General features: G+C 38.9%; 1 protein-coding gene and 2 pseudogenes across 3 annotated transcripts; 2 read left to right on the top strand and 1 right to left on the bottom strand.

The window, feature by feature from the left end:
- Positions 1–26,568: 26,568 nt before the first annotated feature.
- LOC308495219 (elongation factor 1-alpha 1-like) lies at positions 26,569–137,277 on the top strand (annotated as a pseudogene). The gene is made up of 3 exons: positions 26,569–26,715; positions 135,445–136,409; positions 136,789–137,277. The product of its transcript is annotated as an elongation factor 1-alpha 1-like (transcript).
- LOC308494877 (26S proteasome regulatory subunit 4) lies at positions 44,507–45,971 on the top strand. Its single transcript, XM_081042850.1, has one exon. The coding sequence runs from the start codon at positions 44,513–44,515 to the stop codon at positions 45,833–45,835; it is 1,323 nt and encodes a 440-aa protein (XP_080898976.1). The 5' UTR covers positions 44,507–44,512; the 3' UTR covers positions 45,836–45,971.
- LOC308494855 (large ribosomal subunit protein eL28-like) lies at positions 98,783–99,232 on the bottom strand (annotated as a pseudogene). The gene has a single exon. The product of its transcript is annotated as a large ribosomal subunit protein eL28-like (transcript).
- Positions 137,278–144,179: the final 6,902 nt, after the last annotated feature.

The following is a 144,179-nucleotide window of genomic DNA, read 5'->3' as shown; positions in this document are numbered from 1 at the left end:
CACGAACTCATGAGGATTAGAAAGCATGTATCTACAATGTCTTGTCACATAATATAAAGTCAGTAAAACGGAAATTGTTTTTGTAATTATCTTTGCTGTATGTAACTAGAAGGTGGGTACTTTCCCATTTTTATTAGTAAATTTACAGTCTTGAACTGACATAAAGTTCTGAGGAACGGCATTACCAGCCATTCAGTTAATAAAAACTGACCACCATCAACTACTTCACTTGAAATCATTATCAGATGACAAGTTTTATAGAACTCTCAATAAATTACATTTAACAGTTAATAAATATGACTTTAGTAGGCTACTCCAATTGTTCTTTTCTTAAAATTATAAGAAGCCCTTTTACATGTTAGATGATCACTGTATAACTTTTACATAAAAATAATAAAGTTTTCATAGGCTGAGAACATTAAGGACACATGTCACCTATCAATAATGATCATTCACATTAGTCCAAATGTGCTCAAACACACAAGTATTCACTGTGGCAGTCCGAGCTGCCCACAAGATACCTCATCATTTTGGTGCATCTTATTCCTACACATTCATAACACAAGCAACCAAGGCCATGAAAGATCCACTCGATGTGGGAGAAATAGTGTGATAAAAATGGGAAAATAATGTGTCTAGGAGACAAATAGATCTACTTGCAAATCCTGGCTCTGCCACCTCCTAATTAGGTATCCACTTTAAGCCTCAGTGTCCTGTATTGTCCAAATGGAATAAGACCAATCTCACAGGATGGTTTTATGGAAATTCTTCACTGCAGAATAGTGGGGCCATCATTCTCCTGAGTGAAGCCACCTCTTAATTCAGATATCCCATTGCACCCCACCCAATTGGACCTACTGCATCACAAAGATGTGTCCTCGCTAAGTGTCTCAAACAAGGGGGCTAATTAATGAGCCATCTCATAATATGATTTAGAATCTCAAATTCAGATGGAAAGAACTCTGAGACCACCAGATACGCAAGTCATAACCTGCTGCCTCTACCTAAACTTACATTTAAAAAATCATTTTACAGATCATCAGCAGAATGCAGTTAATAGCTATTAATGATTTGTTAAGGATCTGGAACACTAATTCTCAACCCAGCTGCACATTACCATCTCATGGGTAATTCAACACACATACACACTCATGCACATACACACACGTGCATGTGCACCCATGACCCTCCTTGAATCGATTGAATCAGAAATTTGAGGTGGAGCACAGGTACCTTTATTTTGTAAAAACTTCTCCAGGTGATTCGAAGGTACAGCTGGGTTGAGACCACCACAGTAGATAAAGAAACTGTCAATACTTCTTTATCCAAAAATGGCTTTAAAAATTATGTGGCCCTTTTTCTATCCCACTAAAAATGAAAGAAAAAAAAGTCAAGTAAAGGGCACCCAAAAGATCCAGGCTGCATTTAAAGAATTTTATGATCAAGAGTCATTTGATACAATGGAATTAAAAGAAATAACTAACTTCACTACAGAATACTATATTTCATGTGAAAAGAATATGACTAATAAAAAAAAAAAAACAAATGGAATGACACTGCTTTATCTCAGGGCTTTGCACATTCTCGTGATTTTATCCAAACTAAACAATGCATTAGAAAATAACTCAAAATGTAGTATTTAAAATTTTTCCATATCGCAAAGTATTCTTAATAAAGAGTACCAGAAGCATGACTTTTGTTTTTCTGTAGTTTCCATTTTGTGCAAAATATATTTCTATCCAAGTTCCAGGGATGCTTGCTTTTATTTTCCAAATTTCTCCTATAGAAAACAAGTCATTACTATAGTAATATTTACCCACCCTGATGGTATTTCCCACTTGTTTCTTCTAGGGCTTTTGCACATAGCAACCACACAAATCTCTGTTGCAAGCTGCTCACAGCACTTGAATCCTTGGCAACATCCTGGAATAAATATATCTTAAACTATGGGAACATTTAGCTGAATACCATAGTTTCAAATGTCTCTAAAGTGCTATTTGTGCTGAATCTATCCCAGATATGTCAATTCTGATGAATAGCCCATCTCCCTTTAACTTCATCCAGGTAAACTAGTGAATGCTATTGTAGAATAAGTTGGCTCATAAGTTTGCTCATTATTACTATATTTTGGAGCTAAAGACATTAATTCCCAACATGTATAACTAACCGATTATTTAGTACATACGTATTTTTCTCTCCTGACAATAGTGCAAACAAATGGTATAATCTTTATCTGGATTTTGAAAATGTTCTAGTCTTTTGTTAAGAACTTAGCAGCTACTATGACAGCTCTTTGAATCAATGGAATATTGGTGGACTGCAGTGCTCTGTCAACATATTTTACCTAGAGATAAAGTAAGTGGAAAGTAAAACAATGGATGCGATTCTTTGCAAAAAGGTTCTCCTGTTTGTTGACTAATAAATGGGTGATGGATTAACACCTACCTGAGGAAAATTCATCAGTTAAGCTAGAATCCAGATACAGAAAGGTCCTGTAAAGGGTACAATCACAGCCTCTTCAACTCTTTCAGTAATGAGGTTTATCAGCAATGAGAATTAGTTATACACATGCATGCACACACACACAAAATATGTGGATATATACGTAAACATATATATGTGTATTATTTAAAATAGTGGGGGTACCAAAAAATGTATATAAGTGGACACTGGTCAACGTTGCTCAAGCAGTGGTGTCTGGACGCTCATGGTAACCACTTTGAGCACCTCTTGAATACAAGTCATGTTTGACTTATTCAATTACATCTTTTGTTATCGGTATACTATTACAATTTTAATAGTTTTCCTTTCTTAAAATGTATATATATTTTTGGCACCCTCTGCATATGTATACACAAATATATACAACAAAGTATGAATATTAAATTAACTAAAATGTAAAGTAAGATTAAATCCCCCCAAAAGCCCTAATAATTTCTTTATTCTTTTTTAATGTTTACTCTAAGCACATTTATAGTGGGAGGTGAAAGGGTTGAGAATAAGTTTTTTTTTTTCCCCAAAATGTATCTATCAGCAGGTTGTGCCAATCTGATGATTGATGACCTCGCAGGTATATGATGTAGTTTCTTGCTCTGAGCAGGGTGTGCGCTGAGTCACCCATGGCTGATTCACTTTCCTCGATGACTAAGCTATACAGGAGTTTGTCAATGAAGGGCCCACAGCCCACCACAAGGTGGCACCCCAGGGAAGGAAGAGCCTAAGGTTGGAGGGTTCCAAGGGATATTATTCTTTGGGCTGCGTGAGGGAAGCAGCATATATCCATGAAATACATAAAAATACAGTTAATTGATGAACTACTGCATTTGTGTAGTAAAGTCAGCATCTGATGAGAAAGCTATGTTTAGTACTTTGAAAGGATTGGTTCAAAGACTTAAAAAAAAATAGATCCAAAAAGTGGCCAAGTTAATTTAACCTGTGGTCAGGGCCCGAATACAAACATAATTTGAAAGAAAAGAATAAAAACCTAGCAAATGTTAGATTGACTCTTTAAAAAAAAAAAAAAAAATCAAGGTTCTTCAGACACCTTTCTCCAGAGTTTCAGATACAAAAGGCTATCCTTTCATTATTGATACAAGTGGTTGACAAATTTTATTCATAAAAGGTTAGATAATTAAATAGTTTAAGATTTGCATGCTACACAGTGGTCTCCTGTCACTCTGCCATCGTATCGTGAAATCAGCCATAGACTTCTGAAATTCAAATAAACCAAAAAACTGTCAGGAACCAACAGTTTATACTCAAGATTAAACCTGAGTAAAATACCTTTGTTTTTCTTAGAAGCTGGAAAAGAAAAAAAAATTCTAAATTACTATTGTTCTAACTACACCTATTTTAAATACTGTATGCACTAAAAAAAGATTTAAAAGTTCTACCTAAGTATCGCTGATGTCTTCATTATGGTCAAATTGAAACGCAAATAATTTAAAAACTTTTCTATCAATACAACATTTCTACGAACCATCAATCAGTGCTGTTCAGGTTTTAATGTACTTACCAATTCCCTGGAGATGTTGTTAATGCAGAATCTGATTCAATAGGTCTGAGGTAGAGCCTAAGATGCACATTTCTAGCAAGCTCCCAGGTGATGGGAATACAAAGCACATATAATCACCTGGGAAATGTTGATTCCCACCCTTAACCCTCCCCTTCGGACTTGGAGGCCAGGAATTTGAAATTGGTTCCCCGATGATTATATTATTTTTCTAAGGGATTTAAGGAGAATAATCTAGAAATTAAATCTTTGACTAGAAAATTCACAACGTTGTGTATATTTGAGTTAAAACCAAAACCAAAGAAAAGTCAAGTTCCATCCAAACAGGGACACTAAAATAGCACATTCAGTACCATGACAAAATTACATCTTTTTTTTTTTTTTAAGGAGGTCGCAGCTCACAGTAGCCCATGTGGGAATCGAACCAGCAACCTTGGTGTTATTAGTACCATACTCTAACCAACTGAGCTAACCAGCCACTTCAGCAAGAGTACATCTTTAAAGGGACCTAACATTTGTTTGCAGTCTTTTACATGTCAGGCAACATGCAGCATGCTTTTGACATTTCACCTTTCCATGTCACAGAGGAAGCACTTGAAGACAGCCTCTGTTGAAGGTCAGAATCTGAATTCAAAACCTACTACCTATCTGTCTATATATCTGCTAGTTTTATTTATTTCTTCTATTTTTTATGTTCCAACCCCATTCATCTTTTCTTCCCTCCAGGTGATAGATGAAATCATTATTTCCAACTATTTCTGTCTATAATAGGACTACTCATCCTGTCAACCATCAAGTGTATGTCTCCACTTAGTTGACTTTAACTTTGGCTCTATGACACACTTTGACTAATGGAAATGTGAGCAGATACGACGCTGACCACCTCAAGCAGAGGTTTTCGTTTTAACTACGTATATTACTTGGTTTGGGTTGTGCTCCTGCTCTCTGCCAAGAGAACAGCGTGTCCCAAATAAGAACTGTTCTTTCTGTATTACTTTTAATAAAAAAAAAGGAAACCTATTGTCTAAAAATGATTATAAAGACACATGATATGAAAAAATGTGTAATGTAAAATTTTTAAAATATGACTAGGATTATAGCTGTGGGAAGGCACAACACCTCTGCACAGGAAAAAAAACAGGACTGAAAGTAAATATGCCAAAATATAATCAAGTTTTGTTGGACTTACGGTTAATTTATGTCCTCTTTCCTACTTGTCTGTCAGTGTCATATTGCTCCAATAAAATACAAATTAATCTTCAACTTTCAAGTTACGAGGCAAGACTTTTTAAAAATATAGCTTTAGACAGTGTAAACCATGAGTATATGCCTTGAAAAAAATGAAAAATGTCACACCTCAGAATTTTTCTCTTTATGTGCAATAAAACCTCAGCACCAGTTACTACAATGTGACCTTGTGCAAATTAACCACTTTGTGCCTGTTTCCTCATCCATAAAATGATTTAATAATACCTACTTCTTGGGTTATTTAGCACATTAAATATGGTAATATATGTAAAGCACCTGACTCATATAAGCATTCAATAAAAGTATCTTTCCTTCACTACAGCTAGTATCACAAAAAATAGTATCACAAAAAACTGATAATTATATCTGTCATAGAAGGAATTTATCAATGAAGCATTAACCAAAAACACTCAAGACAATTTAAGACCCTCAGCAGTCCATAAACTTTAGTATAAAGATATCCTCCAGCACATATCACTTTTAAGGATCTTTATGAGTACAATGGGCCCACCCAGATAATCCAGGATAATCTATTTTAAAGTCAGCTGAGTAGTGACCTTAATTCCATTTGTAACTTTAATTTCCCTTTGCTGTTTAACATGTTGACAGCTTCCATGAATTAGGACATAGCCACCTTTGGAGGGTCATTATTCTACCTAGCACACTGTGGTAATTTGAGTAAAATAACTCAGTATTTAATAAACTATCTGTTATCATAGATTCATACAACAAAGTACAACGTGAACCTCCCTTTTCTGATTTTATAATCTGATGTTCCCTGTGGTGGATCAACATTCAGTCTCTTAATCAGAAAAGCAAGAACTTATATAAAGAAGTGTACTTTAATGTTCTCTTCCATTTATTCAGCACTGACTGAGGGGCCTAGTGTGAGGGCCAAGTCTGATAAAGAATCAACCACAGTCCCTGCCCTCAAAGTACTCATCAGTAGGGGGGAAGGAGCAAAGTGGAATCCCAATAACATTGAAATTAGGGTTCCTAGAGGGACTTCCAAACTGCAACTGAGGTTTCTGGTGAAGGCTTCACTAAGGAAGGCATTTGGGCTGAATGTTTAAGGAGGACAAGAGAAGCAAGGGACTGGAGGCATGGTATGTCAGGAGTATAAGGAAAACAACCCCTCCCCCACCCGCCCAGATTGTGAGCACTGATGATACAGGGTGACTACGGGTTGTTGCTGAATTCCATTACAGAAAAGCATCATTTAAAAAATTAGAACAGGAGGAGAAAGCCAGCCTAGATTTTGAGAAGGGATCAGAGACCAAAGAAGAAACAAAAAAAAAAATGCCCAGAAGTTGGGCAGCAAGAGCCCAGAAAACAAATTGCAACAAATGGGGAGGGGGTAGAGCAAGGGACAAGAGAGAGGCAGGGGAAGGAGAACAAGAGATAAATTTTCTGGGATACCATCAAGCACCAGCCAGCATGATTGTATAATTCTGCAAAAGGAATACATGGTAAAATTATAGAGATAAAGTAGAATGGTGGTTGCCAGGGGCTCGAAGGAGGGAGGGGATGAGGAGTTGTTTAATGAAAATGGAGTTTCAGGTTTGCAAGATGAAGAGTTCTGGAGATGGATGGTGGAGATGGTTGCACAACAATGTAAATGTATTTAATACTACTGAGCTGTATAAGTAAAAGTTGTTAAAATGACAAATTTCAGGTAATGTGTATTTTACCACAATAAAAAATTTGAAGAAAAAGGAATGCATGGGAGTTGAGAAAGCAGTGGCTCTGCTTACTACCATCTCTTTCCAGCAGCCAAATATTAAAAAGTGGCAGTATATAGGATGGAAAAAATATCCTAGACGATAAGCCTGGGCACCTTCAGAGGACAAAGAGAACCACCAGCAGGAAGGGAAAGAAAAATATAGAACACAGAAAGGACAACTGCTAAAATAAATCCCAGAGGAGACAAACAGGGGGAGAATCAAGAGCACACATGGGGGGAGGGGACACTTCTCTGGAGTGGAGAGAGGTTACCACAACCAGAATGTGAGTGGGGGCTGTGAAGTTAGAGAGAAGTGAAAGATGTCAGGGGGTTAGGCAGAAGGGAAATGGAGAATCCCAGTTTTAAAGAAAAAAGAAATCTATTTACTTTGGTCCTTAACCAAAATTGTAGAAGTAATTGAACAAATCAGGGTTTAAACAGAGAACAGTTACTGGTCTTTTAATAGTTGTGGTTTTTACCTTGAAGCAGCTGTTACTTTAGGTAAATCAGTAAAACTTCCTAAACTTCATCTTTAAAAGAGGTGGATTTGCTAAAATAATCCCACTGTCTCTTCCAGATCTACATTGCTGTGGCTTCAGGGAGAGAGCTTTTACCTTAAATATATACTGTCAGCTTACCTACCCACCAACCTAACTCCCAAAAAGTGAAGTGGGAAGGAAAGTCAAGGTGTATATCACTTAAATACCCTTGGGCCGGTTTCACATGGCACATTTGATAGTGGCAGCCACAACAAACAGATGGTTACTGCTGACAAAAGTTGTGTCATTACAGCCTTAATGATAATTGATGTTTTTAGAGCTCTTGACTGTTTATAAAGAGCCTTCACACATGAATCATTTTAGTTGATCCTTAGAACAGCCTGTGAAATAGGCATGGCTACTGTATTCTTCTATCCATTTTCTGGTTGAGAAAACTGAGGTTTATAGAGGTTGATGATGTGCCCAGGGCTCTAAAGCAGATGAATGAATAACAAACCTGGTACTTGAATCCAGGTACTCAGGACTCAAAAACCCTGTTTTTAAAAATTCTTTCTTAGACACTAACAATGTCTAAGATTTCCCATTTGGTGTCACAAACACAAAATTTATGACTCAAAAGAAACCTGCATAGTTTTATTCTTTAATTGATCCTGGCAAAATAGTTTATTGAAATATAAGTACAACCTTAATTTACAAGTGATGAGCTATTAAAATCCAAAGGACAGAGAGAAAGGATTAGGATTCAACTATTTCAATGTCCTCATTCTCAGGATTAGAAAACAGAAGCCACTTCTGGGACAAATGGCTTGTGGGAGGCAGAGCCAACACTAGAACTCAGGGCTCCCACCAGCCCTGGGGCTCTTGGCACTGGACAGGTCTTACACAGATTCTGAGAAAAGTTAACAGAAGTGCTCCTTAACAATGAAATGGTTCGAATTTAAATAACTTGAGGAGCTCATTCTCTCCTTTTTACATGTGCAAACATATGTATGCTGCCCATTAATGGTAGGTACTAGAATTCTCTGGAGCACATTTTCCCACAAATGGGAGGGTTTGTAATGACAGTCATGCCTCATTTTAGCAGAAAGCGAAGTAAATGTAGCCAATAAGGAACCCATCTGAGACAGTTTCAAACCAACTGAAACTGTCTCCATTACCATCTTCTACCTAGAAAGTGTTTTCTAGACAAATTAAAATTAAAACTCAAACAAAAAATGCAATGAAAATATTTTCAATAGGACCATATTGTTTAAGTATTCCCATTTTCCTCCTTTGGAAATACTATAATGAGTCAGCAGGTGCTTACTACCAAAATTACTTTTATCATGAAGCAGAAAAATGTTTAATGTTGAAACAAGAGTCCATGAGGACAATAGATGAAGACACGAAAATGATGTGTATTATGAAATTGCAGTTGCCATCTCATGAAAAGTATGAGGCTTCCATTAGACTATGAGATACTCTAGGACAAAAATGTCAAAGGAAGGGAGCCCATCCGAGGTGAGCAGATTATTACCGATTTTCTTCCCTAAGAATACTTGGGAATTTTGGGCTCATCACAATGAGACTTACCAAGAGAGGATTTCTACTGTAAAAAAGAAACCAACAATACTTTTTTAATGAGCATGCAGAGGTTAATGTGACAGATGGGAAATACTCCATTTGTTCAGTTCTGGAGCTGTGAGAGGGCTGAGATACTAGGCTGAAGGTTTCTACAAAGCAGAGTGAAGTCTCCAATTTCACAAAGTTTTTACCAAAATAGGAGTGCTGCCTCAAATACATAACCAGGTTTCTCCTCAAGACAGTTGCAAGAATTTGAAATTAGGGGACAGGAGGCTAAGCTCAAGACCTCCAAAGGGCAAAATTTAATCTCCCTAGTTTTTCAGGGTTAAGAAGACAAAGATCCTCTAGGTTTTCTTTAAATTTTTTTTTTATTGTTGGGGTTACCACTTTATTAGGTATGTAAAGGTCTAATCAATCTTATTTTGTATACCTGGAACTAACAAATTAATTTTTTAAATGTATTAAATTTATTGGGTTAATAGGTAACATTGATTAATACGTTTCCAATCAAAAGTCTAGAGTCATGCCTGAGGAGCACAAACAACCATAGCTGGATTGAGTCTTCCTAAAACTGCAACCTGGCCTTGACTTAGCTCAATTCCTGTTGGAGTGAAGGTATCAGCTCATTATATTTGCCTAACAGAGGAAAAGGAGGAAATCCTCTCTGAAGATGTACTCTAGAACTAGTAAGTTTCTTTCACACACAATGTCTGACATAAAATAAAACAAAAATTAAACACGAGAAAAGTTGCAAGAAAATATAACCAATATTCAAGAGAAATAGATTCTGACTCACAGATGCTCCAAATTACTGGATTCAATAAACAAGACCTTTAAAATAATGGATTAATTTGCTGAATACTTGGAAAAAAGGAAGAAATGGATGAAAATATGGAGAATTTCAAAGAGAACAAGAAACTATATTTAAACATCATAAGGACATCCTAGAAAAATATCTGAAATTAACTCATTGGATGGGTTCAATAGAGGGCTATACAGAGCAAGACAGGATTAGTAAACTGGAAGATTAAGGTTAATGGAAAACACCCATATTAAAACCCAAGTAGGGCCGGCTGGATGTCTTGGTTGAGATACTCTAGGACAGTATCTCTGGTTGGAGCTTGAGCTCTCAACAGCAGGGTTGCTTGGTTCATTTCCCACACAGGAAGGTGGGCTGCAACCCCTGCGACTAAGATTGAGAAAGGTGACTGGACTTGGAGCTGAGCTGTGCCCTCCACAACTAGATTGAGGGACAAAGACTTGAAGCTGAGCTGCGCCCTCCACAGCTAGACTGAAGGACAACTTAGAGCTGATGGACCTTGGTGGAGAAACACACTGTTCCCCAATATTCCCCAATTTAAAAAAAAATTGTAATTAAAAAAAACCCAAGTAGAAAAAGGGAAAGAAAAAAAAAACAGATTGTAAGAAACATGCAAGGGTCTTCTGACCACATTAATTCGATAGCCAGAAAGAATAAACAGAAGAAGGCAGAAGCAATATTTCAAGAGACAGTGGCTGAGAATATTCCAATACTGATGAAAGACATCATCAACCTTCAAATTCAAGAAGTTCAACAGACCAAAACAGGATGCATATAATAAGGAAAACCACACCTGGACTTGTGAATGTCAAATGCTTAGTACAAATGCTTAGTACAAAACATGGCAAGCACTGAGAAAATTATATAGCAGCCCCCAATATAAAGAAAACAGTGATCCTCTGAATAGATTATCACCAAGGCACAAGGTGTTCCAACAGTGCCCACTGACTTTTTACTCACCAGGCATTTTAAGGAAAAATGTTATTTCACCTGCAGAAATCTGAGGCACCATGATTAGCTAAAATAGCCATACTTTTCCTCTCTAGAAAATTCATTAAGACTCCATTATTTTCCTCCATTATATTTTCCTGTTCAAATACGTGCCATGTTTTATTTTTGTTTTCATTGTCCACAGTCCAAGATCTTCCTGTACACACAACTGGGCTAACCAGCCTCTGCAGCCCCAGATCCCAAATTGAGCCCAAGCCTCCCTTCAAAAAACCCAAAATACTAACAGTGGCACAACAATAAGAAAATGTTTGCTATCATCATTAATCAGGAACAAAAACACAGTATTTACAAAACAGACAAATCATTTTAAATATTTTCCAATCTGGAGATTAGTAGTCAAACTATAGGAGAGTGATTCCAGCTAGTCCTTCTTAAATGTGTATGTTTTTAAATCCTCATTGAAAAGCCCAGTGTGCCATTTAACACTATTCAGTGTGGCACCTTGAATTCATTAGTTCACTATCACAAGCTTCCTCAATGTAAGTACTTAACTAGTCATCCTCTTATGTAACTCAAGTCACTACTTCAATAAATCAGCTCTACACTTATATTTTAACCTCACAAAGCAGGATGTGTGTATTCTCTCTCCCTCCTTTCCTCCCTTCCCTCCCCGTCGCTCTCCTTCCTCCCTCCACATGGTATAAGTACTTAAAAACTACGTAAATTCAGTAAATTATAATTTAGGTAAAATTCACACTATGCAACATATTGGGAATATAGAATATTTTACACTATTGTCCATTATCAAACTAACTTTTATAAAAACAGCATGATTACCTGCAAATGCTCTCAGTTTTCTATTTCAAGCTCTTAAAATTCTTTGATTCGATAAATTACTAAAGTAAAAACTAGAGATTTTCTAACTCAAAATTGTCATGATCTTCTAAAAATATTAAACTATGGGCATTTGAATTTATGTTGTCATTTTAAATAAACAGCAAATGCAATAAATTCCATTAGAATCTGACCTACATAAATAGGGTACAGTAAGATATGAACTAAATCTTAAAAATAAAAGGAAAAATATACCATAAGAAAACGTAAGATTTGTTTTAACGTAAGTGAAAGTTCTAGTTCACTTTAGTAGCACATCTGCTATTCTGACAGAATTACGCAGGTTGTGGATTTTTCATGCCTCTAATTGTGTCGGTGGCCAATCTAGGAGTGGCGGGAGGAAAACGCAGATTATTAAGAGGTCATAAGGGGTCTTAAGGCCCTTTAAGTGCCTCCTCTTTTATGCTTTTTGTTCACTTCACAGCTTATCACTATCTCTAAGATTAGTGGAAATGAGCTCTAATGAGGTAAATTGTATGTTTTCTTTAACTACTTCTAACAGCTCTACTGAAACATAGATGTGTACTAAAACCAAGTTCTGGAAAAAACTCATCTATCCTTGGTTACTGTTCTACCTCTGGAAAATTGGGGTCATTTCATGTATGTTTTTCTAAGTGTATTTACTAATATACACTTCAACTTATATTTCAACTAAACTATATTGTGATTACTTCCTCCTAATGTACTCCACTACTTAAAAAGGATTCTTTAATAGGTAGTAAATCAGAAATATTTAAATTCATGTTTCCACTCTGAATAGTTTATTAACAGCTGGAAAAGCACAAACATTAAGACTGGGTAAACTACTACTGTTTCTCAGTAGGAGGGTATCTTCAATTTTCACACATGGTGAGGGAAAACAGATAAACAGCCCCAAATCGATCAGATCAGATATTTCATTTCTTGACATTTTCCTTTCCCCAAAATGCCTTCTAAATTGGATGCTAGAGACAAATAAAAGGCAAATACTCAAGGGTGCTCCATAATAAGGAGGTCCCTAATGCCCAAGGGTGACTAGAGAAACTTCCAGAATGAAGAGGAAAGGGATGTTTCTCCTTTCTCCAGTACTGAGGAGCAATTTCCCCATCCCAGCACCAATGGTACACTTCATCATGGCCAAAAGGAAACTCGGGCTCTCTTAAATATGCTTTGGATAAGAGGACAAAGAAGGATGCTAGGAACAATGGGGCCACCTTAATTAGGTTCATCTTAGATGTAGTTAGAATAAATTAGTCAGGGTCAAAACAGTTCTGCCCGCTTGTGACCTAAGTGGAATCAACCCTCTGGACCAAGCCTGGTTTAATCCCATATTCCTGCTCCTAGGTAAGTGTAGTAGATTACTTGTAAAAAACAGCTGCAATTACTCTCCTCTTTCTATCTGTGCTCCTTGTAACTTTACTAAACCTGCTCTCTTCAAGAGATGAAATCTATTTCTTTACCTCCTCAATCAGGGCTGGCTTTGTGACTCATTTTAGCTAAAATTCAGAGGAAGTAAGTAACCTTGTGCTAGTTGCAAGCCTAGGCCTCAAGAGGCCTTGCATGCCATGCCTCCCATGGTGTAAACAAGCCTGGTTAATTAGAAACCATATGGAGAGCTGAGGCCATCCTAGAATAGCCAGCCCCCCAACCCACCCAGCAGAATATCTGCCCAGCTCCAAAGAACTGTCCAGATGAGTCCTGCCTAAATTGCCAACCCATAGTTATAAAGAGCTAAGTAAATGCTGGTATTTACTTATATTGTGTGGTTTGTTAAGCAGCAAAAGCTAACTAACATAGTAAGGAATGGATTCATCATGAATTACTTGTTCAGTGAATATTTATTATGTGTCTTCACTATTTTAAGTAGTGTTCTCAGTAGTTACTGGGGTTACAGAGATTAATATGTAATAGTACCTGCAATTACAGTCATCTCTTCTAAGTACACTACAAGTATGAATAAAATAAGGTCTACTTAGAGGATAGGAAGGCTCAATGAAAGAAATCACATTTGAGCTGGTTTTTAAAGAAAAAATATTAAGTCACCAGTGGACAGGAATGGATATCAAAAGAAACAGCATGTGGGCCTGCCCAGTGGCTCAGGCAGTTGGATCTCCATGCTCCTAACTCCAAGGGCTGCCGGTTCGATTCCCACATGGGCCAGTAGGCTCTCAACCACAAGGTTGCCTGTTCAACTCCTGGACTTCTGCAAGGTATGGTGGGCTCCGCCCCCTGCAACTAAGATTGAACACAGCACCTTGAGCTTAGCTGCCTCCTGGATGGCTCAGTTGGTTGGAGCCCGTACTCTCAACCACAAGGTTGCCAGTTAGACTCCTGCAAGGGATGGTGGGCTGCGCCCCCTGCAACTAGCAACGGCAACTGGACCTGGAGCTGAGCTGCGCCCTCCACAACTAAGATTGAAAGGACAATAACTTGACTTTTGGAAAAAAGTCCTGGAAGTACACACTGTTCCCCTTCCCCAATAAAAATCTTAAAAAAAAAAGAAACAGCATGTGCAAAAGCAGGTGCAGGAAAGAACTCAAGGAATGTTCTAAGAATGGAAAATAGTTTGGGACAGATGGCGTGTGGGGAGGAAATGGCAGATAATGGAACAGGAAAAGCAGGTTGAAGGCAAATAATGAAGGGTGTCATACTGTAAATCACGCTAAGGTATTTGAATGCCTCTTGTAGGCCGTGGAGAGCTACAAATCATTTTAAAGTAGGAAATGACATAATTAAATCTGTTTTAGGAAAAGAAAACTGATGACAAGTGGAGGATTAGAGGCAAGAGTTTAAGAATCTAGGAGATCAGTTGGGAGGCTTTCACTACAACACTAAAGGGAACCTGAGCCATGAGATAGCGAATATGGGGCAGGGAAGATACTTTGAAAGATGTTTCAGTGACAGGAAAAAGACCCAGCAGCCTTTACAACCAAATATAGGCTGTGAGGGTCATATAGGATTTATGGGAGGGTCAGAGACATTACAAAAATTTCTACTTTGGGATCCTAGATTAATGGCAGGTATATTAATTAAGGCAGGAAAGCAGAATAGTAGACTGGAGGGGAACACGTATTTTTTATAAAGTTACCTTTGGGCTATCTAGTGGAAGATGTCCAGCAGGCAGATAAGGGTACAGATCTGGATGTTATGTTGAGGACAGGTGTTGGGAGCAAGACATAAAGACCTGAGGAGACTTTAGAACACAGGGCAGAGGAGAGAAGGACAGCTGAAGACATGAAAGTGAACATGAACACAGGGCATTTACAGAAAATATGTAGAGAAGAGACAGATAATAAATGGCAGAATCCTGAGGGACATTGATATTTCAGAGGCAAAAGAAAGAAGCGGCACCAAATAGCAGCAACCTTCCTTGGGGTTGAAAGACAGGAGGAAAAGGATGATTCAGCATTTATGTATTATGAATTAAGGAAACGTGGATACCCATCCATTTTGCCACATTCTTTCCTCTAGCGAAGTCATTACCAGTTTCTTCCCTAGGGCCCATTCTAGAGGGGCCCTGAGGACATAATCAGTGTTGGAGGTAGATAATGACAAGGGCCACTTGAGTGACAGCTTCTGTGTCCATGTATCTTATTGAAAAACTTTTTCAAACCCCTTCTCCAGCACCTGCTGCAGCAAAGAACATCCCCAATGTTTATACTTAGGGCACTTAATTTAAGTATATTTATAGTTTCTGACAAAGTGCTCATGCAGTGTCGGAAGCCATAGAAATCCCCAGGCCTTGCCTAGGCAGAACTTCCTGGTCACAAAACCCAAAGCCCGCGCGCGCCAAACCCAGAGCCCGCGCGCGCCAAACCCAGAGCCTGCCCATTTCCTTGTACCTCATATGGCATCGCCCTGTCCTAGCCTATCAGCCCGCGACAAATACCTCGCCACCCTATGACATAGCATATCCCACCCCCATCTGACATAGCTATATATATAACCCGCCATCTTAATAAAATTTTGAGGCTTGATCAGATCCCTGTCTTGCCTCCATTCTTCGCGTCTCCTGTCTCCCCTTTTTTTTCACCCTCAACAGGTTTCTTCCCCTCGTCCCACGTTGCATTGTCCTGCCGGTCGGGACATTTTGGCGCCCAACGTGGGGCCCGAGGTACGAAGATTCTATGAGGACACCTACTCTGGAAACCGCCGCGGCCCCCCCCCCCTCCCTGAGCCTCCACGGGCTGGCTTCTTTCGAGCCCACGCAGTTTTCACTCGTGGGACAAGACTCGAGGGCCTCCCCGGCGCGAGTGTGGCTTGTTTCGAGCCCGTAAGGGACAAGACTCGACAGCCCCCTCGGCAGTAAAAAGGCTCGTTTGGAGTTCACGAGGTATTCACCCGTAAGAAAAGACTCCAAGTTTGCCCGACGTTGGAGTAGCCGCCCAGCGAAGGACGAGAGATTGGTGAGTAGGTGATTGACATGGGACAGGAGTTGAGTTCACATGAACTCTTCCTTAAGGGTATTAAGGAATCTCTCAAGATGCGGAGAGTTAAGGCTAGAAAAAAAGATTTACGTGAGTTTTTCAGTTTTGTCTCTGATATCTGCCCCTGGTTCCCCCAAGAAGGAACGATTGATCAAAAATATTGGAAGAGAGTTGGAGACTGTTTTAATGATTACTATCGGGTTTTTGGACCCAACAAGGTCCCTGTATCGGCATTCTCATATTGGAATCTGATTAATGATATCCTAAAAATACATTCCTCAGACCCAGATGTTAGAGAGATCTTACAGACAGGGGAAACAGTCCTAAAAGAGAGTTCCCGCCCCCCTTCTGTCTGCCGATCTGTTTCAATAGACATGCCAGAGGAACCTAAAAAACAAGCTGATAATCAGGAAGCCTCTGCCTTAGAGAATCACCCATTAAAAGACCCCCCTAAAATCTACCCTTCCCTTTTGGCCTTTAATAATCAGGACCAGCTCTCCCCAAGAGACCAGATAGATTTAGAGGAACAAGCTGCCCGCTATAATAAAAAAGAAGATCCCTGGGGCCTTGCCGCGCCAACCTTGCGCGCCCCTTCACAAAAAATACATACCCCTCCCCCTTATGTCCCCCCTCAGGAACTCCCAACATTCTATGACCCAGTCTTAAACCCAAACCCACCCCTATTCCCTCAAGACACCCTAGTTCAAAACACCCCATCCTTAACCGATCCCATTAGGCAGGCAAAAATATCTTTAACCCAAGAAATTTCTTCTCTTAGAGAGACACTCCAACAAAAACGCGAACATATGCAACTCCTAAAGGAGCTGCATGCCCTTGAAAAAGAACTTAAAACCTTAATGCCTAACCAAAACCCTGAAAAACCTCAAAAAGGCCCAATACTTAATAAAAAGACCCTAATGACCTTTCCAGTTACCCGCAGCCAAAACCGTGGCCCACCCTCTCAAGAGGATACAATGGAAGAGACTGACAATGAACCCCCCGACTCTCATAATCCCCCCTCGGCCGATGAGGCCTCTGACACAGAAGACCCAGAAGATAACACTCCCAACTCCAATGATCCCACTGGCCAAAAATATCACCGGCTAGGCATCAAACATATTAAAGATTTAAAAGGTGCAGTAAGCTCTTATGGCCCGACAGCGCCCTACACCTTGGCAATTCTTGAAGGTCTCAGTGACCGTTGGCTCACACCCAATGATTGGTTTAAATTAGCTCGTGCCACCCTTTCTGGGGGGGACCACGTCCTCTGGCACACAGAGTTTAAAGAAAACTGCCGAGAGATAGCACAGCGCAATAGTGAAAATAGAACAACAAGATCATGGACTCGGGATAAATTACTAGGAGAAAAACCCTATCATACCAATGAAATCCAGGCAACTTTTCCCCCGGGGCTGTTAGCTCAAATTCAGAACGCTGGTCTCAAGGCGTGGCGCCGCCTACCTCCAAGAGGCTCCGCTACCACCTCCCTGGCAAAGATTCGTCAGGGCCCCGAGGAGCCATATTGTGAGTTTATCAGCAGACTCACCGACGCCGCCGAACGGTTGGTCGGAGAAGGCGAGAACGACAGCGCCTTTGTTAAACATTTAGCCTATGAAAATGCTAACCCCACTTGCCAGGCAACCATTCGCCCCCACCGTGGAGGCAACCTTGCTGACTACATTAAACTATGCTCAGGGGTTGGAGCCTCCCATACCTTGGGACTCGCTATCGGAGCCGCCCTCCGAGACTTTGCCTCAAACAAGCCTCCTAATCAACAATCTAGATTATGTTTCTCCTGTAAACAACCTGGACACTTTAGTCGAGATTGCCCAATAAAAAATAGAGGTCCACAACCCCAAAATTCATCACAGCCCCCACCGACACCCTCCAGACCAATGCCTTCCACCGTGTGCCCAAGATGTCGACGGGGCAAACATTGGGCCTCTGATTGTTATTCTAAAACAGATATTGAAGGTATCCCCCTTTCCAGGAAACCGGGAAACCCCAGTCGGGGCCAGCCCCTGGCCCCTCCATCGGGACACAACCTAGGGGCTGTCAGGTTTGTTCCCCAACAACCAAGTCCTCAGATCCTCCCAGCTCAAGTGTCGGTTCCCTCACAATGGACCTGTACCAATAAGCCCCGCATTATTCCCCCCATTGCAGGACTACCACCGCCCTGCCCCAGCGAATGCAGCTATTTTGATCAAATGCATTCTTCCTGCTACACAACCACCCAAATTTGTACTGGCTCAGACAACCAAACTTATCTCACAGCCATGTTATTGAGACGTAGGTCCGCCACATTCGGAGGCGATTGGGACTCCACCTCCCTCTCTGACAATAACAAATATAGTCAGGCGGGCTGCAGTGGTACAATTGGAAATAAAGTCTGTTGGCCAACTAAAATGCCTGTCCACATTTCAGATGGCGGAGGGCCAAATGACATAATAAAAGAGACTCTTGTCACTGAGCACATTCAAAAAATACTCCACCACCTATTCCCCCCTTTAACTTACCACCCCTTGGCTCTCCCAAAATCCCGGGATATGGATTTAGACACACAAACCAACAACATTCTCGAATCCACCTTCTGGGCCTTAAATCATTCCAACCCTTCTCTTGCCCAGGACTGCTGGCTTTGCATGACTATGGGAACTCCCATACCTACTGCAATCCCCTCCAATATCACAGTAAACACACAAATCTCTAACTGTTCCCGTCTCTCCCTTCCTCTTAGAGTTCAACCTGTAGGATTTAATACCTCCCCCTGCTATCAGGGACGATTTCAAAACAACACTTTTGATGTAGATCTAGGGTTTGTCACTTTTACTAACTGTTCTGACATCATTCAAGTTAACGGAACCTTGTGTTCTAGCCCTGGACAAGTTTTCATATGTGGGAACAGCCTCGCTTACACCACATTACCCACCAACTGGACCGGACTTTGTGTCTCAGCTAGTCTCCTCCCTGATATCTCTATTATCCCAGGAGACACACCTGTCCCTCTCCCCAGCCTAGAATTTGCCACCGGGCGCCACAAGCGTGCTATTACAGCCATTCCCTTACTCGTAGGGCTAGGAATTACTGCTGGAATAGCCTCGGGTACCGCGGGAGTAGGTGTTGCAGTCCAGTCCTACAATAAACTATCACGCCAGCTGATAGATGATGTCCAAACACTTTCTGGGACCATCAATGATCTCCAAGATCAGATTGACTCTTTAGCTGAAGTAGTCTTACAAAACCGTCGAGGCCTAGATCTTCTCACTGCAGAACAGGGAGGTATCTGCTTAGCTTTACAGGAACGCTGCTGCTTCTATGCTAACAAGTCTGGGATCGTCCGAGACAAGATCAAAAAACTACAAGAGGACCTAGTAAAAAGACGCAAAGAACTCTTCGAAAACCCACTCTGGACGGGTCTCAACGGACTTCTCCCCTACCTGCTCCCCACCCTTGGCCCCCTCCTATGCATCCTTCTCTTAATAGCCTTCGGGCCATGGGCTTTTAGGCGCATTACTGACCTCATTAAAAACCAAATCGATGCTGTTTTGGCCAAACCAATCCAAATCCATTATCAGCGGCTAGCAACAGGGGACTGCCTCGAAGAAGGCTATCTTGGCTTCCTCCCCACGGGGACGACATAATACTAAGGGTATGTCTACTCCCCCCACGAGTTGGGGAGGGGTATGGGCACCGAGGTGAGTGCAAAGCAAAGCATTTGCAAGGAAAGGGCTCGACTCACAACGGTCGGCTCCCTTTAACTTTCCTGAGAACATACCTGGTTTGCATAGAGGTTGGTATCAAAAAATCTCTACCTCTCCTCCACAAAAGATACCCAAAACCATCCAATAACGAGCTCTGCTCGTTGGAGGAACCAGGCCTCTGTTCCCTCACTCGGTCAAGGCCCACCTCCTTAAAACAAACAAAAAGGGAGGAGATGTCGGAAGCCATAGAAATCCCCAGGCCTTGCCTAGGCAGAACTTCCTGGTCACAAAACCCAAAGCCCGCGCGCGCCAAACCCAGAGCCCGCGCGCGCCAAACCCAGAGCCTGCCCATTTCCTTGTACCTCATATGGCATCGCCCTGTCCTAGCCTATCAGCCCGCGACAAATACCTCGCCACCCTATGACATAGCATATCCCACCCCCATCTGACATAGCTATATATATAACCCGCCATCTTAATAAAATTTTGAGGCTTGATCAGATCCCTGTCTTGCCTCCATTCTTCGCGTCTCCTGTCTCCCCTTTTTTTTCACCCTCAACAGGTTTCTTCCCCTCGTCCCACGTTGCATTGTCCTGCCGGTCGGGACAATGCAGAATATAAAAGAACTCTGAAAGAAATTTTTTAAAAATACAATTCAAAAATAGGCAAAGGATTTTAACAGGAATTTGACAAGATATCCAAATGCCAATAAGTTTATGAAATGGCATTTAACAATATTACTCACCGGGAAACAAATTTAAACCAGAAGGACTACTTCACACCTATCAGGATGGCTACTATAACAATTTAAAAAAAACACACCAGGAAATACCAAGTGTTAGCAAGGATAGAGAAAACTGGAATACTTGTACTTTATTGAAAATATAAAATGGTGCAGAAGCTATGGAAAACAGGACGGTGGTTCCTTAAAAAATTAAAATAGAATTACCATATGATCTAACAATTCCACTTCTGGGTATATACCCAAAAAACTGAAAGCAGAGTCTAAGAAGTATTTGTACCCGCATCTTCATAGCAGCAGTTATTCAAAATAGCAAAAAGGTGGCAGAAACCCACCAACAAATGTATAAACAAAATGTGCTATAGGCATACAATGAATTATTCAGCCTTAAAAAGGAAATTCTGACACACGTTACAACATGGATGAATCTTAAGGACATTATTGCTAAGTGAAATAAGCTGGTCACAAAGAATAAATATTCTATGGTTCTACTTGTATGAGTTACTTAAAACAGTCAAATTCAGAGACAGAAAGTAGAATGGTAATGTTGACTCCCAGGAGTTGGGGAAAGACAGAATGGGATTTACTGTTTAATGGGCACAGATTCAGTTTTCCGAGGTGAAAAGAGTTCTGGAGATGGATGGTGATGATGGTTACACAACAATGTGAATGTACTTAATGGCACCAACTGTACATCTAAAAATAGTTATGACAGTAAATTTTATATTTTGTATATTAAAATATAAATTAAAAAATTGTTAAAAAATTTAAAAGTCTACAAGGAAATATCACTATGCACCCACCCCCAAACAGCTAAAATTAAAAAGACTGACAAAACCAAGTGTTAGTGAAAATATAGAGCAACCGAAACTCTTACACTACTTGTAGAATTTAAATTGGTACAAGCACTTTGGAAAACTGATAATATCTACTAAAGCTATATTATATATATAAGCCTACTCTATGACCTTGCAATTTATTCCTAGCTATATGCTCAGAGAAATGAGTGGGTATGTGCACCAATAAACAAAAACATTCTTAGCTGCTTTACTCATATTAGCCACACTGGAAACAATCCAAAGACCCAACAGGAGAATGGATAAACAAATTGTGGTATATCCATACAATGGAATTACTACAATAGACTAATGAACTACAAATACACACTATAACATGAATGAATCTCGTAGGCATTATGTTGTGTTAAAGACATACACAAGAGTCCCTTCTATATGATACTCTTTATATGGAGCTTAATAGACAAAACTAGCTGATGAAGTTTTTAAAAACCACAATGTGAAAAAAAAATTATAATGTGGCTACCACCTTCAGGTTGGAAGTGGGATGAAACTGATCAGAAGGGGAAAGAGGAGCAAATTTTCTGGGGTGCTGGAAACGTTTGGTACCTTGACCTGGGTGGTCACATGGGCATATACACATGTAAAATTTCATTGACTAGTACACTTTTGATTAATGCATTTTACATTTTATATGTATGTTACACATCAAAAATAAAATTTCTAAAGCATCTAATTAGGGAATAAGAATGCTATAATTAAAAAATAATAATAAAATCTCAAGTCTGCTCTTTTCCTTTCTGGCTTAGAAGACTAGACCCCACTTGTCTTAGACACACTGAGGGATGATTAGTTAATTCCCTGTTTCCTGAGTCAGATAATGAATCTAGGTCCCATGCAGTGTAAACTTACATGTTCCTAACTACTCACAAGTTTTCCTGAAGCCACTTCACATCCATGATGAAGTCTTTACAATGAGAACCGTTCAGTCTTTTTTTGTCACTTTTTTATTTTCAATTACAGTTGACATTCAGTATTATATATTAGTTTCAGGTGTACAGCATAGTGGTCAGACATTTAAATAATTTACAAAGTGATCCCCTAATTAGTCTATTACCCACCTGGCACTCTACGTAGTTATTACATTATTTATATTCCCCCTATGCTGTACTTCATCATCCCCATGACAATTTTGAATTTGTACTTAATCCCTTCACCTTTTTCACCCAGCCCCGTAACCCCCCTCCCATCTATCACCCCAACAAATCTAGTACACATCTGACACCATTTACATTATTGAGTATATTCCTTATGGTAATACCCTACCATCCCCATGACCACTTTGCAGCTGCCAATCTATACTTCTTAATCCCTTCACCTTTTTCACCCAGCTCCCCAACACCCCTCCCATCTGGCAACTATCACTTTGTTCTCTGTATCTGTTTGTTTTATTTTGTTCTTTAGATTCCACATATAAGTGAGGTCATATGGTATGTCCTTCTCTGCCTTATTTCACTTAGCATAACAGTCCAGAGGTTCCTCAAAAAATTAAAAATTGAACTACCTTATGCCCTAGCAATTTCACTTCTATTTGTCAAAAAAAAATCCAAAACACTAATTGGAAAAGATATATGCACACCTGTTTTTATTGCAGCACTATTCACAATAGAACCTTTCAATCTTTAGTTGAGTCTATACTTTGAACCAGAGCTCCCAATTTGCTTTCTACTGGTTAAGTGTCCAATTTGATCATTTTAAGCTTCAAGAATGGCACCTGATTTTGTTTTACACCCTCATTGGCAAAGGCTAAACAAATCCCTCCTCAGCTGTAAAGGCAGAATGTCAAAAATCCCAAGATATCACATTCTACAACTGTAATGAATGCATACACCCCCTGAGGAAAGAGCTTCATTCTCCTTAACAGCCATTTTGATGCCTGCCCTTTTTACAGCCAACATAGTAACTTTATCTTCCCTGTGAGAGCACCATTAGCTATGCCCACTCCACCCATTCTAAGAAAGGAAAATAAAAATCCACAAAGGTGAACGTTTTTCCCCTCTGGCTTCTCCTGCCCTTCATAACAGTATGCTACCCAGTTGGTGAAAGGCGCCTTATTATTATAACTTTGTATGGTGACAAATGGTTACTAGATTTATTCTGGTAATCACATCATAAGGAATATAAATGTCAAATCATTATATTGTACACGTGAAACTAATATAATGCTGTATGTCAACTACACTTTAATAAAAAAAGGGACTTAATATTGAAAATTACATTTTAATGATAATCAGGCAAATTCTCTTCAATTGTGTCACAATGAAAACCTTTTTGACCTTGTCTTTGATCCCATGTTAAACCTGTCATTAGTTCAGTCAAGTGGGTGAATTATGAAGGTACCTTACAGGATGGGCTTAGAAAAAGCAGCAAGGTAGGAGAAAAATGATGAAATAGTTAAGAACAAAAGGGCTGGTTTAAAAGAAGCCACCTAATGTCTTGGTATTCTGAGGGCAATGTCAACAGTGAGACACACGCAGTTTTTGTAAAAAGCAGATATTGTTATGTTGGCTCAACAGGGTGACTTTGTTAAAAGTGTTCCAAATGAAATTATTCAGATTGGCAGTTTTATACAGCTTCATGTAAAGTTGTTTTTAAAAGCAAGTATCAAGCAACAACTGGTTAATGCAAAGCCACATGGTCACAGTAGAAAAACAATGTTTCCATGTTTCCAATTTAGAATAAAAAGTAATGTAATGATGACATGCAGTATTTTTATTTAAATACATTGTCTGAAATAGAATACGTTTGTTTTCTCCTTTGCGAATACCTCAAAATATGTTTCACTTCATAAGTCTACATAAATGTCCAAGATACAGGAATGCAATAATTATAAAGCCAGATAGGTGGCTTAATTGTTTTACATACCTGTGGTTTTTTAGATTCCTGTGCTTGTTTACTCATGTATATTCACTTTTATTTTTCAGAAACTACTTCTAGAATTGTCCGTTTTGGCTTCTACACTGCCACCTGTAGACATAAAAGGGAAATAAACCATGTATTATTCAATCATACGGAATCTTTTCTAGGCATCTAACAGGGACAATTGGGGGGAAAGTGGTAAAATATTTGCTCCAAAAAATGTATTTTTTCTCCTGTGTGGTTAATTTGTAAGGAACTCCTCCTCCCCCAATGGTTTGATAATTACTTAAAAATAAACATATACATAAGTCTCAGATCAACACTCTGATCACTTCTAGATGGAGTCACCGAACCCATCCGCATGCCAACCTTCAATCATTTCAAGACCTGTTTAATAAAATTAGAAGATAACTTGACACTGTGGATTGAGCAATCAAGAATTCTCTAAATTACCACAAAGAGAAAGGGAGAGATCCAGGCAAAAGTTACTTTGTCACATGGTTGTAAAATATCAATTTATAACATTAATTCTAACAAGAACTAGAGCTTTGTCCAATATAAACAACAGTTAGGTGGAGTATTTTCATCATACTGGCCTATTCCTAATTTGAATGTGAATGAGGAGTGCTCAAAGGTCTTTCTCATACTCCAGATTTCAATAAGAGATCTTTTTCTTAAAAGTCAGATTAATAAAAATCTATCAGAACAGAAATGAATAATGATCCGCAATCAATTACCAGTGAGTCAAAGAAGACATGAGATAAGAGGTTGTGTTTGTGTGTGTGTGTGTATGCACGCAAGAGCCACAGAGACAGAGAGAGACAAAGAGATCTGGAGGGAGAGAGAGAACAAGAGAGATATTGAGATTTGACAGAGACTGAGATCTGGAGTTAATTTAGAATAATAGCCCCAACCGGGTGTGTGTGTGTGTGTGTGTGTGTGTGTGTGTGTGTGTATGAGAGAGAGAGAGAGAGAGAGAGAGAGAGAGAGAGAGAGAGAGAGAGAGAGAGAGAGATTTGAAAAAGAGAGACTGAGATCTGAAAGACAAGTAGGCCACACCAGGGGTGTGTGTGGGTGTGTGGGTGTGTGTGGGTGTGTGGTGTGCGGAAGAGACAGAGAAAGACAGGTAGATCACACGAGGGTGTGTGAGAAGGAGAAGAGAGGACAGAAGCATTGAAAGACAGATTCTAGAGTTAATTTAGAATAACAGACTGCGCTGCACAGCTTTTTACCTCCCGAGTTCCAGTCTATCCAGGAAAAGTACCCCAGCTCCAGCACCTTAAACCAAACACACATTCACGACCCCAACTCCCACCGCACCCCCAACCCCTAGGTGAGATAGGTCCAGAAGCCACCCAGGGAGCAAATCCTCCAAGCCGATACCCCGCAAACCTGGGAGCCTTTATATCCCCACCACAGATCGGTCCTCACTTACCGGTAATTTAAGTCCCGAAAGACTGATTTTGGTTTAAAAGAATTGCAGGAAATCCAAGAAAATCACGTCTCCTTGAGCCACTCTCCTTCTACCTAGGACGGACAATCACACACACTCACACTCTACGTTCCTTCCCAACCAGGAACATGCGCTGGGTCATCTCACGAGGCTTTTTGGGAGGCTAACCAGCAACCAATCCTGCTCCCACATGTCTCCATTAAACCCTTGTCCAAATGTGCACAAGGAGCCAAGTGCATGTGTAGTCAGCCTTCGGAGATAAGTTCAGCAAACCTATTCCACTGCCCACCCCACCCCCACCCCCACCCACACACACTCCGGCCCTGAAAGCGCGAGGGAGCGCGCGGGATCAGGCACCGGCCGGGTCAAACAATACTCTAGAAACTCCTGCCTTCCTAGTATACGCTCCGGCTGGTCCCGCCACCACTATCTTTTCTCCCAAGGCTCCTACAGTCCCACCGGCCCAGAGGACGGGGCGTCCTGATGGTTGCTGGGTGTGGATTGTGTGAAGAGCCGGGCGAACTACACCCACCATCGAGATTGTGGGCAGGGGGAAGGGGTCGCAGTCCTCCAAAGCTGCTCCGGTGGTCAACTAGTCAGAAGGTCAGGGTGGGGACAGTGAGACCAGAGGGAGAAAATCCCGATAGGAAGCTTTTCCGCACCTCTTCCCCACCTAGCACAGCGCGCGCGCACAAGCGTGCACACCAAGGAGCTATGCACCTTCCTCCTGCTCCCAGACCTGCCCAGCCCTCGTCCCCGAGCTCAGTGGCATGGAAGAGAGGGCATCCGGCACGCAGCGGCCCGGGATGGGGCAGGACGCCAATCCCGGGAGTGCCCACCTGCGCTCAGGGTCGTGGTTGCGGCCGGTGCGCCCGCCGCCTCCCCCAACACCGCTGCAGAAGGAGATGAAAGCGGCCTGACCTCTGGATTCCAAGCGTCTCTTCAGTACCCCGCAGCCACGGTCTTCGCTCCCCTTCCTCCTCGCGGTGAGTCTCCCACCTCGCCGGCAGGTTCTGCCACCATATGAGCCTGAGCTGTCCTCCCCGCCCCTTTCCCGCCGCCCGGCGCTCCGCCCCCTGCCCGCCCATCCTTGCCGGGGCCCATCAGGGGCTGCGGGCCCCACGCCTCAGGCAGCAGATCCAACTCCCGCATAGAGGGGGGTGGTCCACCTCTACCCTGCGCTCGTTCACCGTCTCCTCTCGCCCCCAGCCAGCCGCGGCCGCCAGCACTCACCTCGAGGCCAAGGGTGTAGGCACCGCGTGCTCTGCCCTCGCTCTTCCGGCGTCTCTTCACTCCCAGCAAGGCACCTTCCAGAGCCCCGAGGGTTCCTCGTGTCTGGGGGCGGGGGGGGGTTGGTGAAGTGGGGTGGAGTGAGCCTGAGAGCGGAGGCGAAGAAATTAGCATGTCAACTGCCAGAGGATACAAGTTGCTGCCTGTGCCTTGTTTCTGTTATATTAAATACCTGGATGTGCTGCTTTTCTTGATACAACTGCAGCAATATTCAGAGTCATGAATATAGGATTTCCCAGTTGTAAGGGCTTTAAAAATTTTGATGCAGAAGACAACAGATTCACTCTTTAAAAGTTACTTTATATATGGCCACATTTCTAATTTTAAGAAATAGCAAAATATAACAAAACAGCTGTGTTTTACAGAAGTAAATACAGTGTGCATGTTATTTAAACCCTCTGTAATTATACTAATTGGGTTTGTTTTAAAGTGTCCTTCAGGTCTTTCTTAACAAAACGGTCTCAGGATTTAGGGCTAGAACCTATACGTTTTAATTTGGCTTTTGGCCGTACTAATAAAATGTCAGTTTCATGGAAATTATTAAATGTGGTTATATAGAAAAATGGATCCTGTTTCTTCCAGATTGGCAACATACTTATATTTGGCAAAGGACAGATTTTTTAAAATCCAAGAAATAATAAAATTCTCATTCATTTTCTAGTGATAGAATATCTGACGTACTAGCAGCTTTTTCTTTAGTGTTTTTCTCTTTGAGGCAAACTTCCTTTGTTTCCTCTTATATTTGTTTTCTTCAAAATTTTCTCCTTAAATATAAATAAAGCTATAGGTGCCATAATTTTCGAGACTTTGTTTTCTTAAAAGGATAGGAAAATTAATTATAATTGTTATCACAATCAACTCCAGGCTCATGATACTAAATTTCATAATGATTAACCCTGATTTTCAACTATGTTTTCAGTAATTTAACCTAACACTTGAGAACCAAGTGTTTGTTTTTTTTAGTTTAATCCTTATAAGAATGAAATGTACACTTTTTAATTAACTTCTGAACCAAAATTAAATTCATTAAAGTGGCTAATGAAAAGTATATTCGTAGTGTATTTGTTGCTGGGTAAATGGGACAATGTGGATGATAAACAACATTCTGAGAAAAAAGAGGCTATGAAGCAAAGAAAAGTCTTTAGAAAAACTGATGATCCCCTTTTCAAGGCAAGAATGACAAATACCAGTAATTATGCAAAGAATAACTGCTGCCTCTCTTCTCTCTGCTTTGGTTTTGTGTCTGTGCCTGCAGTTTATCTCTTTTGATCATTGTAATAAAAGTAAAATAATTCTGCATTCTAGAGACTTTGCTTAGTAAATTAGCAATTTGAAAATGTTTTTATTATCTAATTAATCCAAGTAAATGCTTCTGATAAATCCAATTTTATTCTTCCATATATTTTGTGCCTCTGGTGAAACACATCTATGAAATAAAAACAGCCAAGTCAAACTCAAGAATAATTGCCAGCCAGATTCTTTCAGCACATGTGTGTTGCAATAGAGTTGATATTAAGTGACCTTTGAGTCTTAAGTTATATATCAGATATTGGTTATGAATTGCTCATTGGCTGCTTCTTTAATAAGTTCCTGTATGTTTGCTTTGCTTTGATTATTTCCCATAATAGTATTTTATTTCTTTTGGTGTGCTTTGTTGAATCTATCTTTGCCTAAACTATTTTCATTGAACTTCCACCAAAGAATCAGACCCTAATCTACAGCTCACTTGACAATCATCTTTGTCCTTCAAGTTAAGTCTCCCTTGAGGTCTTTGGTAAGAATCCAGCATAATTAAACATTCAAAATTGGAAAGAGTACTTCATCAGGCATGGTTCTAACTAAGAGATAACGATCAAATTTCTCAAAACCAGGAGAGTGTGTTCCATTTGAATAAAAAGAAACAAAACCAGCAAATCCGTTTTGTTCAGGTCAAAACTAAGCCAACAAAATCACAATTGAGATCCTTTCTAAGCCTGAATTATGCTACCAGATATATAAAAAGCACAGTGCAAATAACTTTATCTGTATTTTCTTTCACCACTACAATCCCTTGCTCCATTGACCAAACACTGTTAGATTTCACATTTCCCTTTTAGTTTCTGTGCTATTGACAATTTTTCACTGATTTTTAAATAAGAAAGTGGAGACACTCCTGCTGTCTCCAAGGAATTTTGTCACCACCATTTGTTTTCAAGTTTGTTTTTTTTAATGTCTGACATTGATAACGACAGATGTGAACATCCGATGTAGACCGGTGAAAAGGGGAATGCTAATGATAAGTCCAAATTCAAAACAGTGAGGCTAAAACAAAACAAGAGTTTGTTGTAACTGCTTAATTATGTCCGGCATCTCCCATCCTGATCCTCACCCCAGCACAAAGAGTTTTATAATGCATTAGCTTAACCTTCTTGAGAAATTTTCTCCTGATAATTATTTTAAGAATTTTTTATTCATTTACTCTTTTGCTGTGTTATAACTCACAGTGAGCCTGAACAGAATGCATAGTCTTCTCTCCTTTCTTTCCTATGAAAACTGAAAATTGCAGGCCTGGAGATGATTTATGGGGGAAGGGGAGATGAGGGGACAGCACTTTTGCCAGAGTTTCCTCTTCTAGCTGTAAGAAAAGCATGAACTAAGTTTCTTTATTTTGGTTGATTGGGATTAGTGAGCTACATCATTTATTCAAATTTACAGGATGCCAATTGCTGTAATTGGTTTCCTTGTGCTAGGGAAATATGCCACCAGTTTATCTCACAAGACAATGGAAATAGACAATACTACCGATATAATGCTCAGATTGAAATGTTGATGCACTAAGCTAAATTACTTAAAAATATGCATGTGTATGTGGGTGTATATGTAACATGCTCAACTATAATTCAAAGCTAAATATAAACCTGAATACTTGTAATAGATTGTTCAGTAAGCTCTCTTTTAGGTTTTTGGGTGTGTGATAAACTGATGAATACCTCAATATTTACCTTACACACAGGAAAGTACCTTTTTTCTCATCCAGATCTTCCCATAAATTTCCCAGCCCCAAATATTTAACCATGTTATTCCATGATGAAAAAAAGAAAGGAAGGAAGGAAGGAAGGAAGGAAGGAAGGAAGGAAGGAAGGAACGAACGAACGAACGAACGAACGAACGAACGAACGAACGAAGGAAGAAAGGACTAAAGCCAATGTGATTGGGTGAATACATGTAGGACTGGTTAGCACAACTAATAAGCACATCAGGTTAGTCAGATCATGGTTTCCTCTCCTGTGGACCATTTTGTTTTGGTCTGTTCCATGGCTGCCAATCAAAGCCTTATTCCTAAACATAGACAAACATTGTTGGTTACCAGATATTGTGGGTGGAATTGTGTTCCCCAAAAAGATATGTTGAAGTCCTAACCCACGGTAACTGTGAATGTGACTTTATTTGGAATCAGAGTCCTTACCAATGTAATGAAGAGGAAGTCATATTGGAGTGAGACAGGCCCTTACAAGTGTAGAATGTTTAAGAATGATGGGCAGAGTCATCTCTGTACATAAAGGACAACAGCAGGGTAGAATCATCCTGGAATTGGAAGGAATCCTGAGAATGTACCTAATGTAATGGCTCCTCCAATGTGAAACTCAGCTACAACTGGGAATCACAGAGTCACAGAAGCTGAACATGTTCAAAGAATCTTGGAGATTTTGTATTTTTGTTTTTTGAGATTATGTGATACCTAGGTGGTGCAGGACTTTAAAAGGTGCAGGATGTACCCCCAACACCTAACATGCTCAACTGATTCAATTCTACCTCCAGTTGTTGGGTTATAATAGCTTCCTCCCTTTGTATTAAAGCTTTTGGTCTTCAGTAGTCACAAATTAAAATGTAAATGAGCCTGGAAGACTTCCCAGCCTGAACTCATGTCAATTCACATCTTGCACATTTATCAGCTCATCCTTATATATCCCTCCATTGCTAGTAGAATGCTGAGCTCACAGAGTATCCTCCATAAATATTTGCCAAGTTGAACTGAGAAACAGATTAGCAGGAACTAGATGAAGGACTGGGTAGAGGAGAGGCAGAGAAGAGGAAGAAAAGGAGAGCCCCAAACCAACTTAATCTCAGAGCTCTATTTAGAAGCAATCCTAGACCTGACTCTGATTGTGACCTGGGACTGTAACATAGGAGTGAAAGGTCAGCTGGGAGCTTTACTCTCTTTACTCCTACCAGTCCAGTAAGCATCTGTGACCCTAGAGGTGATGAGGAAAAGGGGTGGGGGCTTTTACCCTCTCCGATAACCTCCACCAGCTCTCACTCCTCTCCAGCCATCCCCCTGCAATAAATTGAATAAAAATAATATCTTTGATGTTCAAATGCAACTTCAAGCAAGACCCAGAATGGTTTCCTATGCCTGCATCACCTCCAAATTCCAATTAGATGCAGCCCCTCTCTCCTTCCTTAATAGAAATGCTAGAGCTGCCACTGCTAGTGAGGAACTCGTTTTGAAATGAATGCCTGGGACATACCTCAATATAAACCCACAATCAATATCAGTAATCCTCTCCCTTTGTATATTATCCATAAAAGAGAACCAAATACTTTTGAGTGAATTCTAAACCACTTGACGGGTAAATAGAGTGGTTCTTTAGTCAGAAGTGCCAGGAGAAATAAAAAGGAAAGTGCCAATTCTCTGAAGAAAGGAAAGCTGAAATAATTCTCATTGTGTCTACTGTTGGATCTCGAACCTAGGCTCTAAAAATTTTGAAAATGTTTGAAACACTCAGGAACTGCTTGAGGCCTCACTGGATTTATTCCCTCATGGAAATGTGCAGGAGTAATTCAACTATAACCCACAAATTGAAGAAAAATACCATGTTTCCCTGAAAATAAGACCAGGTCTTATATTAATTTTTGCTCCAAAGGACGCATTAGGGCTTATGTTCAGGAAATGTCATCCTGAAAACTAGGGCTAGGGCTTATTTTCCAGTTAGGTCTTATTTTCCAGGAAACATGGTGTTACAATAGAATGAAAATAAATTTTATTTTAGATTTTTTAAACAATGGACCCATGAATAAAAGTCAACAATCGAAAATATTAGTGGTCGACTCATGGTATTTTTGTTACAATATCCTCAGTAAAGTGTCACTTTTCTTTACAATGCATGTGAACTCCATCAACCACTAAGCCTACTTGATGGTATAAATAGGGTGACTGACTTCATCTCTGGAAATGCCACACAGCAGTTGGGTCCCAGGGCACCAAACCTTCTCTTCCCCCCTAGGGTCGTGGTAAGTAATCCCAGCCAGGAGTGAGGACAAAACTTCCCCAGTGCCCAAGGCCAAAGTGATTGTTTAGATATTCCTTGAACCCCCAATCTCCACTGACCTCCAACCTGCAGCAGCTCATTTTCTGCTTTGTATTTCTCTGTAGCATCTGTTCCCATCAAACATCCTTTATAGCTCACTCATTGATTTTTAACGTCCATTTCTCCCCACTAGAATATACATTCCCTGAGAGTAGGGATTTTGTCTGTTGTGTTTATTGCTCTGGCCCCAGCACCTAGAGCAGTGTCTGGTATTTCATAATGCTTGATAATTGTCGAAAGAGTGATTGATACAGACATTATAACTTCATATATTTCAATGAATAGAATTGAAAAATGTTCCCAGTATTCACCTATATGTTGATAGGAAAACCAGTTCATTTTTGACTAATTTTATTTTATTGAAGCAAAGACTTGATAGTAATGAAAGAGTGTACAATATAAACAAGAACATTCATGGTGAACACTTCATGTTCTCTTTCTCTTCTTCCACAACATAGATATACGTGATAATTTTTGAATCGTAGGACGTGTCCATCCAAGACCTTTCTTTTGCATAATTTGGTCTTCCCCTAGTTTCTTTGCAATAGTTCAAGTGTTCAAACAACAGAGATGGGGAAGGAAGTCTCTGACTCAAAGAACACAAGATTCAGCCAAAGCCCCCTTAGTGAAGGCAATAAAAAAAGACACTGAGGACTTTGGGTTTTCTGCCTACTTTTCTCTTTAGTTTCTGTCCTGCAAGTGTCACGTCACTCCTTTTGGTGTCTAGGGCTCAGCAACTTCTACTAGTTCATGACTCCCAATGTGTCTCACATGGTTTCGGTACCTTGCTCAAAGTAAAACCTAATGGTTGCTCTCTCTACTTCACCTACACAAAAAGCACAAAGTAAACCAAACTCTCCGCCTGTTTATTCGAAGAGCAGTGGACCAGGAAACAGGCAGTGCCCATCCCTGTTTGTCTAACTCTGCGTCCCAGGGCTAGACATAGGAGATGTGGTGGTTCCCTCAAGATTCACACTGCTTTGGACACTTGCAAGTCTCCACTGACACAGGTCAAATGGGTGGGGTCAGCATTCTCTGGAAAGGCCCAGCACAGCAGCCCTGTGGCAGGACAACTGCCAGTCTTTTTGAAAGGCTTTGGCTCCAGTTTCTTTCATCAACAAAGAGAGTCCACTATTTACTGGCAAGCTAATCCAAGTTTTCCCTAGTGGACTTTATTCAGTGCTTCTTACACTGAAATCACCTAGGAAGCTTTAAAAAAATACTGATGCTTGGAACCAGGGCCTGCTACGTAATTTGTGTGGCCTCTTGTTCAAAAGTACTAAGAATTTCAAGACTGCAGAGCCTTAAACCCTTGTAAGTGCAGGATCCCATAAAACTGCACAAGTTGTGGGCCCATGAAGCCCACCTGCCCAGACTCCATTCCCAGAAATTCAGATTTCCTTGGTCTTTAATGAGGTCCAGGCAAGGGCCTTATTTTAAAGCTCCCTAAATATTTTTCATCTGCAGTTAGGATTAGGAACCCTCATTCTAGCTCCAGGAATCATTAAATTCAAAAGATTCTTACAATTGACACCTGCATACAAACTTATCTCTAATTAAATAACTCAAAATCCTCACTCTGAAACATTTTCAACTTATCCAAGGTAAAATGATCATGACAACATTCCTCAGAAAAATTTTCAACCCATACATAAGTTAAAAGCTGTAGTCATGAATCACCTTTTGATTCCCTTTTTAAAAAACAAAAATGTCATGAAAATGGCATATTTTCTCATATAGAAAATTGATATAATTTGAAGTATTATTACTCATCATTCACATTAGACTTGAAACGAGGCAAAGCAAGAATATTGCTAAATGGAAATTTATTATCACATCAATAGAATTCAGAGTGACACTTAAAAAAAATTCAAACTCATATCATACATCTATTCCCTTCCTTCCTCCCTGGAGAATAAGGAGCACAAATGCCCTATTCTGGACATTTTTCCTTGGAGAAAATCTTCCAGGAAAGGTTCGGGAGAGTCCCAGATCCTAATCTAGTCCCACTAATGTGAGGTTATCTGGAGAATGTTGCACCCTCTCCTATCCCGGAGAACCAAGGTCTTAAGTGGAAGCCCTTCCCCATCCTCTTCTGCAGTCCCCATACCTGTGTTGAGATTCAATTTCTTTTTAAATTTCTAGACTCCTGCTCTCAGTACAGCTCTGGAAACCACCAAGTGCTACATCAGGGGAGGTTTGCAACCTTCCTCCATACAAACCTCGCTCTGCTTGAGTTGGATCTTCCATGAGGCAACCTGAGAGTTCTTCATTGAGTGGTATTTCACATACAGGTAGTTTGACCAACCATCCTAGGTTATACAGGATCGTCTTGATTTAGCACTGAAAATCTAGCATCCTGGAGTACTGTTGGTCACCCCAGATACAAGGCATTACTCATAATCTCTTCTAATGCCTCCAGAACCTAAAACCATGCATATGAAGAAAGTTGTGCTTGATTGTTTTTTCCCTAGGATTTTGCTTAACTGTGTGTTAGTCAGTTACAGATGTGCCTCTAGAAGAGCTCTGCAACAGATGCTGCTGGTGCCCTATGCTCTCCTTTATGGGTTCTATACATTCGTCCTATAGCTTCTGCATGCTTTGTTCCTAACTGCTTACACTTGCGACTGTCTTCAGAGACCTACCCTTGGGATACTGGATTCATTTTGCTGGACCTGCTAGGAGCCTGGGAGGCTTATGTTCCTCCCCACTACACCTCCTATACCCTGGGCAGTCCATAAGCAATAACTGTACAGAAATGTGAAAGCTTCCTCATCCCTTGTTACAAGGGAAACAAACTGTGAGATGCAATGTATACTTCTATGCTGCCCATGGGATTAGGTTGAGGCTGGGATATCATCTGAACTCATACCCTTGGCTTCTTCTCCTTCCTTGTCTTCCCTGCCCACTCCCTTACTGGTTTCTCATGGGAGCACTTCCTTCACAAATAGCTTCTACCTGAATCCTCATCTCAGTCTCTGCTGTGGGGAACATGACCCAAGGTGGGCTTGATTCAGAAAAGGCTAATATGATAAAGATATGAGTATAACAAAACTACTAAGCAAGGTAGGTCTTTGTTTAGATGTCTGCATAGGAGAAAAAGGAGATCTCTGTCTTTACAAAGTCAAGGGAAGATAATCAATCATCAATCTAGCAGATTTCTTCTTCGTGTTGCCAATAGAGAATTTTCCTGAAAACCCCAAGTGAACTTGGGTAATTCTTCCATTTTCCCATTACATTTACCAATTCCTTCCTATATATAGCAATTCCTATAGCAATTCCTATAGCAATTCCTTCCTGGTGTGCTCAGTCTACTCATCTTGGCAGACCATAATGGGCCACTATAAAGCAGGATCGACCAAAGCATTTTCTTCCTGAATCACAACTCACAAAAAGGGTGACATACAGCACAGAAGACATGCTTACATAACAGATAGCAACACCATTCAGAAATGTTTAGAAATTTTGCCAACTTTAGTACATATACATTTCACTGACTATCAGTTGGGGTTTTAGCAACAGGAAACAGAAGGCACACCCAAATGGAATTCTGAAGAAAATTTAATAAAGGGAATATTTCCAAAGGTGAAGGCAGGGAAATGAGAACTAGCAATGGATGGTGATGCACTTTGGAGCTAGTAAGGATGGGAAGCTACTGTTATCCTTAGGCCTGAGGGGATAAGTGGGAGAGATAAATTGTAGGAACCCAGTGGCACCTGTAGCTGTTAGAAAGAGCCACTAGGCAGGAGGAGCCAAGGACTCCAGTGGAACTTAGCCACTGCCAATCTGCAACTTGGCAGGGTGGGAGTCAGGAAAAATAAATACTTTGATATCTCTCTCCTCCTGCTCCCAGATCTATTTCTGATGTCTTCCATTGGCCACACTGGAAGCCAGAGAGTAAGGGAACTTGCATGATGCAATCTAAAGGGGTTCAAATCAGGGCAGACAAAGCTGGAGAATGGATATGGAAGGACAAATAGGGTGTAACCTGAATATTGAACAACTCCTCAGACTCCACTCCATGCACGGCACCTAACAGCATGTAAAAGAAAACTATGGACATGTAGCTCCTGTTCTAAGTCTTTGCTCCAGAACACTCTCCATTTACTATTTTCCACCCATTTCTATTTCTTCTTGTGTCTGTGTTTCTTACGTTCCTGACTTTACACTTATACCTCCTTCTAGCTCTGACAGTTGGGACACCCTTTGGATTTTTCCAGTTTCCAGCTAGACATTAGCTTTCTAGTAGGTTCTTGGCTCTCTGTTAAAGACTCCCATTTTTGCATCTCCTGAAGTTTCCAATGAGAAACTTCCCACAGTTGCTTCAGCCCTGTGGAACCCCACTGGGCATGGCCAGTTGCCTGACCATTTAGAAATCTAGTGTTCAAGGAAAAGTAGCTTTTAGAGCCACTCATACACAAACATAAGACAGTGACTTTGACATGGGGCATGTGCATAAGTTATGAGGATTCTTAGCTTTGAGACGGTCATTTACCAGAAAGAACTCAGCCTAAACGTTATTTTCGTTATTTCTGCTAAACATGAGGTTGATGTATGAAATCCTTCTATGCTGGCAGGGTATGGATATAATTTTTCCAAAGGGAAAATTAATGTGGAGCTATCCTCCAGAAGTTCCCATTTTTGCATATATCTCTCCATTCGCAAGTGGAAATAGCTATAGAACCATCAGTAATATAGACATTGTGATGTAAATCTTTAACTCTGAGCACTGGCAGATAGAAAACAAAAATTCCCCTGCAGTTCACCTATCAGTCCTAATATGAAAGAGTGAGTAGTGCAACATGGCTCAGCACGGGTGGAGACAGGAATTGGCCACTGCAATCAGTGGAAAGAAGATGAAGATACAGACAAAATCAGAATAGGGGCATTTACTTTAACCAGACTGGCCAAAGGGTTTAGGGAGGAGAAATTGAAGGTAAACATCAGAACTCTACTGTAACTAGCTGAGATATTTACATATTTTAATAAACACACTATTGGGGAAAGTCCTTTTATATGTGGTGAGTTTCATCACTTGTGATACAGGAGTGTAAAAAGTCTTAATTCAGAAGGTTAGATTGCTGCCAGTTGTCTAGAAATCTTTTATTTTAACACTTGCCAGTGTAACAAACACAGTTCAACAACTTCATTAACCAAATGATTGTACTCAGAAAGTAAACATTCTCTCAAGAAAACATTTTATGGATTATTATTATTTGCAACTTAAAGGCACCACCTGATAGAGAATATTTTCATCAATTCATTCAACACACATTATTTGAAAATTTACTCTGTGACAGGCACTGGGCTAAAGTCTAGAAAGGATAATTGTTAAAGAATTTTGCTGTGAAGAATTAAGACAACCAGATCAGGAATCTTTCACAAAAGCCTGACGATTAGCAGTTGTACCAAGCTACTCTAAAGGCCAGATTAAGCGGATGGCCATCCAACTATTAACAATTTCAGGAGCTAAATGAAAGAAATATTGCAGTTTGTTTCCTTAAGAGTTTTTCTTTAGCCAACAAATCATAAGATCGACATTATAAGGCAGTACATAGTAACTACAGGGTTGTAAAGGCAAGTGATTGAAGGCTTCCTGCAACCTGGCTGTGGTAGACAGAATAATGACCCCCTGAAGACATGCACATTCTAATCTCCAGAACCTGTGAATGCATTACTTTACATGGCAAAAGGGACTTTTTTAGGTGCAGATAAATTAAGGCTCTTGATATGGGGAGATTATCCTGGATTATCCAGGTATGAAGCATAGGGGGGGAGGAGGTGAGGGGGGAGAGAGAGAGAGAGAGAGAGAGAGAGAGAGAGAGAGAGAGAGAGAGAGAGAGAAGGAGAGAGAGCTTTGAACGTGAAACACTTTTGACTTTGAAGCTGGAGGAAGGGGTGACAAAACAAGGAATATAGCTGACCACTAGAAACACAAGGAAATATATTCTCCTCTGGAGATTCCAAAAGGAAAGCAGCTCTGCCTGTCAATGGATGCCTCTCAAAGACACATTTTGGGCTTCTGACCTCCTGAATTGTAAGATAATAAATTTGTATTGTTTTAAGTCACTATTTAGTTCAAAACTAACACAATGGCTGACTGAGGAATGTCTATGGGAAATGTCAATGAACTGGCTTTTGTAGAAATCCAAATGGGCGAAGACTGCAGATACAGCAGGCCCAAAGGAAGCACTGAGGCACAAGTGTTAATCATGCAGAGTGGTAATTGTAAAATAAAATGTCACTAATTCTTTGATAGACCTCCCTTTAAAAGGTAGGGCGTATGCCCTTTACCCTTGAATCTGGGTTCCCTTTGGGACTGCTTTGACCAATATAGTGTGGAAATGCTGACATATGACATTTGAGGCTAGGTCACACAAAACCATACAGTTTCCAGTGTTCTTTTTCACTCTGTGGAACTGTAATTTGATAAATGATTGCATTTTTAAAGAAAATACCGCCAAGAATAAACACATTTCATCAAAGAAAGAAATTAAGCTGCACCAAATTTAAGATTCCAATTCAAACAAATTATAGGTAATTTTCCTCTACTTTTTTTTTTTTTTTTTTAAAACAATGTAGCAGTCTTTGGGCTTATTTTCTCACTAGGTTTAGACAGGCATATTCCTTCTTTCACCCGGTTTTTGGGTTTCTTTCTTTTTTTTTTTTCCATTTATATGTAACAAAAAAATATTTTGAGTGCCAGTTCCTTCATTTGCTACACCAAAGGGGGAGAAACAGTTTTTACTCTTCAATCCAGAACCTAAGACTCAGGGCTGGCTCCAGCAATGATGATGATTTTATTATTATTATTTCCATATGTTCTCATCTTCCACTCTTTACCATGACCCTTCTTAGACCTCCCTCTTCTACCTTATCACCTTTCAGATATTTATAAAATTAAAGATTCATCCCTTAAAAACACATATAAACAAGAATGCTCTTCTTCATCCATTCTTCTCATTCTTTTCTATCTTAAGGAAGCAATCATTTTTCCTGGGGACATTTGGCCATATTGACAGGCAACTCCTGTCAATTTGCTTAATTAAAGAGATGAAGTTTGCTTGGTGCTACAGTGGGTATAATTTTTTTTGTGTGTGAAGACATAATAGGGGGTGGCTCCATATTAGAAAAATCATTTGAAAACTCATTTATAGAGTTCCAGTTCAGGTGAGAAACCACTAAAACGTGATTTTTACAGGTACCTTGTATCAGTGATTATAAAAGGTATATGATTTAAACACGTATTTTTTGGAAATTTTTTATTTGATGTAATTTCAAACTCACGGATCTCTCATATACCCTTTACCTAGATTCACTAATAGTTTACATTTTGCTCCATTTGCTTTATCATCATGTCTATGTGTGAGCGTGTGTGTGTGCATATGTGTGTTTTCTGCACCGTTTTAGAGTAAACTGATGATCCCATGTCGCTTTACTCTTAAAATCTTCAGAGTGTATTTCCAAAAAGAAGGACATTCTCTTACATAACTGTAATACTGCTGTCAGTGATTTAAACAGACTCTTAATATCCATTTCCTCTTAAAATTCTGAGTGTATTCCAAAAGAAATCTCGGTTAGAAGACATTGCTATAATCAGGTCAAACCTATAGGTGTTGCATGATTTTATACTGGTAGCTCTGGAGAGTGGAAAAGTCCTCCCTTCCCTATTATAGATGTACAGATTTTGTCCTAAATTCCTTTTGTCCTTGTAGGTTCTGGGTCGGGTGAGGAGAGGAGAGGGCTTCTGAATTCAAGACCAAAAGGAAGCCACAAATTTAACTCATGAAACTGTGCATGCTTCCCAACATACTGGTCTGATTAGGTTTACTAAGTCTAAATTTTTCTGAAAGTGTCATCTCAAATGGTCCTAAACTGGACTTGGATCTTTTTTGTATCTACACAAAGTTAGGAAGCTGTCATTTTTATTTAGTGATGCAGTTTTTACTTTAGGTAGATCTCTACAAGATTTAATTTTTTCTGGACTTTGGAAAAGTATACTTCATGCTATATCATGCTTGTCCAAGCTTTGGAGAAGTAGATCTTACTATCACCTTTCAGGAAAACAGTATCTTATTCCAGACAATAGTTTAGTGGTTCCCAGAGGGGAAGGGGGGAAGGAGGTGGTACATGAGGGTAAAGGGGATCAAATATATGGTGATGGAAAGAGAACTGTCTCTGGGTGGTGAACACACAATGTGATTTATAGATGATGTAATACAGAATTGTACACCTGAAAGCTATGTAACTTTACTAACAATTGCCACCCAATAAACTTTAATTTAAAAATAAATAAATAAATAAATAAATAAATAAATAAATAAATAAATAAATAATTTTCTACAGTGTCCCTACTTTTAGTCTCAACTTCCTAATATATTATTTCTTAATTCCATACATATCGGGACATATAAAATTCATTTTAATGTTATTTATCTATTCTTTAGTTTCACTTGAATAACTTAGCCATCAAAATTAGTAGAAGTAACTGTTTATAGTGCCCATGTTTTGGCTACTTGAGAATTTAATAAATTCTATTTCCCCAAATGGCACAATTTTAAAATAATTATTTTAAATGACAAAATGTAGTTTTAAATGTTTAATAAAATACATCATATATAACATATATAAAGTATAATATATATATTATTACTGAATAATTTCATTCCACTTTGTAAAAGAAAGATGCAAATTATGTAGTTAATTAAAGGCATTTGATAGCAAAAGTGCAATTGGAAGCATGGAGTAGATAGGAAATCACTGGGTTTGAGCAGCTATTTTATTAATGAAATTGGTGAAATGTAGAGCATACTAAATTGGGGGTACTATAAACATTCATAAGCTTAGATTTATTTCTAGGTGTATAATGGTATATGAGGCTATTGTAATGATATTGTTTAAGTTCATTTTCCAATTGACTGTTGCCAGTATGGAGAAGTACAATTTATTGTTGTATATTGACTGGTACCATACAATCTTGCTAAATTCACTTATTCTACTAGTTTTGATTTTTTAAAGATTCCTTTCTGTTTCCTATATAAACAATCATCTAATCTGTAAATAATGACACTTTTTATTTTTCCTTTCAAATTTTTATGCTTTTTTTTCCTTGCCTTTTTTTGCTGGCTAGGACTCTTAAACAATGTTGAATCAAAGTGATGAAAGCAGGTGCCTTTCCCTGTTTCTGATCTTAGGAGGAAAGTGTTTAGTATTTCACCATTAAGCATGATCTTAGCTGTAGATATGTCATAGATGTTTTTTATCAGGTTGCAGAAGTTTCCTTATATTCCTAGTTTGCTTAGAAAACCTTCCATTTACTCATAGCTAAACAATTAGCCAAAAATAAAAATCAAGACTACCTTGGAAAGATTTGGAGTACGTGAGGTTGCTATATCTTTACCTTTTACCTTTGAGTCTCACACAAACTCTTCCTATCCTCTGAATTTTGTCCTGGTATGCTCAGTCCTTTGGAACTGAAGATACATCCTAAGCAGAGGGTAATCCCCTGTCCTTAATGTGCTTCCATGCAAAAAGTTCCACACACTCTGTTAAAACCCCAGAAAAATGCCACCAAAGGCCAAAAGACCTTCCAGTTCTTAGAATCCATTCAATCTTCCTATCGAAGTCCTACCTTCATCTAGTGAAGGAAAGGAGAATGGGAAGAGCAAAAAGAGGGAGGTCTGTCAGCTCTTCTGATCCCAGGTGCCTCTGTGGGTAGGGCTCTTTTAAGTGTCACTACATAAGTCTAGGAACATGTGGTAAGAATGCAGGTGGTATGTTGAAAAGAGTAAGACTGGCAGTAAAGAGACCTGGGTTCTGTTCTGCACTCCATTTCTTTCTAGCCATTTTATCTTGGAGAAGGCTTCCTGGCACCCCTCTGGCTCCAGTGCCCTCATCTAGAAAATGCATGAATTGAACCGACACATGAACTCCAAGTGCCCTCTAATATTCCGGACCACTTGATTCTAGATTAGAACAACTAAACATACTGAAAGACTGATGGTTACAAAATGATGAATCTGCTAGATAACAAATGCAAATACTCTGCGCAACTGTTTACTAGATAACTGGAGCCACATTCACCGCAAGGTTATCAACCTAGGTTGTGACCTTAGATATCGATTATTCTGCTCCCCATTTATCTCCTCCATTGGATCATAACCTCCTAGCCAGTAAGAAATTAATAACGTAAGGCTTACGAATTTCTCACACAGGAAACAAAATGTTCCTCTTCAGCTTTGACAGGGAAGAAGTAGGTAGAAAATCTCAAGTTATAGTACTGCCCAGGAAGGGGTGAGAAAGCCGAGTAGGGGAAACTGACAGCTGAAAGGTTCCCTTACTCTCATGAGGGAAAAAGCAGAGGCTACTTACCTGCATTAATGGGAGGGCTTAATTTGGGGAATTCCCTGGAGATCCAAGATGTCTCATGAATATAGAATAAAATCAGTTGGACATCAAGGTATTACAATTAACAGGCCCAAATCAACTTTTCAAATGCCATCATTGCTCTATATCATGTTTCCCCGAAAATAAGACTGGGTCTTATATTAATTTTTGCTCCAAAAGACGCATTAGGGCGTTTTCAGGGGATGTCTTATTTTTTCATGTACAATAATCTACATTTATTCAAATACAGTCATATCATCTTCTGGAACATCGTCATAACGTACTAAACAAGTCCGTCTGGCTGATGATCATAACCGGGGCTTATTTTGGGGGTAGGTCTTATTTTGGGGGAAACACGGTAGAAGCCAACAAGGTCCTGGTTTTTTCGGACAGTGCAGATTTTATGTAATTCAATAAAGGTCATTAGTGAATCCAATAAAATATTTGTTGTTTTTCACTATTAAGTTTGGATAGTTTGTTACCCAGCAGTGGATAATCAGAATAATAACCAACAAATGTTATTTAATCATTATACCGTATACTTTTTATATTCAAAAATTTCAAAACTAAAACCTTTGCTCAGAGAATATCTCTAATTTTTCATTTGGGAAGTAGGATCTTATTTGTTATTTTTCATCACGTGCTCAAATGAAAACCTATTGGAGGATTCAATGAATATATTGATCTGTGAGTCACCTGATATTTACTCAGCACCCACTAAATACAGAACCCAGAGGAGGTTTAAAAACAATAACATGGAATACCAGACACATTATGTCCTTTAGGAATTTGCATCTGAAATGGATGGATGTTGGGTCAAAATACCTGAGGACAAGGGCCAATTTGCATCCAGAAGGGCACACTAGCCTAGCTCTAGGCAGTCATAGATTCCAACCACCTGGTATTTGAATTCTCAGATTCAAATTCTGATTCAGTCTCCTCCCTTCCAGCTGTGTGACCTCAAGCAAGCTACTTAACCCTTTTGTGCCTCAATTGTCTCATCTGTAAAAATTGGAGTATCAATTTTACCCTCTCATAGGGTGTTTATAAGGATTAAACGAGGTAATGCATATAAAGCATTAGAATGCTGCCTAGCACATAGTAAGTTATCAATAAATGTTTGGTGTCAACATTAGAAAATTATTGAGAGGATGCTTAACACATACCCCACAAAGGCAAATGCCTATTAAAACAAAGTTTCACTAAAAAGCCACTTATATAATCCAGGGACTAAAGGCTTAGGTGTGCACCATAAGCATAGGGCTGCATGCTAGAATCTGAGTGAAAATCCTGCTTCTGTTCTTTTTTTTCCCCAGTCACTGACTTCCTTTGACCCACCCTTCTCACCTGGCTGTGTGTGTAATGAAAAGGCTTGAAATTCAGAATCAGACAGAAGATGAGTAGTAACTCTGCCGCTTACTGTTGTGACCTTGGCCAAATTAGCTGGCATTCCTTAGTTTCTCCATCTGTAAATTGGAGAAAACAACACCTACATTTATGAAGTGTTATAGGGACAAAAGTCATAAAGAATCACTTTGTGGGGACAGAGCCAGGAGTGCAGTTTGCAGGCTCTCAGCCTCACATAGAAAGGTGCTGGCTCGGGTAGTAAATGGCCATCAACTGTGATTGGATGGCCATCAGCTGTGGCTAGTTGGCCGTCAGCTGTAACCCGTAAGCCATTGGCCACTAATATAACTGCTGTGGCTATGCTAGAAGAAAACATGGGGGCTAGCAAGAACGGGTTGCAAGCAGCATCAAGATGGGTCAAAGTCAGAGTGGTGGTCATGGTCCTGGAGGTGGCAAGAAGGATGACAAGGACAAGAAAAAGAAATATGAACCTCCCGTCCCAACCAGAGTGGGGAAAAAGAAGAAGAAAACAAAGGGACCAGATGCCGCCAGCAAACTGCCACTGGTGACACCTCACACTCAGTGCCGGTTAAAATTATTGAAGTTAGAGAGAATTAAAGACTTTCTTCTCATGGAGGAAGAATTCATTAGAAATCAGGAACAAATGAAGCCTTTAGAAGAAAAGCAAGAGGAGGAAAGATCAAAGGTGGATGATCTTAGGGGGACCCCAATGTCGGTAGGAACCTTGGAAGAGATCATTGATGACAATCACGCCATTGTGTCTACATCTGTGGGTTCAGAACATTATGTCAGCATCCTTTCATTTGTAGACAAAGATCTGCTGGAGCCAGGCTGCTCGGTCCTGCTCAACCACAAGGTGCATGCCGTGATAGGAGTGCTGATGGATGACACGGACCCCTTGGTCACAGTGATGAAGGTGGAAAAGGCCCCACAGGAGACCTATGCTGACATTGGGGGGTTGGACAACCAAATCCAGGAAATTAAGGAATCTGTGGAGCTTCCTCTCACTCATCCTGAATACTATGAAGAGATGGGTATAAAGCCCCCTAAGGGGGTCATTCTCTATGGCCCACCTGGCACAGGTAAAACCTTATTAGCCAAAGCAGTAGCAAACCAAACCTCGGCCACTTTCCTGAGAGTGGTTGGCTCTGAACTTATTCAGAAGTATCTAGGCGACGGGCCAAAACTCGTTCGGGAATTGTTTCGAGTTGCTGAAGAACACGCACCATCCATCGTGTTTATTGATGAGATTGATGCCATTGGGACAAAAAGATATGACTCAAATTCCGGTGGTGAGAGAGAAATTCAGCGAACAATGTTGGAACTGTTGAACCAATTGGATGGATTTGATTCAAGGGGAGATGTAAAAGTTATCATGGCTACAAACCGAATAGAAACTCTGGATCCAGCACTTATCAGACCAGGCCGCATCGACAGGAAGATTGAGTTCCCGCTGCCTGACGAAAAGACCAAGAAGCGCATCTTTCAGATCCACACAAGCAGAATGACGCTGGCTGATGACGTCACACTGGATGACTTGATCATGGCTAAAGATGACCTCTCTGGTGCTGACATCAAGGCAATCTGTACAGAAGCTGGTCTGATGGCCTTGAGAGAACGTAGAATGAAAGTAACAAATGAAGACTTCAAAAAATCTAAAGAAAATGTTCTCTATAAAAAACAGGAAGGCACCCCTGAGGGGCTGTATCTCTAGCAAACCGCAGTTGCCTTCAAGGAAATGGTTGGGGTGCCCTATCCCTTAGAGGGATGAAGTTGGGGAAGGTGTCCAGAGGAATCCACGTCCCAGTTGCTGTTCATTAGCAAAACCTTCTGTGTACCTTTCTGAACATGATGTGCAGTTATCTCTGCCCAATAAAGCACGCTCTTTCTCAAGCAAAAAAAAAAAAAAAAAAAAAAAAAAAAAAAGAACGGGTTGCAGAGAGGCGGATGCCGCCGGTGAGAATATAGTGATATGACTCCCCTACTTATGTCTCCGTGGATGTTCCTTTTTGGCCTCACCATGTCCTGCATTCTTATGTGGGGATCGGGAGCTGAGATCCCACAGGAGGCCCCGCACGACAAATGGCGCAGCGAGCAGGGTCTCCTGCGTGACAACTTTAAAATACTTTTTTTCATAATGGGGTAGAGGGTGGCAGGTTAGGGAAGATGCCTCAACTACATTTTATGATTGTTGTTTATACATAATTCTGATTAGCCTGTCCTCAAAACAGCCTTATAAAGCAGTTGCTTCACCACAGGTGGGATTTATTATGTCCTAAACACACAGTGCTGTTGGTCTTTAGTGTTCCAGGACCCGTAAATACGTTACTTTCTCAGGGCAAACAGAATCTAGGCATTCAAGCTTAGAGGCATAAAAGCTTCTCATAGCCCACAAAAAGGAAAAAAGGTTTCCTGGCTTTGTTTTTATTTTTTTTATAACTGTAGAGCATTTAAAAGTTACTCTGGAGCAGTAATGAAAAAGAGTGACATGCAACAACATGTATGAAGCTTACAGACTATTATGCAGGGTCTCAGCTCCCGCTCCCCAGCACAAGAACGCAGGATATGGTGAGGCCAAAACGGAACACCCACGGAGCCATAGATAGAGGAGTCATACCACTGTATTCTCCCTGGCAGCTGAATTGGAGACACAGGAAGTGGGAGCCACAGGGTCCACAGCCTGCCGTCCACTTCTCTGCCAACCATCATTACTTGCTAACTGCAATCCCCACTTGCTAGCTCAGCCATGGCAGTTATATCAGTGGCCAATGGCTAACTGGTTACAGTTGATGGCCAACTAGTCACAGCTGATGGCCATCTATTACCCAAGCCAGCACCTTTCCACATGAGGCCAAGAGCCTGGAAACTGCTTTCTGGGACTCTGTCCCCACACAGACATAGTGTTGAGTGAGAGAAAAAAAATAGACACAAAAAGAGTACACACATACTTATAAAGTACGATTCCACGTATATGATATTTAGGAAAAAGTGAGACAACTCTGGGATTGAGGGCAGAATTGTGATTATCCATGATGGGGTACTGATATAGGAGAGTTAGCATGTCCCTAGGTAGACAGGGAGGTCCCTGGTGGAATAAACAAAAGACAGCCATAACCTAAAACTTCAGGTTTTGAAATCACACCTTCACTCCAAGACATAATGTAACAAGGCCCTGAGATTAATCATAAAATTCATTTTGGCCTGACAAACGGAGCAGATCTGATAGATAAGAGTTGGTTACTTTGCTAATTCCTTAGGACAGGCAAGCAGAACAAACCTGATAGACAAATTTCATTAAAAGGCGCCAGTTCCCTTCTTCAAACAAGTTCCCTTCTTCAAACAGCTCCCCTTCCCCAAGCAGGCAAGGGAAAGTATAAAAGTATGAGCTTTTGCCTCAGTCATGGGGCACCCCCATTCGGGACCCCCTCCTGCTTGGGAGCTGCAACCTCTTCTCCTGCCTCTAATAAACTATCCTTTTTTTTTTTAATTAAATTTATTGGGGTGACAATTGTTAGAAAATTTACATAGATTTCAGGTGTACAATTCTGTATTACATCGTCTATAAATCCCATATCAACTGCAAAAAGAAAGCAGGAAAAAACACAAATACATGGAGATTAAACAACATACTTTTAAAGAACGACTGGGTCAAAGAAGAAATTAGAGGAGAGATCAAAAGATACATAGAAACAAATGACAATGAAAATACATCCTACCAAAATTTTTGGGATGCCGTGAAAGCAGTTTTAAGAGGGAAATTTATATCATTACAGGCCTATCTCAAGAAACAAGAAAAATCCCAAATAAATAACCTCATGTTACACCTTAAAAAACTAGAAAGAGAAGAACAAGCAAAACCCAAGGTTGGCAGAAGAAAGGAAATAACAAAAATCAGAGCAGAACTAAATGAAATAGAGAACGAAAAGACAATAGAAAAAATTAATGTGACAAAGAGATGGAATAAACTATCCTTTTTAAAAAACTTTTTGCCTCTCCCTGGTCCGTGTTTCCATTCTTCGGCTTCACGAGACATGATCCCAGCCCACACTCAGAAACTGCTAGCAGATCCAACATCATCTACCTCAGTACTGCCTGGGAGAAGGAATGAGGAAGGCTTTTGGGGTTCTGGAAATGTTCTAAACCTTGATCTGCATCATAATGCAGGTGAGTACATATCTAAAAATTATATCAAGCTGTATGCTTAAGGTTTATGCACTTTACTGCATGTGTATTAGACCTCATTAAAAAACGTCCTGGGAAGGTGCTGCCATTACTATTTCCATTTAATTTACTAGTTGGTGGGGATGAGGAAGAGGAGGGTAGTGCGGGGGCTCTTACGTATGTCTTTGGTTGTAGACCAAAGCCTTCATTTTGATAACTACTTTTAATTTAGCACAACAGGTCTGATGCAGCAACAACAGTGTGATTCAGCTCCCTGCTTTCCCACAGCACTCTGTGAAATGAAGGCACAGCAGGGGGGGTATATGTATTTCTTTTCTTCATATATAAAGGGCTTATAAATAGTAATACCAACCTCACTGCCAGGCATTTCCTGTAGAATTAATAGGCAGCTGGGGTTAACGGTCCTTGGTTTGACTTTGGGCCATCAACTCTTCTTGCTGCTCATTAATTCCCAGAAAGTACTCTGTGCCTTGATGGTTACTGCTTAAATACATTAAAATCAAGTTAGGGGTCTGACTTAATGTTTAGCTGTGATAATGTAAAACACAAGGAAATACTCCCAGCAGACACATTCACTGTTGTGTGTTTTCATTTAACTAATTTTCTTCTATATTTTTGAGTAATGCAATGGATTGATGTACACGGACAGTTTTGCAGATGTTTCGTGTGTGTGTGTGTGTGTGTGTGTCTTTAATGCTCATAACTAATCAAACAAGACCAGCATAGAAACCTCATTTAAAAAGTTTACAATGGGTTCATCATTTCAGTGAAAATTTTCTATTTGGATCCAAGTGTTACATGAGAAAATAGTTTAGGAAAATACAAGTTAAGTAAATTATCCATTTTGCATGAATTTAGCACAGACATTCACAAAAGCAAGAGTCTGTGGTTGTGGTGGGCCCAAGGGAAGCATGGAACATGGGGAGCAGCCCTTTAAAACAGCGTTTAGTATGGAAAGAACCCTACCTAGGGCTTTCGGCTTACTGCTGCGCAGTAGAGGAGAATCACCTTAAATACCTCAAGCAGTTCCTACAATAGGAAAACATACACATTTCTAATTTTCAAAATCTTGTCCTTAATTCAATAAAATGAGCATTTGTTGCAAACCTCTTAATTCAAGGCAGGGCAGGCATGAGATTGTTAACTGTGAAGTCCATGCCTTTGGTAGCCCACAATTAAGTGAGACCCAAACCAGAATACAGGGCAGAATATGTTTACATCTCTATAATCAAGGTAAATAGTATGTGCTTCAGGAAAATATACAGAAAGTTCATTTTGAACAGAGAAGGATTCACCCACTTTATGAGAACTCAAGGCATTGGGAGTTCTCAGTTTCTTTTATGAATCAGGTTCCAAAGAAAGGATATGACTAGATGTGCAAGGCCCACAAGTAAAGGATACTTTGTTGGAAAACATTTTGAGGGCTATTTGAATTCCTTGAACTCATTTATTTGAATGTGTGAGGTTGGGGGGGGGGTGTCAAAATTCAAATTCACTGGCCCTACTTAAGAAATTAAATTGGAATATTTGGGTTTGGGGCTCAGGCATCTCATTTTAAACAAGTTCCCTTGGTGATTTTTTAGTGCGCTAAAGTTTGAAATCGCTGAATTAGGTCCTTCAAATGTACAAAAATTGTTTTGCCCCATATCAGTTGAGAAGGATTAAAAATCACAAACTACCACCACCAACACAACACCTTGTCTTGGGAGGAGCTAAATTTTTAGTATCCAAGCTCCCCCCAAATACTTTCCTGCTGGTTTTATGATTTGAAATTTGTGTTTAACTTCTTGCAGGCCAGAACCACTTCTAATTCCTATTCCTATTCTAATTACCTCCCATGGCCCAGATAGTGCTTTGCACACCAGTGATCCACTCAATACATATTTGATAAGTGGAGGAATAGATTAATTAATGCGGAAAAGTTCATATTTGAATGGCTAGCAGCCTCCTTTCAAAGAGTTCCCATTATCAAAACACTCATCTAAAACAGCTATTAACCTGGAAAAAAGTCCGACTTCGATAGGATTGGCAAATACTGAGAGACAATATGCATGTGCAAAGTCTCTGGTTTGGATGCCACACGGGGTAGAGGTAAAACCTGGTAGCTTCATACATAGTATGCAAGAGAATAATGTGTTACATCTATATTACCAAAATTGAGAAAAGTTGTCTATGGCAATTAGGAGGGATATACCTGGGGTTTGCATTAAACTGAAATTTAGGTGTCTACATGGACAATTAAAAACCAAATCCTATTATTCTCTCTCTCTCTCTCTCTCTCTCTCTCTCTCTCTCTCTCTCTCTCTCTCTTCACGCATCCATCTGTAAGCTATGGGTAATAATTATACATAACTTTCCTGTTTCCCAAGGTTGGGGAACATATATGTGAAATTCATAAATTGTATAGTGTTATATACCAATTATTATTATAGCTTCTACTTTCTATGGATAAATATTTCTGTGGTAAATATTTCACTTGATGTGGATCTTCCTCATCACAGCACACTCCAAAGAGTCTGTACCCCTCACCACCAGACTGAGGTTTGCCCCACTGAAGTGGGCAAAGTAAAATGATTTTAATTGTTGTTTAAGAAAAACACAGCAACAAAGTAAATGCTAAGTGAAACAATTTTTTAAATGATTTAAAATATTATGTTTTGGATCATTTATGCCTTTCATTTTCCTAGATAATCAGGTGTTAACTGTCAACACACACTTGTGTTGGTCAGTTTGTCATGATAACTTAGAGATGTTTACCAAAAAGAAAAAATGCCATTTAACTGGTACACTTGATTCCTCTCCATTTTCCAAGTGAGTTTTTTGGTTTTTTTCCAGCTAGCCAAGTTATTTTCATCATATTCCTTTTTATCTTAAGTTCACATAACCCCTAGAACTGAATCTAGGACGAAAGAGGAGAGAGCAGACCTAACACTATTGATTCATTGATGTGGCACCGTTGGTTTTGATTTTAGAAGGTCAATGCCCTATGGGCCAAATTTGTTCAAAGGACAAACACATGATAATGATATAGTGCTTCCTCCCTTTAAAAATCCAGCCACCACTGTTTAAATACAGCTAAGTATCAGTGGGAAAATGTAATATACACTTTTAAAAGTAAGTCTCTGTGTGGTTTTGAGTCATTCTATAATTATGTTTCAAATAAATGATGACATTTAAAAATATATAATATTAATATTGTTGATACTTTGGATAAATGGCTCCTGTTTCATTTTTAATATATCATTCACTTACATTACTAAAAATTTAACCTTGCTTTAAAGAATTCCCAGATGGAAATGAGATTACATTAAAATTTTACAATAGAAAAATACATTCTGTTATGCTTATTTAATAGAGCATTTATGTCATGCAAATTCCTTTGAATATAAAATTGCCATCTGTTTCTACTGGATAGTAAGTAGGAAATGAGAAAAAAAATCCAAATGGAGATTTGGGGAAAGAAGACAAATATGCAAAACTGTGTTTTCTTATAGATAGGATAGTACCTTGAGGAAGAAGTTTTAAAATATATTTTGGAAAGAAAAGGTACTAAAGGAAGTGTGTGTGTGTGTGTGTGTGTGTGTGTGTGTATGTGTGTGTGTGTGTGTATGTGTATGTAAAACAAAAATAACTCCTAATAGCCTAAAGTTATTTTTCAATGTTCAGAATATTCATTTACAAAAAGAATCACTCAGAGCTATTACATTTATTGATTAGCTAAATTTACTTTGATGCCACTCTTTACAAGTATGTATATAAGGCTTTAGGGTTTTGTAGTATTCAGAAGGTGTCACCTACAGCTCCCACCAATGATAGTTGTATTTGTAGCCATAGCTATGAATGTCATCAGGTAGATGATGCTGTGTTTCTATTTTCAGCATCATTTAACAGCCAACTTCATGAGTGTGTGGATATCTGAAATTGTGCTGGATCTTATATGTTTTCCCAAAGTTCCCTGCCTGCTATATAATATAGTATAATCTGTTTTTTTAGAGTTTTTATTTAATTATTTATTATTTTAAAAATATTTTTATTAAAATATAGCTAACATGCAATATATTAGTTTCAGTTGTACTTTTAACATTCATGCTGATTACCTACTTGCCAAATTTCATTAAAGTTAGTTTTATCTCCTTAAGGTGGCTCCTTGAAACCATTTTTATTACTTGATTTATGACAAAAAGTGGACCACCAGTACACTTATCACAGAAGTTGTTAACCTGGAAAACTTCAGGCATCGTCAACTCCCAGAAGTTGTATGTTCAATTTGCACATCTGTGCTCTTTTCTGGGGAGATAATTCCTAGCTTTTGTTAGTCTAAGAGGTTAGACAAATGAGAAATTTTCATATCCATTGCAAGATGGAGCCAATGATAGGGCCACAAGCAGAGTGAGGAAAGAGTACAAATTGTGAGGTACAAAAGGAGTAGAAGGGATAAAGGAAAAACAAGAAAGGAAAGGTAGAAGAAAGGAGAAGCAAGGGAAGGAGATGGAGAAGAGAGGACAAGAGGTTGGGAGCAAAGGAAAACAAAGGCAAGTCAGAGAAGAGGAGAGGTAAACGGAGAAGAAAGGAAAGAAAGAGAAGAAGGTTCATCCCTAAGTCTTCCGGGGGGCTCAGGGCACCAGGAAATTTCCCCTTCCCTCAGTCAGGTGCCCCCCAACCAGTCCAGCTTTTGTCTGGCTATGACACACAACCCTTATTCTTTCTTATTTCACCCCTTGACTATTGATTCAAGTATAGGTTTTTACTGGGGCAAATGTTCCATAACAATGAATTGAATGGTGATTCCAAAAGTGCATCAGAAAGATGAGGATTATTTTGTCTCACATTTAGGTGCAATCAAATAGGCTAAGTTAAATGAACAGTCTTGAGCAGCAACTTGGGCTCCAATGAACCTGGAAAATCCTACTGACACAGACATAGTGAGAAAAAAAATTCTGCTGTCTAAAGTGAAAAACACATGGGTAAATGCAGGTTCATCACAGGGATCAAAGCCATCAGATTTTCAAAGACAAACTTTTAAAAATTAAGTTTGAAGGAAAGGATAGATGACTTGGGTTAAAATTAAAATACTGCTAAAAAACTTTGGGTTCCAGGAATCGACTTTTGGAGCAGAACTTGAAAGACCAAGAGAGTAGATGATTTAAGATCATGGATGACCAGATGGCTCAGTTGGTTAGAGCACAAGCTCTCAACAACAAGGTTGCTGGTTCAATTCTCTCATGGGATAGTGGGCTGCGCCTTCGGCAACTAAGATTGAAAACAGGGACTGGACTTGGAGCTGAGCTACGCCCTCCACAACTAGATTGAAGGACAACGACTTGGAGCTGATGGGCCCTAGGAGAAACACACTTCCCCAATATTCCCCCAATAAAAATTTTTGAAAAAAATAAAATATACAGAAATTCTGAGTAGTCTTTGAAGCGGCATAGTGGAGACAACTCCAAAAAGGACCTCCTTTTCAGAGATTTACCTTAGCACCCAGAAACACCTTTGCTGGAGTTCAAATCTGGTTTCAGGAAAGCACAGAGGAACCCAATGAACTGTTTAACATTTACCCATGAGACTAAGTTAACATTAATCTGTTCAAAATGACCCTATTTATAGGGTGAACTTATGATTTGTCATCCATACTGGGATTTTTGAGAGTGAAAAAAGGGATCATTAACAAATTAAGTCAAGGCAATAGTCATAAATTGAAACTGTCCCTTGCAAATTGTGATGTTTGCTCACTCTATCTTTACAGAACTTCTCATATTTGACAATGAGACAAAACAAAACAAACAAACAAAACAAAAGTAGCAACCAGGAATGACTATTAAAACTGTAGTGAAATCTGGTTCCAAATGGAACCCAAAAGGAATTCAGGAATTTCAGTTACCAAAACTCATCACATTTCTGGCTATTGGTTAGCCTTGTATAAAATAAGGCATAAGGCATCTGGATACTGTCTCTACATAAATGGAAGATCCCAACCAACAAGTAATTTAAGCATGACAAGAAGGAACCTTCTGGTGACTTACAGTGGTCACTTTCTAGCAGCAGATGCAGGTTGAGGGGGAAAAAGTTGGAAGCTAGGAGGAAAGAGGACCAACTGGTGGTATATCAGGACATCAGTACCAATTTTTGGGAAAACTTTTTATTATAATTTGTATTATTTCTTAATACATAGGAGTTAGCCATATTGTATTAGATGACTCTCCCCCTTTCATCTTTTTCTAAGCCTGTCCATTTTTTACTCTTGTGATGAGTAAAAAGTCACGGGTCCTGTCCTAAATTTACAAGGCTTTCCAGAGACTGGAAAAGACAGGAGCAGAAATGAAGGCTTTTCATCAGTCTTCTGGACCCTTGCACCATCATTGTTAAAAAATAAATAAGTACATACATACATAAAATGTCTTTCCATTATTCTAATTTATTCCTGAACTGACAGAAGGGTGGGATAGACATTTTGATTGGTGGGTGGGGGTGGGGAGCCCTCCTATAATATCTCCTAGAAAGTGGGTACCACATATCTTACTGATATGGTTAACTTATGGCAACTTGATTAGGCCACAGGGGTACCCAGCAATTTGGTCTGATATTATTCTGGGTGTGTCCTGTGAGGATATTTCTGGATGAGATTAATACAGAGGGTGCAAAAAAATGTATGCACGTTTTAAGAAAGGAAAAAGTTATTAAAATTGTAATACTCAATATACACCGATAACAAAAGATGAATACAAGTCACGTTTGACTTCTGCAATTACAAAAGGTGCTCAAAGTGGTTACCATCAGCATCTAGACACTTCTGTTTACGGTGAACTACTGCTTGAGCAACATTGACCAAAGTTGCTCCACTTGTGTCCACTTGTATACATTTCTTTTCACATCCCCGGTATTTGAATCCATCTGATTTACTCCCTCCCTAATGTGGGTGGGCCTCATCCAATCAATTGAAGACCTGAATAGAACCAAAACACTAAGTAAAAGAGAACTTAGCCTGCCTGACTACTTGAACTGTGACACCAACCTTCTCCTGCCCTTGCAGTGGAATTTACACCATTGCCTCTCTTGGTTCTCAGGCCTTCAGACTCTGACTGGAACTATACCACCAGCTGTCCTAGGTCTCCACCTGCCAACTGCAGATCTTGGGACTTCTCAGGTTCTATAATTATGTGAGCGAATTCCTTATGATAAATCTCTCCCCCTCTCTCCCCACCCCCCCACTCTCTATATATTAAATAATATATACATATATATCATATATTATATATTATATAATATATAATTATTATAATATATAATATATTTATATAATTATAATTATATATATAATTATAATATATAATATAAATATATAATTATATATAATATATAATTATATATAATATATAATATATATTACATATATATAATATATAATATATGATATATATGTGTATATATATATATATATGTATGTATATACTGGGAGTGCCAAAAAATGTATACACATTTTAAAAAAGGAAAAACTATTAAAATTATGCTAATGGTAACCACTTTGAGCACCTCTTGTAATTGCAGAAGTCAAGCATGACTTGTATTCATCTTTTGATGAACTACGTTGAGTATGACAATTTTAATACAGTTTTTTTCCTTTCTTAAAATGTGTATACATTTTGGGGACACCCTCTGTTACACACACACACACAGTTTTCTACTGGTTCTGTTTCTCTGGAAAACTGATTAATACACCTACTTTAGAGTAATCTACATTCAACAGTGCCTTAAGATACAGAAAAGAATAGATGTGTGACCCACCGCAAGTTAAGAAAATGTCTCACAGTGCACAGCCCATGGAGGATAATCTTAAGAGACATTGACCTCATTTGGTCCTGGTCACAGCTGTAACCATGAAGCTGACTGGGCCAAAAACCAATGGGTCCCATGACTTTCAAGTCACTGCTCTGCCTTGGAAGTTGGAGGGCCCCTGGTACTCATGTCCCCCCAGCTATCTTGTCAGCTATTTGGTATTCTTCATGTTTGGAGTGTAACCCTCAGGAACAAATCCAGAACCGAAGATGGACTCTGAACTCTAAGGCTATCTGCGTGGTAGAAGTCACAGGAATGGTGAAGGGGCCAAGTGGAAAAGTTCACCAGATATACTGTCTAACTAAGCATTCAGAGAAAAAGCAACAAACCATGAAACAAAGAAGGTATGTGGTTGAAAGCTCACCTAGTCAAAAGATCAGGGCTCGAAATGGAAAGCAAGTGATGGAGGGAAGACAAAATCCACAAATACTTCTACTCCTGCCTCTGTGATCTTTGGCCCCAATTATTTTTGTTTGTGTTGGGACCAGAACATTGGTCTTCAAAGGATCTGGGTCTTGCTGGATACCTCAGGGGCATTAGATGTTAATTCTGAATTCTAATTTATAGGTATTCTACCCCAATGACTTTGTCTCATTCTCACCCTTAGATGCATCAATGAAATTTTACATCACTTTGGACAAATCCTTTCTGTTTATAGACAATCAGGGCCCATAATTCTTAGCTATTTATGATGACGGCATTTTTTTCTCATCTACATCCTTGCTCATTTCTGAGGTTAAAAAGGTATCTGTAAATTTTCTCTGATAAATCTTCTACTCATTTTTCTCCACTCATTCAATATGCCAGTCAAGCTGTCAGCTTGCTTTCTCTGCAGATTCATAACACTTCACCTTCAGCCTCATTAACTGATTTGCCTTTTGTTTCACATGGAGAAAACTCATCTCAACACTTAAAACCCTGGGAGTTATAATTCAGAACTTCTTTAGCTGTCTTTTAGATTTTTAGCTCCCACTGCTTGTTCTTTATTTTCTGCTTTTCGTATAGGAAAATTTCCTCTTCCTTTCAACCACCTTTTTTTGACCCCATCTTCAAATATGAAGTAAGATTTATACTCATATTTTAGCTTTTACATGTGTCAGCTTTTATACATTTCAATATACAGTCAAACTTCACTCATTTGGACTCTTTGGATTTTGTAAAAATTAGGATAAAACCTGATAATTACCCTAATAATATTTTATACACAGTCAAAGATATAATCTGTATCTTGGAGTACTGTTGACCAGAAGGCCCTAAAGTAGGATTAGCCTTAGAAGAAAGCAGCGTGAGTACAAATCGTTCCTAGAGCATTCATGCATGCAGGTAACCTTCACCAAGTGGTACTTGGTGAGCTCAGTTTAAATTAATGTAGTGACCTGATTGCTGAAAAAAACTATGTTTCTAAAACTTAAAACTTTGGGTTGTTGTTAAGGATGCAGTTTTGGAGTCAGACTGTCTAGTTTGGAATCCCAGCTTCACTGTTAACTTACTGTATGATCTAGGGCCAGTTCCTTACTTCTCAGGGCCTCAACTTCTTACCTGTAAGATATGGAAAACAACAACAATAAATACCTCCCAAAGTTGTCTTGAAGATTAATTTAAACGAGGCGTGTCAAATACTTAGCGTATTTCCAGGAAGACAGCACTTGCTTATAGGCAGCTGACTGAGTTTGTGTTCTCCCTGAAGCAGATGCTGAGACAAGGTTTTCAGTGCAAGTAGTTTGTCTGGGAGACAATCTCAGGAAACACTGTCACAAGAGTGTGGAAGTGAGAGAAGGAAGGAAAGACAGACAATAAAGGGTACAGTATCAAGTACATTATCACTGTGGACAATTAGGGTTCAGTCCCACTGGGGACCTCTAGGAGAGTGTCAAGCACACATCTCAGAGCTATGCCCATGTCCCCTGCCACAGGGGTAGGGAGCTGGGATGTTTATAGATGAATTGCTGATAACTTTGCTAGGAGTACTGCTTGGGTGGAATGAGACCCTGGTTCTGCCTTTAAAGACCTTCCATTTTAGAGGGACTAGGATAGAACGTCTTGGATTTCTTACTGTATGCATTTAACAAAATTGTCTGAGTCCTGTGAGTGAGGCTGTGGTTAATCAAGAGGCAGCCATGCTCATGGATGCAGTGTCAGTGTAGGAGGGCTGGACACTGGCATAGAGAATCAGAGCTGCTCAGAAGAGCCTAGTTTGTAGCCAGGTTGTCAACAGTGTATGCCAAATCTGTGGAGAAAGGCAAGGCCAGAGTAGGGAAAATGAGGTGTATGGGATGATAGTCAGAGTATGGACCAAGGCAGGAGATCAGGGCAGGTTCTTGCACAGTAATCCCCTAAATGAGGTCCAGAGCAGGCCAAGCTGGCTTAAAATTTTGTGCTTTGTAAAAATAATGCAAATCTATAAAATTTAGAGGACTTTTCTTTTAGTCTAGAAGAGAAATAAGGAACAAATAGCTTTCTATGTAACAATATACATCTTCCAAATATAGGGAACATGCCAGACCTTTGGGAAATCCAACCTACATTTCATTCAAAGTTCAGCTGAACTGTCACTCCCTCAAGAAAGCCTGCCCCAAGTACCCGCTCTTCCTTACGCATTGTCATGCCACCATGTGAATCTCTTTTGTGGCACTTATCTAGATATATTTATTTAATTAAATGATCAGCTGTGTCATTAGCCATTTAATGGCCACCTTCCTGAAAAGTCTGTTACTATAACTACCTTATCCCAGGGCCTGCATAGTGCAGGCTAGAGTTGGTACTCTGTAATTACTTGTTGAATGAAAAAGTAAGTTTTTCTGTGTGAGGTTTACAAAATATCATGTAGGTTATAAATAGTAGCCAAAGAAACCACGAAACAGACCCTCCTAGATGTTTTTTCCACTGTTTCTCTCAGTAGTATCTCTCTACAACTCTCTCTGTACAAGAGAGAATAGTCCCAGATCCTTCTGTTGTGTAACAGTGCATAGTTCCTTTCTCAGCAGCATCCTCAGTGGGCAGCTGTTCAGGAAGTCCTGTTGGTTACTGAATGTAATGCTGTCAGGCTCTTTCAGGAATTTGAGACAGTGGCTGAACCCAATGTGTCTTCTCAGGGGTCTTCTCCAGGTCACAGGTGCCACCAGATACTTGCCTCATGTGAGCCCTCATACTTCCACCACAATCTTCAGAAGTGGGCTTTGAGCCTGTCATTGTCCTCTTCCTTACAAGTGTTCAGTCCCAGATATCTAAGGGTCTTGGTCATAACCCTAAGCCATCTTCTTTCCGATGAGCAAGGTGGAGGGGCATTTAGTAAGAGTTCTAGGGACATCTGGAGTCATCCCATGATTGACAAGTTCCTTGTGCAAATTAAACTCTGATGCTAACCCTGACAAAGCACTCATTTACTCAGAGTTGTTAGAGAGAGGCTATGGGATCTCATGGTTTTGCTATACAGGCAGTCGTTGCTTTACATGCTTTTGGTATACAAAAATTTGAGATACCAGTTTAATTAATAGCACTAGTCCTCCAACAATGTGATTTCAATTTCAGTTACCATGGTATATTAACACCGAGTAGTTGCATAAAGTACAAACTTCTCTGCTTGTTCTTTGGTCCACAAATCACTACATAAATAGCAAATGTACATCACAATTAGTAACAAATCACATCACTTCTTTTCAAATCCTGTCGATGATTGGTCACTGTGAATCTATTATCAGTTCCCACAAGGACAGCAAAACATGTACTTGTGTTGCCTACTTGTTCCCTAGTGATTAATCCATGTGACATTTTACAAAAATGGAAAGAGGAAATTGGCCAACAAAGATGAAAGTGCATCAAAGAAACAAAAAGTGGTAACACTGGGACTTAAATTTGAATTGAAAATAAATGGAGTTATAGAAAAAATAGCTAACTGTGAGAATGTTGACCATGCCTCCATCCTCAAGAGACTAGATATGCAGTCAGAAGAACTTAGTGAAGGGGAACTAATCAAACTTATAAATGAAGAAAGTGGATGCGGTGAAAACAATGAAGATGTCCCAGAGTCAGTGACTCCGGCAGAAACTTCACATTGAAGGAACTCTTACAGATACTCAACAACATTGAAAGTGCAAAGGACAAAATGTTGGAAGCTGACTCATACTCACAGAGGAGTATGACAATTTGCCAAGGCATTGAAAAGGTGCTTGCTCTGTATCCAAAGTTATATGATGAGAAGGAGGCAAGCACTGCTCAAACTACTCTTGATAAGTTTTACACAAAGAAAAATATTTTTTCCTTTTGCAATTGCAGCAAAAAGAATAAAATACCTAGGAATAAACTTAACCAAGGATGTGAAGGACCTATATGCTGAGAACTACAAGACTTTTTGAAAGAAATTGAAGAAGACACAAAGAAATGGAAAGACATTCAGTGCTCATGGATTGGAAGAATCAACATAGTTAAAATGGCCATATTACCCAAAGCAATATACAGATTTAATGGAATTCTCATCAAAATCCCAATGGCATTTTTAAAACAAATGGAACAAAAAAATCATTAGATTTGTTTGGAACCACAAAGACCCCGAATAGCCAAAGCAATCTTAAGAAAAAAGAACAATGCTGGAGGTATCACACTGCCTGACTTTAGCTTGTACTACAGGGCTACAATAATCAAAACAGCATGATATTGGCAGAAAAACAGGCACGTAGACCAATGGAATAGAATTGAGAACCCAGAAAAAGAAACCATAAATATGGACAGATAATTTTTGACAAAGAAGCAAAAAACATACAATGGAGAAAAGACAGCCTCTTCAATAAATGGTGCTGGGAGAATTGGATAGCCACATGCAAAAGAATGAAACTGGACTGCTATCTGTCACCATGTACCAAAATTAATTCAAAATGGATCAAAGACTTAAGCATAAGACCTGAAACAATAAACTGCATAGAAGAAAACATAAGTACTAAACTTATGGATCTTGGGTTCAAAGAACATTTTATGAATTTGACTCCAAAGGCAAGGGAAGTAAAAGCTAAAATAAATGAATAGGACTATATGAAACTTAAAAGCTTCTGCACAGCAAAGGAAACCATTGACAAAATAAAGAGGCAACCAACTGAATGGGAGAAGATTTTCGCAAACAGTGCCTCCGATAAGGGGCTAATATACAAAATATACAAGGAACTCATGAAACTCAACAACAAAAAAACAAACAACCCAATTGAAAAATGGGCAGAGGACCTGAGGAGCTATTTCTCCAAAGAGGACATACAAATGGCAAATAGACATATGAAAAACTGCTCAACATCACCACTGATCATCAGAGAAATGCAAATAAAAACCACAATGAGATATCACCTCACCCCAGTTAAAATGGCTACCATCAACAAGACAAATAGTAACAAGTGTTGGAGAGGCTGTGGAGAAAAAGGAACCCTCATCCACTGTTGGTGGGAACGCAGACTGGTGCAGCCACTATGGAAGGCAGTGGGGAGGTTCCTCAAAAAATTACAAATAGAATTACCGTATGATCCAGCAATCCCACTGCTAGGTATCTACACAAAAAATCTGAAAACATTTATACATAAAGACACGTGTGCTCCAATGTTCATTGCAGCTTTATTTATGGTGGCCAAGACATGGAAACAATCAAAATATCCTTCGATAGATAAATGGACAAAGAAGTTGTGGTATATATACACAATGGAATACTATTTGGCGGTAAGAAAAGACGAAATAGGACCATTTGTGACAAAATGAATGGATCTTGAGAATATAATGCTAAGCGAAATAAGTCAGACAGAAAAAGCAGAGAACCATATGATTTCACTGATATGTGGTAGATGAACCAAAAACAACAAAAGCACAAGACAAGCAAATGAGAAACAAAACCTCACAGACACAGACAATAGTTTAGTGGTTACCAGAGGGTAAGGGGGGAGAGGTGTGGTAGATGAGGGTAAAGGGGATCAAATATATGGTGATGAAAAGAGAACTGACTCTGGGTGGTGAACACACAATGGGAGTATAGATGATTTCATATAGAATTTTATACATGAAATCTATGTAACTTTACTAACAGTTGTCACCCCAATAAACTTTAATTAAAAAAAAAACAATGGAAAGATTAGAAAATGGATATGAGCAAAAGGAAGAAAATTAAAATTACCACTGGTAAAAATCTTTTCACATCAATAAAAGTCATTCTACAATATCAAAAAAAAAATTTTATTCTCAAAGTATGTAATGTTTCAAATTGCAGGGTACTGAATAAGTATTAATTTTACTGCTTTTTATTTTCCTATACATTTATAGTTAATAGTAAAAGAAATTTTGATATTTTTGACAATTTTTAAAGGTTACGGAACACTTGTAATTTTTCCCATTGGTTAAGATTGCTTTGCCCGGTTTGCAAAACAAGGACTTCCTATAATTTGTTGTAGTGGAATATGTCCAACTGTTTTCACAAGCCCATTGGTATTATGACAATATAAGCAAACTAAAAATTATATGAAGGCAAGTGTTCATATTCTGATAGTGGGACAGAATAGTTAAATTTGAGGCTGTCCTGAAAAAATAAAGTTACTAAAAATGGTAGCAGAATATTTGATATCTGGAGCAAGAGAATGTAGCACTGCGGCATTGTCTCAATTTTTAATGTCACGAAAGCTGGCAAGACACAGAACCCCTGGTTTTCTATTCAGTGCATTCTAAATATTAGTAGGAAAGCTTAAATCCCATCCCTTGACCCACTACTGAATAAAAGGGAGACTTGAACACATTTCTTTATCTTCACATACTTCAAAACCTCAAATTGTGTGATTAAACACTCCTATGTATGTTGCAAGGATTGTTGCAATAAAATATTTTTAGATACTCTGAATTGCATGTGATGCTAATAAACTGAGTATAAAATATGTTTTATGGGAGACACAGATCTTATGGTCAGGAGCAGTGTCTATTGCAATAGATCCCTCCACCTTGCAAGAATCCTCTCTAGTAAAGTCTCTCTTTACCAAGTCTGAAAAAAAAAGTGGATCTTACATATACTTATTACCTAATGATCCTTATGTGTACATACATACTGGAAGCTGAAATCCCTAGCTCTAATTTGAATTGGCCAATGCCTGTGAAACAAAGGAACCTCTCTTAATATGAGCTAAGTCTGGTAAGCAAAGTTACTAGAATTTCTTTTTCTCTCCAATCCAACATTTGCAGCATAGCCTACAAGGCAGTCTCTGGTCTTCTCATACCCATGGTTGGGGCTCTTCCCCCTTGGCTTGATAAGGAACCCAGGGAAGCAGGGACAAAGCCTTTCATCTTCCCTCAAAAAAAGATGTGAACTTGCCTCAGGAAACACTTTAGCTTCCTGTTTTGTGTGTAGTCATTACTCTATAAATATTCATGGATTGGCCAAAGAATATGACTTGATGCTTTGTGGGATCAGAGTTGTAGGGCTCCAGAGAAAGAGGGGACAGAGAAGCACATAACAGTGGCCTTTAGCTCCTGGCCGTGATGAGGCTACATAAGTTGGGTTGTTAAATGGGTTTATATATTGCTTAAAATGATCAGGGTAACTTTTTTCTTCTGGGATATTATAGACTAGTGGTCACTGGGAAGCCAATGAACCCATCCAGATGGCTGGTTGTGAACACAGTGACGTGGAAGGCATAGCAGAAGCTGGAGAACAAAGAGAGAGATGGCTCCAGAAATGGACACACTGGTGTGCTCTATGGGGTATTTCATACAGTATTCACCCTTTAACCCCACTCTCAACTATTTTTTTATGTTTATTTTTGGAAGTTTGTAAATAGAGAAAAGTGTACCAGATAAAATGCACCCTCTAAATATAACTACAGTTCCAATGGTATTCCTTGAATATAACCATTGCTTCCATATTGGCTTGTATTCTGCCAGTCTTTTTTTCTTATTTATTTATTTATTTATTTATTTATTTATTTATTTATTTTAAAAATTGTGCTAAAATACAGTGATTATAGTTAATAATACGGTATTGTATATTTGAACATTGCTGGGTAGATCTTAAGCATTCTCACCAAAAAAACCCACAGTTAACTATATGAGGTGCTGGAAGTGTTAATTATCTTGATCTTGGTAATCATTCCACAATGTATATGTATATCAAGTCATCACATTGCACACTTTATTTTATTTGTTTATTTCTTTATTTTAAAAGATTTTTATTGAAATATAGTTAACACACATTATATTAGTTTCAGGTGTACACCATAATTATCAACATTTATATACCTGAAGAAGTGATCACCATTAAGTCCAGCATCCATCTGACACCATACCATGCTATCACAATATTATTGACTATATTTCTTTTTTTTTCTTTTACTAACACATGCATCTTTATTTATTTATTTATTTATTTATTTAGGAACAGGACTTTATTGGGGAACAGTGTGTACTTCCAGGATTTTTTCCAAGTCAAATTGTTGTCCTTTCAGTTGTAGTTGTGGAGGGCGCAGTTCAGCTCCAGGTCTAGTTGCCATTGTTAGTTGCAGGGGTGCTGCCCACCATCCCTTGCGGGAGTTGAACTGGCAACCTCATGATTGAGAACACACTGGCCCATGTGGGAATCGAACCAGCAGCCTTAGGCATTAGGAGCACGGAGCTCCAACCACCTGAGCCACCAGGCTGGCCCTTGACTATATTTCTTATGCTGTATATACATCCCCATGACTTATTTGTTTTATACCTGGAGATTTGAACCTCTTATTCCCCTTCACCTTTTCTCTCCTTTTTAAATTTTTGAATTACAGTTGACATTCTATATTATTTTATATTAATTTCAGGTGTACAGCATAATGGTTAGACATTTGTATAATTTAAGGAATGATCCCCCTGACTAGTCTAGTACTCTCCTGGCACTGTACATAGCTATTACCATATTATTGATTATATTACTTATGACTATTTTCTAATTATCAGTTTGTACTTCTTACTGCCTTCACCCTTTTCACCCTGTCCCCATCCCCTCCCATTTATCACCCCAACAAAGTTAGTACCTATATAACACCATAGTTATTACAATGTTATTGAGTATATTCCTTATGCTATACCCTACATCCCCACGATTACTATGTAACAACCAATTTGTACTTCTTAATCCCTTCCCCTTTTTTACTCATCCCCAACCCCTGTCCCATCTGGCAACCATAAAAATGTTCTCTGTATCTGTGAGTTGGTTTTTGTTTTGTTTGTTTATTTTGTTCTTTAGATTCCACATATAAGTGAAATCACATTGCATCTGTCTCTCTCTGTCTTACACTCCACTCAGCACAATTCTCTCCAGGTCCATCCATGCCACCTCACATGGCAAGAACCCATTCCTTTCCCTGGTCTGGCAATATTCCATTGTATATGTGTACTACCTCATCTTTATCCATTCATCCATCAACAGACACCCAGGCTGCCTCCACATCTTGGCCATTTTAAACAACTCTGCAATGAACATGTGGATGCACATGTCCCCTTGAAGTAGCGTTTGGGATTCTTCAGATAAATATCCTGAAGTGGGATTACCAGTCCTTCACTGTCTCTTGTTATAGCCTTTGTTTTAAAGTCTATTTTGTCTGATATAAATATTGCTACCCCAGCTGTTTTTGGTTTCCATTTTCAGGGAATCACTTTTTTTCATCCCTTTACTTTCAGTCTGTATGTGTCTTTCAATCTGAAGTGAGTCTTTTGTAGGCAGCACATGTAAGGGTCTTGTTTTCTTATCCATTCAGCCCGCCTGTGTCTTTTGAGTGGGACATTTAATCCATTTACATTGAAAGTAATTGTTGATAGATATGCAGCTATTGCTATTTTATTATAATTTTGATGTTTTTTTTCATCTTAAAGAAGTTCTTCTTGGGAGAGGCTCCAGTGCAGGCCCAGGTCACCCACTGCCTGTAACTGGCTAGTGACTACCCGGTAAGAGCTACACTACAAAGTGATCTGTGGTTGTTTGCTGCCTGTGCTAACCAGGGAGGCACGTGCAAATCAAGGACATCTGCCACCAGTACTGGGCCTTGGGTAGCTCCACAAAATGTCAGGACACCCCAAAGCCTGCTACTTGCTCCCTTAAGTTTCAGCTACTGATAAAACCTCATGTGGTATGCAAGTTGGGTGAAGCAGAGTCTCAGCGAGTCACTAGAGTGGAAGGAATTGTGGTCATCAGGTTAAAGCAAATTCTGGTTTGGTGCCAGTGCTGAGCCTGAAGCTACTCAGCAAAAAAGTCTCTGAGTACACTGAGGTCAGTAGCCACCCACCGGGGTTTTGTTGGACTGGGATAGTTTTCCAAGAAAGAGTGCAATGCAGATGGGACTGGCTGCTCTTAGAGAAAGTGCCCCCAGCGTTGGGCGGGGTGGGGTCCCAGTGAGTCCGCAGGGAAGAGCACCTGAGCTCACCAGACCAATCAGTATCAGATTTGGCTGTAAGCTTAGGGGGCAGGCTCAACACAGGAAAGGTGGTGCCAGCCTTCCAGCTGCACAGAAGAAGGATCCCTCACAGGAAAATGCCAACTCTCTCCAGCCCTCATGCCGAAGTCATATAACTCAGTCTGCTCCTTGTATGTCTCCAATGCCCCCAAGTTACTGTCTCTCCACTGGAGCCCAAGGTGAGTGCTTAGAAGTGGGAGAGACTGTGCGTGGGGCCTTTAAGAGGACACCTGGGTTTCCTTCTGCCTTCCATCCCACCCGGATGTTCAGAATCCTCACTGTTTTTCACAGCCAGATTTTGTGGGGCTCTTCTTCCCAGCACCAGTGCTCTAGGCTGGGGAAGGCCGTGTGGAGCTGGCCTTCTTCACTCCTCTGAGGGGAACCTCTGCAGCTGAGATGTCCCACCCAGTTCTCAACCGCCACACAGAGGTTTGGAGTTAGCCAGTTCCGCATCTCAACCCTTCCTACCAAACCCTTCCTACTTCATTCACTTGGAATATCTGCTAAAAAATGTTCCTCAGTCTGTTGGGGCAACAATTGACAGGACCTTTGTAGATAGCTCCAACTCAGTCCACATCACTCAGTTGTGATACTGCTTAACCTCTGAGGAAGGTGGTCTGTGACATTAATTGGGCAACCTATTTTTTTGCACCGTCAAACATACCCATATCCCCAATATAATATCACCAATACTCCCAAGACACATAATGTTGATCCTACCTTTGCAAGTAAACTTGACATCCCCAGCTATAAATAAGTCTATAGATTGTGTTCTCCCAAGTTCATACTTTCAAGAACTGTAAAAGTTTTGTGATTTTACACTACTTGTAAGCTAACAAGTTAGCTTAGTAGTTTCATGAGATGCTGACTGAAGACATGTCTCTGGTCAGAGACAAAGGACAGTTTCTTTCTCATAGCAATAGCAGTAGCCAGAATACCAGCATTTGCACTGATTCCCTAAGTCTCAGATCTCACAGGGCAACACCAAGAGGGTCAGCTGACACCTACAGTTGTAGGTGTGTGGGTTACTTTACAGGAGAGGAACCCTGTGTTTTAATGTGTGGTTACTTTACAGGAGAGGAACCCTGAGCTTAGGGAATATGAATCTTTTATAACAGTCAATAAGCATGATTAACCTTTGGTCTAGAGGCACCACCAGTCCTTCTGGGCACAGCCAGACTTCCTGGGCTTCTTAAGGTACCACCAGTCTCCCCAGGCACAGCCAGGGCTCTCAGGACATTGCCACCCTCTCTGGGCACAGCCAGACCTCTGGACACATCCAGGGCCTCTCAGGGTACTGCCGTTCTCTCTGGGCAGAGCCTGACTTCCTGGACACAGCCAGGGCCTCTCAGGGTACTGCCAGTCTTCCTGGGCACAGCCAGGGTTTCACAGGGTACCACCAGTCATTCTGCGCACAGCCAGACTTCCTGAGCTTCTTAGGGTACCACCAGTCTCCCCGGGAACAGCCAGGGCCTCTCAGGTTTTCTCACATATTCTTGACGGAGGCCGGTCAAGACACAAAAGCAAACATCCGCCAGTTCCACTACATGGTGGTATATTCCCAGGCAAACTGTCAAGCAGTCCATTAAATTAGGGATGGAGCCCATTCACCATAGTCCACAGTCATTTGCCAGGGCTGTGCACTAGCCTCACAATGTGTGCCCTCTCCGCAGGGAAAGGGCTCCAAGTCCTCCCCAACCTGGGGATGAGGGCCTCAGCAAGCACATCCCAGCCCACATGGCTGCAAGGACCTTCACTTTCTCCGGCCTATGCTGATTGGGGAACCATCCATGTCTTCCCACCCCTCCACGGGGTTCCAGCTCTCCAGCAGCTGGTCCTCCTGATCTTCCTGAGACTGAGTGTTCATACGCACAAACTGCTCCACTGCACTTCGGAAAGCTTTGGCCGGCACCGTTCCCTGCTCTCTGCGCCATGTGTCATGCAGGGAGTCAGGTAGGGTCTCTTCTGTGGTCTCTAGTCCCGCTCCCCACATGAGAATGCAGGATATGGTGAGGCCAAAAAGGAACACCCACAGAGCCATAGATAGGGGAGTCATACCACTATAGTCTTGCTGGCAGCTGGGTTGGAGACACAGGAAACAGGATCCACACAACCTGCAACCTGCTGTCCACTTCTCTGTCAACCAACCAACCCCACTTACTAGCTGTAATCTGCCCTGCTAACTGCAATCCTCACTTGCTAGCTCAGCCACCATGTTCTTGCTAGCCCCCCATTTTTCTTGCTAGCGTACCCACGGCAGTTATATTTGTGGCCAATGGCTAACTGTTTACAGCTGATGGTCAACTAGCCACAGCTGATGGCCACGCAATCACAGTTGATGGCCATTTTCTACCTGAGCCAGCACCTTTCCACGTGAGGCCGAGAGCCTGGAAACTGCACTTCTGGCTCTGTCCCCACACAAGTATTTATTGCACACTTACAATGATAAAGGTGAGCTGGGCCCTAGAAATACACTCTTGAAAACAACCCGCCATTTTCTCTCAAGGAACTGTGAGTCTGGCAAGTAAATCACCAATTACAGTACAGTGCAACAGGGGTCATCTTGGGCTAAGGAGAAGTAGACAGCCTGAAGGTGTGGGGGACAAAAGGGTGGCTTCCAGGAAAAGGTTCACTTCAGCAGGACCCTGAGAGAAGAGTAGGAGTAAGGGGGAATAAGAAATGGGGAGGACCAACCCAGGATGTCAGGCAGAGAAAGGGGGACTGTGGGGACAGAGTCTCAGAGAGCAGTTTCCAGGCTCTCGGCCTCACGTGGAAAGGTGCTGGCTCGGGTAGTAGATGGCCATCTGCTGTGGCTAATTGGCCATCAGCTGTAGCCGATTAGCCAATTGGCCACTGATATAACTGTCGCGGCTGCACTAGGGAGTGGGAGTAGGTTGGTTGGCAGAAAAGCAGACAGCAGGTTGCAGATCATGTGAGTCCAGCCTCCAGGGAGACTATAGCAGTATGACTTCCCTACCTATGGCTCCGTGGGTGTTCCTTTTTGGCCTCACCATATCCTGCATTCTTATGTGGGGAGCGGGAGCAGAGACACTGTAGGCCGCCTCGCACGACAGGGAGAAAAATAATCAAAGAATAGAAGGGGTGAGGTCATGAATTACTGGACCATGATGAGAAATTTGGACATCGTTAAGGGCAATGTGGGAACAACCTCAGAAACAGAGATACCAGTTAAGAGGCTTTGGCAAGAGTAGTCATGAGATGGTATTGGCTTGAAATAAGAAAGTGGCGGTAGAAATGGCAGAAAGAGGACACAGCTGAGTGATATTAAGGAGGTAGAATTGATCATAGTTGGTGATGAACTGAATGAGGCAATGATGGAACAGAGGGGAATTTAAGATTGTGCCCAGTTTTTGGCTTAGGCAACTAGGTGATTGGTGTAGGCATGTGGGGACAGATTCCCAGAGAGCAGTTTCCAGGCTCTCAGCCTCATGTGGAAAGGTGCTGGCTCGGGTAGTATATGGCCATCAGCTGTAACTAGTTGGCCATCAGCTGTAACCCTTTAGCCATTAACCACTAATATAACTGTTGTGGCTATGCTAGGGGGTTGGTTGGTTGGCAGAGAAGTGGACGGCGGATTATGAATAGTGTGGCTCCTGCTTCCTGTTTCTCCAACCCAGCCACCAGTGAGAATATAGTGGTATGACTCACCTATCTGTGGCTCTGTGGGTGTTCCTTTTTGGCCTCACTATATCCTGCGTTCTCGTGTGGGGAGCGGGACCAGAGACCCTGCATGACATAGCATTGACTGAGGTAGAGAACAGAGGAAAAGGAACAAGTTTGGGGATAATGTGAAGAGTTCAAATTTGGACACTGAGTTCAAGGTACCCATTATTCAAGGGGAGATATCCACTTGATAAACATATATGCCATATAAATCCAAAATACTATTCTTTTTCTTCAGCTACTTTAATTATAAAAATCTTTCAGGTTCCCCCACCCCCCAAAAAATGGAAAACCAGAAGGCAATAGTCCAGTACAAAAATATACAACTGGAAGACATCACTACCAACTAGATAGTTGAATCTATAAAGATTTTATAAGATGTAGGTTCTAAAGAGATTATTTCCAGTGGTCCTAACCTTTCATGTAAATACCGATGAGGAGAGTCATTGGCGTCATAAAGGAGAATTGGTATCAGTGAGGTTCAGGTTCAGTATGAGCCTTGTTAAAGAAAACAAGTGTTGATTTATTGGGAGTTTTGGCTTTGGGCCCTTTTGTCTTTTGTCATTTCCTCATAGCCTAAATACTGTTCCTGTTGAAAACAAGGTAAGAATAGCTAAGAAGTCATAATGGTACATCAATAACTACACTGTTCTTATAAATGGACATTTATATGGGCTTTCTTAGAAGTACAAAATACTATTTTTAATTGCTAATATTATATTAGTGCTCTTTATAATTTAAAAATTAATTATTTAACATATTAAATTATATGCAAATCAATAATTATCAGACAAATATTACATAATAGGAAGCATATACTGATTTGTAAGTAATGGAGAAAAGTACAGGTAAAAATACTGTGTGGGCATGCATTAAGCAGGCAACACACAGGCCTGAATAAAAACTCAGAGTACTCAGTGTGCTCTCATCATACTCAAATAAATGTTTTAAGGAATGGAAATAGCACTTCATTTTAAATCAAGGTGTCGTTTCCACTGTAATTGCATCTGATATATTGCTAATGCACCATTTGACAATTTGTGATTTAAAAGAAACACAATAGTTCACTAGAGCCTAATTCATGATTACTAGAGCTTTCTTTGTGCATATGGTACACTTTTGTAAAGCTTACATTTACCATCCAAAAGCCATGATGAAATATCTAATTTTTCCTGTAATATTGTCATTACATTATTGCCAGAACAAAAAATCCACATTCTTAATGAACTGAGTGAATTTTAATTTCCACAGGGAACTTGTAAAAAAACAAAACATTCCCCCTTAAATACTGCACATTTATTTAATGACCTAAACCAGTGTAGCGCCTTTCACTAAATCCTACAGTAGATATCACAATCAGGGAAAACAGTAATGACTAGAGCAGGCATAACTGGACATCAATTGTCCCTTCATTCATCACTAATGTTTCCAACCTATTAAATCCTATTTGCCTTTTTCTGGGCCATGCTATGGTTCATATTTCCCACGGAGTCATCATGGAAGCATTAACCAATAGTGAACTTCTACTCACCAATGTTCTGTCCTACCATAGTTACAGCACCTTAGTTACTGGGGAAAGGAACACTATTATCTTGCTGAAATAGCAAGACAAATAATTCAAATTTGTCAAATGTTGTAGTTCAATCAGACAACTTCCATCTCAGACTTTTGTTTTTCATTTCTGTGGCTTTTCTTTTCTCTAAATTTGAGCTGTAGTAGGATATATATGCATTATGCTAAATATTTGTTTCTAGGTTGACATTATAGATGGCAGATTTTCTCCTCCTGAATATTTTTCAGACAACTGTTTACCTGTAATCTATATATTTTTAAATTCTTTCCATTTTCCTTGAAAACATGAAAAAATTTGAATGGCTCCTAGTCAATTAGCACGTGGTCATTGTAATGTAGTATACTTGAAGAGAAAGGGAGGGAAATGGTCAGTATTCTTGCTCGTGTTACTGGGTAATCAAGGATCATTTATTGAAGCTGGTTTTCATTTCAGAACCAACCAACCATTGCATTCTTTCACTTTTCTATATGTCCTCACTGAAGTTGAATGATTCTATGAATGTAAGCATTTGGATACCTGATTTGTTGTTTCAGTTGAAGCCAGCAATAATTCTGAGGATCATTCCATACAGAGCCTGTCAGTGTCAGGGTAAAGCTTCCACATCAAAACTGTTGTTGTCCCTTTTATTCTTGCAGAAATTGGCTGTTGACAGTATCCCCCCACCAAGTTCCTGAGGCTTAGCTGTCATTATTGTTTTGGTTTTGTTTTAGAGCAGCTTAAGTCTGGGGTGCACCAGGATCTTCATGGCTTGAGTTTAATAGGTATGGCTTATTAGAACAGATTTCAAGAATACAGTTTAAAAACAATTGAAGTAGATATAATTAAGAAATATAAGTAGGATTCAAATATCAACTGGACAATTTGTGATTTGAGTTGATTTTGTTTTACCAGCAATTTCCTGATCCTTGTCTGCAGATACCATATTTACCAGCCTCCCTCTAATGCATTTTTGTGTAGACTCAGATACTTCTTTCTAAACTAACTCTTTTGTTGACTTCGTAAAGTTCAGAGCTAAAGACACCCCCCAGGAATTGTTATAGACACTTACCTGGACTAGGCTGATCTCATTCTACTATTGTAATCATGATTTTGGTGCTCATGCTTGGAAAAATCTAGTAAATAGCCCTTTCTACCCACTGAATGTTATCTTAGTAAGAAGCATTTCTGTCTAGAACATGTTATAGTTTAAAGGGAGTGGCAACAGGAAGGCCACAACCTATTATCATGCCTAGAATTCTACCATTATTGATTAAATTTATGAGTTATACAATACCTTATATTTGCATAGAGTGCACTGTCATGCACATCATTTCACTTAATCCTCACAACAGTCTTATAATTAAGATAATTATCTACATGTTTACAGATGAAGAAACAAGGTTTGACAAGGGAGAGAGCGTGTAAGTGAGCAGAGCTTTATCAGGCAATAGGGCTTATTGTTGTTTTTTTCTCATTTTTTCTTCCTTTCTCCCACATTTCATGTTCTCCAGTTGCTCCATGGTTATTCTGGGCTTTGTACCTGAGCATTGTGTCACTTAAGAAGACAACCTGGCCCACTCACACAGCTATGCCATTCAAAGGTGAACTAAATTCTCAGACACACAAAAATGTTAAGCACTTAAATGGGTCTGAGTGAAATTATAAGGAACATTCTCTGGCATTTCCCCAGACGTTACCAGATCCTAGTACTCTAATCTCTAGAGTACTCTAGTCTAGAACATTAAGCAATCGATTTTAGCTTATCATTCCTCCCGAGACAAAGCCTGTGGCTATAAAAGGCTTGTGTTGCTGAGTGGGGTAGAGCAACCTCACAGTGTGCAGAAACCAATAAAGCCCTGTGAGTCTGGCAAAACCCTAGCCCATTATGGTTCCACAGGTGTTAGTTTTAGTAAAAACAAATTCAGATGCATTTGCCCAGGGAACAGCAATGGAAGGTCACTGTATTCCGTGTTTACTTTTAAGTAAGTTGGTCCCTGCACCCTCATCCCCCTCCAGCCAGCTCTTCTCACAGCTGAGCTCCTCTCTGTCCTTGTATTGCCGCCCCTGGCTGTACCTACTCTCAGCAACCAACTTCAGCTCACCATCCCACATCTCCTTTGCCCTCTCTTTGCTTCTTCTACCTGAAAGGCTATTAGTCTAACAGAAGCTTTCAAGGGAAAAGGCAGTGAATATTGTTTTTGCAGAGACAAAAAGGCCATACATATTGTTTTTGCAGAGGCAAAACCAGTCTTCATTTTGAGCAGGACAGTGGAGTTGGAGGGATGCAGGAGATCTGGATCTACTCTCAGCTCTGTCCCCAACTGGCAGACAGACTTGAAAGAAGTCACTTCCCTTATGGGCTCATGTTTCTTTGTTGATAAAACAAGGTTCTCTGTTCGTAGTGTGGGGGCTGAAAAAAAATTAATACTTTCCCTCCCATCTTCTAAGTTCTTCTATCTGGGCTAATAATCAAATTCACAGAGGGAGAGAGAGAGAGCTAAACAGGAGAAAATCAAGTTTTTAATACAGGCCCACGGGGAATTCATATAAGCACGAAAATTCCAAAGACAAGGAGACAACACTGGGTATATAAGACATTTTTGGACAAAGGAGAAAGTGTGGGACCAGGTATTAGATTTCAGAAGTGAGAATAGGCGATTTACAAGTAGTTGAGGAAGAGGGGAACACACATGGCAGAAATACCTGTATTTTTGCTGGGCAACTCAGAGACAATGGGACGTGGGGTATTTGGCTAAAGGCCGCTGCCTGAAGCCCTCTTATTTGCCATACTTAATTCAAATTAGGCTAAGGCAACATCTTAAGTTCTCCTTCTGAAGCAGGTTTTTCTTTCTGAATATCTTGGTTAGGGAAGGGGGGAGGTCAAAGTTTCTTTCTGAGTCTGGTTTCTTAATAAACAGTTTAAAATCAATATCCCAAAAGGCAGCTTCAGAGTGGAAAACTTTGGTTCCCTTCAGTAGAAACTCAGGAATATTATTTATAATCAAGAAGTGAGGGGGGTGGCCGGATGGCTCAGTTGGTTAGAGTGCAAGCTCTGAACAACACGGTTGCCGGTTCGATTCCCACATGGGCCAGTGAACTGCTCCCTCCACAACTAGATTGAAGGACAACGACTTGGAGCTGATGGGCCCTGGAGAAACACACTGTTACCCAATTATAAAATTGGAAAAAAATAATTGAAAGTTTTTTTCAAAAGTGAGGCTGGGAGTTGAAGGCATAGATGTCCTGAAAATCATCCTTTTTATAAAGCCTGGACATAAAAGTGCAATTTTTTACATTACAAAATGATTTGTTCATTGAAAACAATGAAAGACACACACACACACACACACACACACACACACACGGGGGAAAAGTCAGAATTACTTGAAATCTCCTTGATCAGAATGAGATTATTCTTTTTTTTTTAATTAATTTTATTGGGGTGACAATTGTTAGTAAATTTACATAGATTTCAGGTGTACAATTCTGTATTATATCGTCTATAAATCCCATTGTGTGTTCACCACCCAGAGTCAGTTCTCCTTCCATCACCATATATTTGATCCCCTTTACCCTCATCACCCACCCCCAACCCCCTTACTCTCTGGTAACCACTAAATTATTGTCTGTGTCTATGAGTTTTTGTTTCTCATTTGTTTGTCTTGTTCTTTTTGGTTTATATACCACATATCAGTGAAATCATAGGGTTCTCTGCTTTTTCTGTCTGACTTATTTCACTTAGCATTATTCTCTCGAGATCCATCCATGTTGTCACAAATGCTCCTATATCATCTTTCCTTAACGCTGAATAGTATTCCATTGTGTATATGTACCACAACTTCTTTATCCATTCATCTATCGAAGGACATTTTGGTTGTTTCCATGTCTTGGCCACCGTTAACAAAGCTGCAATGAACATTGGCGTACACGTGTCTCTATAGAGAAATGCTTTTATATTTTTGGGGTAGATACCCAGGAGAGCGATTGCTGGGTCATATGGTAATTCTATTCGTAATTTCTTGAGGAACCTCCACACTGCCTTCCATAGCGGCTGCACCAGTCTGTATTCCCACCAACAGTGTATGAGAGTTCCTTTTTCTCCACAGCCTCTCCAACACTTGTTACTATTTGTTTTGTTGATGAAAGCCATTCTGACTGGGGTGAGGTGATATCTCATTGTGGTTTTCATTTGCATTTCTCTGATGATTAGTGATGTTGAGCATTTTTTCATATGTCTATTTGCCATTTGTATATCCTCTTTGGAGAAATGTCTCTTCAGGTCCTCTGTCCATTTTTCAATTGGGTTGTTTGTTTTTTTGTTGTTGAGTTTCATGAGTTCCTTGTATATTTTGGATATTAGCCCCTTATCAGAGGAACTGTTTGCGAAAATCTTCTCCCATTCAGTTGGTTGCCTCATTATTTTGTCAATAGTTTCTTTGGCTGTGCAGAAGCTTTTCAGTTTCATATAATCCCATTTGTTTATTTTAGTTTTTACTTCCATTGCCTTTGGAGTCAAATTCATAAAATGCTCTTTGAACCCAAGGTCCATAAGTTTAGTACCTATGTTTTCTTCAATGCAGTTTATTGTGTCAGGTCTTATGCTTAAGTCTTTGATCCATTTTGAATTAATTTTGGTACATGGTGACAGATAGCAGTCCAGTTTCATTCTTTTGCACGTAGCTATCCAATTCTGCCAGCACCATTTATTGAAGAGGCTGTCTTTCCTCCATTGTATGTTTTTAGCTTCTTTGTCAAAAATTATCTGTCCATATTTATGTGGTTTTATTTCTGTGTTCTCAATTCTAGAATGAGATTATTCTTAGCAGATCTACCAGAGAACTCTTCCTTCTGAAGGTACCATGTCCAGAGAGGGTGTTAGCATTCCCAAGTAACAGGTAAAAGGTTGAATTGCCTAAATATTGAACATATTCTATGCAATAAAAATAATCAGAAACAAAGGTAAAGATTTATATGTCATATTTATCTTGTGTCTAATGAACCTGGTGAGGTAGAACAAACTTGGGACATGAAATTAGAACATTAGGGTGTTAGTCCATACTGAACATTTTATTGCCTATGTTAGTCAAAGTCAAATTGGTTGCTCTCCATTCGCTTCCACCTCCCCCAATACACACACACACACACACACACACACACACACACACCTCTTTCATCTCTCTTTTGCCCTGGCTGTGCCACTGGAGACTGACCTCTGTGGCCACATCACTCTTGCCCCTGGGCTTTTAGTTGGGTGTGGTTAGTGGGAGACACCAGCAGGAGACAGGAGGGTGGGAAGAGAGAAAGGTGTGTTTATTCTGCTCCCTGTTAGGATGTGATTTGGGCAGCTCCTGAGTTCCTCTACCTATAGCCATAGCTCATGTCAAGAGGCCTCTCTTCCAAGGCTGTAGCTCTTATCTGGTTCTGGTAATACAGCCTCCTCCCATTGCCCACCCACAGAAGATGAGTCCTTAACAATTCCCCACCATGCATGCCCTGTCAGTTCCCTTCACCCTGCTCACATCAGTGTAAACAGCTTCTTCATTCCACTCTCTTCAGTTCCCCTGTTGAGTGCACCATCTGTTTCCTGCCAGACCTGCCTGATACAGAGTCTAGCCAGTAAACAGAACCCTCCTGAGTGTTTAACACAGAGCGCTTTAATGCAGGGAGCTGGGTACTCAGGTAAAGGAATTGCTGAGAAGCCAAACAAGCTACTTAGCAACTCAGAGATTAGCAACAGCAAGAAAACACAAAAACAGGGAGAAGGGGAGCTGGCCATGACACAGGCACTGAGGAACTGGAGTCAATCAGTCAAAGCTGGCACCAGCACGGGTCTCTCCAGCAAGTGAAAAGACAGCCTCTGTGGGAGAACCTATTGGAGGCAAGGCAGGGGGGCCTAGCTTCTTCCTCCATCCACCCCATCTCCCACCCATTTCTTCTATTGGCTACACCCAGCTGATGCAAGAGCCTCCTCAAGCAGTTTGGCCTTCAGGGGTCAACCCTCGGCCATACAAAGCAGAACAGGTGAAGGACAAGGAGAATATACCAAGAACAAGTAGGTCCAGAATGAGTACAATGGCTATGATACCTTGGACTAGTTACTAAGTCACTCTGAGCTTTTATATCCTTATGTATAAGGAAAAAAAAAAGGTTAATGTTATGGCTGCTCACTCGCAGATCATGAAGCAATTCACCAGTCAGGTAGAAATACAGAAGGAAGATTTATTACAGTAAGAGGAGGGTCGACTGGGCAGAGTCTGCTGGAAACTACTGCCCCAAATCTTTGTTTAGTTTCAAGTTTTATACCGGGATGCCAAAAAATGTATACAGGTGGACACTTTGGTCAACGTTGCCCAAGCAGTAGTTCGCCATAATCAGAAGTGTCTGGATGCTGATGGTGTGGGGACAAAGCCCCAAAAAGCAGTTTCCAGGCTCTCGGCCTCCCATAGAAAGGTGCTGGCTCGGGTAGTAAATGGCCATCAACTGTGATCAGATGGCCATCAGCTGTGGCTAGTTGGCCATCAGCTGTAAAACATAAGCCACCGGCCACTAATATAACTGCCGTGGCTAAGCTAGCAAAAGAATTGGGGGCTAGCAAGAGTGGATTGCAGAGAGACAGATGCCGCCGGTGAGAATATAGTGATATGACTCCCCTACTTATGGCTCCATGGGTGTTCCTTTTTGGCCTCATCATGTCCTGCGTTCTTATGTGGGGAGCGGGAGCTGAGACCCCGCCTGCCGCCCCGCATGACAAATAGCGCAGCGAGCAGGGTCCCCTGCATGACAGGTGGTAACCACTTTGAGCACCTCTTGTAATTGCAGAAGTCAAACGTGACTTGTGTTCATCTTTCGTTATCGGTATATATTGAGTATTACAATTTTAATACAGTTTTCCTTTCTTAAAATGTGTATATATTTTTTTGGCACCCTCTGTATTTTCTAACCAAGATGTAAATTTCTGGCCTGTAGTGGAATTTTCTATTGAGTTTGGCTTTGTCCATTAGGGTGGGGGAAGGTGCAGTTTATATTATGTAGATTTAAATTGGAGTCAGGAGTGGATCCCATACAGATGCAAAACCTTAACCAAGTCACAGGGCCAGCACTGGGCTGAAGTAAATAGAAACGTTAAAACTGGTCTGCATAGTAAATGTACAGGAAGCAGAATCATTAATAATTGGTGGAAAGGAAGTGAAGAAAGAAAAAAAGCTTTCAAAAAGTCTCAAGCTAAATTACACTTGTTAATTTGAATTATACCAGAGATCCAAATCTCAAAATACAAAATTTAGTGCCATATTACAGTGCCCCTGCCTCATCAGTTAATGCTTTATCTGCCTCATGAGGATGCTCTGAACCAAGCCTAAATGATAGAGTATGTCAGAGTGTTTGGTAAACTCTAAGGTGCTATATAATAACATAATGTGTCTATCTGAGTGCCCTGGAGTTTATAGTCCTGTCAGTTTCTAATACGATCACTTTCGCTTTCAGGCAACTGCTTTTAGTGTAATACCTCAAACAAAGAAATGCCTTCACCTGATCAATTCTCTTCAACTGCCTAGGAACCTGTTTTGAAGGAAAGGCAATTGAAGTGCCGACTTGGGAAATGCAATCATTTGTGATTTGAATCTACTGGCTACCAAATCAGGCAGTTGGGGGTGGGGGGTGAAGGGTGGGGGCTCCTGTCTTCAGCAACCCAGCTGCATCCTTGAGCACATGTGCTCAGCCCAGTGTGGCACACAGAGAAAATGTGCCCCCTTAGCGGTCCCCACACCAGGCAGTGTTTAGGGAGGGATAGCAGAGAGCCAGGTAGAAAACAGATACCTCTCTGCACAGGACTAGCTTTCCTGTCCCCTGGGCTCTTGAGAAGTCAGAAGCCAAGCTGGAGAGTCAGCTGCCTGCACAGAATCGCTGCCCTACCAGAGGGATGCCTTTGTTCAGCACCCGCTGTTTGAGGACAGTGGAGATTTTCTCAGTACCTGCCTAATTCTTCCTTCTTCAGCCGTTCATTTCCCCTTTGGTCATCTTCCCAGGTTATCCCTTACTTCCTTCCTCCTTTATTTTAATATGCATCTCTGAGAGGGATCCAAGGCAAGTCTTTTGAATCACTATACTACATTGCCTTAGCAGTGGCTCTGGAATCTGGTTGCATTTGGAACCATCTGGGGGAGATTTTGAAGATCTCAATGCCTTAGCCATACCCTAGGCCAATATCAGAATCTGGGAGTGACAGCTAGATGTTATTTTTAAAATTTCCCCAGGTGATGTGAATGTGCCACTAAGGTTACAAACCACTGTTTTAGGAGGAGAATTTAATCTCATCACATTGCAAAATTAAAGCTGCGCTCTTCTCACTGAAGGAATGTCAGTGGGAAAACTCTGTTGCAGGGCAAAGAATTTTCCCAAATCAAGTGGGCTGCCTGAGAGGTAGCTTGTATGGTGATGAATGGTCATGTCCTTCCAGGAGGCAACCCAAAACTACTATGCTTCTGGAGTAATTCCACAACCCCACCATTACCCCCCATTCCAGTGCCAAAACTGTATTCTCACAGTTGACCAGGTCTTGGAATGGGCCAAGAAGAAATCCAACTCTCTCTATATCATAGGTACTTTGAGCCATGGGAGCTTATTGGACTTTAAACATTATCTTAAATGAGAAGAAGAGAAAATGTGAGCCTGAGAGGTTAAGTGACTTTTATGAGGTATCACAATGCCCTTCTGGCACAGCTGGATAGATGCCATGTCTTCTTCCTTGCAGTTCTGCCATAATTCCATTCCCTTTTCCTCTATCTTCATGCTTCTGCTAGAATCAGTACCCCTTTAGTGAAATTTCTGAAGGCTTTTAAAATGATGACTTTTGTACTAGGAGCTATATAAATAAGGCAAGACAGTGATAACGATTAGGAAACATTTATGTCTTTTGTGCATGAGGCCTTCACATGCTGATTTGTTTACTTGGCAAATAAACCAGAGTCTGTGATGTCACTACTTGTGGATGAAAAGTTTAAACATTCATCTATGCAAACAAGGGAAAGAGAACTTCTCCTATTCATGAGAAACAACTAGGATTACATTAATTTGAATAAGGCTCCTTATTAAATTGTAGAATGCTACTTTGGATCATTTTCGGTACTTGTAGAAGAGAGATAACTTTCACTCGCTTGTTGAAAATGAGTATGGAAATGTTATGTGTTGCTTTAACGTATTTGACAAATAACGTGAAGTGATATAATGAAGATGTCTTATAGCGTTCATGTTTTAGGAAGGGTTCAGTTTGAGGAAAAGATTAATTGCTTTTATTTGTGAGACAGAAATGAGCAAATAAAGGCATAAAGGTATTAGAAATTTAGGCAGTGACCTAGAGTTTTGAAACTTGATTTCTCCTCAGCACTATGCCCCTTAGCTCCAATAAGACCCATGGCTTCTGTGGACCCAGGGCCAGGATGTGGGTGCAGCATTGGAGGGCCTAAGGACACAAAATATAAGGAGGCATCATTCTCAGGACTGAGACTGCACTTCTGCAATCCTAAGAGAGAGATGACAAGTTTTGCTTTCAAAGAATGAAATTGATAGTTTAGGAGGAAGGTTTTAAAGGCCAGGAAATGATTCCAGTACTACACAGATGCTTGAAGGAACATGTTGGAGCCTCAAAATGGTGCAGGAATAAAAAGGGACAGGAGAGTGAAAAGAGAGCTTAGGAGCTAAAGTAAGAAAAGGATATTGAGACCGGTTGGCTAGCATGTTGTTGGGTAGAAAGAAGGTCCGTGGGGGAATAAACAGAAGGCAGCCATGTCCTGAAACTCCTGATTCTAGAATGGCTCCTTCACTCCAGCACAAAGATATAAGAATGCACCTTGAGGTTAATAAATTATCTCATAAATCCCTTTTGGCCAGACAAACAGAGCAGATCTGATAGATAGGAAAGGGTTATTTTGCTAATCCCTTCAGGATAGGCAAACAGAACAAACCTGATAGACGAATTCCATTAGAAGGTGCCAGCTCCCCTTCCCCAAACAGACAAGGGAAGGTATAAAAGTAAGAGCTTTTGCCTTAGTCAGGGGGCATCCCATTTGGGAACCCCCTCCGGCTCGGGAGCTGCATTTCTTTGCTTTTTAATAAACTATCCTCCTTTACAACTCCTTGCCTCTCCTTGGTCCGTGCTTCCATTCTTCGGTTTCACGAGATATGATCTTGGCACTCACTCACGGAAATGTTCTTACATCAATATCATCTATTAACAACCAAACTCTAGTGGAGGGTTGCCATGAACGTGTAGAGTGGGGTTTCTCTAACTCCAGCATGAATAAGAATACCCTGGAAGCCTTATTGCTAGGCCCCACTTCCAGAGTTTCTGATGCAGTAGGTCCCAACGAAGTCCAAGAATTTGAATTTCCAACAAGCTGCCAGTTGATGCTGATGGTCCAGAGATCACACTTTGAGAATTGTTCTAGAGCAAAGTCTTTCAAACTGGTGTTCCCAACTGTCTGAGAATCTAAGAATGTCTTGAAATGCACCCAGGATTTGTTTTAATCAAGTATGGTAATGTGACAGACATGGAGCTAGTTGCCTTTGGAGGAAGTTTATTACAGTTCCTAAGTGGAAGGGATATGGTGTTACCGGAGAGTGGGCTCTTCTCCGCACGGTGTGCAGGTTGTTGGAGTCTCGAGCAAAGAATTGAATGACACACATAAATAAAGTGGTGAAAGAATCATTTATTAGAAGAGATAGTACACTCCAAAGAAATAGGAGCGGACCTGAGCAGCAGAGAATGGCTCGAGGGCTCATTATTAAAAGAAAAAGTACACTCCAAAGAGTTTCAAACAGGCCCCTGAGCAAAACCAAGGCTCAAAAGGCTCAAAGGGCCCAGACTGGTGAGGACTTGGAGTTTTTATCCTTTTTTCTTTAGAATGGGCTGTTCCTTTCTGGGTGGGGACCACTTGATTGATAAGAGGCAATTACCTAATCTTTTTAGACTGTGCATGTTACTTCCCAGAATTCAGTCTGTTATGATGATATTAATGAAATTCCGGGCATATGTATGATATTATTAGTAGATATTAGTAGAATGAGGCCCAGGTGAAATGAAGGTTGTTGTGGCCTTTACTGCGCAGGTGTGAGTGGCCAGTTTAATCTAGTTGGGTATTTTGTACCCACTTGTTCCTTTTAGGGCAGATAATTACAATGAAAAGAGGAAGCTTTGGGTGGGGAGGGGAGGTCTTTTGGGTGGTTGCATTCTGTGGATTATGCACGAATGCAGAGACCTGATGCCTATCTCTAACTGCCTGCTTTGTTTTCCCCTTGAGAGATGTGATCCTCATAAAATCTCTATGGGAAGTTGAGGGACAGAAGGTCTTTTCTTCTGTATCTACTTCCTGCTGGACAGGGGAGTAGAGCTGTCCCTATCTATTGGGGTATTCATGGAACTTTTGCCCTATCTGATCTCAGATGAGAGGAAGGGGTCTTAAGATCCACCTGGAAGACCGCATTGGCTTCTTTGGTTGTGACTGGCAACCTGGCTGGGGCATCCTCTGCATCCCCAAGGCTCCTGAATGAGGAAAAATAGATTTTACTGAATAAATACATTAGCTCTATAGCGTCTATGGCCATTCAACCAGTCATTCAGGTGTTGTTAATTGTCCAGGAGTTGGGCCCAGAACAGATAGGAGAGAACATAAGGCTTCAATGATTACAATCAACAAATATGAATCACAAGTTTTAGGGTAATTACCTAAAACTGGGGTAGGAGATTTCCATGATTCAGGTTAAAAACAATATTATTTATGATTAAGAATCTAACGGAGTTAAAACACTAAAGAAAGAAAACTTAGTTTCTGTAGTAAGAAGCCCTTTCATTTGACCCATATCAATGGCACACCATGTTTGGTCACACGGGGAAGTACCATGGTGGATCAGGAAGCAGGAGTGAGGGAAGACCGTGGGCAAAAGTCTTTATTGTAGTTTTCACAGGAAGGAATAGACAAGGCAAGGTAAGCATTAGGATGGCTAGTTTGAATAATTCCAGCAAGCTCTGGGTGGTCCCCATTTTTTGTCTGGTAATCTGGCCCAAGGGTGAATTACAGCTAGGAGAAAATTAGTTTGGTGTGTGTGTGACAGTTTGATATAGGAAGTTTTTGGGGGTGTGGGCCAGGAATTGGTTTGTTTGCATTTGAAAGACATGCTGGCAGGCAAGTTGTTTACTATCTCCCGGAATTTGGGAGACTTGGGAGGGGCAGTCACTCTAGGATTAGCAAAGTCCCAAGATGTCAAAGCATCATAAAGTACAGAAAATGCAAAACATGATTAATACAAAGAAGAATTTTCTATTTGGTGTTTATTTTAATAACAATCTTAATTTTTTGATACTGGTTGTAAAATCAAATCATTTCTTGGGGATGATTCTCAATTTAAGGACAGTTTTATAAAATGAAACTTTAGTTTATGAAATCTTTGTCTCTAAAACCAGGGAAAAGGACCCTTGGAAATCCAAAAATATATTCTTAATGGATCCAAGAGAACTTTTTTGACCATTAAAAGGTCTTCGTACTTAACTCAACTTGGAGAGACATATTGTATTGGCATTCACATTAATCTTCCCCAGCACCCCTCTTCAGTTAATGAACAACAAGCTCTACTTTTTTATTGTTTTATAAAAGCTAAACTCTCAAAAACAATATACTATACGAAATCAACAATATAAAAAAGTTATCAGATCATTCTTTCTAAATGATCTGAAATACTTTCAGAAATGCTTATGTAGGTCACTCAACTGATTCAAGAGTCAAGTAATTTTATCTCTGTGTGTGGGGGGGTGGTGGGTGGAAGTGTCTTGCACTGTGTCCCCTTGGAAAGACAAATAGGGGGAGAAAAGTCCACTTTTCTCAGGAGAATCCGGGAAGCAGCATCATTGTTATCAGTCGGATACACATTGTTACTGCTCAATGAACAGGTGACTATTTATAAAGTGGCATTCTGCATCAGCTGCTCAGCGTTTGAAGAGTTTTCTGAGAAATCACAGTTCCTTCCAAACTTTATTCGGGTCATTGGAGCTGAGGTTTCAGTGATACTTGAAATCTTTTCTGGGGTGAAAAGTATATAGAATCCCCCAACAGAACCATAATAAAGTCTGGAAATTACTTCTGGCTGGGGTAGAGTTTCCATAAGGGACTTAAAAAGCCTTAAGTGTGTGCTTAGTGGGCTATAAGGGAAACCATGCGCACCCCAGCAAAATAGAGCAGTACGTAATGAAACATTTCATGGCCCACAAACTGTCCATTACTAATTTGGATAACTAGGGCACAGAGTTTATTTTTCCTTATTTTATTTATTTTTATTTTGCTGAAAATCTATGGCCTGCTAAGATACATCGACCCCACCTTTAGTATTCTCTTTTCAGGTTTTCTCTGATTTCTTCCTTCTCAAACCCTTTATTTCTCTGATCCCTTACCCATGTTCCTGACATTTCTTTCTTCTCCCGTTATCAATCAATAAATAATTAGATTACCATTTAATATATTGACTAAATATTTACTAATCGACATAAGTAGGGAACAAAGAAATGTGACATACAGTCTCTGATCTAAAGGAATATGTAAAATCGAATCTTCTACTACTGGGTATAGACTCTCCTTTTTTAATAACCATGAAGCATGCCTTTCTGAAGACTGTAATTTATTAGTAAAAGCATCAGCTAGGTTGCCTGGGGCAACCTTGCAAGGTAGAAAAGCTGCAAGGGCTGCCTCTGGTGACAGAAAGTGGAGAAGGACATGGAGGGTCACAAAGGCCATAGGGTTGCATTCCCAGAAGAGAAGTGTGAGATCAGGAGCAGAAGTACAGAATCATTCAGAAATGAAGGGAATATTTTCCTTTGCTCACAACAGAAAGAGGAATAGAAAACTAGAGATAATTTGTAGAGCTAGAGTCAGATATCCTGTAAATTAGGGTTTCCAGGTGGGAATTCCCGCCCGTTCTCAGAAATTTTCTTCACTTTCCCCTTCCCGAATCCCGAGAAAAGTTGGTCGGGAAGTCAGAAAAATCGGCTCCTTGAATCCAGGTGGTTGATAGTATCAGCCATCACTTTGTGGAAACGATTCATCATGGAGAACAGAAAACAGTTTATATTTCAGGATTCGGGGAACGGGAAAGTGAAAAGAATTCCCGAGAACGGGCGGGAATTCCCACCTGGAAACCCTATTGTAAGTAGTGCAGGGGGTAAAAGGGAGGAAAGAAACTTAAATTTATTGAAACCATATAATGCACTAGGCACTTACTAGGTTTTTACTTACATTATCTCATTTAATTTTTTAAATAATCCTATGAGCTAGGTATTACTATTACCATTTCATATTTGAAGAAATCATCCAATGTCATATGGTTAGAAAATCGTGGAGTCAGGATTTGTATCAAGGTATTTCTGAGCACAGACTGCACTTTGCACCCTGCCTCGCCAATGACCCAGTTTGAGATTGATGGAAATGTGCTGTAGGTATTTATGTCTACCGTTCAAGCCAGAGACTTTGCACTTACATCAACTTGCATATCATCTTTCAGAGAAGTTTTGTGTTCACATAAATGTTTTATTATTATTGTTGTTGTTGTTACGATGATTCTGGAGGAAAATATAGAATTTGAAAATAAATGATTCATTTCTTGATATACACTGACACAATGGTTTTTTAAATGAAAATATTGAATGTAAGCTCTGGAAATAAGAAAGACTTTTCTACATGCACTGTAGAATAATGCTTAAGCCAAAAAAAAATGGTGACCTTATTAACCCAGTTCCCTCCACATAAAATTACCACAAACTGTCAGCATCCCACAGGATTCCACCCACATAGCAAATCCTAGTGCAATACTTTGAACAAAGACATCCATCTCAGTAACATTCCATGTGGTTGAAACCACCTTCAGGATAAAGTGCTTTCTTTTCCAGCTATGTAATTAGATGTAAAGCTGCAAAAGTCTTCTAGTACATGTGAGGAGTATCTTGAATTTAGTGTTGCAGGACCACACATAGGTAATATGTGCATGATTTTACTCAGTAGGCAAAGCCATTTTGTAAATCATATGTAATGATTTACAGAAAAGTGGCAGACACATCCTATCACCTACTCAAGCTGCACCTATGGCAGATACCTAAGAAAGATACCAACACTTAGTCGCAACCCAGAAGCAGTCTTAGCCCTTGTTCATGCTGGGCACCTAAGATGGTCACTTACAATGAAATCCATTGCCCCCTCTGATCTAAAAACATCATTTGTGGGAAAAAAATCATGCAGACATGATTCAAATATATGCTGCTGTTGTTTTTTAGAACCATGCCAAGCTCCATCTAACCGATGAAACCTTCCTTTAGGACCTCAACCACTCTTGACCTCCTGCAGCATATACTGTTTGAAACTCCTGTTGGCATTTATCATAGACTGTTTCGGTTTTTATTTGTTTTGTTAGTTATATAAGACTGATTGAAAAGCCCTCTCACCAGTGGAGTGGGGTCGACGTCATCATACCTCTCTATTATGCTGCTATGTAGTGTTGTGCTTTGCTTTAGGAAACTGCTTAACTAGAAGTGTGAGTGATGATAAGATAATGCTTAATGGTGAGCATTTCGAAGTAGGAGTGATGGAAGGATGAAGATGGCACTGATGGCCCAGCATTTATTCGGTTCACCATTATAGGAGAACAACTTAGTGTTCACCCTTACCGGTCAGCAGCATTGCTTTGCACATGAAAGGAACAATGTTTTTACAGAATGTGTAGTTTTATTCTGAGCAAACGACAGTCTTATCCAGAGGAAGAGGGAGGGAGACAGTCCCAGGACCTCTCTATTGGTTGCTTTGTGCTGGAAACAAGAAGATCACCCATGCGTGACAGGACCTCTCCAAGACAGCTAGGCTCATGGGGATTCTTAATGTATCTCTGAGATGGAAAGAAATTTGTAAAGCTGCTCTTTCTTGGTGTCTTGCTGTAAGTTTTCCTCTGCTATGTTAGGTGCAGCCAGAAGACTGAATTAGAGATCTTAGCTGGTGGATCCTCTGCCTAGGGTGCGGTTTCCTGTCTTCCCTATCTCTCCTTGAGGCCCCTTAATCATCCTCTGTGGTCGTGGCTCTCTGCCTTGACATGTGAACCTCACCTAGTAGTACAGAGAGTTTTCTTTTGGGTACTTTCTCAGTTCTTAGCCTGTGCTCAGCAGTTTTAGGTGAGGACTGTTCTGCCAGTATCTTGAGCAATAAAAAGAGGAATATTTATCATATACACAGTATATATCACACATTGTATATGAATCTCTATATATTTATTCAAACAACATTTTATTGCATAATCTTTATACACAGCAATCCTTACTCAAACAATATCCCCATAGCAATTCTACACCAGATGTAGGATCATTTTAAATTTCTTTGAGGGAAAAGAGGGGATTCCAATGAGTAACTATGAATAAGTGTGTTTCCCCAAATCCTTCTGTACCTCATGTTGCATGTTTATTTTATTATTGAAACAAATTGTTAAGTACAGGCAAAGTACAGAGAATAATATAATGAACAATCAAGTATGCAAAGCACATAATTGAATTTTGTCATTTGCTTTATATTTTTTTAAAGACAAGAAAAATAACAACAGAGAGACTTGAAGGTTTCTTTGTATTCCTTTTCCAGTGCCATTTACCTTTCTCCTTTCACTATCCTGAATTTTGAATTCTAGTGTCTTTCCAGTCTGTGTTCTTATAACTTTATCACATATATATTAATTGTGTGTTTAATGTATATCCATATGTGTGTTTACATAAATAATATCATACCATTCACATAATTGTGCACTTTGCTCTTTTATTTCAACATGTCTCAGTATATTTTTGGAGGAGAGTCAGTTCATTTATAACAGCTATTTAATATTTCATTACATAAATACATCCCAATTTGATGAGCATTAAGTTGTTACTAGTTGTTATTACAGTGATCCTGCAATACATAAAACGTCTCTTTGGACACAGTGAAAGTTGCTCGTGTATACATACATACTTAAAATGGAATGGCTAGGTATTTCCAACTTTACTAATAATGCCAAACTGCACTTGCACTAATTTATATTCTCATTAGCAGTGTTTGAATGTTCCTAGATTGCTAGAGATTCATCAACATTTGATAGTTTCTGACTTTTTATTTTTATCGATCTGATGATGTAAAATAGAAGTTATTTTTTGTTTTTATTTGCATTTTCCTGATTACTTGCAGGGTTGAACCTCTTTTTATGTTTACTTGCCATTTCTGTGCCCTCTTCTGTGACCTGCCTGTTTATATCATTTACCTACTTTTTTTCTGATGTATTTGTCTATTTCTAATTGGTACCATATTTCCCCGAAAATAAGACCTAACTGGAAAATAAGCCCTAGCATGATTTTTTAAGATGCTCATAATATATGCCCTACCCCAAAAATAAGCCCCAGTTAAGACCATCAGCCAGACGGACGCATTTAATATACCTATTGCAACACACAACAGACATATTGAATTATAAAATAATGATATTAATATATAATTAAATATAAATAAATAATATTATTGGCATTAATACTTAAAATAAATGATAACATAAATTATAATTAAGTATTTGTAAATACCCAAGCAGTTGCCTTTGGACAAGAGGTAAATGCCTATCTAAACAAATAAACTCGAGACTTACTGCCAAATGACCAATCGGAGCACAGACGCAATGCATGAATAACATGCGCGCCTGATAACGAATGGATGTGGTTGGGTCTAATATGAATCTTCATAATTAAATACCTCATGTGTTGTAATGGATGTACTTAATGCACTCATGTGAAATAAAGAAAAGGTTTCTGAATTTTGGTGCCTGTAATTTTTCATTGCTTTTGTGTGGACCATTGTTCTTTTTTTTTTTTTTTTTATTTATTAGTTTCAGGTGTACAAGACAAGGTAATACTTAGACGTTCATCATTTATATTCCTCACACTGTGAACCCCCCTCCCCCCATCCACTATCCCTCCGACCTCACACTGAACCATCACATTATATATATAAAATTATAGTTGGCATTCATTAATTGGACCATTGTTCTTAACTGTCATCATTTTTGTTGCCACTCCTGTCTCATAAGTCTTCAATTAACACTTGATTTAGTGATAGATTTATAGGAAATAATATTTTGATCCCCAGACAAGATGAGTGCAAAAAGAAAGAGCTATTCTGTCGAGTACAAGAAAGGAATCGTGGTGGACTCCCGGGGCTAGAATCTTACGGCTTTCTGCAAAGAGAAGTTGGATCTCCAAATGGTCCGAAAATGATGAGCAGAGTACGATAACCTCAGTCAACAGGTGGACGAGGGAAATGCTAAGAAGCACAAGTGTGGATCCGGTCGGCAACCATTATTTCCTGAGCTGGAAGACATCATCTGTGAATGGATTGCTGACAGGAGAGCAAAGTCTTTGGTTGTTCTCAGGGCTGATATTCAAGCATTTGCTCTTGCAAGGGCACCACAGTTAGAAATATCCCCAGAAGAATTCAAAGCATCACAACACTGGCTGGATGGCTTCCTTCAGTGATATGAACTGTCTCTAAGAAGATCGACAACATTGTTCAAGCTGGAAGGTACTGAAGTTGTTAAACATGCACTTGCATTCAAGTCCTTTGTTGATGGCATCGACTTTTCTAAATACCAGCTCTCCAACATGATTGCTATGGATGAAACTGCAGTGTTTATGGGCCAAGGATCTCAAACAACAATTGATCGGAGGGGTACCTCATCAATCTACATTCCCTCCACTGCTTACAAAAGTGGGCGTGTTACCTGTATTTTGGCAATTTGTCTGGATGGAAAGAAAGCCCCACCTCTAATCATCACTAAGGGCAAGAAAGATAAGGTTGAACACGTTTCAGGCATTTATGTTCTTGAAACCGAAAAAGCCTGGTGCATACAAGCAGTTATAAGGAAGTGGGTCGATTTAATGCTGCCACTTGTTTTGTGAAGTGGCCAAAGAGGTCTGCTGGTCTGGGATTCAGCCAGCACTCACAGCGCTAAAGACACGAAGAACTTCCTTGCAGGGAGAAGAATAGATCAAATAATGATTCCCGCATGAATGGCTGCCTATCTCCAGACTCTTGATAGTGCAATAAACAAGCCATTCAAGGATGATTTGCACATGGAAATCCAAAGACTACATTGAAAATAGAATGGAGAGAAATCAGTGTGGAAACTTTGTGAAGCCTAGCCTGCAAGAAGTCTTGACTTGGGTGAAGAATTCATGGGATAAAATGACTGACAGCTGTGTTGCCAATGCACTACGAGCGGGCTACATGGACAGAAGTGCTCATTGAAGGAGAGCTCTGTTGCTGGACATGAGAGATTGGAGCCAATGGTTCTACAGGATATGGAGTTGCAAGAAATTCAAGCTGGAATTCGGGGTTTGGAGAGTTATGACCTGTTCCAGAAGAAGATGACATGACTGTATTTGAATAAATGTAGATTTTTGTACATGAATAAATGTAGATTGTTGTACATGAATAAATGTAGATTGTTGTACATGAAAAAATAAGATATCCCTTGAAAATAATCCCTAATTCGTCTTTTGAAGCAAAAATTAATATAAGACCTGATCTTATTTTGGGGGGAAATATGGTATGTAGAAGATTTTTATGTATTGTAGATGCCAACTATTTGATGGTTATACATGTTGCAAATATATTCTCCCAACCGGTTGTTCAAATTTTAATGTAATTTATGATGCATTTTTTGCACACAAATTTAAAATTTTAATGTAATCCAATTTATTGATATTTCCCTTTGTGGTTTGTGTTTTTTATGACCTATGCTAAGGACATAAATATATTCTCCTAATTTTTTCTAATATTTTTAAAGTTTTGATATCCACATTCAGGTACATTCGAGATTTTTTTTTTTTTATCAGTGATCTGGGGTAAAAATCTATTGTTTTCCATATTCAGATAATCAAATGTCCTGATAGTTCTCATTGAATAGTTTAGAATTTCTCCAGTGATTTATAAGGCTATTTTTATATTAATTATCATATATCTGGTTTGTTTTGGGGCTCTCTATTCTATTCCACTGATCTATTTATCTATTCTCATACTAAACTATTCTGTTTTAATCACTATGGCTTTATATAGTTCTGTATATCTGGCGAGCAAACGTTCTTTCCCTAAATTTTTTTTCAGAAATGTCTTGAATTTTCATTAGAATTTTGCTCTTTTACATGAAATTTAGACTCAGTTTGTTAAATTACAGAAAATATACTGGTAGGCCTTTAATTGAAAGTGCATTAATTTAGAGATTAACTTGATACAATTTGCCAACCTTAAAATATTGAATCTTTCCATCCTTGAACAGATATACCTCTCCATTAATCTAAGTCTTTTTTTTTCTTTTTTTTTTCTGTTTTTGTTTTGTTTTGTTTTGTTTTAAGGAGGGCGCAGCTCACAGTGGCCCATGTGGGGATTGAACCGACAACCTTGGTGTTATTAGCACCACACTCTAACCAACTGAGTTCACCGGCCGCCCCCTAAGTCTTTGTTTTTCAACATTTTGCAATAACATTTGATATATTTCCACATAAATGTCTGCACATCATTTGTTATGCTTATTTCTAGTTAGTGTATATTATTTGTTGTTATTGTAAATGAGATTCTATTGTATTATCTAATGTGTTTTTACCGGTATGTAGGAATTTCATTATTATTTTTATGTTGATCTTATGACCAGCAATTTTTTTTAGAGATAATCATGTTGTTTGCAAATAAGAACAAAATTTGCTTCTTTATTTCCAATCCTCCTTTTGTTTTATTGCATTGTCTACAAACATCAATAAAATAATATTAGAAAAGATGAAATCCTTTTCCTGATCCTCACTTTAATAGGCAAAAGTACAAGAATGATAGTTGCTGTAGGTTTTGGTAGATTTTCATATCTTTTGTCAGATTAAGGAAGTTTTCTTCTTTGTCTAGTTTTCTTGGAGGTTACCTTTTTAAAATAAAGAATAGGTTTTAAAATTAATTTAATCATTTTCTGTACCTATTTAGTTGATCATATATTCTGATTCTCTGTACTGTGTTCTGGGAGCTGTATTTTTCTATTTACTATTGTCTCTTCCTCTGAATTTGGTTTCCTATTAACTCACTACTTGAGGATTTTATTTTAATTACTGTATTTCTAATTTCTATCACTTCTATTTGTTTCTATTATTCATGTCTTTTATTAATTCTATTATTAAAGACCTCCATTCTTTAAACTTTTTAAAATGTATAGTTGGCCCTTGAGCAATGTGGGGTTAGCGGCACTGATTCCTATGGAGTTGAAAAATCTGTATATAATTTAAGTTGGCCCTCAGCATAAGCGTATTCCCAACCGCGGTTTGAAAATACAGTTGACACTTGAACAACATGGGTTTGAATTGCGTGGGTCCATTTGTTCAAGGGTTGTTCAAGGATCAACTGTATTTAAAATTTTATTTTTCAGATTACTTGATTGCATCTAGTTTCTCAGGGGTGAGTCTCCATTTCTTGTATTTACTGTTTATCTCTAACAGTAATGGGTTTCTAGATCTGCTCTGTGATTTCTCTGAAAATAAAATAATCTTCAGTGAGAATTGTCTTCTGTAGGAATCCTACAGATTTTACTACTTCAACATCAGTTCTTATGATAATTCTTCATTTGGAGTTTCTACAATTCATGGGTAATACCATTTGGAGTAAGGCGACAGTTTGTATTAGGTTGGTGCAAAAGTAATTGCAGTTTAAAAGGTTAAAATAATTGCAAAAACCGCAATTACGTTTGTACCAACCTAATAATTCCAGTTCTTCATGGGGCTCTGCTATGGTTTTAAGTTCCCTTTTTTATTTCTGACATCTTGAGTTACCCTTTTCTTATTTCTGAGTTTGCCTACATATTTACCTTTTTTGATATTTTATCCAGTGTTTCTACTCGTATGTGTCCATTGTGGCTGAAATTATGCTTCCCTTAGCTCCTATGTCCATCTCCTTAACTAGAAGTCTCCTTTACCCCTAAATAAGCAATTTTAAATATGCTTCTTATAATCTTTGAAAAATCATGCTAATAATAAGGAAAGAAATAACAACACCAATAAGATACATAATCACCCCCAAGTAAAAAGCTGAAGGTTTCCACCTCTGAGTATACACCTCATTGCATATACTGGAGTACCCTGACCTGTTCTTTTCAAGTAAGGACAAATTCCTTGCCCATTCCACATTATCCTCATGCCAAATTTTTGGTTTCCCCTTTTCCTAACTCTTCTGGCAGTGCAGATTTGATATAAACTCTTGTTATATTATTTTCAATATTGTCCTGCAGTTTCTTTGCTTAACAGGTTTATTGATGTATAATCTCTAGATATAAAATTCACCCAATGTAAGTGTATGATTTGACGACTTATAGTAAATGTATTCAGTGGTGCAAATATCATTATAATCCAATCTTAGAACAATTCCATTATCCCCAAAAGTTCTCTGGTACACATTTTCCACACAAATGTAATTCCATTACCACCTAAACCTCCAGCCCCAGGAAATACTCATCTGCTATTTGTCTCTATGGTTGTAACTTTTCTAGAAATTTCACATAGATAGAATTGTAAGGGCTGGCCCGGTGGCTCAGGCAGTTAGAGCTCTATGCTCCTAACTCTGAAGGCTGCCAGTTCGATTTCCACATGGGCCAGTGGGCTCTCAACCACAAGATTGCCAATTCAATTCCTCCAGTCCCGCAAGGGATGGTGGGCTCCGCCCCCTGCAACTAAGATTGAACATGGCACCTTGAGCTGAGCTGCCGCTGAGCTGCCGCTGAACTCCTGAATGGCTCAGTAGGTTGGAGCACATCCTCTCAACCACAAGGTTGCCAGTTCGACTCCCGCAAGGGATGGTGGGCTGCGCCCCCTGCAACTAGCAATGGCAACCTGACCTGGAGCTGAGCTGCGCCCTCCACAACTAAGACTGAAAGGACAACTTGAAGCTAAACAGCACCCTCCACAACTAAGATTGAAAGGACAACAACTTGGAGAAAAGAAAAAAAAAGTCCTGGAAGTACACACTGTTCCCCAATAAAGTCCTGTTCCCCTTCCCCAATAAAGTCTTTAAAAAAAAATCATGAAATGAGTACTCTTTTGTGTCTGGCTTCTATTACTTAGTATGATGTTTTTGAGGTTCATCTACATTCTCATATTATCAATAGTTTATTTAGTTTATTCCCTTTTGTTACTGAGTAGCATACCACTGTGTGGATATACCACATTTTGTTTATCCATTCACCAATTGATGGACATTTGGGTTGTTTCCAATTTTGGACTATTATGAACAATGCTGTGGACATTCACTTACAATTTTCGTGTGGACATGTGTTTTCATTTCTCTTGGGTAGATACCTGGAAATGGAATGGCTGGGTTATATAGAAATTGAATGCATAACTTTTAAAGGTACTGTCAAACTGTATTCCATAGTGGTTGTATCATTTTATGTTCCTTTCAATAATGTATGAGAGTTTGAGTTTCTCCACACCCTTGTCAATACTTTGTATTGTCAATTTTTTTGATCATAGCTATTGTAGTGTAAAGTGATATTATGATTTTAATTTTCATTTTAATTTGTATTGCCCCAATAACTAATAATGTTGATCAATTTGTCATGTGTTTATTAAATATTGTATATAATCTTTGATGAGATGTCTGTTTAAAAGTTTTTCCCATTTTTATTGGGTCATTTGTTTCTTATTGAGATATGAGAGTTAATTATATATTCTGGATACAAGTTATTTGACGTGATTTGACAATTTTTCTTCAAGTCTTGGCTTTATTTTTATTTGAAGAGCAAAAGTTCTTAATTTTGATGAAATCCAACTTATCATTTTTTAAAATTTCATGGAGCATGATTTTGGTGCCGTAGTTAAATCTTTGCCTAAGTGAGGGTTAAGAAAATTTCCTCCTAGAAGTTTTATAACTTTGCTCTGTCATTGTTGCGGGGAGTGCAGCCCACCATCCTATGCGGGACTCGAGGAGTTGAACCAGCAACCTTGTAGTTGAGAGCCCACTGGCCCATGTGGGATTCGAACTGGCAGCCTTTGGAGTTAGGAGTATGGAGCTCCAACTGCCTGAGCCACCGGGCCGGCCCTCCCTCTCTATTCTTTTCGATTGATCTATATGTCTATCCTCATGCCAACACCAAGTTTTGAAAGCAAGTAGTTGAAGTCTTTCAATTTGATTCTTCCATTTCAAAACTGTTTTGGCTATTCCAGATCATTTGCATTTCCATATACATTTTATGATCAGCTTGTCAATTCTACCTAAATAAGAGGACTGCTGGATTTTTGATACTGATTTTGTTGAATCAGTAGATCAATTTGGGGATACTTGCCATCTTAACAACATTGAATCTTCCAATCAATGAACATGGTATATCTCTCCATTCATTTAGGTCTTCTTTAATTTTTTCTTTATTGAGATATTATTGACATATAACATATTTAAATTTAAGGTATGTAATGTAATGATTTGATATGTGCATATATTGTATAGTGGCTACCACAATAAGGTTAATTAATGCCTCTATCCCCTCACATAATTGCCTTGCATGTGATTGGTGATAACATTTAAGATCTACTCACTTAACAACCTTCAAGTATATAATACAGTATTGTTAGTTATGGTCTCCATGCTGTACATTAGATCCCTGGAACTTACTCATCTTATAGGTGGGGGTTTGTACCCTTTGACCAACATCTCCCAGTTTTCCCTACCTCCTAGCCCCTGACAACCACCATTCTCTCTATATTAGTTCAGCTTTTCTAGATTCTGCATATTAGTGAGAACATACAGTATTTGACTTATTTCACTTAAACTAATGCCCTCAAAGTCCATCCAAATTGTTTCAAAAGACAAGATTTTTTCTCTTTTTTATGACTGAATAATATTCCATTATATGTACCACATTTTCCTTATTCATTCATTCATTGGCAGATACTCAGGTTGTTTCCATATCTTGGCTATTACGAATAATGCTGCAATAAATGCAGGGGTTCAGATATCTTTTCAAGATAGAAATTTCATTTCTTTCAGATATATAAAAAGATGTGAGATTGCTGGGACATATAATAGATCTATTTTTAATTTTAAAAATTTCTCTAGGTACCTCCGTACTGTTTTCTATAGTGGCTGTATAAATTTACATTCTCACCAACAGTGCAGAAGGGTTCCCTTTTCTCAATGGCCTCAGCAACACTTTTATTCGAGCAAGTGTGAGGTGATGTGTCATTGTGATTTTAATTTGTATTTCCCTAATGATTAGTGATGTAGAACATCTTTTCATTTCCTGTTTAAAATTTATTTAATTAATCTTAGCAATGTTTTGTAGTTGTTTTTTTTTAAGTCATATGACCATTTAAAAAAATTGTTTTGGGGGGGAATATTGGGGAACTGTGTGTTTCTCCAGGGCCCATCAGCTTCAAGTCGTTGTCCTTCAATCTAATGGAGGGCACAGCTCAGCTCCACGTCTAGTCACTGCCTTCAATCTCAGTTGCAAGGGGCGCAGCCCACCATCCCATGTGGGAACCAAACCAGCAATCTTGTTGCCGAGAGCTCGCACTCCAACCAACTGAGCCATCCGGCCGCCCCTGTTTTGTACTTTTTAGCGTACAGGTTTTGTACTTTGCTCTAGATTGAATGTTTGTGCCTCCCTAAGATTCATATGTTAAAATCCTAACCCCCAAGGTACCTTTGGGAGGTGGTTAGTTAGGTCTTGAGGGTGAAGTCCTCATAAACAGGATTAGTGGCCTTACAAAAGAGGCAGAGAGATCCCTTGCCCCTTCTGCCATGTGAGGACACAGCAAAAAGATGGCTGTCTATGAAAGAGAAAGTGAACCTTCACCAGACACGAAATTTGCTGATGTGTTGATCTTGAAGTTCCCAGCCTCTAGAACTGTGATTGATACATTTCTGTTGTTTATAAGCCATCTGGTCTATGGTATTTGGTAACAGCAGCGCAATTGAGCTAAAACATATTTCTTTTGTTAAAAGTATTCCTAAATATTTTGTTACATTAATGAAACTCTTTTAAATTTTATTTTTTAAATGTTCTTTTCTAGAATATAGAAATGCAATTGATTTAATACTGTATCCTGTGAGCTTGCTAGATGTACTTATTAGTTCTAGCAGTTGTTTTGTAGGTTCCTTAGGATTTTCTACGTACTGATTATCTGTGAATAAAAATAGTTTTCCTTCCTCTTTTCTTATCTACATGCTTTTAATATCTTTTCTCATGCCTTACTGAATTGGCTAGATCCTCCAAAATAATGTATAATAGAAGTAGGGATATATTGATATTTGCTTTATCTTTAATCTTCAGGGGAAAGCATCTTTCACGATTTAGTCGATGTTAGTGGCAGGTTTTTCACAGATGCCCTTTATCAAGATGAGGAAATTTCCTCTTATTCCTAGTTTGTTGAGTGTTTTTTTTTATCATAATGGGTGTTAGATTCTGTAAATTTTTTTTTTCTGATTTTCTTGACACATACATGTTTGTTTTTTGTTTTTTTGTTTTTTTAAGGAGGGCGCAGTTCACCGTGGACCACTGTGGCTGGGGATCAAACCAGCAACCTTGGTGTTATTAACACCATGCTCTAACCAACTGAGCGAACCAACCACCCCCTCTGTTTTTTTTGTTTCTTTATTCTATTAAGGTGTCTTAAATTAATTGATTTTCAGATATTATATCAACCTTACATTTCACAAACCCCACTTGGTCACGGTATATAATGCTTTTAATATATTGCTGAATTCAGTTTCCTAATATTTTGTTAAGGACTTTTTAATCTATGTACAGGAGAGATATTGGTCTGTAGTTTTCTTGTGATATGTATTACTGGACTTGTAAATGAGTTGAACAGTATTTCTCCCTCTTCTATTTATTTGGGGTGGGGGAAGCAGCTGACGCTTTATACTTTATTGCTTTGGGGGAGAGGTGCTCAGGAGCTCTTGGTGGGGTGAGCCCACTTCCTCTTCAGCGTCATTGTCCCCTGGCTGTGCAGGATGGCTCTGGCTCTGCCGATGGCAGCCATGCTCAGGTCCATGTGGTACTTGTTCTTGCTGATCATATGCTGGATGCTGCTGAGGGTGGCCCAGGCATTCAAGTTGATGGAGGTCCACACGTAGGTGGTGGCTGGCTTTCGCCGGCCGGATCTCTGCTTCATGATGACCACCACAGTTTTGCGGTTGGTCTCTGGTTACACGCCCACCGTCTGGCAGTGAATCAGCCCATTGTAGCGGAAGGACTTGCAGGTCTTCAGATTATTAGGCTTGGTGCTGAACGTCTGCTTGTTCCTTTTGATCAGGAAGCTGGAGCAGTCGCGCTCGACCATCCATTGCAGATGTGTGGGCATGGCAACAGCTCCTCCAGTTGCGGCAGCCAGGGACGGAAAGAGCTCCCTCTTCTATTTTTTGAAAGAGTTTGTGTAGGATTGGTATTATATTTTTCTTAAATATTTAATAAATTTACGAGTGAAGCCTTCTGTGTCAGGGATTTTCTTTGTGGGAAAATGTTAAATTATTAACTAAATTTCTTTATTTTTCTTTCTAGAAATTTGTGCATTTCAACAAGTTGTCTAATTTGTGCACATAAAGTTGGTCATAGTATTACCTTTTAATCTATGTAAGTCTGTAGTGAATTCCTCTTTCATTTCTGATTTTGATAATTTCCATTTTTTCTGTTTTTCTTTGTTAGTGTAGCTAATGTTTTATAATTTTTATTTTTTTGGCTTTTAAAAATAACAACTTTTGGTTTCATTGACCTTCTGTATTGTTTTTCTGTTTTCCATTTCCCTGATTTCTGCTTACCTTTTTACTACCTCCCATCTATTTACTTTGGTTTTGATTTTCTCTTCTGTTTCTAAAATCTTGATATTAAAGTTTAGATTTAAAATTTTTTCTTTCTTTCTGAGATAGGCTTTAAACATCTATAAATTTTCCACTAAGAAATGCCGTAGCTACATTCTGTACATTTTGAGATGCTGTTTTCATTTTTTTCCAGTTCAACATGTTTTCTAATTTCCCTTGTGATTACTTCCTTGATTCATGTTTTATTTAGAAGTGTGTTATTTAATTCCAAGTATTTGGTATTTCCCAGGTTTGTCTTCTGTGGTTGATTTGTAATTTAATTCTGTTGTGGTAAAAAAAAATACAAATTATGTTTTAAATTTATTGAGATTTGTGTTTTGGCATAGCGTATCTTCTATCCTGAAGAATGAAGAATGTTCCATGTGTGCTTTAAAAGAATGTGTATTCTGCTAATATTAGGTGGCATGTTTTACACACACACACACACACACACACACACACTGATTAAATTGGTTGGTATTGTTGAAATCTATATTCTTACTGATTTTCTGTCTACTGGTAGTTCTATCAATTACTAAGAGAAAAGCATTGAAACTTCCACCAATAACTGTTGAATTTTTTGTTTCTCCTTTCAATTTTGTCAGTTTCATTTCATGTATTTTCATGATCTTTTGAAAGCTGCATTACATATTTAATTGTTATATCTCCTTAATGTGTTGACCTTTTTATCATTATGCAATGTCTGTCTTTATTTCAGGTAATAATTCTGTTCTTAAAGTATATTTTCTCTAATGTTCATTGAGCCATGCCAGCTCTTTTATGTTTACTGTTAGCATGGTATATCTTTTTCTATTCCTTTTATTTCAATTTTTTTGTGTCTTTGAAACTAAAGTGGTGTCTTATAAACAGCATATAGATGAAACTTGTTTTTTCTAAAATCTAATTGGACGATCTGTCTTTTGATTGGAATGTTTTGTTCATTCATATTTAATGTAATTATCGCTATAATTGGAATTATGTTATCTGTTTTGCTTTTTTGTTTCTATATATCTCATATCTCTTTTATTCCTCAGTTCCACCTTTGCTGACTTGTTTTTGTGTTAAAGAAATATATTTTAGTATATCATGTTAACACCTCTGTTAGTTTTTAGCCTATATATTTTTCAGTTATTTTCTTAGTGGTTACTCTAGAGATTAAAGTATGCATCCTTAATTGAACAGTCTAATTCAAGTTAACCCTGACGTAAATCTAGTAAAATAGAGCAGTTTTTTTTAAGGAAAATTTAGACATGTTTTATTATAAAAACAATACATGCTCACCTTTATAAAAACTCAAATAACAAAACAGTGCAAATTTAAAATCAATTCCACCTCACTCTAAACCCGCTACCATGTACAGTCACAATCTCATCCTGGAGATAACTACAAAGCATTGTTTTATATCTTCATAGAAGCAAGCCAAATGGACTGACCATGTGTTCTATGTTCAGGAACTCTGCTAGATACTGGAAAAAGTAGGGAATGGATCCTTCCCTTTTACTCACAGAATTACTGAGGGGAAGTGTCAGTATGACACCACCACGTGTAATAGGCATGAACAATGTACTATGGGAGACACCAGGGATCATGATTGTGACCCAGTGTTGAAGCTTGGGTAGCCATTCAGGAATGCTTTGTAGGAGGAGTAACATGAGTTGCATTTTTTAATTAGTTTCCGGTGCACAAAACAATGTAATAGTTAGACATTTATCATTTATATCCCTCACACTGTGTCACCCCCTCACCCCCATCCACTATCCCTCTGACACTGCATTACACAGCCATTACATTTCCACTGTCAAAATAGAGTAGTTTTGCTTCAGTGTATTTCCCTTTCCTTCTCCCACCTTTGTTCTAGTATTATCATGTAGTGTATGTATACTGGGGGTGCTAAAAAATGTATACACATGACTTGCATTCATTGTTTGTTATCCGTATATATTGAGTATTACAATTTTAATACAGTTTTTTCCTTTCTTAAAATGTGTATACATTTTTGACACCCTCTGTATATGCTATATATCTAACAATGCATGGTATAATTATTTCTGTAAATAATCATGTTTTTAAAATAATAAAGAAAAGAGAAATATGTGATGCATATGTATAAATAAACACATACAAATACACACAGTCTTTTATATATGTGCTCACATTTATTATTTCCAGTGTTCTTCATTCGTTTTTGTTGATTTAACATCTTGTGCCATTTCACTTCAGCATGAACAATAAATTCATTTAACATTTCTTATAGGACATATCTGTTAGCAATGAATTCACTCCATTTTTCTTTATCTGGGAATGTCTTTACTTCACCTTTATCTTTTAAGTTTTGATGGGTATAAAATTCACAGTTGACATTTATTTTCTGTTGGCACTTTGAATATGTAATTTTACTGCCTTCTGTCTTATACTGTTTCTGAAGTTTTCTGTTAATTTTTTTGTTGTTCTCTTGTTTGTGATGAATATTTTTTTCTTGCTAATTTAAAGATATTCACTTTGTTTTTATCTTTGGCTTTATCAGCTTGAGTATGATATATCTAGTTTGGCACCTCTGTGTTTATCCTATTTAGGTTTTGTTGAACTTCTTGCAACTGTAGATTAAGGTTTTTCATAAATTTGCATTGGTTTTGATCATTTTTTTTCAAATATATTTTCTGTTCCTTTTTTTCTCTTCTTGTGGAAATGGTACATTAGTCTTTGTTCTGCAGCTTTCTGAGACTCAGTGAATTTTTCTCAAGCACTTTCCTTTCTGTTCTTTGTATTGGATAATTTTAATTTATTTTCAAGTTTATTGATTCTTTTGATACATCAAATCTGATATTAAGCTTTTCATTTTGGTTATTGTAAGCTTTTCATTTTGGTTATTGTACTTTTCGATTCTAGATTTCCCATTTCATTACTATTTATAGTTTCTATTTCCTTTTTTGAGATTCTCTCTTTGTTAAGTCAATGCCATCATATATTCTTTTAATTCTTTTATACTTTTATACTTTGAACACATTTTAATGTATTATAATAGATGTTAAATATTTGCTAGATTCAACACCTGAGTCTACACAGAGTCAGTTTCTTTCACTGCTTTTTCATTTACCAGAGTATGGACCACATTTTTCTTTTTCTATGCAGATCTTATCATTTTGGGGTGAAAACTAAACACTTTGGATTATGAAGTTGAACCCCAAACAACACAGGGGTTAGGGGCATTGACCTCTTACACAATTGAAAATCCATTTATAGCTTTTTTTAACTTTTACTTATTTTAATTGTGTTTTTCCAGGACCCGTTATCTCCTAGTCAAGTAGTTGTTTCAATATAGTTTTGGAGTACACAGCTCACAGTGATCCATGCAGGGATTGAACCAGCAACCTTGTTATTGAGAGCACCACGCTCTAACCAACTGAGCTAAATGGCCGTCCCATTTATAACTTTTAACTCCCTAAAATCTTAACTACTAATAGCCTAATGCTGACCAGAAGCCTTACTGATAACACATATTTTGTATGTTATATATATTATAGAAGTATACTGTATTCTTACAATAAAGTAAGCTAGATAAAAGAAAATGTTATTAAGAAAATCATAAGGAATAGAAAATACATTTACAGTACTGTATGAATGTATTGAAAAAAATCCACATATAAGTGGACCCATGAAGTTCAAATCCATATTGTTCAAGGTTTAACTGTAGATTGTAGTGACCCTGGATTCTGTTTTATTTTTCTGAGAGTTGTTTTTTAGTACTTTCCTGGACTTAAACTGTGGAATCGGTCTCTCCATGGTATGTGGCCACTGAAGTCTTTTCTCACATTTTTATTCTTGCTTTTATTTTTCAGCATGGTTTCCTAGGAGTCACTCCTGTTTCTGCATAACTTGATGGCTAGTCACTGATTTGGGCAGAGGTTATGCTGTAACATCTCAAGCCTGTAAGATTTCCACTTTCTGCTGATTGAGGACTGTGTGGGTTGGGGGATACATTCAAATTTGCAGCTAATTCTCAGTTCCTTCCCCCTTGGTTTCTACTTTTTGCTATGTTTCCTTCGGTTTCCTCTGTGCATACGTGTAGTTTCTCAAACATCCAGATATGTGGAGATCTTATCTCAGCCCTTTTATGGCTCTGTCATGTCCAGGATCTCCCTGCTAAATTTTTGGCTTGTTTGTTACTCACCCTAACCAGGACTACAAACTCAGGTTAAGCACGCTGTGAATTCTCATTTGTTTTCTATCAAATTTATTACTTGTAGTTGATTTAGTCATGTTTAAGCCATATCTGCCCCATATTGAGTTTTTACCCTCTAGCAGCAGAGTTAGTTTTCACAGCCAGCCCCATGCTGGTAAAACTAAGTTCTTACCGACGAAGCTTAGAGAAGCGTATGTAAGCAGACCCAGGAATGAAAGCCACAGAATTCTGCTGTTCTTACCTGAAGCTCAAGAAATTTCTCAAGATTAAATGCTTCTCAAATTGTTTTCTACCTTTGGCCATTTCCCAAGCTTCAAAATAGTTGTTTTTGACACCTCTGTTCAGTTTTATGATTGTTGTTTGCTGAAATGATTCACCAATGTCTTCATGCCTTCACATCACAACCTAGTTTCTTTTTAGTGACAATCTTAAGTTTTCTTGTAGTCTCAATTATGCCTTCTGGTGCCAGAAATATTAGAAAGATCTGAATCTCATCTCCTGGCTTGACTGGACTCCAGGATGCTCTTAGCTAGGCAATTCATTCCCATGAGCAGAGCTTCCATCTGACTTTCCTCCTCATCATCATGGCGCCTGTAAACTTAATTCCAACAGAGTGAAATGTTCCCTGCATAGAGTGAGTTTTTCACATTCCAAATCTTCTGCATGATAATGGGATTATTTATCTATTCAATTAGTTAAAAAATGTAGTTTTACTAGAAGCAACCTAAAATTTGAGATGATTGCATCCAAGACCGGAAATCTGGCAATGGTAGGTATGAATAGGAGACAGATAGTTTACTTGCATTACATGGAACACATAAAATTCGGGGTTCAGTAATTTACAATGACATTTAAATAATGAGTTCTAGTTAATGTAGGGCTATAAAGCTCTTGATTACAAACTTAAATTCACAAGTGAAGAATGTGTCCACAGTACCTGGCTAGGGTGTGCCATGAGTCCCATGCAGTCCAGGGGGAAAATATTTACTGTTGCCCTTAAACAAATTAGAAAAAAATTAACATCAGAAAAGTTATCCCGAAGGTGGGTTGCTATGGAATAGGATGGGGTTTTGAAGCCACTTGTAAATTGTTGTGTTATAGTGGGTTTTACTAGAAAATTAGTCTCCCAATTTATGAGAGCCAATATTATATGGTAGTTTACAACATATTCTTTGGAGTCAAATGTGTTTACATACAGTAGGCAACTAAAAAAATTCCCTGCCTAACTTCTTCTGCTCGCACCCACCTTAGAGACCTGATATTTTTGTGCAGGGTATCTGGTAACCCCCTTCACAAAGATCTATTTTTACTTCTAATTCATTTCTAAGAGGAAATTTAAGTCTGACAAATTAAAAAATTCCAAGGACCACAAAAGGAAAAGGATTCCCCTTTTTGAGGGTGTGGGGAGAGTATCCTGGAAGTAGCAACAAGACTGTAGGGAATCCCCATCCAATTCCCACAGTCTTGTGTATCCCACCAGGATTCTGTACTAAAGTCAAGAGCAGGATTTGTCTGGATTAACGTGGGGTTGTAGGCCAGGACAGAGGTAATTAGGCTCCATCGTAGGACAAGTGATGTGGGAGTGGAGAGGATGGGAAAGCTTCCAAGACTGGGGAAGGGAGCTGCTTTTGAAATGTTTCTTAAAGGCATTCTTTAAAAAAACACCAAAAAATAAAAATAAAAACAAAACCCCTCTATGTTGGAATTATAAAACTTCATTAAAGTTATCTCGACAAATTTTGACATCAGTTTGAACCCTTTGAGATAGGTCATGTGGCTGGTGTTACTCGTTCATAAGAGCACAGGAGGTCTGTAATTCAAAACAGTGTGCACTGAATGTCTAACATCTTTGAACATTTTCAGCACTTTCCTAAATGCCATTAATACCACACTGAAGAAGTTCTTTGTCTTTTGGACATCAGCATTCAAAGGAAACTCTAAAACATATTGCAAATATAACGTACCTCATGTTCTTGCCTCTTGAGACATCCATTTTCCTATTCTGAAATTGAAAATTTTTTTCAATCCACCTATTATTTAATGGGTCTGTATTCCTTAATTCTTTGAAAAACTCATTAAATCAAGGGTATATCTTTCAATCTATGGGGTCTTAGAATACAAAACACAGTGAAAAGTTAAGAGCATGAACTCTGGTTAGACAGAATTACGTTTGAATTCTTGCTACATCAATTGCTGGTTCTGTGATCTTGGGCCAGATACTTAATTTTTCTGAGCATGAGCTTTCTCATTTGCAAAATGAGGATGATAATACCTATTTTGTATGGTTTTGCAAGTTAAATAAGATAATATACATCAAATAGGAGTTAATGTCAATGAATACGAGGTTGGACAATTAACTTCACAAAATTCTTGCAATGATGTTGCTAACCTTTTTTGATATTAGGATTCTTCCTTATGAATTTGTACCAAGTGAACAAACAGTTAACCAAGTTTACTGTTTGGAAGTGCTGAAGAGGCTGCGTGAAAAAGTTAAATGACCTGAAGTTTTCACCAACAATTCATGGCTCTTGCATCACGACAATGCACCAACTCAGATAGCACTGTCTGTAAAGGAGTTTGCAGCCAATAAACAAATAACTGTATTGGGGGCCGGCCTGGTGGCTCAGGCGGTTAGAGCTCCATGCTCCTGACTCCAAGGGCTGCCGATTCAATTCCCACATGGGCCAGTGGGCTCTCAACCACAGGGTTGCAAGTTCAGTTCCTCGGATCCCGCAGGGGATGGTGGGCAGCACCCCTGCCCCCTGCGGCTGGGATTGAACACGGCACCTTGAGCTTAGCTGCTGCTGAGCTCTCGGGTGGCTCAGTTGGTTGGAGTGGAATGCATCCTCTCAGCCACAAGGATGCCGGTTCGACTCCCGCAGGGGATGGTGGGCTGTGCCCCCTGCGACTGGCGATGGTGGCTGGATCTGGAGCTGAGCTGCGCCCTCCACAACCGGGACTGAGGGGACAACAGCTTGAGGCTGAGCAGCAGCCTCCACAACTAGGATTGAGGGGATGGCAGCTTGACTTGGAAAAAAGTTCTGGAAGTACACACTGTTCTCCAATAGAGTCCTGTACCCCTTCCCCAATTAAAAAAAAAATCTTAAGAAAAAAAAACTGTATTGGAACACAGTTATTCTCTACTCACCTGATCTGGCCCCCAATGACTTCTTTCTTTACCCGAAGATAAAGGAACTATTGAAAGAAAGACATTTTGATGACATTCAAGACATCAAGGGTAATACGATGACAGCTCTGATGGCCATTCCAGAAAAAGAGTTCCAAAATTGCATTGAAGCATGGACTAGGTGCTGGAGTTGGTGTATAGCTTCCCAAGGGGAGTACTTCGAAGTTCACTGTAGTGATATTCAGCAATGAGGTATGTAGCATTTTTCTAGGATGAGTTCGCAAACTTAATTGACCGACCTTGTATAGACTAGTATCATAATATACTAATTTTCTTTCCTCTTCCCTTAGGTGACAATATTATTTGGCTTATACTTCAGAAATCAGGCTGAGGGAAAATTTATGAAACCACTAGTATATATGGAAGAGCTTTTCACCACCATACTAGGCACTTCAAGGAAAGTTACAAAATCATGGTATGGTGTCTGACTTCTGGGAGCTTATAACCTAGTTGAGGACAGAAAATAGACTCATATAAATGATCAAAGAATATGTACTTTTATAATTGATTTTACATAATTATATAAATCAAAATAAAAATGAGTCAGTACTCCTTAAAGGAAGGGACTTTGGTTCATGGGAATAACATGGATTCTGGAGTCAGATCAGGGTTCAAATACCGATTCTATCCCTTACTAGCTACGTAACCTTGGGAAAGTTATCTAACTTCCCTGAGCCTCCATTTTCTTGTTGATAAGATGGGGATAACAATATCTATGCTACAGGGTTGCTAATGGGAACTAAATACAAAGTCCATGGCCTCTAGCTGGTACTTAAAAGGTAGTAGCAATTATTTGATACACCTTTGTTCCCTCCATAGCACAGCACCTAACTCAGCAATCTGTACAGAAATATGTAATCAGCAAATGTTTACTGAACTGAAAAATTAGTATTTGTTCTATATTTTTTTCTTCAGCCTGTTTTATTCACTGCTATAATGTGTAGCTTCACAGTAATCATCCAGGTGAAGTAAATTGGTGGACAATTTGTAGGCTGTTATATTTTCAGAATCTATCTACGATCTGGAAAGATTCATGAATTCAAATTAACTGAAAGGTCATTGTCTTCATTGTCTCACTGATGCATATTCTAGCAGTCAATTCTAGCAGGAAATGGTATAAATTTCCTCCTTGATCTTTACTATACTGTATGTGTGTTATCCTATGCTAAACACTCTATATAGGCAAGCGTATTGCTTTCAATATTAGACGTTCTTGAGTAAAACAGCTAATTACAAAGTGAATGAGTGAGTTTTCCCATTAAGGGGACCACTTTCTGGTTACTTTGTCAGGGGAATATTTGATTAAGCAAAACAACAACAACAGCAACTACAACAAAAAGCGTCCCTGTGAACTAAAAAGTATCCTAGACTTAATCTTGGACTAATTAGAGCTGGGCTTTCTTAATCCATTTCACAAGCATGTGTAAGCTCCCAGAATGTGAAAGGAATTGTGCTATGGGGTATGAGGTAAAAAAGATATATGAAGTATTGTCTACCTTCAAAGGTTTTTCTACCAGAAAGAGGTACAAAAATAACTATAACATAAGGCAGAATATTATTAAGTGACTTAAGAGAGGAACAATGTGCTTTAGGAATATGAAAGATGGGGAGATTGATTTCACATTCCAATGAATTGATTTCTGTTGGAGAAACTATGAAAACTCTGGGAGGAAATGGGACCTAACTTCCATTCCTGATGCAAGCTGAGATCTCTTTAAGCTCTGTTGGCTACTGAAGATAGTGGCTCATATCTAAATTTTACGTCTACCCTAGGTGGAATTATTTCTACTTTTCTGACTTTGCAAACAATGCTGATCCCTAGCTTTGACATAACAACTCTGGCAAATACTTTCTTAAGTTTCCCTTTACATCTCTTCCATAGGCTGGCACTCTTTAGGAGACCAACCCTAAATATACCAGCCTTCTTGGTTCCTGATTGAAGTAAAAATCTACCATGTTTCCCCCAAAATAAGACCTAGCTGGACTATCAGCTCTAATGCATCTTTTGGAGCAAAAATTAATCTAAGACCCGGTCTTATTTTACTATACTATAAGACCAGATCTTATATAACATAAGACCCGGTCTTATATAGCATAATATAAGACCAGGTATAATATAATATAATATAATGTAATATAATATAATATAATATAATATAATATAATATAATATAATATATAATAAATACCAGGTCTTATATAATATAATATAACATAAGACTGGGTTTTATATTAATTTTTGCTCCAAAAGACACATTAGAGCTGATGGTCCAGCTAGGTGTTATTTTCAGGGAAATATAGTATTATGCAGAGTTTGTATTTTCTAAGGGTACAAAGTTATGAATTTGCTCTCTATTCCTGACAAACTATTTTGCTTCATAAAAATATCTAATTTAATGATAAAACAAAATTCAAAAAGAAAATGCAAATACATGTTACTTTAAAACATAAATATTTATGAAAAATGTAAAACCAAACACTTGTAAAAGCTGTACTTTAAATGCTTCTTTTGAGGATTTTTCTGGGAGATAGGTAAGTTAAAGCATCTTAAAATAAATGTTTAATGAAGTTTGAATTAAAGACCCCTTCTTCTTTGTTTATTTCTTGGTAAATCTCCCTCTAGTAAGCATAGACATTCATAATTAGGGTCATCTGTCTCAAATTTTCTCTCTCTGCTGATTTGTTGTAGATAAATGCTTCTAAAAAATCTCTGAAAAGCAAATGCTAGTGGGAGGCAGTTTCCATGGTGATTTCAGAGTTTGTATTGTTGTTTTTAGACATCATAGATATGGGAGTTGCTTTTGCTTGCTACTGTACAGATCTTATGGTAAGAAAGGTCATAGGGTAGGTGAGGAGGGTGTGGTCAGCCCAATGGTCTGGACCTCCTGTGATGTACATTTAAAATCTTTGTGTCTTTCATGTTTGTGTGTGTAACTTCATCATTTAATGCCAAATCTGATCCGGGGTGGACATGTATCTCAGACGTCAGACAAGCATACCAGAGAAATATGCAGGCAGCATACACAATGGAGTTGGGGGAGGGGTTTCTATAACAAGTTACTGAATGAAAGTTGATGAAAGCATCTTAATAATAAAGCAGAAAATACATTACTTGTTTTCCTGCAAACTCATTCTCTCTCTAAACAAAACTATTTTAATGTTTAGTGTAAGATGAGGGAGAGAAAGCCATTGCTTCCTTCAGAGTCGAATTCAAATTCATTTCCCTTTACCATCATAATGTACATATTTATAAAGCATTAATATTAAGAGAATGAGAGCCTGTACATTATACAATATCTGTAATAGCTTAGTTTACATTAGGACAGGTATTTCCAGATAATATACCCTTATGGAATTTAAATCTCTATTGTTTTCCTTCAAGTGTTGCCTTATAACTTGTGTAGTAAAGAATTTAACCTTGCCCAAAGAGAAGTCTGGCTTTTGTCCTGGGCTCTGGGGAAGTAACTTCTAAGTCCCTGGAATGTTTTGCCCGATAAAAGTGTCTTTGTTTATCTGGGGGCTTTGAGGTCGCATCAGATAGTGTAACAATGTGATTTAGGGTGAGGCTTTGGGTCATGCAGTATCAGCTTAACTTATAGAGGGGCTGGAGACTGAGGTCAGTCATGTGGGTGGATAAACAGATCTACCTGACTGAGCTCCAATAAAAACTCTGGACACGAAGGCTTCGGTGAGCTTCCCTGGTTGGCAATATTCTGTATGTATTGCCACACATTTTTATCAGGAAAGTTAACACTGTCTACAACTCCACTGGGAGAGGGCAGGCAGAAGCTCTACATGTAGAACTTTCCTGGACTCTGCCTCTTGTATCTTTTCCCTTGGTTGATTTTAATCTATGTCCTTCCACTATAATAAACTGTGAGTATAACAGCTTCCAGTGACTTCTGTGAGTACCATTAGCTAATTATCAAACCTGAGGGTGGTCTTGGGGTCCCTTGAACTAGCAATTGGTGTCAGAAGTGAGAGTGATCTTGGGACCTGTTCCCTAACTTTGCACAACTTTAGTTAATTTAGGACACTAAAACATGGAGTTGGTGAAGCCCCTCTCAACCCTGTCACAAGTTGGGTTCCCCAGAAGATGAATTTTGAGACTCTGAGATCTGTGTGCAGGAGGTTCATTGAGGAATGCTCTAGGAGCAACCCCTGTGAGGGAGCAAGGGAAGCAGGATTGGACAGAGGAAAGAGTTGAACTTTGATGTAGTCACAACAGGAGTTCTCAGCTGGTCCCATGGGAAGTTCTGGAGCTGAGATGGCCTTTCAGAGTTGTCATGAACCAAGGCCAATGGACTGGGCCATTATATGAACCCTCTTCACCTCTCCACTCGCAACCAATCATTAGATGTATATTACACCTTGGGAGGGCGTGTAACCTTCGGGGAGGCAGCAACCACCAGCTGAGGGAAGTTCCCAGGGAAAGACTCAGCCGTGAATTATCAGCAGGCAACACTTCTAGCAGCTGGGGAAATTAGTGCCTCAGACATAAAGAGAAAATCTGGATGTGGCACTAGATTATACACTATACCTCCTTTTTTAATTTTCTCTGGGTTCTACTGACTGTCAGGACCAGGGACAACTTAACTAGCTGTCAAATTATGAAGTGAAGAATGTAAATATGGTGTATGTAATTGTCTTATTTGGAAAATCTCATGTAATATTGCATGCCACTACAAAATAAAATACTTCAGGAGAAATTTTGAATTTAGAGGAAAGAGATGATGGAAGTCTGTGGAAGCACGGACAAAAAAACATTAAGTTAAAGTTAAAATGTTAAACACAAATTTCAATTGAAGCACAATCACAAATGAATACAAGACACCTCTGAAATTGTCATATGTGTTTGTGGAGAAAAATAGTTTGGAATCTTAGAGAAGTTCAAGTGCAGCAAATGCTGTCAGTGCCCTACCTATATCCCCTGTATATATCCTGGAAGTTACCCCCAGAGAGTTCCCTACATACAGTTTCCTGTGTCTCTGCCTGAGCGTGAAGTGTGGCTATTGGAAATTATAAATTACATATGTGACTTGTATTTTATTTCTATTGCACAGCACTGTCTAAACAATCTCTCAGAAAATTCCCAGAAGGATTAAAGCCCAGTTGCCCTTACATGTAACTAGCTCATTAGCAAATCTTTTGTTGGTTTCTACCTTCCCTGTCTGATTTCCTCATTCTCTCCTCATGCCTCCTGGGATCACCTCCCAAATAAACTACCTGTGCCCAAACCCTTGTTTTAGGGTCTGCTTTGGGTGGAGGAGTGAGTAGGGTGTGAAGGTGTCACGCAGGGGACCCTGCTCACTGCGCCATTTGTCGTGCAGGGTCTCAGCTCCCACTCCCTGCCCAAGAACGCAGGACACGGTAAGGCCAAAAAGGAACACCCATGGAGCCATACGTAGGGGAGTCAAACCAATATATTCTCTCTGGCGGCTGGGCTGGAGACACAGGAAGCAGGATCTACATAATCTGCCTAACAGTCCGCGCTTGCCAGCCACCATCTTCTTGCTAGCCCCCGTTCCATTCCATTCTGCTAGCGTAGCCACAGCCGTTATATTAGTGGCCAATGGCCTACGGGTTACAGCTGACGGCCAACTAGCCACAGCTGCTGGCCATCTGATCACAGTTGATGGCCATTTACTACCCGAGCCAGCACCTTTCTATGTGAGGCCGAGAGCCTGGAAACTGCTTTTTGGGGCTTTGTCCCCACAGAAGGTGAAGGACAAACTAAAGACATTAAGTGACTTACTGTTTTATGACCTGATCCCAGAAGATTCATGGTGCTACTAGAGTTATGACCTCTCCCCATCCCCATCAAAAATTTCTGTTGACTCCCTAATGCACATAGGATAAAGTCCATACAACTTAGCATAAGAACCTTCACCATCTGCCCAAGACATCCTTCACCTTGAAACCCACAGACTTGCTACACTGCATGTCTTTCATATCTGCTTGCTCTTATATATCCTTTTTTCCAAGCCTGACATTTACTTTCCCTCTTTTCTCTCTGTCGCTGGCAAACTCGCCCATATTTCAAACCCCAGCTCAAATGTAAACTATTATATTAGATATTACCTAGAGTATCTAATCTCTTGTTGTCTTCCTATTTGATAATCCCACAATTCCCTCATCCATGTATTAAAGAATACCAAGCTATATTATAGTTACCAGCTTTTGTCTATCTCCTACATTCTATTTAATACGTGCTCCTAGGAGCAGTCTGTTTCTCCGGTAGCAAGCAGGATTTCTGGCACATAAAAGCCTCTTAGTGAAATGTGGACTGAAGATTCTGAGAGGCCTTAGAACAGAATGTCTCAAAGGTTTCCATTAAGAAGCCCTAACTGGGAGGGATAATGGGATGTGGGGGAAGGAGTACATAGCAAGAGATACTCACTAAAAGATAAACTCATGGCAGTAAATAAAATTTCATAGCTAATCTAAAACTTACACATGGATTTTGTATTTTACTCTATAATGTATCTCTTTACTGTGGTATAAAAAAAAATGTTTGAAATTGATGCTAGGGAAATGAAACATACAAACTCTTTTCTACTTATCTCATTAGCTAATGGACCAGATGCTTTTGAGTTGTTTATTAATTCCAAAAAATTGTACTAAACTGAAGCAAGCAGAAATTACATGGGAGATCCAGCATTAGGTGGACCCTTGCAATGTGTGGAAAGCCACAGTATGTTGAAAGCCCAGGGGTACATAAATGCATGGATATAAATGGTAGCAGCTTTTCCCTTTTTTTCCTCCCCTTTCCTTTCCTTTTCTCTTCTTTTCAAGCCACTATGCTTTCCTTATTGTATATTCTTGGCTCCTTTGTCAAAGATTAGTTTACCATATACGCATGGGTTTATTTCTGGTCTCTCAATTCTGTTCCATTGGTCTATGGTCCGCTTTATGCCAGTATCATGCTGTTTTGATTGCTATTGCTTTGTAATATAGTTTGAAACCAGGAAGTGTGATGCCTCCAGCTTTGTTCTTTCTCAAGATCGCTTTGGCTATTTGGGGTCCTTTGCAGAGCCCTACAAATATTAGTCCAGATGTATGCAGTTGCTCAGATGCAGGGGCTAGCTGCAGGCACACACACAGGTATAGGTCAGTGGCAGAAGTCAGGGCTGGATCCAAGCCCACAAACAGCTTTGCAGGTCTTTGCTCTCAGTGTATACTTGGTATGTATTAACCATGGGCATGCACATGGTGGGCAACTGGTGACTGGAGTTGCAGCCAGTGGCACGCAAGTGTACAAGGGCAAGGGCTAGACTACATGCACACACAGCAATGGAAGTCAGTGACAGGAGTCAGGAGCCACATCTGGGCCCACGAGCATCTATGGGGGCCTTGACTGTCGGAACGCACACACAGCTGAAGAGACTGGGGTTGGCTGCCAGTGTGGGGGGTCTTGAGCTCTGGTGGGAAGGAGGGCTGGAAGTAGTGGGGTGGGACTTGTGGGGCAAAAACACAGCAGTGAAATCTGTAGGGGTTTGTGGCAGCTTTACTTTAAAACACACACACGCATATACACACACACACACAATAAAAACAAAAAAACCTCAGCACTTTCTACTGTCTTCTTAATAATCACTGCTTTTTGCACTATGTTGGTCAGTGCCTTTCACACAGTGTGAACTCTGTAAACATTTGCTGAATATGGTTACCTCGTGAAAGTGTCCATTTTTAGATTAGTGTGCTAATGTGGTAATTAAGAGAAGTGACTTTGTTACTTTATTACAACTGAGTCATGGTATTTTTTTAAGATGTGGAAAATAAAAAAATACAAAATGTCAAGATCCTTTTATAGAGTGGAGTGTACTGGCCTTCCCCCTGCCCTCTTTTTTTCTACAACTGCCAAAATTTGTTTTTAAATTAAGCCAGCAATAGATTCTTCAGCATTATCAACTAGTGGTAATTTTCTGAGATTTTGGTTTTCCAAAATCACATTATAAATATGGTACTTTTCTGTGGAATCCAAGATATCACTTACTCTAGTTGCCTTGAAAGGCATAACAGCAGTAGCTCTTCAGGGCATTTAAGTGTGTGTAGCAACATCACTGGCAATTAAGAGCAATGTTGGTAACACATCTTTTTAAAAACACTGCTGGATTTTTAAGGCTAGAAAATTCCAGTGGCAAATTATTCATCATATATTATAGTCCTTATTGTGAGATTTACTAGGAACTCCATTTTGACAGCTATTTTTCCACAATGATTAGATAAAGGAGAATGGGGAAAAAAATCAGGTAAATTCTGTTTTTGAAGGCTTGATGAGAACACATGGAGGAATATGAAAGGTAGCCAAGCATTCTTTAATTTTCTGGCAAGAGTCAAGATCTTTTGGATTTTAATTTTAATTTTTTAATTTTTTTTATTGGGGAATATTGGGGAATAGTGTGTTTTTCCAGGGCTCATCAGCTCCAAGTCATTGTCCTTTATTCTAGTTGTGGAGGGCGCAGCTCAGCTCCAAGTCCAGTCGCCATTTTCAGTCTTAGTTGCAGGGGTGTGCAGCCCACCATCCCATGCGGGAGTTGAACTGGCAACCTTGTTGTTGAGAGCTCGCACTCTAACCAACTGAGCCATCCAGCTACCCCTCCAGAAGCTCAGCGGCAGCTCGTTGTCTTCAATCTAGTTGTGGAGGGTGCAGCCCGCTGGCCCACGTGGGAATTGAACCGGCAACCCTGCTGTTCAGAGCTCATGCTCTAACCAAGCAAGCCATCCCTCCACCCTCTTTTGGATTTTTAAATTGATCTGACCAAATCTTCAGAAGAGCTGTACTATTATTAATACTCAGGAGGGTATCATACTAAGGAAAGTTGAGGAGATTTTTAAAAATTATCTGTTTATTCCCTAAGATGTTTTAGTGGTTGCAAATCTTATATATTGGCATACATAATGAAAGGTATTTCCTTTATTTCTTACCAGACTAGGCCAATGGCAAGAATGATATAAAGATGTAGATATCCTGGAGGTTCACCCAATTTAAGGTTTTACTTATTACTATTGATTGACACCGTAGTGATGCTATAAGAGCATGTAATGCTATAAGAGCAATCAATAGACGTAGTGTTTCAATATGTCTACTTAAAACACTGAAAACCACAGTGACTTGTACAATAAAAAATAACTTTGTAAGCTTACACCCATAATGTCCTGTTTGCACTAACATTGTTAATGGGAACAGAGAAGCATTACATAAGGACTGCAGGTGTTGTCTCATGGGGTTGGTAATTAATTCATGCAATAAAGCACTACCATACCTTTTCATGGGTAATTACAATACTAAATCACCAATGAACCCTACTAATATTTTAAATCTTTTAAGTTACTACCAGATGTACAAACTTTGGAATAATTCTTCTCAGTTTCTTACTAACAAATGCATGATGTATGTTTCCTTAATTTAAATGGAATATTTTTAGTCTAAAATTAAAAGAAGTTGAGTGTTAATGAAACAGTATCCATAAAAATAAAACCACTGCTCATTTCACATTTGTAACTTAGGGTTTGCTTATCATAAAGCCTGAGTTGCCAGTTTCTCAGACTTTTAACTTCTCTATTTCACTGAACATCAGAAATTTAGCACTGAAAAAAACTCTGGGACGCAAATACAGAGTTTTCCCTTGGGAAATTATAAAACAGGAAAAATGACTTCTTAGTGTGTTTCCTCACATTGATTTCCCTTTGAGTTGGAGGATCCATATGTACAAGTCTGACCTATCTTTCAATGAACATTTACATAGCCTTTAACTACCCAGGAAAGATTACTAGCATCTCTCCCTCTTCCACCCATTGCATTTTATGGGTCTCCATCCTATTAGGTATCACAGAAGTAGTCTTGAATATTTTGGATAAGTCTTGTACATTTGTTTCCAAAGTATTCATTTTAACTCTTGCTCCATTACAGAACCAACATTAGTTTTTAAACCATCAATTAAAAAGTGAAATAGGGAATGTCTGGTTTTTGGTTCCATACTTATTGAGTTTGGAAGTCATCACTCTCTTTTAACAATAAAAAACTGAACAGACTGAAAAATCAAAAGTTCTTCTTGGATATATAAGAGAAGAAAAGACCCAGGGCAAGATTAAAGAGATGGACAAGTGAATAGAGGGAGTTGCAGTTTACTGGAACAGACTTATGAGTGGGAACTAGTGCCAGGGTAAGAAAACTTGAATTATAATTGACAAATTGCTGTAGGCTCAGCCCAGAGAACTCTGAGAGATGAACTCCAGGGGGAACCAGTCATGGAGGCCGGGGCCCCACAATATTGTAAGATTTACCTCTAGAAGCTCTACCAGATTTCCACAGTAAATGCCCAAGAAAAATCACCCTCAGCTTTCTTCAGGGGGGGAGGAAAAGGAACCATTCTGAAACAGTCACTCCAGAGCAGTCTGTTCTTCACGAGGCCTGCCCTGAGAGGAAAAGAGTTAACCAGAACCTAACCTGCTGGTGCTATTATCGGAACCTAACTAACCGAGGAAGGGAAATACCCAACTCCAGCCCACTTTAGCCATCCTGTCCCATGTATGGGGAGAGAAAAACTTAAGAAAACAACTGTGACATTCACAGTCCAAAAGTATAGGCTCACTAAAAGATTGAGACGTAATCATAGAACTGTAGAACACTTCCCTTCTCTCACACTTCACCACCACATTACTAAAGACCTATTTACAGCAGTTCCTTTTACCCAGTATATCATGTTCCACTTTCAAGAAAAAAATTACGAGGCATACCCCAAAGCAGAAAACAGAATTTGGAGGGGTGGCTGGTTAGTTCAGTTGGTTAGAGCGTGGTGCTAATAACACCAAGGTTGCTGGTTTGATCCCCGCATGGGCCACTGTGAGCTGTGCCCTCCATAAAAAAAAAATACCAAAACAGAATTTGGAGAGACAGAGTAAGCATCAGAAGCAGACCCACATATGGCTGAGGTGTTAGAATTATCACACCAGTAAGTCAAAACCCCAATGATAATATGCTAAGGCTTCTAATAGGTAAAGTATACACCATGAAAGAACAGATGGACAATATAAGCAGAGGGATGGAATTCCTAAGAACCATCCCCCACCCCATGCTAGAGATCAAAACACTAGCAGAAAGGAGGAACGGCATTGTTGGATGTATTAAGAGACTGGACATGGCTAAAGAAAGAATGACTGAGAATTTTCCCAAATTAATTGTCAGACATAAAAACACAATAACCAGGAAGCTCAGAGAACATCAAGCAGGATAAATGCCAAAATAAACCAAATAAATAAATCTAGGTAATAACATCTTTAAACTACAGAAAATTGAAGATAAAGGAAAAACCCTGAGGGAAGCCAGGAGAAAAAAAAACGCCTTACCTACCAAAGAAAAAAGATAAGAATTACATCTGATGTCTCCTCAGAAACTGTGCAAATAAGATGAGAGTGGAGTGAAATATTTAAAGTATTGAGAGAAAAAAACCCAACCTAGATTTCTGTACCATGCAAAATTATACTTTAAAAGTTAATGAAGTTATACTTTAAAAGAAATGAAGACTTTTTCAGGCAAACAAAAATTGAGAAGAAAGACAAATACTGCATGATATCACTTATATGTGAAATCTAGAAAAGTCAAACTCATAGAAACAGAGAGTAGAATGATGGTTACCAGGGGCTGGGGCTGGGGATGTTGGGGAGGTATAGTTTGAAGGTTAGAATTTGCAACTAAAAATGAATAAGTTCTGGAGATTTAATGCACACCACAGTGATTGTAGTCAGCAATACTGTATTATAAAGCTCAGAGTTACTAAGAGACTAGATCTTAGTTGTTCTTACACACAAAAAATGTGACGATAATGTGACATGATAGAGGTATTAATTAACACCACAGTGGTAATCATATTGTAACATATAAATGTATCAAATCAACATGTTGTACACCTTAAACTTATACAATGTTATATTGTCATTACATCTAAATTTTAAAAAATTAAGGGATTTGTTGCGGGTAGATCTGCCTTGCAAGAAATGTTAAAAGAAGTTCTTTACAGAGAAGGAAAACAATATAGGTTAGAAACTTGGTTCTATGTAAAGAAAATAAGAACTTTAAGGAAGGAATAAGTGAAGTTAAAAAAATATATTTTTGGGGGGCAGACGGGTGGCTCAGTTGGTTAGAGCCCAAGCTCTGGGCAATGGGGCTACCGGTTTGATTCCCACATGGGCCAACGAGCTGGGCCCTCTGCAACTAGAATGAAGTCAATGAGCTGCCATTGAGCTCGCGGATGGCTCAGTGGGTTGGAGCGCTTCCTCTCAAACATAAGGTTGCCGGTTCGACTCCTGCAAGGGATGGTGGGCTGCGCCCCCTGCAACTAACAACGGCAACTGGACCTGGAGCTGAGCTGTGCCCTCCATAACTAAGATTGAAGGACAACGAATTGGAGCTGATGGGCCCTGGAGAAACACACTATTCCCCAATATTCCCCAATAAAATTTAAAAATGAATGTAATACATTACATCAGATGATTAAAGAAGAAATATCATGATCATATCAATAGTCACAGAAAGTATTTGACAAAATCCAACATCCATATATGATTAAAAACTCTCAGCAAGCTTTTTTTTTTAAGGAGGGCACAGTTCTCAGTGGCCCATGAGGGGATCAAACTGTCAACCTTGGTGTTATTAGCACCACGCTCTAACCAATGAAGCTAACCGGCTACCCTCAACAAACTTCTTAAGTCAGTTTAGGTTATTGATTTGAGATCTGTCTTCTTTTTTAGTGTAGGTTTACAGCTATAAATGTCCCTGTGAACAGAGTTTTGTTTTGTGTGTGTGTGTGTTTCACGTTCACTCATCTCAATGTATTTTCTAATTTTTCTTATGATTTCTTCTTTGAGTCATTTGTTATTAAACAATGTTTTCATTGCCATATATTTGTGAATCTCCCAAATTTTCTTTTATTATTGAGTTCTAATTTCATTTTGTTATTGTCAGAGAACATATTTTGTATGATTTCAATTTTTTCAAATTTATTAACACTTGTTTTATGGCCTAACATATGGTCTATCTTGGAGAATGTTCACTTGAGAAGAATATGTATTCCACTGTTGTTGGGTAGCGTGTTTTATGATGTCTGCTGGGTCTGCTTGGTTTCTAGTGTTGTTTTAAGTGTTCTATTTTCTTACTGGTCTTCTGTGTAGTTGCTCTATTCAGCACTGAAAGTGGAGTATTGGAGTCTCAAACTCATGTTGATTTGCCTATCTTTCCCTTCAGTTCTGTCAGTTTTCACCTCATGAATTTTTGGGGTTTTATTGTTAGGTGAGTTTTCATTTCAATCATTGTATTTTTAAATTTCAGAATTTTTATTTGATTCATTTTTATTATTTCTATCTCTTTATTGATATTCTCTATTTGGTGAGATATTGTTCTCATATTTTCCTTTAGTTCTTTAGCATGCTTTCCTTTAGCTCTTTAAATATATTTAAAATAGCTGCTTTAAAGTTTGTCTAGTAAGTCCAATTCTGGATTTCCTTAGGGACAGTTTTTGATTGCTAATTTCTTGTGTATGGGTCATACTTTCTTGTTTCTTTGCATGTTGTCTAATTTTTTTTTGAAAATTGGACAGTTCAAATATTATGTTATGGTATAATGTGGCAATTCTAGAAATCAGATCCCTCCACCAGGGTTTGTTGTTACTTCTGCTTTTAGTAGTTGTTTGTTTAGTGACTTTTCTGAACTAGTTTTGCAGTCTGTATATTTATTGTGTGTGGCCACTAAAGTAGCTACTTGGTTGCCTTAGTGGTCAGCTAATGATCTGACAGCATTTTCCTTAGATGCCTGGAACCAATAAGTCTCCAAATCTTTGCCTGGGGCTGTGTGTGTGTGTGTGTGTGTGTGTGTGTGTGTGTGTGTGTGTGTTGGGGCATGCCTTCAACGCTCTACCAGGTAGTTTCCAACTCAGTCTTAGCCTTCAATTCCTGCTGATTCTCAGATTCTGTCAGAGGTGAGATCATAGCCTTATTAAATCTTTCTTTCACATGTTAAAATCCCTATGCATGTTTGTGGCCTTCCAGATTCTCAAAAATATGTTGAAGCTTTTTCAGAGCTTCTGTGTATGTACCATTCTTCAGCTTTTCATTTTAAGTTCCCTGGCTACTCTATTGTTTGCATTAACTGCTATCCATCACTTCAGGCTGATGTGATGTTAAAGCATTTGAGAAACCCCCCTCCATCACCTAGGTAGAAATGTTTAGCCTTGGGAGAGTTTGAGTGAACTCAAAAAAAGGCAAGTCTTTCAAGTGGTGACTTCCAGGGACCCATTTGGTTATGACTGCTATTTGCGAGTGAAATTTTGAACAATCTCCAGCCCTCCTCTGCTTTCACCAGTACTGAGAATGCAGGCTGTTATTTTTCAAAACTGCTGTGGAGCTGGGGAGAAGCTGATGGGATTAGGGTAAATTAAAATGCCACAAATCTTGCTTTTCTTTTCTAGATGCAGTCATATGTCTTGACTAAACACTCCCCCATGTTGCTATAAGCCTTCAGTTAGTTTCCAGAGTACCAGAGAAGCTGATTTTGGCAATTTTTGTCAATTTTTTTCATTGCTTTTATGAAGTAACAAAAGTTCAAAGTTATTCACTCCAACATTTTCACTGATGCCTCCCTGCCTTTTTTGTTACAATTCATCTTATAATGGAAAATCATCCATTTTTAAAAAAGCAATGAGAAAGTTACTTTTCTGCACTTTTAAAATTTTGTTTGTTTTGTTAACCCAACTGTGGCTAAAATGGCATTGGTAATGAAATTCTTTACTTTTGAAGCCAAATGTGGTGTGCCATATTATTATTCCTTTAGAAAATCCTCACTGAAAAAGAAACAACATTAAGAAATCAAATTTAATAGTCTGGATCAACATGTCCATATCATATGTACAAAGAATCATAAATGTGTACAATGTTTTAAAGATGGTAAATTATATAGAAGCAAGAAAAAAGAAAAAAAGCAATTTTTACCTACAATAGTTTCAGTTCTATATATTGCTGAGATTGTAACACATAAGCTATTCCAAGTCAAAATTAAGACTGAACCAAATTGTATTCCATCTTTCTTTGATGATGCTGTAAGCTTAGAATAAAGTGTCAACTTGCCTTAACTTGGACTTCTTTACTACTTTTAAAAGTTAACTTGAAACATACTATTTCTATCATTTGGAACTGAGTTTTAGGCTATTTCCAAATCCTATACATTTTTCCTAAAAGAAATGATGAAAACTTATTTGAAAAATTTACCTGCAATAAGTCATTAATAAAACTAATTGAAAGTCAAGTAACTTTAAATGCTAAATATCTGTGAATCTCTCACAAAATGTTTATATAATGACATAATTATTAACAGATCTGAAGTGGGATGTGGATTTGATTTCAAAATCTTTTATAAATTTTCTGTCAGAATATGGATGTGTGTGTGTGTGTGTGTGTGTGTTAAAAAAACAGCTTGCCTTATTTGATATTAGCATGTCTTGTATTTCCAATTAACAGTAAAAGAAGAGTTGGCCTAAATTTAATCAGATGTCAGTGAGCATCCAAATATTCACATGAAAACTAAATGCAAACCCCGGAGTGAAAAAAGCCTCCTTGCATGGAGGACTTGGCCACATGTCATAGCTGGAACCTATGCAGAGACAAAATGTGCAGGATGCACTACATTTCTGTTCTCTGTACTTTCAGCACCCTCCAAAATGTGACTCTTTGTGCAAAATGGTGATGCAAATTCTGTTGACAATATCTAGATTTCAGATGAAAATAGAAGCTCTGAGGACAGTCCCTGAGTCCTTTATCCTTAGATTTCAGAGGCAGATAGTACCTTCAGGTATTAGTTTGGGGTCTAGTTTGTGCCAGTTTGTTCTGTACATAGTATTTTACATCATGGAAGAAACAGAGAGAGTGTTCTTATTATAATGATTAAAAAATAAAATGTTCAATGTTTCTCTGAATGCAAAGCAAGTCATCAAGTCATCATACAGTGAGTTAACATTCACAGCCGTAGTCCTCCAGACTTTAAGTATGAAGGAGACAGCATTGCCATGGTTACACATAAAGGAGAACTGCACAAAGCAAGCCCCATTACACAGCGTTATGGGCATACTATGGTTAGTGCAAGAGGCAATTAGGAAGCTGTATGTTTAGAGGATGTGGGAATATGAAAACATGCCTTGTCACGGAATGGTCATGGCTCTCTCACACAGTATATAAACTCTGATGCAGGCTCATTCTCTAATAGTTCAAGGCATAATTAAGCTGAATTCTGACTACACAGAGTCTCAGAATCTTTCATTTATTCAAGTATCAAATATTGAATACCCGCTATTTTCCAGGAATGGTTCATGGAGAAACCATTGGGCATTAGGGAAACAGCTATAAAGCACTTCCTTCCCAGTGAAGATTACATTTAGAAGTTCTTTTCACATTATCAAGAAGCAGAATTTCACAGGTGAAATTGTAACTGAAGAATAGTGGAATTCATTCATCAATACGTACAATTGCGTTGCTCCCTTGCCATACCTTTGACACTGGGCCTTGAAGAATTAATGGCATATATAATTTTTTAATTTGGGAGGTATTTTATTTGAAGTCAGAAAGTAATATTTTACAAAATAAATAATATATAGTTATGATTATGGATAAATTTTCTATTTTTGATATTAGACAAATAGCCAAATTCCTTACAGGGTTCTCGAGCCAGAACTTAATGAGATGCACCTATAAGTAACCATCTTCTTAGACAGAACTGTAATCATGGGGTATTATATCTGAGACATTACTGCACCCCAAAAGGTGTTTATCCATGATGTATATATCTGACAGTATCAGTGATTGATTCTATATTGTAATGGTTATTTCAACTACTAAATGTGCAAGTACATTTTAGACATTCTCTAAGGGAACATTTTGCTTTGTGTTTTAGCAGGATAAAGCAATAATACTTTGGTATCTTTTTTTTAGGGATTTTTTTTTACTAGTTTCAGGTGTACAAAACAATGTAATAGACGTTTTACCCCTCACAAAGTGATAAACCCCCTCACCCAATCTATTGCCACTCTGACATCCTATACATTTATTATAATTCCATTGACTGTATTCCCTATGCTGTACTGCATATCCTGTGACTATATATACATATTAAATTACAGTTAACATACAATATTATTCAGCTTTGGCTTCAGGTGTACACTGCAGTGGTCAGGCATCTACACCTTCCATGAAGTGGTCACCCTAAAAAGACATATGCCCATCTGACACCCTACAAAATCTTTGATTGTATTCACCAAACAGTCTTTCGTATCCCCGTGGCAATCTTTGTGGTTACCTATTGTGCTTTCTAATCCCTTCCCCTTCTCCCTCATCCCCATCCCTCTCCCATCTAGTAACCATCAGTTTTTCCTCTATATCTCTGAGACTATTTCTGATTACTTTACTCATTTATTCAGTTCTTTAGATTCTACATATAAGTGAGATCATATGGTATTTATCTTTCTCCAACTGACTTATTTCACTTACCATAATGTTCTCTAGGTCCATCTATATCATTGCAAATGGTAGGATTTCATTCTTCTTTATAGCTGAATAATACTCCATTGTATAAATGTACTACAATTTCTTTATCCAATTATCTATCAATGGGCATTTCAGTTGTTTCCATATCTTGGCTATTATGAACAGTGCTGAAATAAACATAGGGATACATATATGTTTTCAAATTAGTGTTTTGGATTTCTTTGGATAGCTACACAGGAATGGAATTTCTGGGTCATAAGGCAGTTCCATTTTCAATTTTTTGAGGTACCTCCATAGTGGCTGCACCAATCTGCAATCCCATCAACAGTGCACAAGGGTTCCCTTTTCTCCACAAACTCTCAAGCACTTGTTGTTTGTTAATTTAGAGTTAATGGCATTTAGATAGATGGCCATGGAAAGCCATTCTGATGAGGAGAGCAGCATGCATAGAGACAGGACTAAATAGACTACGTGAGAAACCCAGACTTGTTAAAACAAAATAACTTGGAGTTTTCAGTTTTCTAATAAAGAAATCGGCTGTTTTCTGTATAAATTTAATTTGTTTAAATGAGAAATAATATGCAAATACAAAATTGTCATATTTTACCAATAGACTTCTTCTCTAAAAATGCAGTCCAACATTTTAATCAAATTAAACATTGTGTATAAAAATATTTTGAAAAATTTTAAATGTTCTAACAAATGCATTATTTATTCTTATCTTCCTTATCTGCTTTATCAGAGGAAGCAAGAATGAGAGCAAAAAGAAAACTGATGTATTGGCCTTTATTTGGCTGTGTCTTCCTGAAACTGGAATATTTTCTGATGTTTTTTTCCTCTACTTTTTTTCACTTTTCCTTTCCTGTTTTCATTCATTCAATATATACTTAATGCATGCCTTGTTTTAGCCAGGTACTGTTATCTCTGATTAGGAATATATCAGTAAGCAAAGCAAAAATTCCTGTGGTCATACAGATTCCATGGTAGTGGGTAGAAATTGTTTATCAGATGATGACACATGCTATGGAGCTAAATTAAGTAGGGAAGCCATTAGGAAGTATGTATGTAGGGTGGGATGGAAGTTGTAATTATACAGAGATGACCTCCTTGAAAAGGTGATGTTTTGACAAAAACTTGAAGGAGTGATCTATTAAGATATCTATTAGATATCTGGAAGTAGAGTGTTCTGGGAAGAGGGAACAGCCAGTGAACAAGCTCTGAGGCAAGTTTATGCCATGATGTTCAAGGAACAACAAAGGAGCCAATGTAGTAAGAGCAGAAGTGAAAGAGGGAGAGAGTTGAAGTCAAAGAGGTGTGTGTGAGTGCGCGTGTGTATGGACTGTATGTTGGGAAAGGGATGCAGGTGGTGTAGGGCCTTGTAGGCTTTTATGCTGAGATGCAAAGCCGTTATTCACTTTGTTTTTAACATGGGTCTATTTGAAAATGCAATCCACATGAAAGATTTGTAGGGTGTGTTTTTTTTCTGACTATTCAAAGATATTGTATTTTACATTTTTGTTGTTGCTATTTTACTGTCACGTTACTTTATTTTATTTATTTAAATTTTTTTCTGGGTTTTCTTTTTCTTTTTATTTACTTTTTTTTTTTATTGGGGTGACATTTGTTAGTAAAATTACATAGATTTCAGGTGTACAATTCTGTATTACATCACATATAAGTCCCATTGTGTGTTCACCACCCAGAGTCAGAGCTCCTTCTATAACCATATATTTGACCCCCCTTACTCTCATCTCCCACTCCCCACCCCCTTACCCTCTGGTAACCACTAAACTATGGTCTGTGTCTATGAGTTTTTCTTTCTCATTTGTTTGTCTTGTTCTTTTGTTGTTTTTGGTTTATATACCAAATATCAGTGAAATCATATGGTTCTCTGCTTTTCCTGTCTGACTTATTTCGCTTAGCATCATACTCTCAAGATCCATCCATGTTGTCACAAATGTTCCTATATCATCTTTTCTTACCAACGAATAGTATTCCATTGTGTATATATATCACAACTTCTTTTTCCATTCATCTATCGAAGGACATTTTGGTTGTTTCCATATCGTGGCCACCGGAAACAAAGCTGCAATGAACATTGGAGCACATGTGTCTTTATGTATACATGTTTTCAGATTTTTGGGGTAGATACCCAGGAGAGGGAATGCTGGGTCATATGGTAATTCTATTCGTAATTTTTTGAGGAACCTCCCCATTACCTTCCATAATGGCTGCAGCAGTCTGCATTCCCACAGACAGTGTATGAGGGTTCCTTTTCTCCACAGCCTCTCCAACACTTGGTACTAGTTGTCGTGTTGATGATAGCCATTCTGATTGGGGTGAGGTGAAATCTCATTGTGGTTTTTATTTGCATTTCTCTGAGGATTAGTGATGTTGAGCATTTTTTTTTAACACAACAAAATATGAGCATTTTTTCATATGTCTATTTGCCATTTGTATGTCCTCTTTGGAGAAATGTCTCTTCAGGTCCTCCACACTTTTTCAGTTGGGTTGTTTGTTTTTTTGTTGTTGAGTTTCATGAGTTCCTTGTATATTTTGGATATTAGCCCCGTATTGGAGGCACTGTTTGCAAAAATCTTCTCCCATTCAGTTGGTTGCCTCTTTATTTTGTTGATGGTTTCTTTTTCTGTGCAGAAGCTTTTAAGTTTCATATAGTCCCATTCGTTTATTTTAGCTTTTACTTCCATTGCCCTTGGAGTCAAATTCATAAAATGCTCTTTGAACCCAAGGTCCATAGGTTTAGTACCTATGTTTTATTCTATGCAGTTTATTGTGTCAGGCCTTATGCTTAAGTCTATGATCCATTTTGAATTAATTTCGGTGCATGGTGACAGATAGCAGTCCAGTTTCATTCTTTTGCACGTGGCTATCCAATTCTCCCAGCACCATTTATTGAAGAGGCTGTCTTTCCTCCATTGTATGGTTTTAGCTTCTTTGTCAAAAATTATCTGTCCATGTTTATGTGGTTTTATTTCTGTGTTCTCAATTCTATTCCATTGGTCTACGTGTTTGTTTTTCTGCCAATACCATGCTGTTTTGATTATTGTAGCCCTGTAGTATAAGCTAAAGTCAGGGAGTGTGATACATCCAGTATTGTCCTTTTTTCTTAAGATTAATTTGGCTATTCGGGGTCTTTTGTGGTTCCAGACAAAGCTGATGATTTTTTGCTCTATTTCTTTAAATTTTGGGGTTTTGATGGGGATTGCATTAAATCTGTATATTACTTTGGGTAATATGGCCATTTTAACTATGTTGATTCTTCCAACCCATGAGCACGGAATGTCTTTCCATTTCTTTGTGTCTTCTTCAATTTCTTTCAAAAAAGTCTTATAGATTTCAGCATATAGGTCCTTCACACCCTTGGTTAAGTTCACTCCTAGGTATTTTATTCTTTATGCTGCGATTGCAACATAATTGTTTTTTGTATTTATTTTTGTATTTGTATTTATTTGTTTTTTGTATTTATTTTTCTGAAATTTCATTGTTAGTATATAGGAATGCAATGGACTTTTGTACATTGATTTTGTAGCCAGCAACTTTACTGTATTCGTTGTTTTTTGTATTTATTTTTCTGAAATTTCATTGTTAGTATATAGGAATGCAATGGACTTTTGTACATTGATTTTGTAGCCAGCAACTTTACTGTATTCGTTGATTGTTTCTCATAGCTTTTTGGTGGAGTCTTTAGGGTTTTCTATATATAGCATCACGTCATCTGCAAACAGTGATAATTTAACTTCTTCATTCTAAATTTGGATGCCTTTTATTTCTTTCTCTTGCCTGATTGCTCTGTCAAGGACTTCCAACACTATGTTGAAAGCAGAGGTGACAGGGGACAGCCCTGTCGTGTTCCTGAATGTAGAGCAAAGAGCTTCAGCTTTTCACCATTAATTATGAGATTAGCTGAGGGCTTGTCATATATGGCCTTTATCATGTTATGGTATTTTCCTTCTATACCTATTTTATTAAGTGTTTTAATCATAACTGGATGTTGTATCTTGTCAAATGTTTTTTTCTGCATCAATTGACATAATCATATGATTTTTGTCCTTTATTTTGTTTATGTAATGTATCACATTGATGGATTTGTGGATGTTGAACCAGCCTTGTGCCCCCGGGATGAACCCCACTTGGTCGTGATGAATAATAATCTTTTAAATTCATTGTTGTATTCGATTTGCTAGAATTTTGTTTAGGATTTTTGCATCTGTAATCATCAGAAATATTGGTCTGTAGTTTTCTTTATTTGTGTTGTCCTTAGCAGGTTTTGGTATCAAGGTAATGTTGGCCTCATAAAATGAGTTAGGGAGTACTGTCTCTTCTTCAATTTTTTGGAAGAGTTTGAGCACGATTTGTATTAGATCCTCTTTGAAAGTTTGGTAGAATTAACTAGTGAAGCCATCTGGTCCCAGACTTTTGCTTTTGAGAAGGTTTTGGATGAATGATTCAATTTCTTTACTGGTGATCGGTCTGTTTAGATTTTCCAGTTCTTCATGGTTCAGTCTTGGAAGGCTATATGTTTCTAAGAATTTGTCAATTTCTTCTAGGTTATTGAATGTGGTGGTATATAGTCCTTCATAGTATTCTTGAATGATCCTTTGTATTTCTGTGGTGTCCGTGATAACTTCCCCTTTTTCATTTCTGATTTTGTTAATTAGTGTCTTTTGTCTTTTTATCTTAGTGACTCTAGCCAAGGGTTTGTCAATTTTGTTAATCTTTCAGAGAACCAGCTTTGTCATATTAATTTTTTTTGTTGCCTTTTTATTCTTATTTCGTTTAGTTCTGCTCTGATTTTTGTTATTTCCTTTCTTCTGCCGACCTTGGATATCACTTGTTCTTCTTTTTTCTAGTTCTTTAAGGTGTAACATGAGGTTATTTATTTGGGATTTTTCTTGTTTCTTGAGGTAAGCCTGTAAAGATATGAATTTCCCTCTTAAAACTGCTTTCGCTGCATCCCAAAAAAATTTGGTAGGGTGTAGTTTCATTGTCATTTGTTTCTATGTATCTTTTGATCTCTCCTCTAATTTCTTCTTTGACCCAGTCGTTCTTTAAAAGTATGTTGTTTAATCTCCATGTATTTGTGTTTTTTCCTCCTTTCTTTTTGCAGTTGATATCCAATTCCAAAGCCTTGTGATCAGAGAATATGCTTGGTATGATTTCAATCTTCTTAAATTTGCTGAGGCTGATTTTATGTCCCAATATATGGTCTATCCTTGAGAATGTTCCATGTACACTCGAAAAGAATGTATAGTCTGATGTTTTAGGACGAAATGTTCTATATATGTCAATTATATCCATCTCATCTAATGTGTCTTTTAGGGCTGCTATTTCGTTATTTATTTTCTGTTTGGATGATCATCCACAGCTGTCAATGATGTATTTAAGTCCCCTAGTATAATTGTGTTTTGGTCAATTTCTCCCTTTAGTTCTGTTAGTAATTGCTTGGTATATTTCGGTACTCCATGATTGGGGGCGTAAATATTGATGACTGTTATGTCTTCTTGTTGTATATTCCCCTTTACCATTACGAAATGTCCATCTTTGTCTGTTGTTACATTTTTCATTCTCAAGTCTGTTTCATCTGATATCATTATAGCTACACCTGATATTCTCTTGATACCATTTGCTTGGAGTGTCAATTTCCACCCTTTCACTTTGAGTCTATGCTTGTCCTTGTAGCTGAGATGTGTCTCATGTAGACAGCATATAGTTGGGTTTAGTTTTTTGATCCAATCTGCTACTCTGTGCCTTTTTATTGGTGAGTTCAGTCCATTTACATTTAGGGTGATTATTGATATGTGAGGATTTCCTGTCTTTCTATCTTTAGTTTTCTGGTAAGGCTGTGTCTCCAGTGTTTCTTTGCCTTTTTGTTTTTCTATGATTTTCTATGTGTGGTGGTATTCTATGATTTTTCCCTGTGTTTGTTCTTTTATTACAGTATATATTTCAGTTCTGGATTTTTTTTGAGTGGTTACCCTTAAGTTTACGTAAAAGAAAGTTTGATATTTAGAGTATTCCATTTTCTTCAGCACGCTTACTTTCTCCATTCCCATATTCCGGTTCAGGCCTTTACTCTCCCCCTTTTTATGTTTAGGTTGCCAGAAATTGTCCCTGTTGATGGTGGTCGAATAGCCTCCTTTAGTATTTCTTGTAGTGCAGGTCGTGTATTAGACAATTCTCTCACCTTTTGTATGTCTGGAAGTCTTTATTCCTCCTTCATATCTAAAGGATATCTTTGTTGGATATATTATTCTTGCCTCATAATTTCTCTCTTTGAATTGTTTGAATATTTGATTTCACTCCCTCCTGGCTTGTAGCGTTTCTGCTGAAAAATCTGATGATAATCTAATGGGCTTTCCTTTGTAGGTTACCGTCTTCTTTTCCCTGGCAGCCTTCAGAATTCTTTCTTTGTCGTTGATTTTAGAAAGCTTCAATACAATGTTCCTTGGAGAAGTCCTGTTGGGATTGAGGTAATTAGGTGTTCTATTTACTTCTTGGATTCGAGGATCCAGTTGTTTCTACAAGTTTGGGATTTTGTCATCGAGTATTTGTTTGAATATATTCTCTGTTTCCTTCTCTCTTTCTTCTCCTTCTGGTATGCCCATTATTTTTATATTGCTCTTTCTGATGGCGTCAGAAAGTTCTTGTAGAGTTCTTTCATTTCTTTTAAGTCTCAAATCTCTTTCTTCTTCCATCTGTGTCATTTCAATGTTTCTATCTTTGATGTCACTGATTCTTTCCTCCATCTGGTCATCTCTATTACCTAATCTGGTTATTTCATTCTTAATTTCTTCTATTGAGTTCTTATCTCCAGAAATTCTATTCGGTTCTTTTTAAAAATTTCAGTCTCTTTCGTAAAATGCTCATGTTGTTGTTTGATTGTGTTTCTGAGTTCATTAAACTGTTTTTCTGTGTTTCCTTGCATCTTGTTGAGTTTTTTCAGAACTGCAATCTTGAATTCTCTGTCATTTAAGGCACATGTTTCCATGTATTTAAGTTCCTTTTCTGGAGACTTTTCAGTTTCTTTCTTTGCTATCTTGTTTCCTTGGTTATTCGTGGCAATTACTGATTTATTATTTCTCTTCCTTGACATCTACAGGAGTGGCTTCTGCAACAGGTTGATAGGAAGAGGTCTTTCTTTTGTTTTCCAGTACTTGTTGGTAGAATGTTTTATTTTCTCTCTGACTTCAGCCTTTTTTTTTGTCTCTCACACGGTAGTGCTATGTTTTTTCTGCGCTATTCCAGCTTCTCACACAATGTGGGGATTCACTGGGAGATGGGCTTCTCCTCTGTTATTAGTTCACCTGGGTCACAGGGCACAGTGCTGTGTGGGTATGTGGAAAGCTTTTGAATTTCCAAAGCTCTTCCTGCACCAGATTCAGAGCCCGTATGTTTCAGCAGTTATGTTACTCCTGCAGGGATCTGCCCAGATAGGTGGGGCCAGGGGCGGGGTGAGTTGTGAGAGGTGGCCCAGACCAATGCAGCGACCACCACAGTCATTCCTTCTTCCATAGCTCCCTCCCCTTTGCTGAAACTAGTTGGTCTGGGAATCTGTGTCTGCGGTCCACAGTTCTCAGAACAGCAAATATTCTGTTCTTTTGATCTGACACTGCTACTGTTCTGCTTCTAATACTATGCAGGTGGGTGCGGGGCGAGCTCTGGGAGGGTAGGAAGGGGGCGGCTAGTCTCAGTGCCTAAGGCTTCCATTCTCTGCTCGGCAGTGAGGGGTTAAACCACTGTTTTCAGCCTTCTTCCCTCAGTCTTTTCTTTGAGTTCTCTGCCGTGATCGTTGGGTTCAGCAGTGTTATATTCTGCCCCCTCAGCTCTATGGGCCATAAGCGGAGCCCTAGCAATCCGAGTTCTTCCCTTTCCCGCAGCTGCGGTAGTTCCAGGATGCAGTCAGCTTGGAGCTCTGGGCTAGGTCTGTGTCCTACACCTGCTGGGCTCCGTCTCCACACTTCTCTCTTCCCTCCTACCCCGCTCACGCAATTCACCCACCTTTAGGTGACTTCAGTAGTGGGCCTCTTCGTCTTGCCTGTCTGCTGTGCAGGGAGTCCTTTGTGGAGTTATAGTTTTTCAATTAGTTGTAAATTCCAGGGGAGCTTTACAGAGACTCATTCACGCCGCCATTTTGATCCCAGATATTTCCAGATTTGTAGGTTTTAAATGCTAATAACATAAACAGAAGAATATCAAACAGTGGCATTGGAGGAAATATAGAGCTTTGATTTCAACTCAGTATGTAATATCTATTTGCAACCTGCCTTAATCAGAGAAAGGCCCTGAATCTACTACTTTGTGATAAATCTATCCATCTCTCATTTCTACCAAATATAGGATCACCTGATGCACATTCACACCCCAATGTCTATAGCCCTTCCAAATATAAGGGGATTTAGGAGCATAAAAAAATTGCCTTTTTTCCAATGGTTCCCATATATTTCTTCATCCCCCTCCACTCCATGCTCCACTTCTACTCTGGTGATCTAAGAAGTTTACCTCTCCCCCATACAAGCATGCAAGCTCCACAAGAACAAGAGCCTTCTCTATCTTGTTCAACAAGATATCCCAGAGGGTAGAAGAGTCTTTGACTAAAATACTTTGTCATATGAATTTATAAAAGAAAATGGTAGTTCTTCAAACATAGTAGTTGAGAATCCCTAGTCCAGGGGAACTCATATTTTAATATATCTTCAGAATACCTTCTTCAATTCAAATAGATGATTCTACTAAACAATAGTTGTATTAGTTATGGTTCTCCAGAGGGAAAAAAAACCACAATAGAATATAGATGTATAGATAGAATTAGATATAGATATATAGGTATCCTGTTTGCTATATGTTAATTATTGTATATATTGATCATATTTTATATATATATATGATTTATTGGACTTGGCTTATGTGATTATGGAGGTTGAGCCTACTAAACCGTGGTTGTACTAGGATTCTCCAGAGAAGTAAAAATATACAATAACATTTAATATTTAGGGGTGACAAGCAGAAAGGGGGATGAGGACACCAGAGATCATGACACCTATTATACTATTTTTCTTAAGGATGGCTTATAGGGGAAATGGCAGTAAGAACTCAAATTGGGGAAAAGAGGGTTTTGACATGAGACTCTGTGAGGCACTAGAACAGTGATAACGTTTTCCTCTTCTCAACCTTTTTACCATCTAATCATTAGCCACCTCTTACTTGCTCTGCCTTCTTCCCTCGGTGGTGCTGGAGTCTTCACATCTCACCTAGTCAACCAGAGAATTTGAGCCTTAGGAAATTCCTTGATAAACTGATTTACTTTTGTCTAATTGACAGCAACAAAGGGAGAAAACAGAGACCTTGCAAAGAATTGCAATCTATTCTTAACCTCTTTTGCAAGGCAGCTTGCTTGGGCTGAGAAGATAAGCAGTCTCTGTCCTGAGCTGTTTGTTGTATTGAGTTTAGTTGAAGAGTGACCATGTTTCTCTTGGTTTTTAATCATTTATCTTATCTTCTTTGGTGTGTACTTAGTTTTGTGTGTGTTCTGGATATTGTTTTTGAAAAATTGTTCAGAGAAATTAATGTTCTCTTCCTCCAAAAGGGATTTATGTTTGTTTCCATCAAGTGCTTGTTGACACTAGCAATTAGGGATCTCTTCAATCTAAATCCAGGGATTGAGATAATGGTTTAAATCTGAGCTGGAGTCTCACTGATAGACATTTTCTTTAGGTCCACTCTTCTACTAGAGTACATGCTTTTAGAATCCCACCCCTAAATGAGAATCTTTAGCCCCTGCTCACCCTCGTCCTACCTTCAGCAGTCCCAGGACTTTAATCCCTGTCTACTCAATCCTGCAAAACTGTTAAAAGTTCTACACAACATTTCAACTACTTAGTATCCTCTTCTGAAATGGGAAAACACCCCCAGAGGAAACAAGGTCCAAGCAGTGTTCTTAACTTCTGGGACCTCTGCCCTCACCCGATACAGGCTCTGTAAATTTTCACTCCTTTTTAAGTTTTTTGATGCCTTTATAAAGATGGTTTTTATTATTCTGTCAAACTTTTACAATTGTCAACTACAGTAGCGTTGTTTTGACTTTTCCAGTCTGTAGTTACCTGAATGGTCAATAACATTGTATCATTCCATGATGTGCTGGTTTTAATTCAAAGGGAGTTTGACAGATGCCTCTCAGCCTCTAGAAATTTATAGTGCAAATTAGAAACTACTGACAAGTCTACCATTTGAATGATACAATTAAGCCCATATTGAGAAAATAAATTTGCATATATACAAACTAGTTACAGTGCACCATGGTTTTCACTAACCTCCATCTTGCTGTTAGCACTGGCCTCCTTTTTCCTAGTGATATTAAACCTTATCTTACATCTTTGATTAATGAAGCATTATTTTGCAGCTGAAGTGTTGGTTACTGGTAACCAACTGCCCACAATATTTAAACCCATGCGTCCAGTTTGCAAAATACAAACACAATTTAGGGATGAGTAGATGGTAAATTTATAAGATTTTTGTCAATGGTTACTGGTCCCAAATGGACTGTAGGTCATTTCTGCTGCAAGGGACTATTAGGCTATGAGGATATTGGTAAAGAGTGTATAATATGTACAACAATTAATCTCCATTAAAAGTACATTTAGATCTGAGTTAGAGTAACAGTTAGAAGTCTGGGATGGAAAATAAACCCATTGGTGGAGATAGCATAAAGACTGCTAAATTAAGAGGTCATTATCTAAAATGACTTTGCCTCTAGATCAACATTAGTTTTTTAGTATACATAATTTGTAAATACTTAAAAGCACGTTTGGTTGAAAATCTAAATATATTTTTGCCTTTTTTGCTTCCAGAACACAGGTGTAGTGAAAACCTCCACTAAATCTAACCAAAATGGGAAAGAAAAAGACACACATCAACATCGTTGTCATTGGACATGTGGATTCTGGCAAGTTTACCACTACTGGTCATCTGATCTATAAATATGGTGGGATCGACAAAAGAACTATCAAAAAATTTGAGAAGGAGGCTGCTGAGATGGGAAAGTGCTCCTTCAAGTATGTCTGGGTCTTGGATAAACTGAAAGCTGAATGTGTGTGTGGTATCACCACTGATATCGCCCTGTGGAAATTCGAGACCAGCAAGTATTATGTGACAATCATTCATGCCCCCAGACATAGAGACTTTATCAAAAACATGATTACAGGCACATCTCAGGCTCACTTGCTATTCTGATTATTGCTGCTGGTGTTGGTGAACTTGAAGCAAGTATCTCCAAGAATGGGCAGACCCATGAGCATGCCCTTCTGGCTTGCACACTGGGTGTGAAACAACTAATTGTTGGTGTTAACAAAATGGATTCCACTGAGCTGCCTTATAGCCAGAAGAGATACAAGGAAATCACTAAGGAAGTCAGCACCTACATTAAGACAATTGGCTACAACCTTGACATAATAGCATTTGTGCCAATTTCTGGTTGGAATAGTTACAACGTGCTGGAGCCAAGTGCTAACATGCCTTGGTTGAAGGGATGGAAAGTCACCCAAAAAGATGGCAATGCCAGAGGAACCATGCTGCTGAAATCTCTGTATTGCATCCTGCCACTAACTTATCCAACTGACAAGCTGTTGCGTCTGCCCCTTAAGGATGTCTACAAAGTTGGTGGTATTGGTACTATCCCTGTAGGCTGAGTGGAGATTGGTGTTCTCAAACTCGGCATGGTGGTCACCTTTGCTCCAGTCAATGTTACAACTGAAATAAATTCTGTTGAAATGCACCATGAAGCTTTTAAAAATTTTATTTATAAATTTGTTTTGTTGTTGTTTATTTGTTTTTAAATTTTTTTATTGGGGAACAGTATGTTTCTCCAGGGCCCATCAGCTCCAAGTCATTGACCTTCAATCTTGTTGTGGAGGGCACAGCTCACCTTCAAGTACAGTTGCTGTTTTCAATCTTTAGTTGCAGGGTGGCACAGCCCACCATCCCAGGTGGGAATTGAACAAGCAACCTTGTTGCTGAGAGCTTGCACTCTAACCAACTGAGCCATCTGGCCGCCCCTCAGGAAGCTCAGTGGCAGCTCGTTGTCTTCAATCTAGTTGTGGAGTCGGACAGTGGGAATCGAACAGGCAACCCTGTTGTTCAGAGCTTGCACTCTAAACAACTGAGATATCCGGCTGCCCCTACCATGAAGCTTTGAGTGAAGCTCTTCCTGGGGACAATGTGGGCTTCAATGTTAAGAATGTGTCTGTCAAAGATGTTTGTGGTGGCAATTTGCCTGGTGACAGCAAAAATGATCCACCAGTGGAAGTAGCTGGCTTCATGATGCGGGTGATTATCCTGAACCATCAACTCTAAATCAGTGCCGGAAACGCACCTGGGCTGGGCTGTCACACAACTCACATTGCCTGCAAATTTGCTGAGCTGAAGGAGAAGATTGATTGTCATTCTGGGAAAAAGCTGGAAGATGGCCCCAAGTTTTTGAAATCTGGTCATGCTGCCATCACTGATATGGTTCCTGGCAAGCCCATGTGTGTTGACAGCTTCTCTGACTACCCTTCTCTGGACCGTTGTGCTGTTCGTGACATGAGACAGACAGTTGCTGTGGGTGTCATCAAAGCAGTGGACAAGAAGGCAGCTGGAACTGGCAAGGTCACCAAGTCTGCCAGAAACCACAGAAGGCCAAATGAATATTATCCCCAATACCTGCCACCCCAGTCTTAATCAGTGGTGGAAGAATGGTCTCAGAACTGTTTGTCTCAATTGGCCATTTAAGTTTAATAGTAAAAGATTGGTTAATAATTATAATGCATCGTAAAACCTTCAGAAGGAAAGAAGAATGTTTTGTGGACCATGTTGTGTGAGGGGCAGTTTTTGAGTTATTAGTTTTTTGTTGTTTTTTTTTAAATTAAAGTTTATCGAGGTGACAATTGTTAGTCAAGTTACATAGATTTCAGGCGTACAATTCTGTATTACATCATCTATAAATCACATTGTGTGTCCACCACCCAGAGTCAGTTCTCCTTCCATCACCATATATTTGATCCCCTTTACCCTCATCTACCACCCCCCCTCTCCCCTTACCCTCTGGTAACCACTAAACTATTATCTGTGTCTATGAGTTTTTGTTTCTCATTTATTTGTCTTGTTCTTTTGTTGTTTGGGGTTTATATACCACATATCAGTGAATTCATATAGTTCTCTGCTTTTTCTGTCTGACTTATTTCGCTTAGCATTATAATCTCAAGATCCATCCATGTTGTCATAAATGGTCCTATTTCATCTTTTCTTACCGCCAAATAGTATTCCATTGTGTATATATACCAAAACTTCTTTATCCATTCATCTATCAAAGGACATTTTGGTTGTTTCCATGTCTTGGCCACCATAAATAATTATTAGTTTTTAATAATTAAAATCAATACTCTTTAATGGAAATAACTTGACCAAAAATCTGTCATGGAGACCCATTAAAAAAAGTTTAATGAGAAAAATATATATATATTTCTGAAAGTGCATTTGGATTATTTTATTTGACTATCATTTAATTTCGTTGTAAATATTTATGAGCAGTATTATATGACATTGCATGAGATTCTTTTTAAAGAAAAAAAATCTTATCTCTCAAATTAGTATCTCTGTCTTTCTTCTCAAACTCTAACTCAAAACCCTAAGACTTCTATACTGAAGTATTTTCTGACTTTTTAGAAAAGCCACAGTAGCTTTTTCATGAGGGGTAAAACAGCATGCTCCCTCAGATTAAATCTCTCTTATTGATGCTTCTCTTTGTCTTTAGTTGCACCAGAGCACCAAAAATAAATTATAGGGGCCAGCCCGGTGGCTCAAGCGGTTGGAGATCCCTGCTCCTAATGCCGAAGGCTACTGGTTCGATTCTGACATGGGCCAGTGGGCTCTCAACCACAAAGCTGCTGATTCAATTCCTAGACTTCCGCAAGGGATGGTGGGCTCTGACCCCTACAACTGAGATTGAACACAGCACCTTGAGCTGAGCGTCTGCTGAGCTGAGCTGCTGGATGGGTCAGCTGGTTGGAGCGCAGGCTCTCAACCACGAGGTTGCTGATTCGACTCCCGCAAGGAATGGTTGGCTGCACCCCCTGCAACTAACAACGGCAACTGGACCTGGAGCTGAGCTGTGCCTTCCACAACTAAGATTGAAAGGACAACAACTTGACTTGGAAAAAAACCTGGAAGTACACACTGTTCCCCAATAAAGTCCTGTTCGCCTTCCCCAATAAAGTCTTTTAAAACCAATCAATCAATCAATCAATCAATCAAATATGGATCTTCCCAATGGCTCCTACATTTAGACTTCTGAGAGGTACTAGAGAAAATCTTAGAACACACAAATATTTGCCAGTGGAAATACAAGACCTCCAACCTCAATTAGGTCACTAACTGGTTGGTCCCTGGGTCACTCATTATCCTGTTTCTAGAACAGCTATTTCAAACTTTTACCATTCTTATTAAGTCCTCAACCCACAACCTTAACTTTCAGCAGGTACAATTTTCTCCTATGTGACAGAGAAACTAAGGACTTCTTCTGAGTAATATAGCAGTCTTTTACCCAAAATTCTTTGTTGCTATTTTTCAACTATTGTATTATGGAAAATTTAAAACATATTCAAAACTAGACGAAATATAAAGTGAACACTCATGTACATATCATCCAGCTTCAAGAGTTATCAACGTATGGCCAATATTGTTTTATCAACTACAACTCTTAAAAACTGCATTTCTAGTACTTCTTTCCTATATGTCTCAAATCACTCTGAAAAGTTTCCCTTCTATCTGAGGTTATATCTGCATCAAGATCTGGATCTCATCTTTTCTAGCCTCTTCAAATCTTTGCTTTATAATCCCTCCTTTAAACACTCTTTTTTTTTTAACCCCCCTCCCCCCATCCACTATCCCTCCGACCTCACACTGAACCATCACATTATATATATAAAATTATAGTTGGCATTCATTAATGTTTAGCTTCTGGTGTACAATGCCATGATCAGGTATCCACAGTATCCCTGAGGTGGTCTCCCAAATAGGACGCATGTCCATCAGATACCCAACAAAATCTTTACAACATTATTGAATACCTTCCCCAAATTAATTTTCAAAAAAACCCTGAGGCCATCTTGTAAACACTCTTTTTATACTAACCAATTTCAGTCAGTATTTAAACAATTCATTTATTTTCATGTTAGGAATCTCTCTCTCTCTCTCTCTCTCTCTCTCTCTCTCTCTCTCTCACACACACACACACACACACACACACACACACACAGAAAACCTCTTGATACTATATATCCTTTTAGCTAACATCTTTCACCTTCCATTTTCTGCCAAGTATCTGGAAAGAGTATTCTGTACTCAGTGTTTCTATTGCCTTATTCCCTCCTACACCTCAACCCAAGCAAAAGGTTTCCTAGCCTCACCACTCTGTTGAAACTGCTCTTATTGAGTTCACTGATTCTGTCTTTTTAAAATTAAATTTATTGGGGTGACATTGGGTAATAAAATTATATAGATTTCAAGTGTACAATTCTATAATACATCTTCTATGTATTGCATTGTGTGTTCATCATCCAAAATCAAATCTCCTTCTATTACCATATATTTGAACCCCTTTATTTTTTTCTACTTCCTTCCTACCTCTCTTTCCCTCTGGTGACCACCATACTGTTGTCTGTGTCTATGAGTTTTTGTTTGTATTATTCATTTGTTGCTTCCTGTTTTATATCCCACATATGAGTGAAATCATATGGTTCTTGCCTTTTTCTGTCTGACTTATTTTGCTTAGCATAATCATCTCAAGAACTGATTCTTTTTTTAATAAGTCCTCTCAATTTCTCCCATGTAACTTGTGAAGAATTTGACATTGTTGATCCCTTTTTGTGATCAGCAAAGTTTCTTTAAACTCTTGCTTCCCTTAGATCCCATGAAAATACTTTCTTCTGTATTTCCTTTTTTCAAAAACATAATTTACTTTTTTTTAATTGGGGAATATTGGGGAACAGTGTGTCCCTCCAGGGCCCATCAGCTCCAAGTCAAGTTGCTGTCCCCCAATCCAGCTGTGGAGGGAGCAGCTCAACTCCAAGTCCAGTCATTGTCCTCAATCCTAGCTGCAAGGGGTGCAGCCCATCATCCCAGGTGGGAACCCAAAGAGCAACCTTGTTGCCAATAGCTCGCGCTCCAACCAACTGAGCCAGCCAGCCACCCCTCTTCTGTATTTCCTTTTACATCTCTGACCTCTCCTTCCTGTTTCCTTCTTTGACTCTTCTTTGTCACTTTTATGTGGGCTCTGTCTTTAGCTGTCTTCTCATTTACACTATCTTGGCTGCAATCTAGCTCAGTGTCTATGTCATTACCATATGTATCATTTTTCTCAAACTCTTGGAATCTAGTGGGATAATGACACACACAAGGATGAACAATTTTTAAATTAAAAGATTCATTTATATGAATAAAATGAAAAAAGTATACATTACTAGTTAAATAATAATAATAGGTGCACAACAAAGAAAATGATGACATTATTTGTAATATTTCTTCACTGTATCTTTATCTGGCTTGATGTGGAATAGCTTGACTTTTAGGTCATGTTCCATATTTATATGCTTTCCCCCTTCCTGTTTATTTATACTAATTTAGAAGGTCCTGACTCACAATTTTGAGTTGTAAGAATGTTATCAAGTTTTTGCTGCATTTATCAGATAAGTTTTGGATATTGTATTAAGCATAGAACCAGAAACTATAAAGACAATTCTTACTAAAAATGTTTATTCGGATGCTAAGCTGAATAGCATACAAAAAAAGATCAAAACAAAAACTAGAGGGATAAATGTTTTAACTTGGGAAATGGCAGCAAATGGATTATTTGGTTGTATTCCATTCTGAAAATATTTATTCATATTCTGATGCAGTGCTTGGAGGTGATTTTAAAATATGCTCCAGGATAAATTAATGACTTACTTTTTTAACTAGTGAAGAAAATCATCTAATGTTAGAAAAGTGTCACTATCACATTTTAATCTTCCTAAGACCTCTTAATATCTTATTCTCATTGGAAAACCATAATGTTGGGCCTGAGGTGACAGGATGAAATTATTGAGTATATTTGTAAGTAATCTAACTTGAGCAAACCACTTAGAATCAGAATAATAGTCTTACTGGCATTTATGATGAAATATTGCTATCAACCTTCCTTTTTACTCCTATCATACTTTTTACTCCTTGGGAAAGTGTATGTTCAATATTGTCATTTTTTTATAAGATGATGAACAACAGGGATTCTTACTGCTCTCAGCCCTCCTTTCAAATTGTCTTATGACCAACTTCCCCAGACAGCCAGCTTAGTTCAAATTGGAAAAGCAGGCCTGAAAATATACAGAGGGTGCCAAACAAATGTATGCATATTTTAAGAAAGGAAAACTGAATTAAAATTGTAATACTCAATATATACCGATAACAAAAGATGAATACAAGTCATGTTTCACTTCTGCAATTACACGAGGTGCTCAAAGTGGTTACCATCAGTGTCCAGACACTTCTGATTATGGCGAACTACTGCTTGGGCAACGTTGACCAAAGTGTCCACTTGTGTGCATTTTTTTTGGCATCCCCCAGTATATGTTCAGTGACTATAGTTAGGTTGTCTTTATAATCTTCACTAGAAGGGAAATATTGTTATCCCTAATTTACAGATGGTAAAACTGAGGCTTAAAGAGATTAAGTGACCTTTCCTGAGAAAAGATTTGGGCAGGCTGACTGAAAATCAGTAGCAATGTTTAAGAAAAATCCTGGTTGGGGTGGCTGGTTAGCTCGGTTGGACGATGCTCATAACACCAGAGTTGCTAGTTCGATCCCCACATGGTCCAGTGTGAGCTGCGCCCTCCACAACTAGATTGAAACAACTACTTGACTTGGAGCTGATGGGTCCTGGAAAAACACACTTAAAATAAATAAAAGTTTTTTAAAAAATCCAGGTTGAACTGCCCTCAATAAAATTTTCTTAAATACTGGTTTTAGCAAAACAGGCAAATTTTCTCTTTCTCATTTTCAGCATTCCCTTTCTCTGTCCCTGTTGTAATTTTAAAGCGTTTCCCCCATGTTCTTTCTGACACTGCTACAGTTGAGTAAAATCTATGTCACTTCCTTTTTTTTTTTTTTTTTTTAAGGAGGGCGCAGTTCACAGTGGCCCATGCAGGGATCAAACTGGCAACCTTGGTGCCATCAGCACCACGCTCCAACCAACTGAGCTAACCAGCCGCCCCAAAGTCACATCCCTTTGAATCTAGGCTTTGTGACTGCTTGACCAATTGAATATTACAGAAGTGATGTTATACTTGTTTCTGAGCTCAGGCCTTAAGAAATTGTCAGCTTCTACTTCTTGTCCCTTGGGATGATCACTCTTGTAACCCAGCCACCACGCTGTGAGGAAGACCAAGCCACCCCATGGAAGAGGCCAACATGAAAATGAACCAATAGTCAGTGCCAACTTGCCAGTTTTAAGAGTGAGCCATCTTGGAAATTAGATGCTCAACCCAGGTCAAGCCATCCCAGTTGGTACCACATGGAGTGAAAACAAACTGTCCCCACTGAGCCATAGCCAAATTTCAGATTTTTCATAAACAAAATAGATTATTGTTGTTCTTTTAAGCCTGTAAGCCTCAGAATGGTTTGGCATGAAGCAACAGATAACCAGAACATCCCCTTCTTTGAACCCTCCGTTCCCTCCCTGTTAATTTCACTTTCTTCCTCCCAAATCTGTCATACAATCAACACATACTTGATTGTATTTTTCTCCTTGGGAAAGTATATGTTCAATATTGTCATTTTTCAATAAGATGATGAACAACAGGGATGCTTATCTTGCCCATTTCTATGTGGACTGAGTAGAAGCCCAGTACATTTTTGTCTTAGTCTATTTGGGCTGCTATTATAACAGAATACTATAAACTGGGTGGCTTATAAACAACAGACATTTATTTATCACAATTCTGGAAGCTGGGAAGTCCAAGATCAAGGTAGCAGCAGAATTGGTGCCCGATGAGAGCTCGCTTCCTGGTTCATAGATAGCATTCTATTCGCTGTGTCCTCACATGGCAGAAGGGGCAAGGGAGCTCCTTGGGGGTCTCTTTTGTAAGGGCAATAATCCCATTCATGAGGGCAAAGCCCTCATGACTAATCACCTCCCAAAGCCCCACTTTCAAATACTATCACTTTGGGCATTAAGATTTAACATATGAATTTTGGGAGGATGTAATCAATCTATAGTAATTTTATTCAATTGTATTGATTGATAGCAGTCCTTTTAACCAGTTTTCTGTTGTTTTTAATAAAGGGTGTTTGGAATAATGATTATTGTGATATTTAAATTAAAAGCTACTGTAAATGCTATAGAGCATTTAGCATGGAGCCTGACATATTATAAGAGGTCAATGTCAGCTACTACTATAATTACCAACACTATTGTTGCTATTTTTAAAGGTTATCTTTAATTTTGGGAGATATCGTACTAATGTGTCTTTGGGGGCAAACAGGGTTGTTAGTGTGCTAGTTTGCCTGTTAAAGCAAA

Source organism: Rhinolophus hipposideros, assembly GCF_964194185.1.
Source record: "Rhinolophus hipposideros genome assembly, chromosome: X".
NCBI lineage: Eukaryota > Metazoa > Chordata > Mammalia > Chiroptera > Rhinolophidae > Rhinolophus > Rhinolophus hipposideros.
This window is presented reverse-complemented; position numbering and strand designations above follow the sequence as displayed.

Excerpts from the sequence above, each read along its gene's own strand:
- LOC308494877 (XM_081042850.1), top strand. The coding sequence starts at position 44,513 with ATGGGTCAAAGTCAGAGTGGTGGTCATGGTCCTGGAGGTGGCAAGAAG.